Source organism: Podarcis filfolensis, assembly GCF_964270895.1.
Source record: "Podarcis filfolensis genome assembly, chromosome: 2".
In the NCBI taxonomy this organism is placed as follows: Eukaryota; Metazoa; Chordata; class Lepidosauria; order Squamata; family Lacertidae; genus Podarcis; species Podarcis filfolensis.
The window spans coordinates 7357779-7500325 of record NC_139605.1 but is presented as its reverse complement, the minus strand read 5'-3'; the positions used below and the strand labels follow the sequence as shown (position 1 = coordinate 7500325).

The following is a 142547-nucleotide window of genomic DNA, read 5'->3' as shown; positions in this document are numbered from 1 at the left end:
CTCCCTTACAATCTTTGAATTTCAGGGTAATCAATACCACTGGATAGTCTTCTTTATAAAATTTCCTTTATGCGGTTATTATAGGGAAAAGAGGATCCTGCAATAGAAAGATGACTTTATCCTTATTAGAACTTAGTGTTTTGCCTTTAATAAAGCCATCTTGATCATTCTATCCATATTTTCCCCAACATCTTAATCAACCTTTCCTGTATGTAATAATGCGGACTTTGGTCATCCCCAAAATGCGGAAGCAGAATGAGGGGGGCCTAATAATCTATCACAGTTGCTATGAGTCCAGATGAGAGATGTGCCTCATTGAAAGAAGATAAGGATGCAAGAAATTAGTGGCGACTTAACCAACATGGGTTCTCGTTCTCTCAATGCTGGAGTTTCCTCTGTCATTCCAGCTTCATCCTTTCTTGAAAGAAGTCCGCTTCTATACTAATACTTCAGCTGATGGACAGTACTTGGATGAGGATGGGGCAGTGGCCGCTGACTTCGATATCGTGAATCTGGCGCTGTTTCCCAACAACTCTCTTGCTAGAGTGAAGATTGGGAGAATAGAGAGACAGGGGTCCTCAAATATGAAGTTCACTATTAATCCGGAAGTAATTGTATGGCCCAATCTATTTAAGAAGGTAGGGGAAATTATATCTGTCATTTTATTAACTATGGCCTTTGCCACGCTCTAACAACATTTTAAATAATACATAAGTTGCTTGGACTGCAATCTTGTGCTCACTTCTCTGCAGCTAAGTCCCACTGAGATTAATGGGACCTGCTCTTGAGTAAACAGGTATAAACTTTAATCCAAAAGCACAATTGCTACTGACACTTTCTCCTTGGTGTTCAATCTCTTTACGTCTAGATAGTTCCTTGTTCAAGATGCACAGAAAGCTGTCTCCCAGGATTTGCCAAAAAGGTTCAGGACGGGAAGCCGCCGTGCTGCTATGATTGTGCTCCCTGCTCAGAAGGGACAATCTCCACTCAGGAAGGTAGGGGAGGATCTCAGAGGAAAGGACCTTTGATAGGAGGATGGGGCTAATTTCTGAGTCACTCCAAACATGATGTTAGTAATGGCACCTCATGAATGAAATACCCTCTTCAGGGGGGGGGGCTCCCCTGTTCCTACCCCCAGCACCCATGTGGTCAAGCATGTAGAATTAACCTGTATTTAATGATGGCAGCTTTTCTACGAAATTTTGATTTGTGGTTTTTATAGTGTTATTTTCTCATTTCTCATATTGGCTTCTACTATATAATTTTAGAGATCTTTGAAATCCACCCATTCATCACTAAAGATTAACTCATATGAAACCTCAAGGATATAAGTACTGCTCAATAAGATCAAAGCCTCCTGTTCTAAGAGAAGCCACTGGGAATGAGTTGATGGATTGAGACTTTTCTAGCTGTGAATGTTTGCCTCTCCCCTTCCCAACAAAACAGTATTCTTTCCTGATTTCTCCCAGATGCCCACCTTTCCTCAGAATTGAAACAGCATAAGACCATTGTAGGTGTGTGACTGATATTAGGATACTGAAGTGTCTTTTCCTCTATGCAGATGCTGATGAATGCACCAATTGTCCAGAAGATCAGCATCCAAGTGAGGACCGAGATCGATGTGTACCCAAAGCTATCACCTTCCTGTCCTATGAGGAATATTTGGGGAGCCTCCTAGCTTCCCTTTCTCTCTTCTTATCCTTAACCACAGGCTTTGTGTTAGGAATCTTCATTAAATACAACGAAACTCCCATAGTCAAAGCCAACAACAGGGACCTCTCCTACATCCTCCTCATCTCCCTCCTGCTTTCCTTTCTGTCCTCCTTCCTCTTCATTGGAAACCAAGGAAAGGGACCTGCCTTCTCCGACAAATAGCCTTCAGCATCATCTTTTCAGTTGCTGTCTCCTCTGTGTTGGCAAAAACCATCACTGTGGTGCTGGCCTTCCTGGCCACAAAGCCAGGGAACAGGGTAAGGAGATGGCTGGGGAAGAGTCTGGCCAACTCCATTGTCATTTCCTGTTCCAGTGTCCAAGTTCTCATCTGCACCATCTGGCTGGGGGCCTCTCCTCCATTCCCAGATTCTGACATGCATTCTCAGCTTGGAGAAATCATCCTGCAATGCAATGAAGGGTCTGTGTTCATGTTTTATGGCTCCCTCAGCTACATGGGCTTCCTGGCTGCCATCTGCTTCATGGTGGCTTTCCTAGCCAGGAAGCTGCCTGGGGCCTTTAATGAAGCCAAGCTGATCACCTTCAGCATGTTGGTCTTCTGCAGCATTTGGGTCTCCTTTGTGCCCACCTACCTGAGCACAAAGGGTAAATACATGGTAGCTGTGCAGATCTTCTCTATCTTGGCTTCTAGTGCTGGGCTTCTGGGCTGCATCTTCATTCCCAAATGCTACATTATTGTACTGAGGCCAGATCTGAACATGAGAGAGCATCTGACAAGAAAAAGCTAAACATGACATTTGATTCTTAGCTCTATGAATACAATAGAATCATAGAATTATAGAGCTGAACGTCTCCATCAGAATCTTGATTGGAACCACAACTTGTTGTTGGGATTAAAAAATATATATCTGGATCCCTGATAGCATTTTCCAGAGGGTTCCAGTAAACCCCCTAAATACGTGCGCGTGCGTGCATGCGTACAAATTATTCTTATTATTTATTGAATTTAGGAGGTCTAGGGGTGGTTCACAGAATAAAATCAAAGTATAAAACCACAAAAAATATAATCAAAATAAAACAACACCTCAATAAACCTCCCCCCACAGCATATTCAAGCAGTTTCCTCTTATTGCAATTTGCAGCCAGCCATGTGTATGGTGAGGCAAAGGTCCCAAAACAGTATGAACCTCATTTGCCAGTATAAAACTGCTGGGGAATTGGAGAGGTGTGTCGCAATCCCCTTTGACTAAGGATGCATTCAAATTTTTGTCACCACAAAGGTGGCGGTGGTGGCAATTGTGCACCATCATAATCAAAGGGGATTGCAACACACCTCTACGGTTTGCGGGAGCAAGCCCTTTTCTCAATTAGAACACCATCCTATTGCTTTGATTAGGTTTCAAGCCCTCACTTTTGAAGCACGATCAAAATTTTCTGGTTCCAGAAGTGCTGTGTTTATTCCAAAAGTGGAATCCTAAACTGTGGGTCCAGAGCACGACTCACACAAGTGTTTGCAATTCCCAAACCCCAGCATGGGTGCATCCCAAGGGCGAGGGAAAAATAAAAAATGGCTCCACCTACACCAAACATTAAAAACATATGTATTCCCCCAAAGAATCCTGGGAGCTGTAGTTTAAGGGTCCAAGGACTGTAGCTCTGAGGGGTAAACTAGGAAGGTGTCTCCTCTCCCAAGGAAAGAAGCAACTGGGGGTGGGCATGAACAGAAGTGTATAAAACTGTGCACAGGAACCCATGGCCCTTGAGATGTTTCAGGACTCTCCAACTCCCATCAGCCGCAGCCAATGAACCTGGATGATAAGGTGTAAGACAGGCATTGGGGTCCATGGTTCACAAAGGGGCATCAATCCTGACTGAGGTGGCAGAGGTGGTCTCTGGCATGGTTTTGTAGGAACATAGTCATTCAGAGTTTGCCACTGAGCCCAGTTGAGAGTCCATGGCTTCCATGGCAATCATTGGGCTTACTCAAATTGTCATTATACCAGGCACATCACAAGTGCAAGGGCACAACCTTGAATTCAAGATTGGGTTGCTGGAATGCACTCAGGTCTTTATTGAGATATTTAGTAATCCGCTGAGTAGGTATATTTACAATTGTGTAGTAACAGATGTTTAGACAAATTTATGGAGGGGAAAAAGGCTGCCCAAGGCTATTGCCTTCAAGGATATGTTCTCCCTCCTCTGCTGAAGGTAGGAGGTCCTTGCGTGATGGGTTTTAGAAATCACATGTACAGAAGGTTCTGCTCCACATCTCCTGCTTGTGGGCTTTCCTTTGGGGCAACTCATCAGTCATTGTGATTACAGAATGCTGGACTAGATGGACCTTTGGCCTGATGGGCTCCAGGGCTCTTAAGATGCCAATAAAGATAATTCAAACTCATCTTTCTGCCTCCTTGACCCATGTCAGTCTATTCAGTAAACATGTTTTTCTCTTGCTCTGCACCTGCTCTTCTGAAGTTCCAGAGGAAACCTCTCTTCCCTTTACAGTTATCTGAACCACAGCAATTTATTCTTATTATATACAGAGTCCAAGGGATCCTCACACCCCGCCCTCAAATATTGCATTTGGGAACAATAACACAAACATCACAATTAAGGGCAGCTGGAGGTTTATTTCTTCCGCTGTGCCTGAAGGGTTTGATGTATAAAATATATCATGTGCCACAGAGTCCTTGGGGCTAAGATATAGGGCAAGTGAAGGGGGGAAGCTAAGTTTGTGCAAAGCTTAACTAGGACATAGGAAGCTGCCTTTGAGATCTGTACCATCTGGTGACTGGCAGCAGCTTTCCAGGAAGGGGACATCCTCAGCCATACCTGAAGAGGTGAGTCAGGATTGCATTTCACACCTTCTGAGTGCAAAAAAAGATGCTTGTCCACTGAATTTTTGGCCCTTCCCCTCAATCCCCCTTTGACCCTGAGGCCACAGCCAGAGACTTCCCTTTATTTGTCAAGTCACTGCAACTTCTGATTTGCAAGAATGTGGGGTTTCTTATGAACAGCGGGTAGTGGGGAGAGGAATAGCAACAAGGCAAGTGTAGCCAAGAGACCCAGAATGATAACACTGTTTCTGGTGATGTCTCTCGCAAACTATGGGATGCAGCAGAGGGTAAAGTGTCCACCGAGTGTGATTGGTGATATAAATTCTCCTGTGAATTTTTACCAGCCAGCGGATCACCTCATTGGTGGAATCATATCTCCAAGATTTTTTGAAAATCCATATTCCTTCACCTTTTCCAGAAACCCCTTCAAGAGAATTGAGATGTAAGTATTGATGGGGCATATTTCTGCTTCCAACTGCTCTCCGGTTCCCTTGATGTACCTGTGTTAACCCTGTTTTCCGGTAGTCTATTTTTGTGTGAAAATTTTGATTTGGTTTTATCATTAGAAATCTACAGTTGAACAATTTATATAATCGTTTCATGAGATTCTCTTAATCTCATGACTCCCCCCCCCATCCCCTACATGGGTCCTTGTAACAGAATTTAAATTTACATATGCATACGTTCCCCACAATTTTCATTTTCCAAATTATCCATAATCTTCATCACTTTACAAGTGATTCTTAGAGTCCAGCTAAAGTTTTGATTTGCTTACAATAGTCTTCTAAGTAAATTATAATTTTTTCCCATTCTTTTTTAAAGTCCTTGTCTTGGTTCCTGAGTCTCCCGATTAGTTTTGCCATTTTGGTGTAGTCCAGAAGCTTGGCTTGCCATTCTTCCCTAATCGGGATTATTTCTTCCTTCCCTCTTTGGGCTTGTAGCACCCTTGCAGCTGTTGTTGCATACATAAACAGTCTTTTCTAACTGGATTGAGGGTAACTGTGTGACACACTATTTTTGCAGATGGGAGGTTGTGAGGAGCTCACACGTTCTGTCATTCGCCCTTGCTGTTCAGGATATCAATGATAATCCCAAACTCTTACCAAACATCACCCTTGGCTTCAGCTTGTATGATACCTGTTTTCATGGAAGAATGACTTCCGATGCCTTGATAGACCTGTTTTCTGGTGGGGAAATCAGTATTCCAAACTACAGGTGTGGAAGACAGAAAAAGCTGTTGGCTGTTCTTGAAGCGGGTGAATCCGACATCTCCACACACATTGCAAGCATGTTGGGCATCTACAAGATCCCACAGGTAAGAACTGGGTTCAGGTCCAACACACCAGGCAACATATGCCACCTAGTCAGACTGTAGGGAAAAACTTAGGATAATGTAACTGATTGTATTGCTTACTTTACATTGTACACTGCTTTGTAACATTGACTTTCATGAGGTGAAGAGCCATATAGCAATAAATAGAGCCTGGAACCTTTTGCATAGTAAATACAATTGTTTAATGTGTATTGAAGTGGGAAATGAATAATGTGTCCGTATTGTATACTGCGAAGCATGGCTGGAAACTTTCATTGGTTGTATCACAAGGTGTTTAGCTCATCTATGTGGATGCTAACCTGGGAGGCATTCCTATTGGGTAGGGTGCTCTTTGTTCTTAGCTGCTGAAGAGAATGGATGTGTTTTCTCTCTGTCTCTAGCAAACTGCCTGAGGCTGAATAGGGGCTTCAGTGGAGAAGAGATGGAGCTCTGTTTTTAGCTCAGAATGCAATATATTTGTAATCCACGTTATTATCCCACATACTGGGACCAGTGTAAGAGTTATGCAACTAAGCGAATGTGATTCTGGTTGTTTTCAAGTTACGTTCTGTAGGTAAAGTACATTTTTGATAGAGTTACAAACTTGGTGGATCAGGGGAATTCTGTGGACGTAGTGTATCTTGATTTCAGTAAGACCTTTGAAAACATCCCCCATAATATACCTGCAGAGAAGTTTGGGTGGATGAGGTAACTGTTAGGGGGATTTGTAGCTGGTTGACTGAGGGTCGTCTCCTGTGTTTGATGCAGTGTGGACATGGTGATCCATGCATTGGTGACTCAAGGCTCCATTACTGCAATGCACTCCATTATTGCCAGCATGTAACTCCACTGCTATAAAGTGTGCTCTGGTGGCCCAATCACTGTTAGTGGTTCCCAATGGCTCAGATGCAGAGTTTGTATCCAACAGGAGCCATGTGTTCAGTGTTATGGACCCAATGTTATCAAACTCCTTTCCAGCTGAGGATTGGCAAACCGCTTCGCTATTGACTTTCTGGGGCCTACTGAAGAGGTTTATTTTGTTTTATTATTTCAGCAGGCATTTTATTGAAGTCTGATTTGAAAGTTTTATCTTCTTGATTTTTTTGTATTGCCTCTTTCTAAACTCTTTAGAGACTACTGCAGTTAAGCAGTATAAAAACTGCTTCAATATTGATATTAAAAATTATTTTTTTTTAAAAAAAACCTAACCTGTCAGATTCACCCTAATTAAATGTACCATCACCTTTCACATAGAAGTATCCAATCTTAGTCTTAAAAAAACAAACCACCAGTCTCTTTTTCTTTCCTCACCAGCTCAGTTATGGCTTTGTTCTTAATGATAAAGCCCAGTTCCCTTTTGTCTACTGGATGACTCCAAAGCAAGACACTCAGTACCAGGGGGTGGTCCAACTCCTCCTGCATTTCCGGTGGACGTGGGTTGGCCTCTTTGCTCCAAACAATGACAACGGAGAAAGGTCCCTGAGTACCTTGACGCCTCTGATGATCAAAAAGGAAATTTGTATTGCCTTCAAAGAAAGAGTAGAACATAAGACTTGGCTCTGGATACCCCATGAACTACCTGCCATGTGGAGAGAAGTCAATGTATTTGTTTACACTGCAGACTCTCAGTATGGACTTTTTATAATCATAGAGGTGGAATCCTTACTTCAAAGGTTACAGAATGGAGGGAAAGTCTGGATAACCACAGGTCTTCAGAATAAAATCTCATTATGTGATACTGACTGCTTCTCCTATGTGCATGGCTCTTTGTCCTTTGTAATGAAGACTAGAAAAAGGACAAAAAAGGACTACTATGAGCCAATGTCCCCAACTAGTCCAAGCTGCATGATAAATGTATATGATTGTTCATATTCAAAGCATGCCTTGTCCCTGAGGGGTTTAACAAAATGCAGGGAGAAGAAGAATCTGAAGTTGTTGCCCCAGGAAGAGGTGGAAAGAATTCAGTCGCAAGACAGCTACATCAATTACTTGAATATCCAAGTTGTGGCTCAGGCCTTAAATGCAGCATATTCATCCAGATCAAAGCGGAGTTCGATTGTGGGAGGAGGAAGAGGAGGAGGCAGGTTGGAAATTCAAAGTCTATGGTCATGGCAGGTATGTCCGTTCCATTTTGCAAAGGATTGTAAGATTTCTTACTGTCAGCCAGATTCCGTGTTGTTTTATGTTTTCCTGTGATTTTGATTCACTCGCAGTCGGTTTGCTTTTTTCAATTTGTTGTGTTGCTGCTTTTTCATGAGTTTCAAGATTCTTGGCCTTGTGGTTTTCTGGAAAGTTTCCGTGTTGTTTTTTTTTTGAATGCAGCCCTGTGGCCCCAGCGCTGAGTGAGGGAAGGCTGGGCCAGGGCGGCAAGCAAGCAGGTAATGGATGTCGCCCCCCCACCCCCTAGCCTGCTCCACTTTTGAGAGATCCCCGCCTCCACTCCTGCTTGCAGGCAAGTAGGAGTGGGATCGGTCAGCAGCGTTGCTGCTTGCAGGGGAACAGGAACTGGATTGGGGCTGCTCAGCTGGGGAGGTGCAAGCTCCATCACACTTTCCGTTGAGGAGTTCAGGGCTGCACTCCCCTCAAGGGAGAAGTTTTAAGGAGCCCTCCACCTTCGCATCAGATCCCCTGAAACCCCATGAAGGCACCAAACAATTTAACCCCTGTGTTGCAAACAGTAGTCAGTAATATTCAAGGCAACACAATGACCAAATACAATGATACGATATCAATATGCACTCTTTATATAATACAAAATATATGAAATCACATAAACAGAAAAATTATGAATCTCTGAAAGTCACAAATTATGCCCTCTCGATGGATTCTCTTGAAAACATAAAACCAAATAAACTTAAGTCTTATAAGTCTCTGAAAGTCTTTCTCTAAAAGAAGCAATGTATCAGATTCTTATCTGGTGAAAACAGGTTGTAAAGCTTTGTTTATGGCGTCCAACGCTGTCGAAGTAGTTCGCAAAGAGATGTTGTGAACAGAGCATGTTCGGCTTCCAAAAGAAGTTCCAAAACCAGAACATTCATTTCTTTTTTTTTTTTTTTATTTTTTTAATATTTTTATTTTTCCATATAAACACAATACAACAAACATAAACATACAAAAACAAAAACAAAACAAAAAACATGTATCATTTCATATCCTAATTTCATATCCTATCTTCCCCGACTTCCTCATGCTTCCCCTTTCTGTATTCCAAATTCTTATCGATTGTTCAGCAAATCTTCCCTTATTTTAATTTAAATTTAGACTATTCTTCCTTATTTTCCTTGTCTTAACCATTGCTAATAGTAACCATTTACTTTCCAGTCCAACATCATTCTAACTTTCATTAACTTTATGATATTTCTTTAAATAGTCCTTGAATTTTTTCCATTCTTCTTGCGCTGCTTCTCTTCCCTGGTTTCGGATTCTGCTCGTCATTTCTGCCAAGCCCATATAGTCTATCACCTTCATCTGCCATTCTTCCAGTGTGGGTAGTTCTTGCGTCTTCCAGTACTTCGCAATGAGTATTCTAGCTGCTGTTGTAGCATACATAAAGAAAGTTATATCCGTCTTTAACACCCCTTGGCCGACAATACCCAAGAGAAAGGCCTCTGGTTTCTTGGGGAAAGTATATTTAAATACCTTTTTAAGTTCATTATAGATCATTTCCCAGAATGCCTTAATCTTCGGGCAGGTCCACCAAAGATGAAAAAATGTACCTTCAGTTTCTTTACATTTCCAACATTTGTTGTCAGGCACATGGTAAATCTTTGCAAGCTTGACTGGGGTTATGTACCACCTATATATCATTTTCATAATGTTTTCTCTTAAGGCATTACATGCCGTAAATTTTATCCCGGTGGTCCACAACTTTTCCCAATCAGCAAACAAAATATTATGACCAATGTCCTGAGCCCATTTAATCATGACCGATTTAACCGTTTCATCTTGTGTATTCCATTTCAGCAGCAAATTGTACATTTTGGACAAATTCTTAGTACTGGGTTCTAACAGTTCTGTCTCCAATTTTGATTTTTCCACCTGGAAGCCAATTTTACTGTCCAGTTTAAACGCTTCATTAATTTGATGGTAGTGGAACCAATCTCTCACCTTCCCTTTTAATTTCTCAAAACTCTGCAATCTCAATTTGTCCCCTTCCTTTTCCAAAATTTCCCAGTATCTTGGCCACTTGGACTCCATATTTAACTTTTTAACTGCCTTAGCTTCCATTGGCGACAGCCACCTTGGAGTTTTATTTTCCAGCAAGTCTTTATATCTGTCCCAGACATTTAATAGTGCTTTTCTGACAATATGATTTTTAAAACTTTTATGTGCTTTAACCTTGTCGTACCACAAATATGCATGCCACCCAAAAATGTTATTAAAACCTTCCAAATCCAAAATGTCTGTGTTTTCAAGAAGTAGCCATTCTTTCAGCCAGCAGAAAGCTGCCGCTTCATAGTAAAGTTTAAAGTCTGGCAGGGCAAACCCCCCTCTTTCCTTTGAATCCGTTAGTATCTTAAATTTAATTCTGGGCTTTTTGCCCTGCCAGACAAATTTAGATATGTCTTTTTGCCACCTCTTGAAACAATCCATTTTATCAATTATTTGCAATGCTTGGAACAAAAACAACATTCTTGGCAATACATTCATCTTTATAGCTGCAATACGGCCTAACAAGGAAAGCTTCAAGTTGGACCAAATCTCCAAATCTTTTTTCACTTCTCTCCAAGTTTTTTCATAATTATCTTTAAACAAATTCACATTTTTAGCTGTCATATTTATACCCAAATATTTCACTTTTTTAACCACAGTCAACCCTGTCTCATTCTGGAACCTTTCCTTTTCTATCTGTGTCAAATTTTTCTCCAAAACCTTTGTCTTAGACTTATTCAATTTAAATCCTGCCATTTGACCAAACTCTTGAATTATTTCCAAAACTCTTTTCGTGCTAGCTTCTGGCTCTTGCAATGTAAGTACTAAGTCATCTGCAAATGCTCTCAGTTTATATTGTTTAGCTCCGACCTGAATCCCTTTAACCAACTGGTCCCTCCTAATCATATTAAGCAAAACCTCCAGGACCGATATAAAAAGTAGTGGGGAGATAGGGCACCCCTGACGTGTCCCTTTTTCAATCTTGAACTCTTCTGTAGCCACATTATTTACAATTAGTTTGGCTTTCTGTTCAGAGTATATTGCACCTATACCATTTTCAAACCCTTGGCCTACCCCCATCCCCCGGAGGTTCTTCAACATAAAACTCCAAGAAATGTTGTCAAAGGCTTTCTCGGCATCCACAAATATCAAAACAGCTTTAGTGTTTATGTTCACTTCCAGCTTTTCCAAAATGTCAATTATATTCCTTACATTGTTCGACAAGTGCCTTTTTGGGAGAAAGCCCGCTTGGTCCCCGTGAATCTCCTCCATCAAAACTCTCTTCAGTCTTTTTGCCAAAATATCAGCAAAGATTTTGTAATCCACATTCAATAACGAGATGGGTCGGTAGTTTTTAAGTTGGGTCTTTTCAGTCTCTGTCTTTGGTATAAGTGTAATGTAGGCCTCTCTCCACGTATCGGGTGCCCTTTTCCCTTCCATAATCTCATTGCAGACTTCCTTCAAAGGTTGTATCAACCCTTCCTTCAAAACTTTGTAGTATTTGGAAGTCAGTCCATCCGGTCCAGGGGATTTGCCCAGCGTCATGCCTTGAATGGCATCTTCTATTTCTTGTGCTGATATCTCCTGGTTCAATATTATCTTACTTTCATGCGAAACCTTTTTCAGCCCATTTTCCTCGAGGAACTGTTGTATGTCCATTTCTTTTTGCGGCCCTTGTGTGTAAAGTTGTCTAAAGTAGTTCTGAAAACAATTCCTAATTTCCGCTGGGTTGCTTATGTTTTTTCCTTCCACTTCTATATTTGTTACCGTGTTGAGTTTTTGTCTCTTCTTTATTTGCCAAGCCAGTAACTTGCCACATTTATCAGCAGATTCAAAAGTCTTTTGTCTCATTTGTTTAATTCTCCACTCTAATTCTTGATTCATCAGTTCCATATATTGTGTTTGATGAAATTTGATTTCTCTTAGAATCTCTTGGGATTTTGGCTTCGATCTTAATTGTTTTTCCCCTTCTTTTATCTTTTCCAAAATTCTCTCCTTTTTCTCATTTTGCTTTCTCTTCTTTAAAGTATTTTGCTGAATCAAAAACCCTCTCATCACGGCTTTGCTTGCGTCCCATACTATTCTTTTTTCTACTTCAGACCTTAAGTTGATTTCAAAATAGTCTTTCAAGGTTTTTTGGGCCTTCTTACAGATCTCCTCGTCTCTAAATAAGGTGTCATTCATTCTCCATCTGAAGGAACCAGTTGTTGTTTGCCTCATCACCATCTTTACAGCATTATGGTCGGAGAAAGTTTTTGGGCAGATTTCTACTTTTTTTATATTCGGAGCCATACTGCTAGTCACCCAGATTTGGTCAATCCTTGTCCATGTCATTTTGGCTTCAGAAAAGAAGGTTCCCTCTCTTTCTAATGGGTGTTTTGTTCTCCAAATATCAATCAAGTCCATATTATCAGTCATTTCAAAAAAAGTCTTTGGTAGTCTTCCATCTTTTGTTATTACCTGTCTTTGTGCCTTGTCCATATTTGTTGAAACCACTCCATTCATATCTCCCATCAAAATTAAGTTGTAATCCATATGGTCCATCAAAATTTCATGCAACTTCTTAAAAAATTCAGCTTTCCCTTCGTTTGGTGCATAGATTCCCACTATCAAATACTTCTCTCCTTGAGATTGAATTTCAATTGCCAAATATCTTCCTTGATCATCTTTAAAAATTTGTTTCGGTTGCAATTTTTCTTTAGCATAGATCACCACTCCTCTCTTTTTTACTCTGTCTGAAGATATAAATTCCTGTCCCAGTCTTTTATTTATTAATAATTTTCTGTGTGTTCTTGTCACGTGGGTCTCTTGTAGGCAAATCAAGTCCAATTGGTCTTTCTTTAAGGCATGAAATATATTTTTTCTCTTCCTGGGAATATTTAAGCCATTACAATTCCAGGTTAGAAGTTGCAGAGCCATGATGGGATTATTTACTCCTTCCTCCTACAGCTCCCTGTTTTTGTTCCTCGTCTGTCGGTGGTACCGTGTTCGTGTCCAGTGATGGATGCCCTTGTCCTGGAAATGTCTCTTTCTGTAGGTCTTCTTCGTGTTCTCCCAAGAACTTGTCTTTATCACTTACAGTCTTTATTCTTCTCTTCTTTCCCTTATATTTAAAAGACAAGCCTTGGGGAAATTCCCACCTGAATGGTATGTAGTTCTTCTTCAGCAGTGTCACCAGGTCTTTATAATGTCCTCTTGCGTCCAAGATACTCTTAGGGATATCTTTAAAGATCTCAATAAAAAAGTCTTCAATTCGAAGGGCTGTTTGGTAGTGCAGGTTCAATATTTTATCTCGCTCCTCCTTTGATCTTAAGGTAATAAGACAATCTCTGGGTCGATTTCTCTTCTGTCTTATTCCCAATCTAAATGCACTTTCTATCTTAAAATCTTCTTTCTTCAGCTCCTGCTTCCAAAAGTCAGAAAATTCTTTTGTCAAATCATCCACCAAGTTCTCTCCTTCCTTTTCCGGCACAAGTCTGATCCTCAGGTTCCTCTCCTTGCGTTGCATATCCTGCATAGAGAGTGCCAGTTCATATTCATCCAATTTCTTGTAAACTGGTGGAAATTTTTCCTCCGCAGCAGTTGCAATTTCCTTAGCTTCCTCGGCTATCTTTCGTGTTGTAGATGAATCTTCCAATAATTTCCCAATTGCTTCTGCATTTGAGTTCACTTTATTCCCTAGGTCAGTTATACTTTTAGTATTTAGGTCAATTTTCCCAGAGATTTCTTCAATTTTTTTGTTTGTTTCAGCAACTTGTACTTTAGTTTCAGCAACTTGCAATTTAGTCTCCACACCTTGCTTTTTTAGTTCCTCCAAAGAGTCATTTATCTTCTCCAATACCTTGGCAAATGATTCTTCTGTAGACATTGCTTTCGCTTTTGGCTTTGCAGCCACTATAGTTCCAGAGGCTCCTGTTACAGAAGCCCTTCTTTGCATGTAAGTGTCAATTTTGTATTGTCTGCCAGATCTCAAGGTTGTTTCTTGTAACTCCCCTTTCTCTTTACCATCTGCCATAACAAAGTCTTTTAGTCAAGGTCATTCCCAGACTTTGAAACTCACAAACAAAGTTCTCAAATTTTAAACTCCACTTGTTGCTGAAACAATTTGTAGGTCCTCTAGGGGGCGTAGAGTCAGTTCTATACTTCTCAAAGTAATCCCACACTCTTCAAAAAAGAAGGAATAAAAGTTTCCTAGTCCCTTTCAATTTTTCTTTCCTTTTTCAAGGGGATCCCAGTCAATAGTGTCCTGTAAGTAACTTTGTAATGCCACAGAAACAGTGTTTCAAATTGGAAGTAACCAAAGTCAATTTGAGATATTTTTTAGCTTCTTATGGCAACAGTCCTTAGCCGGTTCCTTTTCTCCGGCAGTCCGATCCCAGGTTAAAGAGCAGCGATACTTAATCCAATTCTTTTAAATTGGCAGGGAAACACTTTTAAAATCTTCTTCCCCCTCCTCCTGCCTTCGGGGGGGGGAGTTCTTTGCTTTGGTGGTGGATTTCTTAAATCCCGCAAATTTCCTCTCAAGCAGTTACAGCTAGAGTGCCTTTCGCTTTGATCTTGCTACAGAACGGAAAGCAGACTTCCTTTTTAGTGCTTGTCCGTCTCGGTGCCCAATTTCTTTACTTTTAGTGTCCAGTTATATTTTAGCGGTCAATCCTACTCACGGATAGTTGTTCTTTTAATCCAATTTCCCGGGAAGAAGTCAGCGCTCTCCGCTAATGGCGACGCGGCTTCGCTTCGCAGGCTGGGTGAAGACGACTCTCAGCACCGCTCCAAGACCCCTCCGCTCCTCCGGAGCCTTTAAAAAGGCTATTTCGCAGCGTCGGGGGGGCGCAAAGGTGCCCGCCGAGTCTCCAGTTCACAGGCAACGCGCCTGTGATTTTTAAGGGTCCCCGCTTCGCCGTAGCTGACAGGACCCGAACCCACGAAGCAGATCTCTCCCGGAGCTCCGGTTGAGATCCGCCATTAAGCGCCGGCGCTGACCAGAAGTCCAGAACATTCATTTCTAGGTTTGAAGTGTTCCAGTTCCAAGTAGTTCGAGAACTAAGCTGTTCGAAAACTGAGGTACAACTGTCTTTATTTCCCCCAATTTGAACTGTTTTTATTTCTCCCCTGGTGGGTTCACGTTCTCTCAATGGTGGAGTTTCCTCTGTCATTCCAGCTCCATCCTTTCTTGAAAGAAGTCCGCTTCTATACTAATACTTCAGCTGATGGACAGTACTTGGATGAGGATGGGGCAGTGGCCGCTGACTTCGATATTGTGAATCTGGTGCTGTTTCCCAACAGTTCTCTTGCTAGAGTGGAGATTGGGAGAATAGAGAGACAGGGGTCCTCAAATATGAAGTTCACCATTAATCCGGAAGCAATTGTGTGGCCCAATCTATTTCAGAAGGTATGAGAAATTATATCTGTCATTTTATTAACTATGGCATCTGCTACGCTCTAACAACATTTTGAATAATACATATGATGCTTGGACTGCAATCTTGTGCTCACTTCCCTGCAGCTAAGTCCCACTGAGATTAACGGGACTTGCTCTTGAGTAAACAGGTATAACCTTTAATCCAAAGGCAAAATGCTACTGACACTTTCTCCTTGGTGCTCAATCTCTTTATGTCTAGACAGCGCCTCGTTCCAGATGCACTGAAAGCTGTCTCCCAGGATTTGCCAAAAAGGTTCAGGAAGGGAAGCCGCCGTGCTGCTATGATTGTGCTCCCTGCTCAGAAGGGACAATCTCCACTCAGGAAGGTAGGGGAGGATCTCAGAGGAAAGGACCTTTGATAGGAGGATGGGGCTAATTTCTGAGTCACTACAAACATGATGTTATTAATGGCACCTCATGAATGAAATACCCTCTTCAGGGAGGGCTCCCCTATTGCCAGCCTTCAGTGTCCCCCCCCAACACCAGGAAATCTTATTTGTCCATGTGCTCAAGCATGTATTATTGATCTGTATTTAATGATGTTAGCTCCTCTACAGAATTTTGATTTGTGGTTTTTATATAGTTGTTTTCTCTTTTTTTTCAAGAATATTTTTTTATTAACCTACCAATCACATCAAATCAAACGAAATTACATAAATTCCAAATTACACAGCCGAATTTTAAATTTTTGTTGGGGGTACCCATATTTCAAGTTCCGAAGGGATCCAATCAACTTCTTGCTTCTTACTGCTGTTTTAATGTCCACAAATCTAACCTTATGATGTTCACAGTACTATCCAGTCCTTTCTTATTATTTTTCCACATCTCTTGTTGTTATTTTCATATATTTTTCCTTTCTCTTTGTGACCTCTGATAGTCTCCGCAAGCTGGTTAGAACAGTTTGTAATCCTGCGTGGATATTATTTTTTTTATCCAGTAGCCATATCCAGACGTTTTCCATATAACATCACTTCCATACATCAAAACAGTCTTAGCGTCATTAATCTTCACCAATCTGCCTCCTTTCTCAAAACCTCTGAGGAGATTCACTAGGAATGCAGTCTAAAAACAAGTCCATTCTTCCTCCCGGCTATAAGTCCTTTGGCAAGATGGCGACTCTGAATTAATTGCTGCGCCATTCCAAAAGCTCTTATTGCTTCTCGGTTTCCATAAAGCATACTTTTGATTAAAGTTTATCTCCACCTTAATCATCCTGCTTGGGTCAGTTCAACCGACGGTTCTAATGAGGAGGGGTTCTTGTAAATCACATAGAAGGAAAGTAAAAAAGGTCCCCCCCCCATTCAGCCCTGTTGTCAACATACCCCGCCTTTGGTGTATCTTCATCGTAAAATATTCCTGTTTCTCCAGCCCGTAGTCTTCTTTCGCAGAGGTCACTTAAATTAGCAGACTTCACTCCCCTTCTTCACTTGAAATATGTGCATTTGCTTCTTTTGTAATTAATTATTCCAAATTGCTGCAACTAGTCCGCGATCAGAGACAGCGTCCAGGAGAGCTGAGGTCCACACGGGGGCATTCTGCCTAGGGCCCTCACCCCCTTCTTTCGAATTAGGGGGTGATTTATGGGCACAGCAGGCAAGGGCAGTGTTCCCCATTTCCTTGGGGCAACAAGGGAGGCTGCCTACTCCCATAACAGCCTCTTAATTACCCCGTGTGGGTCGGAGAGATGGTATTGTCAGCCATCTTCCAATGCGCCCCCTAGTGGCCCCCCTATATAGTTGTTTTCTCAGTTCTCATTTTGGCTTATACTACTGAATCCATACAGTTTTAGAGTTAGACAGGTGAAACATCTTTCAAATCCACCCATTCATCAGTAAAGATTAACTTATAAGAAACCTCAAGGATTCAAGATCAAAGCATCATGTTCTAAGAGAAGCCAGTGGGAATGAATTGATGGATCGATTCTTTTCTGGCTGTGAATGTCTGCCTCTCTCCTTCCCTACAAAACAATCTTCTTTCCTGATTTCTCCCATATTCCCACCTTTCCTCAGAATTGAAACAGCATAAGACCATTGTAGGTGTGTGATTCATGTTAGGATACTGAAGTGTGTTTTCCTCTATGCAGATGCTGATGAATGCACCAGTTGTCCAGAAGATCAGCATCCAAGTGAGGGCCGAGATCAATGTGTCCCCAAAGCGATCGTCTTCCTGTCCTATGAGGAATATTTGGGGAGCCTCCTAGCTTCCCTTTCTCTCTTCCTGTCCTTAACCACAGGCTTTGTGTTAGGAATCTTCATTAAATACAAAGAAACTCCCATAGTCAAAGCCAACAACAGGGACCTCTCCTACATCCTCCTCATCTCTCTTCTGCTGTCTTTTTTGTCCTCCTTCCTCTTCATTGGCCAGCCAATGAAAGCCACCTGCCTTCTTCGTCAAACAGCATTCAGCAATATCTTCTCAGTTGCTGTCTCCTCTGTGTTGGCAAAAACCATCACTGTGGTGCTGGCCTTCCTGGCCACTAAGCCAGGGAACAGGGTAAGGAGATGGCTGGGGAAGAGTCTGGCCAACTCCACTGTCGTTTCCTGTTCCAGTGTCCAAGTTCTCATCTGCACCATCTGGCTGGGGGCCTCTCCTCCATTCCCAGATTCTGACATGCATTCCCAGCTTGGAGAAATCATCCTGCAATGCAATGAAGGGTCTGTTGCCATGTTTTATGGCTCCCTCAGCTACATGGGCTTCCTGGCTGCCATCTGCTTCACGGTGGCTTTCCTAGCCAGGAAGCTACCTGGAAATTTCAATGAAGCCAAGCTGATCACCTTCAGCATGCTGGTCTTCTGCAGTGTTTGGCTCTCCTTTGTGCCCACCTACTTGAGCACAAAGGGGAAATACATGGTGGCCGTGCAGATCTTCTCGATCTTGGCCTCCAGTGCTGGGCTCCTGGGCTGCATCTTCATTCCCAAGTGCTACATTATTATGCTGAGGCCAGATCTGAACATGAGAGAGCATCTGACAAGAAAAAGCTAAACATGACATTTGATTCTTAGCTTTAAGGATATCATAGAATCATAGAATTGTAGAGTTGGAAGTCCCCACCTGAATCTTGAATGGAACCACAGCTTTTTGTTGGTAGTCTTTTCCAGAAGGCTCCAGTAAACTCCACAAATATGTGTGTGTGCATGTATCCTTGTCAAAGTTCCCTTTGTTCACTTGTGATGGATGGGGAGGAGATAGATAATTTGCAGTAGACCTCTTTAAGTTTCTGATTCCTAATTCTTCACTAATAGCAATTGTGGAGTTGCCCATTGTTACTTGAAATCATTCCTGTACCAGGCTCTTCGATCTTGAATTAGACTGCACATTATTCATAGCTGAATTTCCTAAGCTGCTTAAGACGTTGCCAACTGAATTGCTAAAGTGAAAAATGAACTTAGCTAAATTAGAAGAAAAGGGACATTAAACGAGCTACATGAAGGACATAGATAAAAGGTCATATGGGAACGGTGATACACATAGTTTGTGGAAAAGAAATATTTTTGGCACGTGAGTTTTGATGAGGATCAAAAGTACAAGACTAGGAGAAATCTTAGTACATGGAAGGACATGATGGAAACTTGATAGTAGGTAGTCAGAAATGAGGTAAGTGGTCTCTGGAGAAGTAAAGTTTTCAGACTCAGACATAAGGAAAGTGGGATTTGGCTAAAGTTTTGTTCCATCTACAGAATACAAGATTCATGTGATAATGGCCTCATGTAGGCATGTCCTGGTATCTATGCTAACCAAAGAGAATGTGAACAGTTTGACACCAGAAATGTCTATTTCCTTGGCAAAAGCAAATTGAAAGCATAGTACCAGGTGCTTTTACGCCAAGAGCTTGTCTCCTCCAGAAGTAACTGAATCTGGACAAAATACGTCTCTCTGGAAACGTTTTTCCTGCTTTGCATGTTTCGATCTCTGTTTCTCTTACTTTCTGATTCCCCCTCTCCCACTGTATTAGGAACTCTGATTCTTGAAATAAAATAGCATTTTATTACCTATTTCTGGGGTCTTCCTGTATGGTCTTAATAGCTGGCAAACCCCTCACCAGTATAGAATCTGTATGGCTGGATCTAGACACATCAAAAAGCGATTCAGTCAAATATGTTGTAAACTTCATACAGGGAAATCCTGTTGGTGAATGATGGGACTCCACAGCGCCATCTGGTGTCAGAGTGTTATAATGCGTATAAAGCATGTTATCTTTATGAACATAGTGAGTCCTATGATAGCTGGAAGGAGACGCCTGAAGCCAGACATCTCAGTTTGATTAATTCTTCTTATTATTATTTATTAAATTTCTATAGCCATAGATGTCAGGGTGGTTCACAACATAAAAATACAATGTAAAAAAGACAAAATACATAATAAAGAGAAGAACACAAACTAACCAATAATGCCTCCATCAGAAGACATTTAAAAGGGCATTGGATGTCAATCAGCCAAAGGCCTGGTTAAAAAGGAACGGTGAAGGTACCAGCCGAACCTCCCTGGAAAGCATTCCACAAATTGTGTCCTTGAGGAATCCCCTGGAATCTTTTTGAATCCTCTAAGCCCCTCACCGTTGTCCACTCGGTTATGAGATAGTGAGGGCGATCGCCTTTTAATCCCTTGAAAATAACATGGAACTGAAGAAGGAAGTTGGAAGAATGATGCAGTTTCCCACTTCCTCTTACAGCTTTATGTGTTTATCAAGGCTCACATTAATTCACTTGGTTTCTCTGAGAGTCTGCAACACATTCTCTCTTTCTGCCTCTGAGATTGTGGTTGTCTTGCAGGTACGGGGGGAGTAAAGAGAATGTGTGGCACCCACAGAATTATAAAATATCCAGTTGTTTTTTAGGGGCCTAAAAAGGTTGGTAGATCGAGACTTCCGGGGTCGGCGCCATTGGTAATGGCGGATTCCCTCTAACTTTGAGGGATTCAGCTCTGCGGAAAACGGGTCTTGCCGCTACGGCGAAGCGGGGACCCTTCAAAAAACCACAGGCGGGTGAAGCCTGTGATCGTGGGACTCGGCGGGCACCTTCAGCGCCCCCCAATTTGCAAAGGAACCCGGCTCCGGGCTCTGGAGCGAAACGGGGTGAGCGGCGCGGTGCTGAGAGTCAATTGCTTCTTCCGTGGAGTGAAGCCGCACAGCTGTTGCCAGAGAGCGCTGACTTTTTTCCTGTGACAATTCGGCTATCAAAACAACTACCCGTGAGTAGGTTAAAGCTAAAGACCACCGCTTAATGCCTGGGAACGGGCTGTCAATGGGCAATAAGATTGCCGCATTGTGAATCGCGCTGTTTATGGACAATGTAACTTTTTGACAGCTAACTCTGCAAGAGAGATACTTTGTTTTTGACTGGTTTCTCCGGATTCTAAGATAACTGTAAATTAACTGAAATTGAAACTGTTGCTTATTTTGTTAAATGGGGGACTTGGAAGAGTTATTTTAATGCAACAAGTATTGACTGTTACTGTGTCCCCCTAGAAGAACTTTGAAATTGTTACAACTGGCCAGGGAATTTTCCACTTTAAACTGGCCAGGGGAATTTTCCATTTCAAAACAAACTCCGGCCGTGGGATCGACCTTGAGCTTCAGATAAAGTGTTATGGCAGACTCACTTCAAGAAAAAACAACAAGGTCTGGTAAATCGTGGCAGCAGCGAAGAGCATCAGCATCTGGCCCTTCTGTACCACCAGGGGCAGCATCTGTTCAAGCTAAGTCAAAGGGAATGGCATCTGAAGATGTTTTAGCTTTGGCATTAGGTAAAATCAATGAATCTTTGGAAAAACTAAGTAAACAAGTAGCTGAAGCAACAATTAAAATTGACCAAAATACTACAAGCATCAATAACCTGGGACAGAAGGTGAACTCTAACACAGAATCTATTGAGAAATTGCTACAGGAATCTACTTTGACCCGAAAGACAGCTGAAGAAGCAAAGGAAAAAGCAGTGACTGTAGAGGAGAAGATACCACCGATATGTAGGCAATTTGAGGACCACAGGTCGATGTTGTCTATGATTGAATTGAAGGAAAAACAAACAAATTTAAGGATCAGGGCCGTACCTGAACTTGAGAAAGACAAATTAAGTGACTTTCTTATGCAGGAATTTGCAGACTTTTGAAACCTAGATTTAGAGAATCAAGATTTCAAGATAGTAAGTGCTTTTAGGCTTGGAAGGGGGGGGGAGAACAGGGTGAGAGACTGTTTGATTACCCTCTGAACAAAAGAGGAGAGAGATAAAATATTGAGTCTGCATTTTCAGAAGACCTTGGAAATACATCAATCAAGAGTGGAGATATTAAAAGACATTCCAAAATACCTTCTGGATCTTAGATCTAACTACGGAGATCTGGTTGCCCTGCTGAGAAGCAATAGAATTGTTTTCAGGTGGGAATTCCCCCAAGGCCTATCTTTTAGTTTCAAAGGAAGAAAGATAAAAATAAGATCAGTGGATGATAAAGAAAGATTTTTGAAAGATCACGGAGAAGACCTGCAGAAAGAATCTGGAGAAGAGCCAAGAGCACTAAAACCAGGAATACTAGACATAGCATCACTACCCTTTGGATTGGACAACTCAGAGAAAGTGATACCACCGACAGAACAAGAACAATTACTGGGTGCAGTTGGAGGAAAAGTAAAGTAACTACGCCATGGCTCTGCAACTATTAAGTTGGAACATTAATGGTTTTAACTCCCCGCAGAAAAGGAAAAAAGTCTTTCATTTATTGAAAAAGGAACAATTGGACTTGATTTGTTTACAGGAAGCACATGTGATAAGGCTACATAGAAAAGTATTGATCAGTAAAAGATTGGGCCAAGAGTTTATTTCATTGGATAAGGTTAAAAAAAGAGGAGTAGTGATTTATGCAAAAGAGAGCCTATCACCGAAATTTATTTTTAAAGATGATCAAGGAAGATTTGTGGCAATTGAAACTCAAACACAAGGAGAGAAATTTTTGATAGTAGGAGTTTATGCACCAAATGAGGGGAAATCTGATTTTTTAAAAAAGTTGCATGAGACATTGCTGGACTATTTGGACTACAACATCATCATGATGGGAGATATGAATGGAGTGGTATCTACCAATATGGACAAGGCACAGAGACAGGTAGTCACTAAGGACGGCAGACTACCAAAAACCTTTTTTGAGATGACTGACAATATGGACTTAATTGACATTTGGAGAACAAAGAATCCCTTGGGTAGAGAGGGAACTTTCTTCTCTGAAGCCAAAATGACATGGACAAGAATTGACCAAATTTGGATAACTAGAGGACTGGCTCCTAAGACTCGAAAAGTGGAAATTTGCCCTAAAACATGCTCCGACCATAATGCTGTGAAAATGGACATGAAACTAACACCAATTGGCTCCTTCAGATGGAGGATGAATGACATCTTGTTTAGAGACGAAGAGGTTACCAAGAAGGCCCAAAAAACTTTGAGAGACTACTTTGAGATAAATATGAATTGTTGTTTAGTTGTTTAGTCGTGTCCGACTCTTCGTGACCCCATGGACCAGAGCACGCCAGGCACTTCTGTCTTCCACTGCCTCCCGCAGTTTAGTCAGACTCATGTTTGTAGCTTCGAAGACACTATCCAACCATCTCGTCCTCTGTCGTCCCCTTCTCCTTGTGCCCTCCATCTTTCCCAACATCAGGGTCTTTTCCAGGGAGTCTTCTCTTCTCATGAGGTGGCCAAAGTATTGGAGCCTCAGCTTCACAATCTGTCCTTCCAGTGAGCACTCAGGGCTGATTTCCTTAAGAATGGATAGGTTTGATCTTCTTGCAGTCCATGGGACTCTCAAGAGTCTCCTCCAGCACCATAATTCAAAAGCATCAATTCTTCGACGATCAGCCTTCTTTATGGTCCAGCTCTCACTTCCATACATCACTACTGGGAAAACCATAGCTTTTACTATACGGACCTTTGTTGGCAAGGTGATGTCTCTACTTTTTAAGATGCTGTCTAGGTTGGTCATTGCTTTCCTCCCAAGAAGCAGGCGTCTCTTAATTTCGTGGCTGCTGTCACCATCTGCAGTGATCATGGAACCCAAGAAAGTAAAATCTCTCACTGCCTCCGTTTCTTCTCCTTCTATTTGCCAGGAGGTGATGGGACCAGTGGCCATGATCTTCGTTTTTTTGATGTTGAGCTTCAGACCATATTTTGCGCTCTCCTCTTTTACCCTCAATAAAAGGTTCTTTAATTCCTCCTCACTTTCTGCCATCAAGGTTGTGTCATCTGCATATCTGAGGTTGTTGATATTTCTTCCAGCAATCTTAATTCCGGCTAGGGATTCATCCAGCCCAGCCTTTCGCATGATGAATTCTGCATATAAGTTAAATAACCAGGGATACAATATACAGCCTTGTCGTACTCCTTTCCCAATTTTGAACCAATCAGTTGTTCCATATCCAGTTCTAACTGTAGCTTCTTGTCCCACATAGAGATTTCTCAGGAGACAGATGAGGTGATCAGGCACTCCCATTTCTTTAAGAACTTGCCATAGTTTGCTGTGGTCAACACAGTCAAAGGCTTTTGCATAGTCAATGAAGCAGAAGTAGATGTCTTTCTGGAACTCTCTGGCTTTCTCCAGCTCCAGGTCTTGTTTTTGCTGACTGTATTGAGCTTCTCCATCTTTGGCTGCAGAGAATATAATCAATCTGATTTCGATGCTGCCCATCTGGTGATGTCCACGTGTAGAGTCGTCTCTTGTGTTGTTGGAAAAGCGTGTTTGTGATGACCAGCTTGTTCTCTTGACAGAACTCTAATAGAACTCTATTAGCCTTTGCCCTGCTTCATTTTGCTCTCCAAGGCCAAACTTGCCCGTTGTTCCTTTTATCTCTTGATTCCCTACTTTAGCATTCCAATCCCCTATAATGAGAAGAACATCCTTCTTTGGTGTCGCTTCTATAAGGTGTTGTAAGTCTTCATAGAATTGGTCAATTTCAGTTTCTTCAGCACCAGTAGTTGGTGCATAAACTTGGATTACTGTTATGTTAAAAGGTCTGCCTTGGATTCGTATCGAGATCATTCTATCATTTTTGAGATTGCATCCCAGTACAGCATTCGCCACTCTTTTGTTGACTATGAGGGCCACTCCATTTCTTTTCCGGGTTTCTTGCCCACAGTAGTAGATATGATGATCATCCGAACTGAATTCGCCCATTCCTGTCCATTTTAGTTCACTGATGCCCAGGATGTCAATATTTATTCTTGCCATCTCATTTTTGACCACATCCAACTTACCCAGGTTCATGGTTCTTACATTCCAGGTTTCTATGCAATATTTTTCTTTACATTAATACTAAAGCAGTTTTAATATTCGTAGATGCGGAGAAAGCTTTTGACAATATTTCTTGGAGTTTTATGAAGAAAAATCTTCAGGGGATGGGGGTTGGTCAAGGTTTTGAAAATGGTATAGGTGCAATTTATTCAGAACAAAAGGCTAAACTAATTGTTAACAACGTGGTGACAGAGGAATTTAAGATAGAGAAAGGGACACAACAAGGTTGCCCAATTTCCCCATTGCTTTTTATTTCGTTCCTGGAGGTTTTGCTAAATATGATCAGAAGGGATCATATTAACCTGTATTAACAGAATACCTGTTAAAGGTATACAGGTCAGAACCAAACAGTACAAATTGAAAGCTTTTGCAGATGATTTAGTACTGACATTACAGGAGCCAGAATCTAGTACTAAAAGTGTATTGGAACTGATTCAAGAATTTGGTCAAGTGGCAGGATTTAAGTTGAACAAGTTAAAAACTAAGGTTCTCGAGAAAAATCTAACACCGATTGAGAAAGAGAGGTTTCAGAAGGAGACAGGCGTAACAGTGGTTAAGAAAGTAAAATACCTGGGGGTTAACATGACCGCTAAGAACTTAAATTTATTTAAAGATAATTATGAAAAATGTTGGTCAGAAGTGAAAAAGGATCTAGAAATATGGTCAAATTTGAAGCTTTCCTTGCTAGGCCGTATTGCTGCTATAAAGATGAATGTATTGCCAAGAATGTTGTTTTTGTTTCAATCATTGCAAATTTTGGACAAAATGGACTGTTTCAAGATGTGGCAGAGAGATATTTCTAGATTTGTCTGGCAGGGCAAGAAGCCCAGAATAAAATTTAAAATATTAACCGATGCAAAGGAAAGAGGTGGATTTGCCCTGCCAGACCTTAAACTTTATTATGAATCAGCAGCATTTTGCTGGCTGAAAGAATGGCTGCTTCTTGAGAACACAGACATTTTGGATTTAGAAGGTTTCAATAACGTTTTTGGGTGGCATGCATATCTGTGGTATGACAAGGTTAAAGCACATAAAGCATTTAAAAACCATATTGTCAGGAAAGCATTGTTTAATGTCTGGATAAGATATAAAGACTTACTTGAAAATAAAACCCCAAGGTGGCTATCACCGATGGAAGCGAAGGCTCAGAAAAAGCTCAATATGGAGGCCAAATGGCCGAAATATTGGGAGATTTTGGAACAAGAAGGAGAAAAACTGAAATTGCAGAGTTTTGAGAAACTTAAAGATAAAGTACGAGATTGGCTTCATTATTATCAAATAAGGGAGGCTTACAATCTGGACAAGAAAATTGGCTTCCAGGTGGAAAAATCAAAATTGGAAACAGAACTGTTAGATCCCAAAACTAAGATTTTATCAAGAATGTATAACTTGCTGTTGAAATGGAACACTCAGGATGAAACGGTGAAATCTGCTATGATTAAATGGGCACAAGATGTTGGACATAACATCATGTTGGCTGACTGGGAACAGTTGTGGACCACAGGTATGAAATTTACGGCATGTAATGCCTTAAGAGAGAATATTATGAAAATGATATACAGATGGTACATGACACCAGTCAAGCTTGCAAAAATCTATCATTTGCCTGACAATAAATGTTGGAAATGTAAAGAAAATGAAGGTACATTCTTTCACCTCTGGTGGACGTGCCCAAGGATTAAGGCTTTCTGGGAGATGATTTATAATGAAATGAAAAAGGTATTTAAATATACCTTCCTGAAGAAACCAGAGGCCTTTCTCCTGGGCATGGTCGGCCAATTGGTGTTAAAGAAGGATAGAACTTTCTTTATGTATGCTACAACAGCAGCAAGAATACTCATTGCAAAGTATTGGAAGACACAAGATCTACCCACCCTGGAAGAATGGCAGACGAAGGTGATAGACTATATGGAATTGGCAGAAATGACTGGCAGAATCCGAGACCAGGGAGAAGAGTCGGTGGAAGAAGATTGGAAGAAATTCAAAGACTATTTACAGAAACATTGCAAAATTAATGAATGTTAAAATGATGTCGGAATGAATTTAAGTGGTTTTAGCAGCAATGTTAAAAAGGAGTATGCAAAAGTGGATTGTTAATAGGTGAAAATGTAAAGCTATAATATATTAAGATAAAGAATTAAGATAAAAAGAAAGAGGGAAAGGATTTGCTGAAGTAACCATTTGAACTGGAATACAAAAAAGGGAGGTGTGAGGAGGTCAGGGAAATAAGTGAATGAAAGGCAAGATATGGAAAGATGGATTTACTTTTAACTTTTTTTATTTTTTCTGTATTTTGTACTTTTTGTTTCTTTTTTATTTCTATTTCTTTTTTACTTTTGTAACTCTTTTTGAAACTTTAATAAATATCATTTAAAAAAAAAAGGTTGGTAGACCCTGGTTAAGGAACGAAGACTGTGAAAGTGGGACATAATAGGGATGCATAAAATCATGGAGAAAGCGTAAAGGATAGGTTTTTCCTGAAAAATTAATACTCAAAGAGGCATCCACGGAAGAATCCACTTGGAGAATCTAGAGAGAAAATAGGAAGCAATTTTTGGATACTGTAGCCAAATGGAGAAATTCACTTACACAGGAAATAGTGAAGAAGTGTGCATGCACACGAAAGCTCATACCAATAAAAAACTTAGTTGGTCTCTAAGGTGCTACTGGAATGAATTTTTATATTTTGTTTCAGCTGCTAACTTAGACACTTTTAAAAGACACATGACTTCCAGGATCAGAGGCTGCATATCTCTGAATGCCAGTTGCTGGGATCAACTATTGCCATCAGCTTTGGTGGATCCCAGAAATGTCTGATTGGTCACTTGGTGCAACAGGATACTGGATTGGATTAAGCTTTGAACTGAACCAGCAGCAGGACTCTTCTAATGCTCTTGTCAGCAGCAAAGTTCATGCTAAACTCTCGCTCACCACAAGTGACCCATGTCAAACTTTGGAGCAGCGACTTTGTTTCCTCCCAAACATGTTTATCTCCAACTCTGCTCCTGCCCCTCAGGCCACACAGAGACTTCAGGTTGTTGCAGAGATGAACTTCCTTCCCCTTATCATTATCAACATCATAGTGATTTATTCTGCCTTGTTCCTGAGGGAAAAGTTGATGCATAGAAGATCACCTGTGTCAGAGACAGACTGAGTCAAGACTGAGAGTAAGAGGGGTGGGATACATCTGTGTGAGGTTTAATGGCTCTGAAGGTATACCTGACCACTACCCATATTGGATAAATATGAGTTTTTTGGCATCTTCTGATGTAGCTGGCTATGGGGGAGAGAGGAACACTCACAAGAGAGGTGTAGCAGAAAGTCAGAATGAGATCCCAGATGCTGATGCTGCTCATTTTGCTTGAATCCTGTAGAAATCTGAAGGCAAAATGCCCCTTGAATCCAATCTGGGAAGGAATCAAAGCACAGAATTATTTCCAGACTGGTGACTTCCTCATTGGCGGGATAATATCTCCAAATTTGTTTTCTATTCAACTTCCATACATCTTTTCGCAGCCCCCATTCACCAGGTTTAAGTACGAGTAAGTAATTATATGCAGAAGGACGTCACGTTTTTCTACTGCACCCCAATGGCTCCTGTTTACTAGGGAAATAGTTTCCATTTTAGGGGTGAGGACTCTGTGGTCTTCCAGATGTTGTGGGACTGTAGCTCCCATCACCCCTGATCACTGGCCATGCTGGCAGGGGCTGAAGGGAACTTGAATTTCGCAGCAACTAGTGGGTTGCATGTTCCCAGACGTGCTCTGTTTTTACCTTCTGTGCTGCTGTGTTGCTTGCTGAAGAACACAAGTGCATAAATGAACCTGATCAGGCATCAAAACGATTCACTGAATGATCACACCTGCATTCATGAGATGAGTGGGACACTGGAGAAAATCCTACTTTGTGTTCCTGGTATGCAGGTGTATGGGAAATAGCACTTTCTGAACACTTGACCCAATGCAGCAGAGTTTTTAATGCACTGGTAAATAAAGCCAAATTTTTAAGCATGTGCTTGTTCTTTAAAGATCACATTAATAAGATCACATTAATAAGCCAGCACAATTATTGCAACCCCTTATAACACATGTATCTCTATGGAGAGGACTAATTAACCAGTGAGCCTATTATGTATGTACATTAAGGTTACTTCCAATAACATATACTCTAAGTGTTGTGTTTGCCATCCGTTCCCTGTCTGAAATATCCTCCCAGAAGATATCAGCAGAATAAGTGTCTGCGACTGCCATTGCAATGAGATTGAACAGTTCCCATAGGGAGAAAAACGAAAGACAAGGAAACTATCCTCCTGGATGAAATGTTAGTTTAAGTGGACATTATCTCAACCTGGAACTACTCAAGAAGCCCCCCTGGATGCAGAATAAGACACTCAATTGCAAACTTAACCATCTTCAGTGCTTCTGGGGAATTAATTTGGCTCCAGGGACTTTTTCTCTGCCCCCCCAGCAGCAATCCACATTCCTAAGATTTCCCCCTCACTGCTGAGCCAGACACCTGAATTCACTTGCACAGGAGAGACGGAAGAAGATAAATCCTTCTGATGGTTTGTTTCGCTGAAAGACTAGTTGGAAATGACCTTTATTAAATAACAGCCCAATCCTAAACATGCCTATTGAAAATAAGCCATAGTAATCAAATAGAGCCTCTAAACAGACTTAGCTCTCCATTGCAGTTGGCTCTTTATGCAACTCCTTTGAAGCAGCCAATACTAGCCTTAGCAGCAATGTCCCCATATTTCTCACACATTCAGGGGAAAAAATGTTTTCTTCATTTTCCTTCTTTGAAGATGTTTGCTTCTCCTCTTGAGCAATCCTTATATTTTAATTTTTAATTGGCAAATGGGTTTCTATCTTGTAAGAAGGATATGTCTCTTCTCACTCTTCAAACAAACATACAGCCTAGAGTCCCCATAGTGCAACAAGTGAAAATCCAGATTTATTCGCAAAGTTTTTGAGTTATTTTAAAGGAAATTCCAGTGATTTCCACCCACACACTGTTTCCAACTGCTGTCTTCCTGCTATGTGTGTATGGCAGCCCAAATGTAGACCATGATTTAGGGAATCAAATACTATTTATTTTCATTAAGTGGTGAATGGTTTGACACTTTTTATTTGATTGATTTCTTACAGATTGCCATTTAGGTTCTACTGGCACATCTTGTCCTTCTTGTTCACCATCCAAGAGATCAACCGGGATCCCAGGCTCTTACCCAATATCACTCTGGGCTACAGCCTCTATGAGAACTATGACAATGCAAGGATCACTTCTGATGCCATGCTAGACCTGCTTGCAGGTGGGGAAAGCAATATTCCAAACTATTGCTGTGGAAAATGGAATAATATCTTGGCTGTTTTTGAAGGAGCCAATTCCATCATCTCCAAAGTGATTTCAACCACGTCAGGCATGTACAAAATCCCACAGGTATGAAGGGTGGGGCATGGAGGGACACAAAAGAGGTTCAGCAGCAAAATAAATTCTCATTATCGTCAGCAAAAAGAGGCATCAAAGAGGGAGAAAATCCTGAGCTTTGTTAATCTCGATAGCTCAGTTGGTTAGAGTGCGGTGCTGAAACCAACCACCTGTCTCCTGGATCCTTGCCCATCCTGGCTTATAAAAGCTAGCCGGGAAGGACTGGGCGATGGGCTTCGTGGGGTGGTGAATGCTTCCCTCCATGAGGGAGCCTTCCCAGACCCGCTGAAAGAGGCGGTTATTAAACCGCTGCTTAAAAAACCATCTTTAGATGCGGCCACGATGGCCAACTATCGCCCAGTCACAAATCTTCCATTCTTGGGCAAGGTGATTGAGCGAGCGGTTGCCGAACAACTCCAGGCACGCCTGGAAGAAGCGGACCATTTGGATCCCTTCCAGTCGGGATTCAGGCCTCATCATGGGACTGAAACTGCCTTGGTCGCACTGGTTGATGATCTCCGGCGGGCTAGGGACAAAGGTGAGAGCTGTTTCCTAGTTCTGCTGGATCTCTCAGCGGCGTTTGATACCATCGACCATAACATCCTTCTGGACCGTCTTCAGGGGCTGGGAGCTGGAGGCACTGTCATACAGTGGTTCCGCTCCTTCCTCCTGGGCCGTGTTCAGAAAGTGGTGGTGGGGGATGAGTGTTCAGACCCCTGGGCTCTCACTTGTGGGGTGCCTCAGGGTTCTGTCCTCTCCCCCATGCTTTTCAACATTTACATGCAGCCGCTGGGAGAGATCATCAGGAGGTTTGGGCTGGGTGTTCATCAGTATGCGGATGATACCCAGCTCTACCTCTCTTTTAAATCAGAACCAGTGAGGGCGTTGAAGGTCCTGTGTGAGTGTCTGGAAGCGGTTGGAGGATGGATGGCGGCTAACAGATTGAGGTTGAATCCTGACAAGACAGAAGTACTGTTTTTGGGGGACAGGAGGCGGGCAGGTGTGGAGGATTCCCTGGTCCTGAATGGGGTAACTGTGCCCCTGAAGGACCAGGTGCGCAGCCTGGGAGTCATTTTGGACTCACAGCTGTCCATGGAGGCACAGGTCAAATCTGTGTCCAGGGCAGCTGTTTACCAGCTCCATCTGGTACGTAGGCTGAGACCCTATCTGCTTGCAGACTGTCTCGCCAGAGTGGTGCATGCTCTGGTTATCTCCCGCTTGGACTACTGCAATGCACTCAACGTGGGGCTACCTTTGAAGGTGACTCGGAAACTACAACTAATCCAGAATGCGGCAGCTAGACTGGTGACTGGGGGCGGCCGCTGAGACCATATAACACCGGTCTTGAAAGACCTACATTGGCTCCCAGTACGTTTCCGAGCACAATTCAAAGTGTTGGTGCTGACCTTTAAAGCCCTAAACGGCCTCGGTCCAGTATACCTGAAGGAGCGTCTCCACCCCCATCATTCTGCCCGGACGCTGAGGTCCAGCGCCGAGGGCCTTCTGGCGGTTCCCTCCTTGCGAGAAGCAAAGCTACAGGGAACCAGGCAGAGGGCCTTCTCGGTAGTGGCGCCCGCCCTGTGGAACGCCCTTCCAGCAGATGTCAAAGCGATAAACAACTACCTGACATTCAGAAGACATCTTAAGGCAGCCCTGTTCAGGGAAGTTTTTAACGTGTGATATTTTAGTGTATTTTTGGTTTTCCATGGAAGCCGCCCAGAGTGGCTGGGGAGGCCCAGCCAGATGGGCGGGGTATAAATAATAAATTATTATTGTTATTATTATAATGTCAAGGTTGCAGGCTTGATCCCCGTATGGGACAGCTACATTGCAGGGGGGAGGCCAAGATGACCCTCAGGGTCGCTTCCAACTCTACGATTCTATTATTCTTCAATACGGAGACTTTGCTAGGGTTGCAGCCTCCCAAAGTTTCAAAATAAAACTATCAGCCCCAGTCAGCAAAATTAATTAAACCAAGAAAATATTTGTTAGGTATTAAATATTTCAGGCTAATCCTATACTTTGCTCTGAAAATAAAACACTGTACTTTTTCTTTCCCACTCCAGATCAGTTATGGCTTTGTATCTGGGGTTGTTGATGAGAACACCAAAGTCCCTTTTGTCTACCGCATGGTCCCCAATGAAGAAGTTCAGTACACGGGGATTATAAAGATGTTCCAGCATTTTGGATGGACGTGGATCGGCCTCTTCGCTCCAGATAATGAGAATGGAGAAAAGTTCTTGAGTGCCTTGACATCTTTGATGGCCAGCAATGGAATTTGTGTTGCCTTTTCAGTAAGAATACCAGAAAATAATGAACCTAAGATGTTTACACAAGGTGAATTTATTGCCCTATGGAGACAGACCAATGTATTCATTTACTATGTAAAGGTTCATACGGCACTGGGTTTAATCATGAAACTACAACAAGAACTCGAGAAACAAATTGGGCCAAAAGTATGGCTCACAACAGCTTTTCAAGACATTGACATGAATTTATTTTTCTTTCCCAAGTTCTTGAAGTATATCCATGGTTCATTCTCCTTTGTAATGAAGACCAAAATAAGGAGCAAACATGACTGCTGTAAACAAGAGTCCCATTTTCTTAATCTTTTTCGGCAGAAAGCATTTAGTTGTTCATACTCAAATGACATCCTCACTGTGAGAGGTTGGACAAGATGCAGAGATGTGGAGAATCCGGAGGTGCCGTCTGAAGAGGAGCTGCAGAGTGTTCTGTCTCAAGACAGCCACAGAACATACTTCAGTGTCCGAATCATGGCACATGCTTTAAATGTTGCCTGTTCATCCAGATCAAAGCAGATGTTGATGGCGGGTGGAGGAGACCAGTTGGCATGTCAAAGGCTACAGCCATGGCTGGTATTTCCTTTCCCTTTCTAGAAATTGAAGTTCTTTCTACCAACTCAACAATAATCATTCTCATTGATTTAGACACGAATGCAACAGTGAGGAAAAGGTTTTTGTTTTATTTATTTAGATTTAGATTCTTTTTTTAGGCACCTGTTGGAAGATATATATACAATGTGTATTTCATAAAATACCAAGGTGGTCTACTGCAATAAAAGACATAAGACCATATAATAAAACCAAAAGAAGCCAAAACAAGTTAAAAGCAGACGTCCCTCCACCTGGAGGGTGTCTGTTTAGTCTTGCCAGTAGGAGAAGTTGTGGCACGACAGGAGTTTCAAGTTCCAAGGAAGCAGGGATGAGGCATCTAAAATGCTTTCTAAGTTCTGGTGTTCAGTCCTCTGTAAATTCCAACAAGGCCAGGTATGCCAGGACTTGGGAGCTGAAAGGGAGAAGGGATGAGATGTCCAAAATGCTTTGAAATGCTGGTGTTTTCCCTGTCATTCCAGCTTCACCCTTTCTTAAGAGAAACCCGGTTGTTGAACACTTCCATGGGCGGACTGTATTTGGGTGAGAATGGGGAGCTGCCAATCATGTTTGATATTGAGAATTGGGTGGTGCTTCCCAATGAGTCTTGTGTTAGAGTGAAAATCGGGAGTATAGAGAGAGAGGCATCCACTGACTTCAAGCTCACCATTAACCCAGAAGCTATTGTGTGGCCCAAGTGGTTCAACCAGGTAAGAGTCCCTTTATCCCACATGATACATGAAAGCTGTGTTGAACATTTGGCTTCCGAAAAATGTTCACAAACCGGAACACTTGCTTCTGGGTTTTCAGCGTTCGGGAGCTGATTTGTTCGGGAGCCAAACCATTCAGGAACCAAGGTACCACTTGCGATGAGTTTGGTGAGCCCTTCACAGTAAATCCCTCGGCTTGACCAGAGTTGTATTTACAGTTTTTATTTGTACATTATTTACAAAGTACAGAGCATCTCTTCAAGCATCTGAATTGTCCGTAAGAGATCCCGGGAGTGGGAACTTCCTTCTCCTCCTCCAGGAAAGCAGCCTGGGCAATCCCAAATGTCTCCGTTGTTCCCTGTGTTTTAACCCCCTCCTGTCCTGGGCTGATGGAACTGGTGTTCCCTCTCCCTCCGTGCCTGAGCTGGTAGAGAGGTGCTTCTGCTCTCTAACCTCAGCGAGAGACTTCCTCTTTTGCTCCCCCCTCTCTCAGACCTCTCTCTTCTATTGGCTGTCCACTCTCCCCCTCCTCCAACAAATATTTGAGGGGGGCTGGGCCCCACAAAGTTGATGTGTATTTCCATTGATCGTTGATGTGGGGCATGGCTTACCTGGGCCCCCACAATATTTTATTCAAGTTGGCACCCCTGACATCAAGGGTGCTTTCTTGTGGGACTGGAGACCCTTCTGGGTTCTTTCCAGACTCTCTGAGTGAGTTCCATATGCACAGATATTGCTGACACTTCCCCTTTAACGTGCCATCTTTTCTTTATGGCTAGACTGTGCCACACACCAGGTGTACCAAAAGGTGTCGCCCAGGATATGCCAAGGTGGTTCAAGAAGGAGAGCCAATATGCTGCTACCCTTGTGTTTTGTGTGCGGAAGGGACCATTTCTACGCAGGAAGGTGGGTGACACAACAGGAGATGGAATTTGTTGGGAGAACATGAATAGGGCAACATATTAGTCAGACACTTTCTGTGAAGATTCTAAAGACATATTTGGATGCAGATCCTCTCTTGATTTTTGCCTTTTTCATCCCCTTCCAGGAAGTAATTTGAAAGAAATTACTCATAGGAAGCAATCTCTGGGATGCAAATTGGGCTTAGCCAGCCCTGCCCATAAGGCACAGCTTTGACTATTTTATACTGTGCCTTCTAGGATCAGAGAACCAGAACCAGCCTCACAAAAGTGAATTAAAAATGTCTTTAAAATAAATGAGAAATAGGATATGAGAAAAAAGATTTAAAGAAAGTGCTATAAGAAATTGAAATTAGGGGTTGCTGGAATGATTTAAAACAGGGATGCAGAAAGGGGAGGTATGGGGAAGTCGCTGAAAGAAGGTTTAAGGAAAGAATGGTCAAGAAATTATACGTGTTTATATGTTTGTTTGTTTATGTATTGTGTTGTATTGTCTTTTAATATGTGTTGAAAAACCAATAAAAAAATTATTTAAAATAAAATAAAATAAATGAGAAATAGAGAAAATTGCAATTCATTTAAAAGAGAGAAAGCATGATGCACAATTATAAAAAAATTATGTGAAAGCGTGTTCTCCTTCATGGAGAGCACGTGTTGCGATGGGGGCCGCCAGGACACTCCAAAGTTGTGGGGCGGGCTTATTGACCATTGGCCACTGATGTGATTGGGCTTCCCTTGTCGTTGGGAAGAAATGCTAAAACTCCTTGCATGAGGCTAGGGCTTCCTCTTTTCGCCTGTGCATCGGATTGCCCATTCCTCCCTCCCTAGAATTAGGGTTGTTCGCTTGACCTTGCTATGCCTGTCATGGGGTTGTCTGCTCTTGGGGCAGGGGCCCGATAGGAATTTTGTCCATCTGGCTGATTGGCTGGGGCCATTTGGTTTTTGCCTGCTGAGTAGCAAATCGTCACAACTTGTAAGGTTGCGGTTAGGCATTGGTTTATGGTTTGGTTGGTTGAGGGACATGGATTGACTATGCCTGCCCCTCTAATGCTGCTGCTGCTGCAAGGGATTCCGTTAAAGGAATCAGGGGCTAACTATTGCTTGTCCACCCTGTCAAGGGGTCTCGGGCCACTCCAAGAGCTCCTGGCTGCATTCGGGGTGGGCTGAGGGCAGGTTCCCTGCTCTGTCGCTAGCCTCAAGTGTATGACCCTTTTCTGACTTTCACAGGCGTGTGGAATGTCAGACTGTCCCCCATGGTGGGGGCAGCTAGTCGCAACCAATTCCTAAGCAACTACTCACATGTTTGCATTTTAATAACGTTGTGGCCAAAACTATGCCAAAAACCTTAAACAATTTTTTTTGGTGTGATGTGTGAGTTATTGGGGTGGCCCTGGGGACCTCGACACGCAACATTACATTACATAACATTACATTGCATTGGAGAACAATTAAAAATTATGGGATTTCAGCAGGAAGTTATTGGATATCCCAGACAAAGAGTTTGAGAACAGCTGTAGCAACTTGGAAGAGAGGTGTTCAAGGATATTAAAAATAAATAAATCATAAGTTGTGTGTCCTTGTTTCCCTGTTTGATCCTTTTACATGGTTTGCATGTTTTCTGGTATTTTATTCATTGTGACTTGCTGTTTTTTATTCATTATGGATTAGTAATTCTTTATTGTACATGATAAGTGTAAACTGTTTATTATTTGCTGATATTAAATTTTACTGTTTACTATTCCTGAGTATTATGATTGAATATTATTGAATTTTGCTTTATTTGATATGTTGTTTATTTTAAAGTCATGCTTTTATTATGACTTTTTGTTTGTGTATTACGCCTGTGATCTTTGCTGTCTATATTGTTGTTTCTTCAGCTTGTAACCCTTCTTCTGCAAAGCAATATAGAAAGTCAGTATACAAATTAAAAGCAAAATGAAATATGGAAATGAAGTAGTGTTACTGCCTGAAAACTATCGCATAATGAAATGCACGAAAAAAGCTTCCCTTTCTTACAATACATGCTCATTTTCTGATATCTCCCATATGAGTGCATTTCTCGACATGTAATAGGATGTGTCTGTAAGCAAAGCCAAAGCCTTTTTTTTCTCTCCTCCTCAGATGCAGAGCGTTGCACCAAATGTCCAGAAGAACAATATCCAAACAAGGACCGAGATCACTGCATTCCGAGGATTATCACCTTCCTATCATATACAGAATATTTGGGGATTCTCCTGACTTCTTTGGCTCTCTTCCTGTCCTTAACCACAGGCTTTGTTGTAGGGATCTTCATTAAATACAAGGAAACTCCCATAGTCAAAGCCAACAACAGGGACCTCTCCTACATCCTCCTTGTCTCCCTCCTGCTGTCCTTCTTGTCCTCCTTCCTGTTCATTGGCCGTCCCAGGAAAGTCACCTGCCTCCTTCGACAAACGGCCTTCAGCACCATCTTCTCAGTTGCTGTATCTTCTTTGCTGTCCAAAACCATCATGGTGGTGCTGGCCTTCCTGGCCACAAAGCCAGGGAACAGGGTGAGGAGATGGTTAGGGAAAGGTCTGGCCAACTCCATTGTCATTTCCTGCTCCAGTGTCCAAATGGTCATTTGCATCATTTGGCTGGGTATCTCTCCCCCATTCCCAGACTCTGACAAGCATTCCCAGGCTGGACAGATCACCCTGCAATGCAATGAAGGGTCTGTGGCAATGTTTTATGCTGCCCTGGGTTACATGGGCTTCCTGGCTGCCATCTGCTTCACGGTGGCTTTCCTGGCCAGGAAGCTGCCTGGGGCCTTCAATGAAGCCAAGCTGATCACCTTCAGCATGTTGGTCTTCTGCAGTGTTTGGGTCTCTTTTGTGCCCACCTACCTGAGCACAAAGGGGAAATACATGGTAGCTGTGCAGATCTTCTCTATCTTGGCTTCTAGTGCTGGGCTTCTAGGCTGCATCTTCATTCCCAAATGCTACATTATTGTACTGAGGCCTGATCTGAACACAAAGGAACACCTGGCCACAAAAACTAAAGTTGTTGCCTGATTCTTAACATATTTATTACTGTTTTCCTCCACAGAGTTGCCTTGGGAATGAATGTATCTTCTTAGATAAAGTTTGCTCTTCATTTTTCATTTATCTTGAATGATGAAAGGGAATCATTGAATCACATGCCTGGAGAGTTTCTGGACATGCAACTTTTAGGGATAACCCTACCTGTAGAGTTACACGGAGTGCAGCTTACCTCTTCATACATAATTACCCTTCTCTACCATATCCAGTTTGTACTTTGACATGACCCACCTTCCTTTCTTCCTGAGTTCATAACCTAAGCCTAAATAATAACTTAGTGTAACTTGAAATTCTGCTTCTAGTATTAAAAACAGCAACTGAAAAACGGAATCTCATTTGAGTGTATTAATGCTTGAATGAACCTTCTTAAGGCCCTTGGAGCTGGACCTCAGTATCTGGTCTGGACGATGGGTGTGGAGACGCTCCTTTAGATATACAGAGCTAATGTCATTTAGGGTTTTCAAGGTTGGCATCAGCAAATGAATGTGATAGCTGTCGGTTTGGTGGGAGTGAGAGGGGCACCACGATAGCTGGAGGCAGAGACAATGATGGAGAAGAACCACCACTTGTAAGTCAGAAGGCAGGTGAGTGGTGGTGGCATGAAGGCAGGTTGAGATTGGTGGGGTAGTCCCCACTCACCCCCATGGAGCAGACCTCTCACTTATTTGCACTGAGCTTCTGGAGAAGGGCAGGATGCATCCTTTTTGTCTCCCTCTCTTATTTAGCACCAGCACTCATAGACATCCAATGAATCTGAAGGTTGGGAGATTGAGAGCAAACAAAATATTGAATCATGCAGTGCATAGTTACTTCCCCCAAATGCCAGTTGCTATTGACCAGTGCCTGGCAACGCCCATTGCTGTCATGCCCTACTTATGAGCTTCTCAGCAATGTCTGATAGGCCACTGTGTTGCAGGACTAGATGGGAGTTTGGACTAACACAGCAGGGCTGTTCTTAGCAAAGTTCAAGCCAAACTAATGCCCAAAATGCAAGTGACTCATGTTGCAGTTTGAAGGCACATCTGTGATTTGGTGTAAACATATTTTTCCCCAGCTCTGTCCCTGCCCCTTGAACCATGTAGAGATCCTGGGAACTTTCTTCCCCTTATAATTATAAAAATGATAGTGATTTATTCTTCCCTAAGCTCAAGAGAGAGCTCTGGCAATTGCCCAAACATCAGAAGCCAAGGAAGCCTGAGGTTATACGTGTCACACTGTGCTGGAGGGTGTTGACTTCTTCTGATTACCTGGCTGTGGGGGAGAAAGGAGAGGTCAAAATAGAGGTGTAGGAGGCCAAGCCAGAATGACCGCCCTGCTGCGGCTTCTGCTGCTACCTCTGCTTCTAATGCACCATCAAGTCTTGACGCGCAGTGTAAATTAATAATGCAGAGTTTTAAAGAATAAAAGCTTTACTAAGTTAAAATAAACTTCTTCATAAACAACATGGTTCCAAACAGTTTGACTGAGGTTACATACTGACTCTGCCAACAAGTGAAGCAGACAGACTCTGATTTCTTACAGAGAGCACAAAAGAGAAACTGGCTACTTTGTCACATGTCAGAGTGACCCAACGGTTAGCAGTTAGGCCTGAATAACTTTAGTAGGCCCAAATGACTGTGCAGTCCCAGCACTTCCCAGCCTGCTTTGCTGCTTCTGCTCTCATGTGTCTTTGTCACATGACAAGTCTGTGGGAAGCTGAAAGCAAAGTGCTCCTTAAATTTGATGAGGGAAGAAAATGAAGCGCAGAGTTACTCCCGGTCTGGAGACTTCTTCATTAGCGGAATCATATCTCCAAGAAGCTTTGCTGAGCATCTTCCATATAACCTTTCCCAGCCCCCAGTAATCAAGCTTAAAGAGTAAATAATTAAATACATCATGGATATCATGCTTCTCCACCACTGCTTCAGTGGTTCCCTTTCACAGGGAAATAGTTCTTATTTCAGGGATAGGGAGACAGTGGCCCTTCAGGTGCTGCTGGACTCTGGCTCCTATCATCCTGACCACTGTTTGTGGAGGCTGAGGCTGAGGCGAGTTTCTAATCTCTTTTCCTTTTGCTCTTTACGCAGTGGCGTAGCGTGGGTTGTCAGCACCCGGGGCAAGGCAAGTAATTTGCGCCCCCAACCCGTGGATTTGCGCCCCCTAACCCGTGGATTTGCGCCCCCTAACCCGTGGATTTGCCCTAACCCCAGATGTTGCGCCCGGTGCGGCCAGCCCCCCCTGCACCCCCCACGCTACGCCACTGTCTTTACGGTCTTCAAATAAAAACATCTTGGAGATCCCGGGCCACAGGGAAGCTAGGCTGGCCTCAACCAGAGCCAGGAATTTTCGGCTGTGTCCCCGATCTTGACATCTTTCCTCAGGGCCTGCAAGACAGAACTTTTCCACCAGGCCTTTGTCCAAGGCAGAGTCTGACCCCCTCCTTTGGTAATCCTCACAGAACTCTAGCCCAATGCTTGCCATTAATTTGATTTGAATTGATTTTAAAATGAAATGATTTTAGAATGCTGTGCTACTTTTATTGTTGTTAGCCGCTCTGAGCCCGGCTTCAGCTGGGGAGGGCGGGATATAAAATTATTATTATTATTATTATTATTATTATTATTATTATTATTATTATCCATGTCTTTTAAAATTATAAACCTGAGGTCATAGGCAGTTTTAGGAATGATTTGTAAGCTACAGTGGGAGTTTGGCCAAAGAGCAAGATCAGGACGGTATAAACGGAGGCCTTTGTACAGTTGTAGAATTGTAGAGTTGAATGTCCCCACCCCTCTGTATCTTGAGTGGAAGCACAGGTTGTTGTTGGAATTAAAAAATAATCTGGATCCCAGATAGTATTTTCCTGAGGGCTGCAGTAAACTCCACAAATATTATTATTATCATTATTTACTCAATTTATATAGCACCCTATACCGGAAGGTCTCAGGGCGGTTCACAGAACAAAATCAAAGTTTAACTATGAAACCACATAACACAAAATCAAAAACAATGCCCCAATAACCCCCCCCCCCAATGCATAGCCAAGAAGTTTCCTCTCACTGCAATTCCAGCTAACCATGTGTATGGTGATAAAAAGGTCCAAAAGCATCGTTGTCAAAGTTCCCTTAGCTCACTTGTGATGCGGAGGAGATAGATAATTGACAGTAGACCTCTTAAAGCTTCTGATTCCCGATTCTTCGCTAATAGCAATTGTGGAGTTGCCTATTGTTGCTTAAAATTATTCCTCTTCGATCTTGAGTTAGACTGCATATTACTCATAGCTGAATTTCCTAAGCTGCTTTAGACATTGTCAACTGAATTGCTATAGTACAAAATGATCTTTGCTAAATTAGAAGAAAAGGGACATTATACTAGCTACATGAAGGACATAGATAAAAGGTCATATGGAAATCTGCAACTTTCATATGGAAATATTTCTGGCACGTGAGTTTTGATGAGAATCAAAAGTACAAGACTAGGAGAAAACTTAGTACATGGAAGGACATGACTGAAACTTGATATTAGGTAGTCTGAAACAAACTAAGCCAGACACCTCAGTTTGATTAATTATTATTATTAATAATAAGTAAATTTCTATAGCGCCCATTGGCCATAGATGTCAGGGTGGTTCACAACATAAAAAGACAATGTTAAAAAGACAAAATACATAATAAAAAAGAACACAAACTAACCAATAATGCCTCCACCAGAAGACATTTAAAAGGGCCTTGGATGTCAATCAGCCAATGTCCTGCTTAAAAAGGAACGTTTCACTCGGCACCTAAAGGTGTACAATGAAGGTACCAGCCGAACCTCCCTGGAAAGCATTCCACAAATTGTGTCCTTGAGGAATCCCCTGGAATCTTTGTGAATCCTCTAAGCCCCTCACCCTTGTCCACTCGGTTATGTGGTAGTGAGGGCGATCACCTTTTAATCCCTTGAAAATAACATGGAACTGAAGAAGGAATTTGGAAGGAATTATGCTCTTTCCCACTTCCTCTTACAGCTTCAGACTATAAAATACCCAGTTGTTTTTAGGGGCCTAAAAAGGTTGGTAGACCCTTGTCAGGGAACTGCCATCGGAAGAACAGGAGGTGAAAGGGCTCACAGAGGTTGGGAGAGACTTATCAGCTGAGGAGGGAACCAGCAGGGGGAGAGAAGGAGCTCCAAGGGAAAGTGAGTTGGAGGGATGGCTCAGAGACACTTCCAGCGAAAACAGTGGGGAGGTTTCAGGACCTCCTATAGGGACACCCACTCCTCGCCGGAAACTGTCGCGCCGAGAGTCCAGAAGGCGCGTTTCCGTTAAGGAGCTTTTATGCTGGAAGAAATTCCGTAAACGCCCACTGTCGGATTCTGCCAGCGACTGACGGAGCCATGCTTATGGAGCTCCGTTACAGACAGAGGTTTGTGGACTTAGCCAGACTCTGAGGGACTAGGAATTTCACGCACAAGCAGCTCATCATCCCATCACAGCAATCCGACAGTCCCTGAAAGCAGCTTGTGCAGAGAGGCATCATGAGCAACCCAGCCGGAACCGGAGAAGCGGGAGGAGCTGGAGCGGGTCCAAGCCTGGAAGAAAGGTACCGGGTGTTGGAGGTCCAGCTAGCGCTGCAAACGGCGAGGCTCGAGGAGAGGAGGGCGCAGGATGCAGAAAAGGCAAAAGGCTCCCCACTGGCAAGAAAGATGCCAGGATTGGTGCAGAAGTTTGGGGGGGATCCCAGGAACTATCAAGCCTTTAGGACAGAGATGCAGTATGCTCTCAATCTGCAGTTTGACGACTTTCCCGACGAGGAATCGCGAGTGGCGTTTGTGGTTGGCCATCTCGAAGGGGGGGTGAGAGACTGGGTTAGACCCCTGATGGCAGGGAATAATGACGTCCTGAAGGACGCGAGGAAGTTTTTTCGCGCCATGGACCTAATGTTTTCCAGCGACATTGAGCAGGGAGTGGTGCGCAGACAGTTGATGGCTTGTAAACAGGGGAGCCGATCTGTCCGTGAGTACTGGACTGAGTTTACCATGTTGATACATAAATTGGGGTGGGATCTATCGGCGGAACCCATTCAAATGCTTTTCGAAGAGGGGCTTTCTTCGGCTGTGAAAGACGAACTTTCCCGGGCGCCCAGGGCGGAGTCTATGGACCAGCTGACCAAATCAGCGCTGACCATTGGAGCGCGCCAGGAGGCGAGAGCCTTGGAGAAGCGGGAAGGGAAAGGGGAGCGTTGGAGGGATTTCCGCATTCCAGAGATTCCGGAGCCAACTTTCCCGCCAGGAGAGCCGATGGAAATTGGAACAGCGCGCGCGCGCGCAGTTTCAAATCCCAGTGAAGGGCGGAAGAAGGAGGGGAAGAGCGCCAAGAAATGTTATCTCTGCCAGCAGCCAGGTCACTTTGCCAGAGTCTGTCCACAAAGAAAGGAATGGCAAGGGATGGCGGGAGCTGTTGGGGGAAAGGAGGAGGAAGTCCAGGAGCAAGTAAAAGCCAACGCCTGGCTGACACCGTCAGGGCACAGCAGCCAGGCAAAGGAGCAGTAAAAGTGCCCACGCCGGAACCTCCAAGACCAGCCCTAGTGATAGAGGTGTTGCTAGAGCTGCCAAACGGACACCCACTAAAGATAAAGGCGCTATTGGACTCAGGCAGCTCCTGTAATTTTATGAGTAAGGAGTTTGCAGCTGAACACCAGATACAGACAATCCCTTTAAGTAACCCCTTGCAGGTGACCACGATCGATGGGAGGGAGCTGTTGGGAGGAGAAGTTAGCCTACAGACCGTCCCAATGGTAATGAGGGTGGCCAGGCACACCGAAAGAATAGCGTTCAATGTGGCCACCTTGGGAGGGGCTCCCATTATTTTGGGAATGAGCTGGCTAGCGTTGCATGATCCGCTAGTGGGCTGGCATCAGAGAGTGGTCTCCTTTGGGTCAGCACATTGCCTAGAACACTGCAAAGAGGGGAAGGCTCTGGAAGGGGCAAAGGCCTTTCTAGCAGGGACGGAAGTAACGGACAAAGGGAAGGTGCCCAAACAATACGCTGACCTGAGCAATGTCTTCAGCGAAAGGGAAGCAGACAAACTACCACCGCATAGAGCCTTTGACTGCCAAATCAATCTAGTCCCTGGGGCCCAGCTCCCAGTGGGCAAGCTGTACGCCATGTCAGACAGGGAAATGCAGGAGTTAAGGGAGTTTATTGATAAAAAGCTGAAGCGAGGTTTCATCAGAGAGTCCAGAGCGGTGGGGGGCAGCCCAGTGTTTTTTGTGGACAAAAAACACACGGATAAACCGAGACTTGTAGTGGACTACCGGGCCCTAAATGCAGTGTCGGAACCAGTGGCTTTCCCCATGCCCAGAATTGATGACATTTTGACCAGGGTGAGGAAGGGAAAGATTTTTACTAAACTGGACCTGAGGGGGGCATACAATCTGATACGGATAAGGAAGGGGGATGAATGGAAAACCACCATGTTCACCCATTTGGGGGCTTTCGAATATCTCGTTATGCCCTTCGGATTACAAGCAGGCTCAGCATGTTTTCAATCGTTCATGAACCACGTCCTGGGACCTCTGCTCTACAAGAATTGCGTGGCCTTCCTAGATGACGTGTTAGTATATTCAGAGAATGAGGAGCAGCATGTAAAGGACGTCAGTGAAGTGTTGAGCCAACTGCAAGCAAACCAGCTGGGGTGAAATTGGAGAAGTGTCAGTTTCACACCAAGGAGGTGGAATTCCTGGGGTACCGCTTGTCAGACAAGGGATTAGCCATGGATCCAGGCAAGGTCCAGGCGGTGCTGGAATGGAAGACACCGAAAACGAAAAGGGATGTGCAAAGATTCTTAGGGTTTGGGAACTTTTATCGTAAGTTCATCAAGAACTTTGCCCACTTAACGGCTCCCATTACGGACTGTCTCAGCAGCAAGAAGAAATTTGTTTGGACGGCAGAGGCGGAGCAAGCATTTGAAGAATTGAAAAAGGCATTCGCTTCGGAAGAACAGCTCCTGCATGTGGATTTACAAAAACCAATGAGAGTGGAAACTGATGCATCAGACCGGGCGGTGGGGGCGGTGCTTCTTCAGCCGGGGAAGAGTAAGTCGGAGTGGAGACCGTGTGCCTTCTTCTCGCGTAAGCTAAACAAATCCGAGAGGAACTACACGGTATATGACCGAGAACTACTCGCCATTCACGAAGCGTTCCAGAGATGGAGACACTTACTAATTGGTGCACAACATAAGGTGTAAGTGTGCACGGACCACAAGAATTTAGAGTATTGGAGAACGGCACGAGTGCTCAACCAACGGCAAGTGAGATGGGCCCAGGAGTTCTCCAAATTTCATTTTGAAATTTGCTATGTGCCAGGTCCAGAAAACGTCAGGGCGGACGCTCTCTCACGCAAACCTGAATATTTGGAGGGGGAGGGAGCACCCGAAGAGAGACATATCATCCCAGAGGACCGCTGGGTGTGTGGGGCGGCATTGGTGGGGCAAAGGGAACTGGTAGAGGGGACAGAGAATGATGAATACGCCCAGAATAAGCTCAGATGTCTAAGGAGAGAGGGAGAAAAGCCCAGAGGTTTTGAAGAAAGAAACGGGGCATTATATTACAAAGGGGCACTATATATACCCGAAGGGGAATTGAGAGGGAGAGTACTCAAACAGCTGCACGACAGCCCCACAGCGGGGCATTTTGGGCAACACAAGACCATGTGGTTGGTTACCAGGGAATTTTGGTGGCCCAAGGTGAGGGAAGATGTACGGGAGTATGTAAGAGGGTGTGACCAATGCCAGCGAGCCAAAGGAGAAAGGCGGGCGCCGGCGGGGTTATTAGAACCGTTACCCACACCAGAACGACCATGGGAGGCGGTATCGATAGATTTTATGACTGATCTGCCGAAATCCAAGGGGAAAACCGCCATACTGGTCGTAGTAGACCTGTTAACTAAGATGTGCCACTTTGTAGCTTGCTCACATGCAGTCACGGCGGAAGAGACAGCGAAATTGTTTGTAGAACATATTTTTAGGCTGCATGGCGCCCCCTTGAGGGTGGTCTCAGACAGAGGCAAACAATTCACGTCCAGGTTCTGGAGGAAGCTCATGAGCTTACTGCACGTAGAGGTCAATTTTTCGACTGCCAGACACCCTGAAACTAACGGGCAGGCGGAAAGAGCAAACGGTATCCTCCAACAATACCTGAGGTGTTATGTCAATGACAGAGAGAACGATTGGGTCGAAAAGTTGGCGCTGGCGGAATTTGCCTACAATAATGCGGAGAATGTGTCCACCGGGATGAGCCCCTTTTTGGCTAATTATGGGTGCCACCCCAGGGCATTTCCAGGGGGAGGAGGGGAGAGATGGAGCGTCCCGGCCGCCGAACATTTTGCAGAAGAAATGGAAGCGATCCATCGTCAACTCCAACTCAACTTAGAAAGGGCCAAAGAAGAATATAAGAGGCAGGCAGACAAGAACAGAAGGGAAGGTGAAACCATAAGGGTGGGGGATCAGGTGTGGCTGTCAACCCAAGGGTTGCCGTTCAAGGGGGGTTGCAAGAAATTGAGACCCAAAAGGTTGGGACCATTTGAGGTCATTCAACAGGTCAACCCAGTGGCTTTCAGACTCCGGTTACCGAACCACATGAAGCTGCACCCAGTATTCCACAGGTCATTACTGTCACTGTATAAGGGGGAAAGTGAAGGGGTTTCCACACGGGGACCAGTCTTAGAAGAGAGGGAAAGCAGCAACCATGTGGCGGAAATCATCGACTCCAGGTGGAAGTGTAATCAGGTGGAGTATTTGGTAGCGTGGGAAGGGGAACCGGAGTCAGAAAACACCTGGGTGACGGCAGAGGAGGTCAAGGACGAGATCTTGATCGAAACGTTCCATCAAAGGTTCCCCAGGAAACCTCAGTCAGTAGCGAGGTTCCGGATGGAGTACTTTGGCACCACCGACGAGGAGGAGGAACTGGAAGGATTCACGGAATCTGAGTTGGAAGAAGGAATAGACTCCGATGAGGAGGAGTACTTAGAAACCAGAAACAGCAACCGGTGGAGGGAAATGTTCGAGACTTCGGAAGATGAGGGAGGTTCTTTCAGGGGTTTTGCTCCCTCGCCGCCCGCAGAGGAGGGGAGGGGAGGGGGTTAAGGGGGCCCTGGAGGGGAGGTGGATGTCAGGGAACTGCCATCGGAAGAACAGGAAGTGAAAGGGCTCACAGAGGTTGGGAGAGACTTATCAGCTGAGGAGGGAACCAGCAGGGGGAGAGAAGGAGCTCCAAGGGAAAGTGAGTCGGAGGGATGGCTCAGAGACACTTCCAGCGAAAACAGTGGCGAGGTTTCAGGACCTCCTATAGGGACACCCACCCCTCGCCGGAAACTGTCGTGCCGAGAGTCCAGAAGGCACGTTTGCGTTAAGGAGCTTTTATGCTGGAAGAAATTCCGTAAACGCCCACTGTCGGATTCTGCCAGCGACTGACGGAGCCATGCTTATGGAGCTCCGTTACAGACAGAGGTTTGTGGACTTAGCCAGATTCTGAGGGACTAGGAATTTCACGCACAAGCAGCTCATCATCCCATCACAACCCTGGTTAAGGAACGAAGACTGTAAAAGCGGGACATAAAAGAGATGCATAAAATCATGGAGAAAGCGAAAATGAATAGGTTTTTCCTGAAAAATTATTACTCAAAGAGGCATCCACGGAAGAATCCACTTGGAGAATCTACATTTAAAATAGGAAGCAGTTTTTTGGATACTGTAGCCCAATGGAGAAATTCACTGACACAGGAAAGAGGGAAGAAGTACGCATGCACGGGACACGGGTGGCGCTGTGGGTTAAACCACAGAGCCTAGGACTTTTATGATCAGAAGGTCGGTGGTTCAAATCCCAGCGACGGGGTGAGCTCCCGTTGCTGGGTCCCTGCTTCTGCCAACCTAGCAGTTCAAAAACACGTCAAAGTGCAAGTAGATAAATAGGTACCGCTCCGGAGGGAAGGTAAAAGGCGTTTCCGTGTGTTGCTCTGGTTCGCCAGAAGCGGCTTAGTCATGCTGGCCCCATGACCCTGAAGAAGTATGCTGGCTCCCTCGGCCAGTAAAGCGAGATGAGCGCTGCAACCCCAGAGTCGGCCACGACTGGACCTAATGGTCAGGGGTCCCTTTACCTTTACCTATGCATGCACACGAAAGCTCATACCAATAGCAAACTTAGTTGGTCTCTAAGGTGCTACAGGAAGGATTTTTTTTTATTTTGTTTCAGCTGCTAACTGAGACACTTTTAAAAGACACATGACTTCCAGAATCAGAGGCTGCATATCTCGAAATGTCAGTTGCTGGGATCAACTCTACTGCCATCAGCTTGGGTGGATCCCAGAAATGTCTGATTGGCCACTGGGTGCAACAAGGTACTGCATTGGATTAAGCTTTGAACTGAACCAGCAGCAGGACTCTTCTAATGCTCTTGTCAGCAGCAAAGTTCAGGCCAAACTCTCACTCATCATGTGACCCATGTCAAACTTTGGAGCAGTGACTTTGATTCCTCCCAAACATGTTTATCTCCAACTCTGCTCCTGCCCCTCTGGTCACACATAGACTTCAGGTTGTTGCAAAGATGAACTTCCTTCCCCTTATAATTATCAAAATCATAGTGATTTATTCTGCCTTGTTCCTGAGGGAAAAGTTGATACACAGATGATCACCTGTGTCAGAGACAGACTGAGTCAAGACTGACAGTAAGAGCGGTGGGATACATCTGTGTGAGGTTTAATGGCTCTGAAGCTATCGCTGAGCACTACCCATATTGGATAAATAAGAGTTTTTTGGCTTCTTCTGATGTAGCTGGCTATGGGGGAGAGAGGAACACTCGCAAGAGAGGTGTAGCAATCAGTCAGAATGAGATCCCAGATGCTGATGCTGCTCATTTTGCTTGAATCCTGTAGACACCTGAAGGCTAAATGCCCCTTGAATCCAATCCGGGAAGGAATCAAAGCACAGAATTATTTCCAGACTGGCGACTTCCTCATTGGCGGGATAATATCTCCAAATTGGTTTTCTCTACAACTTCCATACAACTTTTCACAGCCCCCATTAACTAGGTTTAAGGATGAGTAAGTAATTATATGCAGAAGGACGTCACGTTTTTCTACTGCCCCCCAATGGCTCCTATTTCACTCCAATAGGGAAATAGTCTACATTTTAGGGTGAGGACTCTGTGGTCTTCCAGATATTGTGGGACTACAGCTCCCATCACCCCTGATCACTGGCCATGCTGGCAGGAGCTGAAGGGAACTTGACACCAGCTAGTGGGTTGCATGTTCCCAGATGTGCTCTATTTTTATCTTCTGTGCTGCTGTGTTGCTTGCTGAAGAACACAAGTGTATAAATGAACCTGATCAGGCATCAAAATGATTCACTGAATGATCACACCTGCATTCATGAGATGAGTGGGGCACTGGAGAAAATCCTACTTTGTGTTCCTGGTATGCAGGTGTATGGGAAATAGCACTTTCTGAACACTTGACCCAATGCAGCAGAGTTTTTAATGGACTGGTAAATAAAGCCAAATTTTTAAGCATGTGGTTGTTCTTTACAGATCACATTTAGAAGCCAGCACAATTATTGCAACACCCTATAACATATGTATCTCTATGGAGAGGGCTAATTAACCAGTGAGCCTATTATGTATGTACATTAAGGTTACTTCCAATGACATACACTCCAAGTGTTGTGTTTGCTGTTCATGTTAAGTTTATGGTGTTACTGTTGAAAACCAAAACAAAACATATTTAAACAGACAAAACAGAGGTCTTTTATGCTGATATTTGGGAAGGCATTTGATTCCATCCCTTCCCTGTCTGAAATAACCTCCAAGAAGATATCAGCAGAATTAGTGTCTGCGACTGCCCTTGCAATGAGATTGAACAGTTCCCAGAGGGAGAAATATGAATGACAAGGAAGCTATCCTTTTGGATGAAATGAAATTATTTCAACCTGGAACTACACAAGAAGCCCCCCTCCTATGCAGAATAAGACACGCAATTGCAAGCTTAGCCAAATTCAGTGCTTCTGGGGAATTAATTTGGCTCCAGGGACTTTTTCCTCCTTAACTCCCCCAGCAGCAATCCACATTCCTAAGATTTCCCCCTCACTACTGCGCCAGACACCTGAATTCACTTGCACATGAGAGACGGAAGAAAATCCATCCTTCTGATGGTTTGTTTCACAGAAAGACTGGTTGAAACTGACCTTTATCAAATAACAGCCCAATCCGAATCATGCCTATTGAAAATAAGCCATACTAATCAAATAGAGCTTCTAAACAGACTTAGCTCTCCATTGCAGTTGGCTCCTTATGCAACTCCTTTGAAGCAGCCAATACTAGCCTTAGCAGCCATGTCCCCATATTTCTCACACATTCGGAAAAAAGAATGTCTTCTTCATTTTTGTTCTTTGAAGATGTGTGCTTCTCCTCTTGAGAAATCCTTATATTTTAATTCTTAGGTGGCAAATGGATTTTCATCTTGTAAGAAGGATATGTCTCTTCTCACCCTTCAAACAAACATACAGACTAGAGTTCGCATATTGTGACAAGTGAAAATCCAGACAAAAAGATTTATTGGCAAAGTTTTTGAGTTATTTTAAAGGAAATTCCAGTGATTTCCACCCGGACACTGTTTCCAACTGCCGTCTTCCTTCTATGTCCGTATGGCAGCCCTAATGCAGACCATTAATAGGGAATCAACTACTATTTATTTTCATTAAGTGGTGAATGGTTTTAATTGATTGATTTCTTACAGTATGCCGAGTAGGTTGTTCTGGCATATCTTGTCCTTCTTGTTCACCATCCAAGAGATCAACCGGGATCCCAGGCTCTTACCCAACATCACTCTCGGCTACAGCCTCTATGAGAACTATTACAATGCAAGGATCACTTCTGATGCCATGCTAGACCTGCTTGCAGGTGGGGAAAGCAATATTCCAAACTATCACTGTGGAAAATGGAATAATATCTTGGCTGTTCTTGAAGGAGCCAATTCCATCATCTCCAAAGTGATTTCAACCACGTCAGGCATGTACAAAATCCCACAGGTATGAAGGGTGGGGCATGGAGGGACACAAAAGAGGTTCAGCAGCAAAATAAATTCTCATTATCGTAAGCTGAGTCAAAAAGAGGCATCAAAGAGGGAGAAAATCCTGAGCTATGTTAAGCTAGATAGCTCAGTTGGTTAGAGTGCAGTGCTGCCAACGTCAAGGTTGCGGGCTTGATCCCCGTATGGGACAGCTGCATTGCAGGGGGGAGGACAAGATGAACCTCAATGTCGCTTCCAACTCTACGATTCCATGATTCTTCAATACAGAGACTTTGCTAGGTTTGCAACTGCCCAAAGTTTCAAAATCAGTCCTGGTCAGCACAATATTTGTTAGGTTTTAAATATTTCAGGCTAATCCTGTACTTTGCTCTGAAAATGAAACACTATACTTTTTCTTCCCCACTCCAGATCAGTTATGGTTTTGTATCTGGGGTTCTTGATGAGAACACCAAAGTTCCTTTTGTCTACCGTACGGTCCCCAATGAAGAAGTTCAGTACATGGCGATTGTAGAGTTCCTCCAGCATTTTGGATGGACGTGGGTCGGCCTCTTTGCTTCAGAGAATGAGAATGGAGAAAAGTTCTTGAGTGCCTTAACATCTCTGATGGCCAGCAAAGGAATCTGTGTTGCCTTTTCAGTAAGAGTACCAGAAAAGAATGAACATGAGAGGTTCACACGAAGTGAATTAATTGCCCTACGGAGACAGACCAATGTATTACTTTACTATGCAAGTAATTATTTGGGATTGGCTTTCATCATAGTAATACAACAAAAACTCAGGAACCATATTGGGCCAAAAGTATGGCTCACAACAGCTTTTCAAGACATTGACATGAATTTGTCTTATGGTCCCAAGTACTTGAAGTATATCCATGGTTCATTCTCCTTTGTAATGAAGACCAAAATAAGGAGCAAATGTGACGTCTGTAGACCAGAGTCCCATTATCTTAATCGTGTGTGGCAAAAAGTATTTAGCTGTTCATACTCAAAGCACGTCCCCGCTGTGAGAGGTTGGACAAGATGCAGAGATGTGGAGAATCCGGAGGTGCCGCCTGAAGAGGAGCTGCAGAGTGTTCTGTCTCAAGACAGCCACAGAACATACTTCAGTGTCCAAATCATGGCACATGCTTTAAATGTTGCCTGTTCATCCAGATCAAAGCAGATGGCGGGTGGAGGAGACCAGTTGGCATGTCAAAGGCTACAGCCATGGCTGGTATTTCCTTTCCCTTTCTAGAAATCAAAGATCTTTCTACCAACTCTACAATAATCATTCTCATTGATTTAGACACGAATGCAACAGTGAGGAAAAGGTTTTTGTTTTATTTCTTTATTTAGATTCTTTTTTTAGGCTCCTGCTGGAAGATATATATACATTGTCTATTTCATAAAGTATCAAGGTGGTCTGTAGCTTCTTGTCCCACATGGAGATTTCTCATGAGACAGATGAGGTGATCAGGCACTCCCATTTCTTTAAGAACTTGCCATAGTTTGCTGTGGTCCACACAGTCAAAGGCTTTTGCATAGTCAAAGAAGCAGAAGTAGATGTCTTTTTGGAACTCTCTAGCTTTCTCCATAATCCAGCGCATGTTTGCAATTTGGTCTCTGGTTCCTCTGCCCCTTCAAAATCCAGCTTGCACTTCTGGGAGTTCTCGGTCCACATACTGCTTAAGCCTGCCTTGTAGAATTTTAAGCATAACCATGCTAGCGTGTGAAATGAGTGCAATTGTGGGGTAGTTGGAGCAGTCTTTGGCACTGCCCTTCTTTGGGATTGGGATGTAGACTGATCTTCTCCAATCCTCTGGCCACTGCTGAGTTTTCCAAAATTGCTGGCATATTGAGTGTAGCACCTTAACAGCATCATCTTTTAAAATTTTAAATAGTTCAGCTGGAATATCATCACTTCCACTGGCCTTGTTATTAGCAGTGCTTTCTAAGGCCCATTTGACTTCACTCTCCAGGATGTCTGGCTCAAGGTCAGCAACCACACTACCTGGGGTATACGAAAAACAAAAAAAAATTTTTTCCTTCCAGTAGCACCTTAAAGACCAACTAAGTTAGTTCTTGGTATGAGCTTTCGTGTGCATGCACACTTCTTCAGAAGTATACGAGACATCCATTTCTTTCTGGTATAGTTCCTCTGTGTATTCTTGCCACCTCTTCTTGATGTCTTCTGCTTCTGTTAGGTCCTTTCCACTTTTGTCTTTTATTATGGAAATCTTTGTACGAAATGTTCCTTTCATATCTCCAATTTTCTTGAACAGATCTCTGGTTTTTCCCATTCTATTATTTTCCTCTATTTCTTTGCATTGCTCGTTTAAGAAGGCCTTCTTGTCTCTCCTTGCTGTTTTTTGGAAATCTGCATTCAATTTCCTGTATCTTTCACTATCTCCCTCACATTTTGCTTGCCTTCTCTCCCCCGCTATTTGTAAGGCCTCGTTGGACAGCCACTTTGCTTTGACAACTCAGAGAATAACTTGAATAACTCAGAGAAGCTATGAGCTATGCCGTGCAGGGCCACCCAAGATGGACAGGTTATAGTGGAGAGTTTTGACCAAACGTGATCCACCTGGAGCAGGAACCGGCAAGCCACTCCAGTATCCCTGCCAAGAAAACTCCATGGACAAAGACAACAGACACAGCAGACTACAAGAGCGCAAAGGCCTCAGTCAGACCATCTGATGCGTCTGACAATGAACTGGAAGAACCACTGTTCACCATTGGCCACTTTTCTCCAAAGAAGGAGGAGATGAGTGAAGAAGACTTGCATCTAGTACGCAGATCTGAAAGGGCCACAAAAGACAAACCTCCAAAGAGATTTGCTGATGAGTTTGCTAAGACAGCAACTGCTGTTCTTAGTAGCTCAGAGAAGGGGTGGGAACCTTCAAGCTTCAAAGAGGTTCAGGAGTTAACCTCTAAAGATGCTGAGCCTTGGCTTAATGCCATGAAGGCTGAAGTTGATTCCTTGAATAGGAACCAAACTTGGAAGCTGGTACCGGTAGTCCCAGGAATGAGACTGGTTGGCAGTAAATGGGTCTTCAAGGCCAAGACAGACCAGAATGGCAAGGTTGTCAGACACAAAGCCAGATTGGTTGCCAGAGGTTTTTCACAGGTACCAGCACAGGATTACCACGAGACCTACTCACCCACCATCAAGTATGAGAGCATTCGGCTAATGCTCAAGATTGCTGCAGAGGAGAAACTGCACATTTCCCATCACAACGTTAATACAGCTTTTTTGTGCAGGGATTTGGGGGAGGAGCTGTATATGCTTCCACCTGACGGGATGCAGATACAGAAGGGAATGGTCTGTAAACTACGGAAGTCCTTATATGGTCTCAAGCAGAGTGCCAGGTGTTGGAACGCGAAAGTCACCGAGACATTGCTTTCTCTAGGTTTTCACCAAGGCAAAGCTGATCCATGTGTGTTTGTCAAGGAGGAGGGGCAAAACAAACTGTATTGTTTATGTTTTGTTGATGATCTTCTGATGTTTTGGAAGAATCAGGCTTTGTACCAAAGCACCCTAGCTCAGCTGAAGGAGCACTTTGACATGAAGGATCTTGGTGAGGTATCCAACTATCTTTCTCTGCAGGTGGAGAGGGACCAAGCAGGTAATTTTCTGGTACACCAAACACAGAAAATTGCTGATGTATTAACCAGGTTGAATTTGGTTGATGCAAACCCAGCAGACACAGGTGACAGGTTACCAGGTAGATAGTACTGCTGAAGCATTTTCTGACACTACACTGTACAGATGCATTCTAGGCAAGCTGAATTTCATTGCTAGATGTTCAAGACCTGACATAGCTGTAAGCACTAACCTGCTTAGCAGACATGCCAACAATCCTACTGTTCAGGATTGGAAAGCTCTGAAGTGCATAGCCCGCTATTTGAAAGGGACTTTGCACTACAGGCTGAGGTTCACCAGTCAGAAGACTGGAGGTCTTAAAATCTTTGCAGATGCTAGTTTTGGAAGTGACACCACGGATGGTACAAGCACTTCTGGAGTATTCTACATGTACAACCACTGTCTGTTTGACTGGCTGTGCAAGAAGCAGACAACAGTAAGCCTACGTTCCTGTGAAGCAGAACTCAATGCTCTGTCATTTTCACTCATGGATTGTGAATGGTTGATGCAACTGTTTCAGGACATCAGAGTTTCTGTGAAGTGTCCTATACAAGTGTATCAAGACAATAGATCCTGTTTGGCTTTGCTGAACTCAGAGAGTTGCAAGCAAAGAACCAAATACTTGCAGATTAAGCTACATCGTGCGAGAGAGTGTATTCAGAAAGGACTCATTCAGATGTCCTACATGGCAGGAAATGAAATTCCTGCTGATCTGTTGTCTAAGGTTGTTAACAGAGAACAACTTAAGCTTTATGTACAGAGGTTGCAATTGGGTTGAACCACAGGTACTACAGGTTACACGGAAAGGGGGAGGATGTTAGGATATTTCCGTTCCACCTTAAAAAGGGAGCAGGCTGTTGTTTGAGTCACAGCCTGCGTACTTCCGGCTCACAGGAAGTTTCTGTGCCTAGTTTTCTCTCTGTGCCTCGACACGCAGGCAGGCAGTCATGTTTTTCCTTTGTTCTGATACCGTCCACCTGGACTATTTAGTTTTGCCAGTAGGAGAAGTTGTGGCAGAACAGGAGTTTTGAGTTCCAAGGAAGCAGGGATGAGGCATCTAAAATGCTTTCTAAGTTCAGGTGTTTAGTCCTCCGTAGATTCCAACGAGGCCAGGTATGCCAGGACTTTGGAGCTCAAAGGGAGCAGGGATGAGATGTCCAAAATGCTTTGAAATGCTTTGAAATGCTGGTGTTTTCCCTGTCATTCCAGCTTCACCCTTTCTTAAGAGAAACCCGGTTGTTGAACACTTCCATGGGCGGACTATATTTGGGTGAGAATGGGGAGCTGCCAATCATGTTTGATATTGAGAATTGGGTGGTGCTTCCCAATGAGTCTTGTGTTAGAGTGAAAATTGGGAGTATAGAGAGAGAGGCATCCACTGACTTCAAGCTCGCCATTAACCCAGAAGCTATTGTGTGGCCCAAGTGGTTCAACCAGGTAAGAGCCCCTTTATTCCACATGATACACATGAAGATCTAGTAATCTGTCGAATCTTTCCAAGAGGAATTCAAATATAATCTTTTGGAAGTTTGGCTGATGCTTTCATTATAATTATTATTATAAAGTAAATTATTAAATGTGAATCATGCTCTTCATGTGCAAATACACATGCACATGTATGTATGTATGTATGTATGTCTGCATGCATGTATGTTTGTATGTATGTAATTTTTTCATTTATTGTGGGAGCCTTTTTTGTGGAACCTGATTGAGCTTCACAATATGGTCCATGGTAAATCCAGCAACAGAAAAATTCCTTTGGTGCCCGCCTTCCCTGGATGCCCTAAGCACGTACTTATTTTGCTAAATGGCTAATCCAGCCCGGCCCTGCGAGATCTCATTATTATTATTAGACTGTGCCTCAGTCCAGTTGTTCAAAGACCTATGTATTGATACTCTTTTCAGTACATTTCCAAGCACAATTCAAAGTGTTGGCGCTGACCTTTAAAGGCCTAAACCGCCTCAGCCCAGTATATCTGAAGGAGTGTCTCCACCCCCATCGTTCAGCCCAGACACTGAGGTCCAGCTCTGAGGGCCTTCTGGCGGTTCCCTCCCTGCAAGAAGTGAGGTTACAGGGAACAAGGCAGAGGGCCTTCTCGGTAGTGGTGCCTGCCCAGTGGAACGCCCTCCCATCAGATGTTAAGGAAATAAACAACTACCTGACTTTTATAAGACATCTGAAGGTAGCCCTGTTTAGGGAAGCTCTTAAAGATAGATGTTTTAATGTATATCTATTGTTGGAAGCCACCCAGAGTGGCTGGGGAAAGCCAGCCAGATGGGTGGGGTATAAATAAATTATTATTGTTATTGTTTAAAAAGCAAACACAGTAGGGAGGCTTCCGTTCTACATTAAGCATAGGAGCCAACTCCTAGGAACCGTGGGGGCTTTGGCCCCCACAATAAATTATTAGAGGGGACTGGGGACCCATAAAGTTGATGGGCATCGATTATGTGTTGTGCGGCTTACCTGGGTCCCCACAATATTTTATTCAAGTTGGCACCCCTGACATCAAGGGTGCTTTCTTGTGGGACTGGAGACCCTGCTGGGTTCTTTCCAGACTTGCTGAGTGAGTTCCATATGCACAAATATTGCTGACACTTCTCCTTAATGTGCCATCTTTTCTTTATGGCTAGACTGTGCCTCACGCCAGGTGTACCAAAAGGTGTCGCCCAGGATATGCCAAGGTGGTTCAAGAAGACAAGCCGGTTTGCTGCTACGCTTGTGTTCCGTGTGCGGAAGGGACCACATCTACACAGGAAGGTGGGTGAAGTCACAGGAGATGGAATTGGTTGGGAAAATATGAATAGGGCAACATATTGGCCAGAAACTTTCTGTGAAGATTCAAAAGACATATTTGGATGCAGATCCTTACTTGATTTCTTCATTTTTAACTCCCTTCCAGGAATCTCTGGGATGGAAATTGGGTTCAGCCTGCCCTACCCATATGGCACAGCTTTGCCTATTTTATACCAAGCCTTCTAGGATCAGAGAACCAGAACCAGCCTCACAAAAGTGAATTAAATATGTCTTCAAAATAAACGAAAAATAGTGAAAATAGCTAATATTTATTTAAAATAGAGAAAGCATGTAGCAGCTTGGAAGAGAGGAGTTCAAGGATATTAAAAATAAATAAATCATAAGTTGTGTGTCTTTGTTTCTCAGTTTGATCCTTTTACATGGTTTGTATGTTTTGTGGTATTTTATTCATTGTGACTTGCTATTTTTTATTGATTATAGATTAATAATTCTTTATTGTACATGATAAGTGTAAGCTGTTAATCATTTGCTGATATGAAATATTACTGTTTACTATTCCTTAGCATTAATATTGAATATTTTTGAATTTTGCTTTATTTGATATGTTGTTTATTTTAAAGTTATGCTTTTATTATGACTTTTTGTTTGTGTATTACGCCTGTGATCTTTGCTGTCTATTTCGTAGTTTTTTCAGCTTGTAACCCTCCTTCTGCATAGCAATATAGAAAGGCAGTATACAAATTAAAAGCGAAATGAAATATGGAAATGAAGTAGTGTTACTGCCAGAAAACTATCGCATAAGGAAATGCACCAAAAAGCTTCCCTTTCTTACAATACATGCTCATTTTCTGATATCTCCCATATGAGTGCATTTCTCGACATGTAATAGGATGTGTCTGTAAGCAAAGTCAAAGCCTTTTTTTTCTCTCCTCCTCAGATGCAGAGCGTTGCACCAAATGTCCAGAAGAACAATATCCAAACAAGGACCGAGATCACTGCATTCCGAGGATTATCACCTTCCTATCATATAAACAATATTTGGGGATTCTCCTGACTTCTTTGGCTCTCTTCCTGTCCTTAACCACAGGCTTTGTTGTAGGGATCTTCATTAAATACAAGGAAACTCCCATAGTCAAAGCCAACAACAGGGACCTCTCCTACATCCTCCTTGTCTCCCTCTTGCTGTCCTTCTTGTCCTCCTTCCTCTTCATTGGCCGTCCCAGGAAAGTCACCTGCCTCCTTCGACAAACGGCCTTCAGCACCATCTTCTCAGTTGCTGTATCCTCTTTGCTGTCCAAAACCATCATGGTGGTGCTGGCCTTCCTGGCCACAAAGCCAGGGAACAGGGTGAGGAGATGGTTAGGGAAAAGTCTGGCCAACTCCATTGTCCTTTCCTGCTCCAGTGTCCAAATGGTCATTTGCATCATTTGGCTGTGTATCTCTCCGCCATTCCCAGACTCTGACAAGCATTCCCAGGCTGGAGAGATCACCCTGCAATGCAATGAAGGGTCTGTTGCCATGTTTTATGCTGCCCTGGGTTACATGGGCTTCCTGGCCGCCATCTGCTTCACGGTGGCTTTCTTGGCCAGGAAGCTGCCTGGGGCCTTCAATGAAGCCAAGCTGATCACCTTCAGCATGCTGGTCTTCTGCAGTGTTTGGGTCTCGTTTGTGCCCACCTACCTGAGCACAAAGGGGAAATACATGGTAGCCGTGCAGATCTTCTCTATCTTGGCTTCTAGTGCTGGGCTTCTGGGCTGCATCTTCATTCCCAAATGCTACATTCTTGTGCTGAGGCCTGATCTGAACACAAAGGAACACCTGGCCACAAAAACTAATGTTGTTGCCTGATTCTTAACATATTTATAACTGTTTTCCTCCACAGAGTTGCCTTGGGAATTAATGTTTCTCCTTAGATAAAGTTTGCTCATTTTTAATTCATCTTGAACGATGAAAGGGAAGCATTGGATCACATGGCTGGAGAGTTTCTGGACATACAACTTTTAGGGATAACCCTACCTGTAGTGTTACACGGAGTACAGCCTCCCTCTTCATACATAATTACCTTTCTCTACCATATCCAGTTTGTACTTTGTCATGACCCACCTTCCTTTCTTCCTGAGTTCATAAACGAAGCCTAAAGAATAACTTAGTGTAACTTGAAATTCTGCTTCTAGCATTAAAATCAGCAACTGAAAAATGGAATCTCACTTGAGTGTATTAATGTTTGAGGAAACCTCCAGAAGGCCCTTGGAGCTGGACCTCAGTATCTGGTCTGGACGATGGGTGTGGAGACGCTCCTCTAGATATACAGGGCTAATGTCATTTAGGGTTTTCAAGGTTGGCATCAACAAATGAATGTGACAGCTGTCTGTTTGGTGGGAGTGAAAGGGGCACCACGATAGCGGGAGGCAGAGACAATGATGGAGAAGAACCACCACTTGTAAGTAAGAAAGCAGGTGAGTGGTGGGGGCATGAAGGCCGGTTGAGATTGGTGGGGTAGTCCCCACTCACCCCCATGGAGCAGACCTCTCACTTATTTGCACTGTGCTTCTGGAGAAGGGCAGGATGCATCCTTTTTGTCTCTGTCTCTTGTATAGCACCAGCACTCATAGACATCCAATGAATCGGAGGGTTGGGAGATTGAGAGCCAATAAAAGATTGAATCATGCAGTGCATAGTTACTTCCCCCAAATGCCAGTTGCTGGTGACCAGTGCCTGGCAAGCTCCATTGGTTTCATGCCCTGCTTGTGAGCTTCTCAGCAATGTCTGATAGGCCACTGTGTTGCAGGACTAGATGGGAGTTTGGACTAACACAGCAGGGCTGTTCTTAGCAAAGTTCAAGCCAAACTAATGCCCAAAATGCAAGTGACTCATGTTGCAGTTTGAAACCACATCTGTGATTTGGTGTAAACATATTTTTCCCCAGCTCTGTCATTGCTCCTTGAACCATATAGAGATCCCAAGAACTTTCTTCCCATTTTAATTATAAAAATGATAGTGGTTTATTCTTCCAAAAGCTCAAGAGAGATCTCTGACAATTGCCCAAACATCAGAAGCCAAGGAAGCATGAAGTTATACGTGTCACACTGTGCTGGAGGGTGTTGACTTCTTCTGATTACCTGGCTGTGGGGGAGAAAGGAGAGGTCAAAATAGAGGTGTAGGAGGCCAAGCCAGAATGACCTCCCTGCTGCGGCTTCTGCTGCTACCTCTGCTTCTAATGCACCATCAAGTCTTGACGCGCAGTGTAAATTAATAATGCAGAGTTTTAAAGAATAAAAGCTTTACTAAGTTAAAATAAACTTCTTCATAAACAACATGGTTCCAAACAGTTTGACTGAGGTTACATACTGACTCTGCCAACAAGTGAAGCAGACAGACTCTGATTTCTTACAGAGAGCACAAAAGTGAAACTGGCTACTTTGTCACATGTCAGAGTGACCCAACAGTTAGCAGTTAGGCCTGAATAACTTTAGTAGGCCCAAATGACTGTGCAGTCCCAGCACTTCCCAGCCTGCTTTGCTGCCTCTGCTCTCATGTGTCTTTGTCACATGACAAGTTTGTGGGAAGCTGAAAGCAAAGTGCTCCTTAAATTTGATGAGGGAAGAAAATGAAGCGCAGAGTGACTCCCGGCCTGGAGACTTCTTCATTAGCGGAATCATATCTCCAAGAAGCTTTGCTGAGCAACTTCCATACCTTTTCCCAGCCCCCAGTAACCAAGCTTAAAGTGTAAATAATTAAATACATCATGAATATCATGCTTCTCCCTCACCTCTTCAATGGTTCCCTTTCACAGGGAAATAGTTTCAGTGATAGGGAGACAGTGGCCCTTCAGATGCTGCTGGGCTCCGGCTCCTATCATCCTGATCACTGTTTGTGGAGGCCGAGTATGAAGGGAGTTTCTAACCTCTTTTCCTTTTGCTCCTTACGGTCTTCAAACAAAAACATCTTGGAGGTCCCGGGCCACAGGGAGGTTAGGCTGGCCTCAACCAGAGCCAGGGCTTTTTTGGCCGTGGCCCCGATCTGGTGGAACACCCTGTCCCAAGAGACTAGGGCCCTGTGGGAGTTGACATCTTTCCGCAGGGCCTGCAAGACAGAGCTGTTCCACCAGGCCTTTGGCCAAGGCAGAGTCTGACCCCCTCCTTTGGTAATCCTCACAGAACTCTAGCCCAATGGTTGCCATTAATTTGATTTGAATTGATTTTAAAATGAATTGATTTTAGAATGCTGTGCTACTTTTATTGTTGTTAGCCACTCTGAGCCTGGCTTCGGCTGGGGAGGGCGGGATATAAATAAAATTATTTTATTATTATTATTATTATTATTATTATTATTATTATTATTATTCATGTCTTTTAAAATTATAAACTTGAGGTCATAGGCAGTTTTAGGAATGATTTGTAAGCTACAGTGGGAGTTTGGCCAAAGAGCAAGATCAGGACGGTATAAACAGAGGCCTTTGTACAGTTGTAGAATTGTAGAGTTGAATGTCCCCACCCCTCTGAATCTTGAGTGGAAGCACAGGTTGTTGGTGGGATTAAAAAATAATCTGGATCCCAGATAGTATTTTCCTGAGGGCTGCAATAAACTCCACAAATATTATTATTATCATTATTTACTCAATTTATATACCACCCTATACCGGGAAGTCTCAGGGCGGTTCACAAAACAAAATCAAAGTATAACTATGAAACCACAAAATACAAAATCAAAAACAATGCCCCAATAACCCCCCCAATGCATAGCCAAGCAGTTTCCTCTCACTGCAATTCCAGCTAACCATGTGTATGGTGAGAAAAAGGTCCGAAAGCATCATTGTCAAAGTTCCCATAGCTCACTTGTTATGCCAAGGAGATAGATAATTGACAGTAGACCTCTTAAAGCTTCTGATTCCCGATTCTTCACTAATAGCAATTGTGGAGTTGCCTATTGTTGCTTAAAATTATTCCTCTTCGATCTTGAGTTAGACTGCATATTACTCATAGCTGAATTTCCTAAGCTGATTTAGACATTGTCAACTGAATTGCTATAGTACAAAATGATCTTTGCTAAATTATAAGAAAAGGGACATTATACTAGCTACATGAAGGACATAGATAAAAGGTCATATGGAAATCTGCAACTTTCATATGGAAATATTTCTGGCACGTTAGTTTTGATGAGAATCAAAAGTACAAGACTAGGAGAAAACTTAGTACATGGAAGGACATGACTGAAACTTGATATTAGGTAGTCTGAAACAAACTAAGCCAGACACCTCAGTTTGATTAATTATTATTATTAATAATAAGTAAATTTCTATAGCGCCCATTGGCCATAGATGTCAGGGTAGTTCACAACATAAAAAGACAATGTTAAAAAGACAAAATACATAATAAAAAAGAACACAAACTAACCAATAATGCCTCCACCAGAAGACATTTAAAAGGGCCTTGGATGTCAATCAGCCAATGGCCTGGTTAAAAAGGAACGTTTCACTCGGCACCTAAAGGTGTACAATGAAGGTACCAGCCGAACCTCCCTGGAAAGCATTCCACAAATTGTGTCCTTGAGGAATCCCCTGGAATCTTTGTGAATCCTCTAAGCCCCTCACCCTTGTCCACTCGGTTATGTGGTAGTGAGGGCAATCACCTTTTAATCCCTTGAAAATAACATGGAACTGAAGAAGGAATTTGGAAGGAATTATGCTCTTTCCCACTTCCTCTTACAGCTTCGGACTATAAAATACCCAGTTGTTTTTAGGGGCCTAAAAAGGTTGGTAGACCCTGGTTAAGGAACGAAGACTGTAAAAGCGGGACATAAAAGAGATGCATAAAATCATGGAGAAAGCGAAAATGAATAGGTTTTTCCTGAAAAATTATTACTCAAAGAGGCATCCACGGAAGAATCCACTTGGAGAATCTAGATTTAAAATAGGAAGCAGTTTTTTGGATACTGTAGCCCAATGGAGAAATTCACTGACACAGGACAGAGGGAAGAAGTACGCATGCACGGGACACGGGTGGCGCTGTGGGTTAAACCACAGAGCCTAGGACTTTTATGATCAGAAGGTCGGCGGTTCAAATCCCAGCGACGGGGTGAGCTCCCGTTGCTGGGTCCCTGCTTCTGCCAACCTAGCAGTTCAAAAACACGTCAAAGTGCAAGTAGATAAATAGGTACCGCTCCGGCGGGAAGGTAAATGGTGTTTCCGTGTGTTGCTCTGGTTCGCCAGAAGCTGCTTAGTCATGCTGGCCACATGACCCCGAAGAAGTATGCCGGCTCCCTCGGCCAGTAAAGCGAGATGAGCGCTGCAACCCCAGAGTCGGCCACGACTGGACCTAATGGTCAGGGGGCCCTTTACCTTTACCTATGCATGCACACGAAAGCTCATACCAATAGCAAACTTAGTCGGTCTCTAAGGTGCTACTGGAAGGATTTTTTTTTTATTTTGTTTCAGCTGCTAACTGAGACACTTTTAAAAGACACATGATTTCCAGAATCAGAGGCTGCATATCTCGGAATGTCAGTTGCTGGGATCAACTCTACTGCCATCAGCTTGGGTGGATCCCAGAAATGTCTGATTGGCCACTGGGTGCAACAAGATACTGCATTGGATTAAGCTTTGAACTGAACCAGCAGCAGGACTCTTCTAATGCTCTTGTCAGCAGCAAAGTTCATGCCAAACTCTCACTCACCACAAGTGACCCATGTCAAACTTTGGAGCAGTGACTTTGATTCCTCCCAAACATGTTTATCTCCAACTCTGCTCCTGCCCCTCAGGCCACACAGAGACTTCAGGTTGTTGCAGAGATGAACTTCCTTCCCCTTATAATGATCAACATCATAGTGATTTATTCTGCCTTGTTCCTGAGGGGAAAGTTGATGCACAGAAGATCACCTGTATCAGAGACAGACTGAGTCAAGACTGACAGTAAGAACGGTGGGATACATCTGTGTGAGGTTTAATGGCTCTGAAGCTATCGCTGAGCACTACCCATATTGGATAAATAAGAGTTTTTTTGGCTTCTTCTGATGTAGCTGGCTATGGGGGAGAGAGGAACACTCACAAGAGAGGTGTAGCAATCAGTCAGAATGAGATCCCAGATGCTGATGCTGCTCATTTTGCTTGAATCCTGTAGACACCTGAAGGCTAAATGCCCCTTGAATCCAATCCGGGAAGGAATCAAAGCACAGAATTATTTCCAGACTGGCGACTTCCTCATTGGCGGGATAATATCTCCAAATTGGTTTTCTCTACAACTTCCATACATCTTTTCGCAGCCCCCATTAACTAGGTTTAAGGATGAGTAAGTAATTATATGCAGAAGGACATCACGTTTTTCTACTGCACCCCAATGGCTCCTATTTCACCCCAATAGGGAAATAGTCTCCATTTTAGGGGTGAGGACTCTGTGGTCTTCCAGATGTTGCAGGACTACAGCTCCCATCACCCCGGATCACTGGCCATGCTGGCAGGAGCTGAAGGGAACTTGACACCAGCTAGTGGGTTGCATGTTCCCAGATGTGCTCTATTTTTATCTTCTGTGCTGCTGTGTTGCTTGCTGAAGAACACAAGTGTATAAATGAACCTGATGAGGCATCAAAATGATTCACTGAATGATCACACCTGCATTCATGAGATGAGTGGAACACTGGAGAAAATCCTACTTTGTGTTCCTGGTATGCAGGTGTATGGGAAATAGCACTTTCTGAACACTTGACCCAATGCAGCAGAGTTTTTAATGGACTGGTAAATAAAGCCAAATTTTTAAGCATGTGGTTGTTCTTTACAGATCACATTAAGAAGCCAGCACAATTATTGCAACACCCTATAACATATGTATCTCTATGTAGAGGGCTAATTAACCAGTGAGCCTATTATGTATGTACATTAAGGTTACTTCCAATGACATACACTCCAGGTGTTGTGTTTGATGTTCATGTTAAGTTTATGGTGTTACTGTTGAAAACCAAAACAAAACATATTTAAACAGACAAAACAGAGGTCTTTTATGCTGATATTTGGGAAGGCATTTGATTCCATCCCTTCCCTGTCTGAAATAACCTCCAAGAAGATATCAGCAGAATTAGTGTCTGCGACTGCCCTTGCAATGAGATTGAACAGTTCCCAGAGGGAGAAATATGAATGACAAGGAAGCTATCCTTTTGGATGAAATGAAATTATTTCAACCTGGAACTACACAAGAAGCCCCCCTCTGATGCAGAATAAGAGACGCAATTGCAAGCTTAGCCAAGTTCAGTGCTTCTGGGGAATTAATTTGGCTCCAGGGACTTTTTCCTGCTTAACTCCCCCAGCAGCAATCCACATTCCTAAGATTTCCCCCTCACTACTGCGCCAGACACCTGAATTCACTTGCACATGAGAGACGGAAGAAAATCCATCCTTCTGATGGTTTGTTTCACAGAAAGACTGGTTGAAACTGACCTTTATCAAATAACAGCCCAATCCGAATCATGCCTATTGAAAATAAGCCATACTAATCAAATAGAGCTTCTAAACAGACTTAGCTCTCCATTGCAGTTGGCTCCTTATGCAACTCCTTTGAAGCAGCCAATACTAGCCTTAGCAGCCATGTCCCCATATTTCTCACACATTCGGAAAAAAGAATGTCTTCTTCATTTTCCTTCTCTAAAGATGTGTGCTTCTCCTCTTGAGAAATCCTTATATTTTAATTCTTAGGTGGCAAATGGATTTTCATCTTGTAAGAAGGATATGTCTCTTCTCACCCTTCAAACAAACATACAGACTAGAGTTCGCATATTGTGACAAGTGAAAATCCAAACAAAAAGATTTATTGGCAAAGTTTTTGAGTTATTTTAAAGGAAATTCCAGCGATTTCCACCCGGACACTGTTTCCAACTGCCGTCTTCCTTCTATGTCCGTATGGCAGCCCTAATGCAGACCATTAATAGGGAATCAACTACTATTTATTTTCATTAAGTGGTGAATGGTTTTAATTGATTGATTTCTTACAGTATGCCGAGTAGGTTGTTCTGGCATATCTTGTCCTTCTTGTTCACCATCCAAGAGATCAACCGGGATCCCAGGCTCTTACCCAACATCACTCTCGGCTACAGCCTCTATGAGAACTATTACAATGCAAGGATCACTTCTGATGCCATGCTAGACCTGCTTGCAGGTGGGGAAAGCAATATTCCAAACTATCACTGTGGAAAATGGAATAATATCTTGGCTGTTCTTGAAGGAGCCAATTCCATCATCTCCAAAGTGATTTCAACCACGTCAGGCATGTACAAAATCCCACAGGTATGAAGGGTGGGGCATGGAGGGACACAAAAGAGGTTCAGCAGCAAAATAAATTCTCATTATCGTAAGCTGAGTCAAAAAGAGGCATCAAAGAGGGAGAAAATCCTGAGCTATGTTAAGCTAGATAGCTCAGTTGGTTAGAGTGCGGTGCTGCCAACGTCAAGGTTGCGGGCTTGATCCCCGTATGGGACAGCTGCATTGCAGGGGGGAGGACAAGATGAACCTCAATGTAGCTTCCAACTCTACGATTCCATGATTCTTCAATACAGAGACTTTGCTAGGTTTGCAACTGCCCAAAGTTTCAAAATCAGTCCTGGTCAGCACAATATTTGTTAGGTTTTAAATATTTCAGGCTAATCCTGTACTTTGCTCTGAAAATGAAACACTATACTTTTTCTTCCCCACTCCAGATCAGTTATGGTTTTGTATCTGGGGTTCTTGATGAGAACACCAAAGTTCCTTTTGTCTACCGTACGGTCCCCAATGAAGAAGTTCAGTACATGGCGATTGTAGAGTTCCTCCAGCATTTTGGATGGACGTGGATCGGCCTCTTTGCTTCAGAGAATGAGAATGGAGAAAAGTTCTTGAGTGCCTTAACATCTCTGATGGCCAGCAATGGAATCTGTGTTGCCTTTTCAGTAAGACTACCAGAAAAGAATGAACATGAGAGGTTCACACGAAGTGAATTAATTGCCCTACGGAGACAGACCAATGTATTCCTTTACTATGCAAGTAATTATTTGGGATTGGCTTTCATCATAGTATTACAGCAAAAACTCAGGAACCATATTGGGCCAAAAGTATGGCTCACAACAGCTTTTCAAGACATTGACATGAATTTGTCTTATGGTCCCAAGTACTTGAAGTATATCCATGGTTCATTCTCCTTTGTAATGAAGACCAAAATAAGGAGCAAATGTGACGTCTGTAGACCAGAGTCCCATTATCTTAATCATGTGTGGCAAAAAGTATTTAGCTGTTCATACTCAAAGCACGTTCCCGCTGTGAGAGGTTGGACAAGATGCAGACATGTGGAGAATCTGGAGGTGCCGCCTGAAGAGGAGCTGCATAGTGTTCTGTCTCAAGACAGCCACAGAACATACTTCAGTGTCCAAATCATGGCACATGCTTTAAATGTTGCCTGTTCATCCAGATCAAAGCAGATGGCGGGTGGAGGAGACCAGTTGGCATGTCAAAGGCTACAGCCATGGCAGGTATTTCCTTTCCCTTTCTAGAAATCAAAGATCTTTCTACCAACTCTACAATAATCATTCTCATTGATTTAGACACGAATGCAACAGTGAGGAAAAGGTTTTTGTTTTATTTCTTTATTTAGATTCTTTTTTTAGGCTCCTGCTGGAAGATATATATACATTGTGTATTTCATAAAGTATCAAGGTGGTCTACTGCAACAAAAAACATAAGAGCACATAATAAAACCATAAGAAGCCAAAACAAGGTAAAAGCAGACGTCCCTCCACCTGGAGGGTGTCTGTTTAGTCTTGCCAGTAGGAGAAGTTGGTTGTACTCCCTATGAGAAGATGTTTGGTAAGAAACCTTATGTCAAGCACATGAGAATCTTTGGTTCTGACATGTGGGTACACACCCCACAGAGCAGCAAGCTTGAAAAGCATGGGGCACATGGTTTGTTCATGGGGTACGAAAAAGGTGCATACAGGGTATGGATGACTGACTCTAAGACCATTAGGTTCACAAAGTGTTGAGTACAATCCTAAGGGGAGGGGGATGTGGGAATTTTCCAGAGTTACCCAGAGGAAGATGAAGATGATGTGAAAAAAGCAGATAATGTTGAGGAAGAAGAGGAAGCTGAGGATGATGGTGATGATGATCAGAGTTCGGATTCCAGCTCAGTGGGCAGCGCTGCTGCTGGTGTCAGCAACAGTGATGACACAGCAGACTGTTGTTGTTGTTGTTTAGTCGTTTAGTCGTGTCCGACTCTTTGTGACCCCATGGACCAGAGCACGCCAGGCACTTCTGTCTTCCACTGCCTCCCGCAGTTTGGTTAGACTCATGTTTGTAGCTTCGAGAACACTGTCCAACCATCTTGTCCTCTGTCGTCCCCTTCTCCTTGTGCCCTCAATCTTTCCCAACATCAGGGTCTTTTCCAGGGAGTCTTCTCTTCTCATGAGGTGGCCAAAGTATTGGAGCCTCAGCTTCAGGATCTGTCCTTCCAGTGAGCACTCAGGGCTGATCTCCTTCAGAATGGATATGTTTGATCTTCTTGCAGTCCATGGGACTCTCAAGAGTCTCCTCCAGCACCATAATTCAAAAGCATCAATTCTTCGGCGATCAGCCTTCTTTATGGTCCAGCTCTCACTTCCATACATCACTACTGGGAAAACCATGGCTTTAACTATACGGACCTTTATTGGCAAGGTGATGTCTCTGCTTTTTAAGATGCTGTCTAGGTTTGCCATCGCCTTTCTCCCAAGGAGCAGGCGTCTTTTAATTTCGTGACTGCTGTCACCATCTGCAGTGATCATGGAGCCCAAGAAGGTAAAATCTCTCACTGCCTCCATTTCTCCCATCACTGGGTGATGGGCCCAGTGGCCCTGATCTTCGTTTTTTTGATGTTGAGCTTTAGACCGTATTTTGCACTCTCCTCTTTCACCCTCATTAAAAGGTTCTTTAATTCCTCCTCACTTTCTGCCATCAAGGTTGTGTCATCTGCATATCTGAGGTTGTTGATATTTCTTCTGGCGATCTTAATTCCGTCTTGGGATTCATCCAGCTCAGCCTTTCACATGATGAATTCTGCATATAAGTTAAATAAGCAGGGAGACAATATACAGCCTTGCCGTACTCCTTTCCCAATTTTGAACCAATCAGTAGTTCCATATCCAGTTCTAACTTTAGCTTCTTGTCCCACATAGAGATTTCTCATGAGACAGATGAGGTGATCAGGCACTCCCATTTCTTTAAGAACTTGCCATAGTTTGCTGTGGTCCACACAGTCAAAGGCTTTTGCATAGTCAATGAAGCAGAAGTAGATGTCTTTCTGGAACTCTCTAGCTTTCTCCATAATCCAGCGCATGTTTGCAATTTGGTCTCTGGTTCCTCTGCCCCTTCGAAATCCAGCTTGCACTTCTGGGAGTTCTCGGTCCACATACTGCTTAAGCCTGCCTTGTAGAATTTTAAGCATAACCTTGCTAGCGTGTGAAATGAGTGCAGTTGTGGGGTAGTTGGAGCAGTCTTTGGCACTGCCCTTCTTTGGGATTGGGATGTAGACTGATCTTCTCCAATCCTCTGGCCACTGCTGAGTTTTCCAAATTTGCTGGCATATTGAGTGTAGCACCTTAACAGCATCATCTTTTAAAATTTTAAATAGTTCAGCTGGAATATCATCACTTCCACTGGCCTTGTTATTAGCAGTGCTTTCTAAGGCCCATTAGACTTCACTCTCCAGGATGTCTGGCTCAAGGTCAGCAACCACACTACCTGGGGTATACGAGACATCCATTTCTTTCTGGTATAGTTCCTCTGTGTATTCTTGCCACCTCTTCTTGATGTCTTCTGCTTCTGTTAGGTCCTTTCCACTTTTGTCTTTTATTATGGAAATCTTTGTACGAAATGTTCCTTTCATATCTCCAATTTTCTTGAACAGATCTCTGGTTTTTCCCATTCTATTATTTTCCTCTATTTCTTTGCATTGCTCGTTTAAGAAGGCCTTCTTGTCTCTCCTTGCTGTTTTTTGGAAATCTGCATTCAATTTCCTGTATCTTTCACTATCTCCCTCACATTTTGCTTGCCTTCTCTCCCCCGCTATTTGTAAGGCCTTGTTGGACAGCCACTTTGCTTTGACAACTCAGAGAATAACTTGAATAACTCAGAGAAGCTATGAGCTATGCCGTGCAGGGCCACCCAAGATGGACAGGTCATAGTGGAGAGTTTTGACCAAACGTGATCCACCTGGAGCAGGAACTGGCAAGCCACTCCAGTATCCCTGCCAAGAAAACTCCATGGACAAAGACAACAGACACAGCAGACTACAAGAGCGCAAAGGCCTCAGTCAGACCATCTGATGCGTCTGACAATGAACTGGAAGAACCACTGTTCACCATTGGCCACTTTTCTCCAAAGAAGGAGGAGATGAATGAAGAAGACTTGCATCTAGTACGCAGATCTGAAAGGGCCACAAAAGACAAACCTCCAAAGAGATTTGCTGATGAGTTTGCTAAGACAGCAACTGCTGTTCTTAGTAGCTCAGAGAAGGGGTGGGAACCTTCAAGCTTCAAAGAGGTTCAGGAGTTAACCTCTAAAGATGCTGAGCCTTGGCTTAATGCCATGAAGGCTGAAGTTGATTCCTTGAATAGGAACCAAACTTGGAAGCTGGTACCGGTAGTCCCAGGAATGAGACTGGTTGGCAGCAAATGGGTCTTCAAGGCCAAGACAGACCAGAATGGCAAGGCTGTCAGACACAAAGCCAGATTGGTTGCCAGAGGTTTTTCACAGGTACCAGGACAGGATTACCACGAGACCTACTCACCCACCGTCAAGTATGAGAGCATTCGGCTAATGCTCAAGATTGCTGCAGAGGAGAAACTGCACATTTCCCATCACAACGTTAATACAGCTTTTTTGTACAGGGATTTGGGGGAGGAGCTGTATATGCTTCCACCTGACGGGATGCAGATACAGAAGGGAATGGTCTGTAAACTACGGAAGTCCTTATATGGTCTCAAGCAGAGTGCCAGGTGTTGGAACACGAAAGTCACCGAGACATTGCTTTCTCTAGGTTTTCACCAAGGCAAAGCTGATCCATGTGTGTTTGTCAAGGAGGAGGGGCAAAACAAACTGTATTGTTTATGTTTTGTTGATGATCTTCTGATGTTTTGGAAGAATCAGGCTTTGTACCAAAGCACCCTAGCTCAGCTGAAGGAGCACTTTGACATGAAGGATCTTGGTGAGGTATCCAACTATCTTTCTCTGCAGGTGGAGAGGGACCAAGCAGGTAATTTTCTGGTACACCAAACACAGAAAATTGCTGATGTATTAACCAGGTTGAATTTGGTTGATGCAAACCCAGCAGACACAGGTGACAGGTTACCAGGTAGATAGTACTGCTGAAGCATTTTCTGACACTACACTGTACAGATGCATTCTAGGCAAGCTGAATTTCATTGCTAGATGTTCAAGACCTGACATAGCTGTAAGCACCTACCTGCTTAGCAGACATGCCAACAATCCTACTGTTCAGGATTGGAAAGCTCTGAAGCGCATAGCCCGCTATTTGAAAGGGACTTTGCACTACAGGCTGAGGTTCACCAGTCAGAAGACTGGAGGTCTTAAAATCTTTTCAGATGCTAGTTTTGGAAGTGACACCACGGATGGTACAAGCACTTCTGGAGTATTCTACATGTACAACCACTGTCTGTTTGACTGGCTGTGCAAGAAGCAGACAACAGTAAGCCTACGTTCCTGTGAAGCAGAACTCAATGCTCTGTCATTTTCACTCATGGATTGTGAATGGTTGATGCAACTGTTTCAGGACATCAGAGTTTCTGTGAAGTGTCCTATACAAGTGTATCAAGACAATAGATCCTGTTTGGCTTTGCTGAACTCAGAGAGTTGCAAGCAAAGAACCAAATACTTGCAGATTAAGCTACATCGTGCGAGAGAGTGTATTCAGAAAGGACTCATTCAGATGTCCTACATGGCAGGAAATGAAATTCCTGCTGATCTGTTGTCTAAGGTTGTTAACAGAGAACAACTTAAGCTTTATGTACAGAGGTTGCAATTGGGTTGAACCACAGGTACTACAGGTTACACGGAAAGGGGGAGGATGTTAGGATATTTCCGTTCCACCTTAAAAAGGGAGCAGGCTGTTGTTTGAGTCACAGCCTGCGTACTTCCGGCTCACAGGAAGTTTCTGTTTTTCTATATAGCTTTCGTTTTCTCTCTGTGCCTCGACACGCAGGCAGGCAGTCATGTTTTTCATTTGTTCTGATACCGTCCACCTGGACTATTTAGTTTTGCCAGTAGGAGAAGTTGTGGCAGAACAGGAGTTTTGAGTTCCAAGGAAGCAGGGATGAGGCATCTAAAATGCTTTCTAAGTTCAGGTGTTTAGTCCTCCGTAGATTCCAACGAGGCCAGGTATGCCAGGACTTTGGAGCTCAAAGGGAGCAGGGATGAGATGTCCAAAATGCTTTGAAATGCTTTGAAATGCTGGTGTTTTCCCTGTCATTCCAGCTTCACCCTTTCTTAAGAGAAACCCGGTTGTTGAACACTTCCATGGGCGGACTATATTTGGGTGAGAATGGGGAGCTGCCAATCATGTTTGATATTGAGAATTGGGTGGTGCTTCCCAATGAGTCTTGTGTTAGAGTGAAAATTGGGAGTATAGAGAGAGAGGCATCCACTGACTTCAAGCTCGCCATTAACCCAGAAGCTATTGTGTGGCCCAAGTGGTTCAACCAGGTAAGAGCCCCTTTATTCCACATGATACACATGAAGATCTAGTAATCTGTCGAATCTTTCCAAGAGGAATTCAAATATAATCTTTTGGAAGTTTGGCTGATGCTTTCATTATAATTATTATTATAAAGTAAATTATTAAATGTGAATCATGCTCTTCATGTGCAAATACACATGCACATGTATGTATGTATGTATGTCTGCATGCATGTATGTTTGTATGTATGTAATTTTTTCATTTATTGTGGGAGCCTTTTTTGTGGAACCTGATTGAGCTTCACAATATGGTCCATGGTAAATCCAGCAACAGAAAAATTCCTTTGGTGCCCGCCTTCCCTGGATGCCCTAAGCACGTACTTATTTTGCTAAATGGCTAATCCAGCCCGGCCCTGCGAGATCTCATTATTATTATTAGACTGTGCCTCAGTCCAGTTGTTCAAAGACCTATGTATTGATACTCTTTTCAGTACATTTCCAAGCACAATTCAAAGTGTTGGCGCTGACCTTTAAAGGCCTAAACCGCCTCAGCCCAGTATATCTGAAGGAGTGTCTCCACCCCCATCGTTCAGCCCAGACACTGAGGTCCAGCTCTGAGGGCCTTCTGGCGGTTCCCTCCCTGCAAGAAGTGAGGTTACAGGGAACAAGGCAGAGGGCCTTCTCGGTAGTGGTGCCTGCCCAGTGGAACGCCCTCCCATCAGATGTTAAGGAAATAAACAACTACCTGACTTTTATAAGACATCTGAAGGTAGCCCTGTTTAGGGAAGCTCTTAAAGATAGATGTTTTAATGTATATCTATTGTTGGAAGCCACCCAGAGTGGCTGGGGAAAGCCAGCCAGATGGGTGGGGTATAAATAAATTATTATTGTTATTGTTTAAAAAGCAAACACAGTAGGGAGGCTTCCGTTCTACATTAAGCATAGGAGCCAACTCCTAGGAACCGTGGGGGCTTTGGCCCCCACAATAAATTATTAGAGGGGACTGGGGACCCATAAAGTTGATGGGCATCGATTATGTGTTGTGCGGCTTACCTGGGTCCCCACAATATTTTATTCAAGTTGGCACCCCTGACATCAAGGGTGCTTTCTTGTGGGACTGGAGACCCTGCTGGGTTCTTTCCAGACTTGCTGAGTGAGTTCCATATGCACAAATATTGCTGACACTTCTCCTTAATGTGCCATCTTTTCTTTATGGCTAGACTGTGCCTCACGCCAGGTGTACCAAAAGGTGTCGCCCAGGATATGCCAAGGTGGTTCAAGAAGACAAGCCGGTTTGCTGCTACGCTTGTGTTCCGTGTGCGGAAGGGACCACATCTACACAGGAAGGTGGGTGAAGTCACAGGAGATGGAATTGGTTGGGAAAATATGAATAGGGCAACATATTGGCCAGAAACTTTCTGTGAAGATTCAAAAGACATATTTGGATGCAGATCCTTACTTGATTTCTTCATTTTTAACTCCCTTCCAGGAATCTCTGGGATGGAAATTGGGTTCAGCCTGCCCTACCCATATGGCACAGCTTTGCCTATTTTATACCAAGCCTTCTAGGATCAGAGAACCAGAACCAGCCTCACAAAAGTGAATTAAATATGTCTTCAAAATAAACGAAAAATAGTGAAAATAGCTAATATTTATTTAAAATAGAGAAAGCATGTAGCAGCTTGGAAGAGAGGAGTTCAAGGATATTAAAAATAAATAAATCATAAGTTGTGTGTCTTTGTTTCTCAGTTTGATCCTTTTACATGGTTTGTATGTTTTGTGGTATTTTATTCATTGTGACTTGCTATTTTTTATTGATTATAGATTAATAATTCTTTATTGTACATGATAAGTGTAAGCTGTTAATCATTTGCTGATATGAAATATTACTGTTTACTATTCCTTAGCATTAATATTGAATATTTTTGAATTTTGCTTTATTTGATATGTTGTTTATTTTAAAGTTATGCTTTTATTATGTCTTTTTGTGTGTGTATTACGTCTGTGATCTTTGCTGTCTATTTCGTAGTTTTTTCAGTTTGTAACCCTCCTTCTGCATAGCAATATAGAAAGGCAGTATACAAATTAAAAGCGAAATGAAATATGGAAATGAAGTAGTGTTACTGCCAGAAAACTATCGCATAAGGAAATGCACCAAAAAGCTTCCCTTTCTTACAATACATTCTCATTTTCTGATATCTCCCATATGAGTGCATTTCTCGACATGTAATAGGATGTGTCTGTAAGCAAAGCCAAAGCCATTCTTTTTCTCCTCCTCAGATGCAGAGCGTTGCACCAAATGTCCAGAAGAACAATATCCAAACAAGGACCGAGATCACTGCATTCCGAGGATTATCACCTTCCTATCATATAAACAATATTTGGGGATTCTCCTGACTTCTTTGGCTCTCTTCCTATCCTTAACCACAGGCTTTGTTGTAGGGATCTTCATTAAATACAAGGAAACTCCCATAGTCAAAGCCAACAACAGGGACCTCTCCTACCTCCTCCTTGTCTCTCTCCTGCTGTCCTTCTTGTCCTCCTTCCTCTTCATTGGCCGTCCCAGGAAAGTCACCTGCCTCCTTCGACAAACGGCCTTCAGCACCATCTTCTCAGTTGCTGTATCCTCTTTGCTGTCCAAAACCATCATGGTGGTGCTGGCCTTCCTGGCCACAAAGCCAGGGAACAGGGTGAGGAGATGGTTAGGGAAAAGTCTGGCCAACTCCATTGTCATTTGCTGTTCCAGTGTCCAAATGGTCATTTGCATCATTTGGCTGTGTATCTCTCCCCCATTCCCAGACTCTGACAAGCATTCCCAGGCTGGAGAGAACACCCTGCAATGCAATGAAGGGTCTGTTTCCATGTTTTATGCTGCCCTGGGTTACATGGGCTTCCTGGCCGCCATCTGCTTCACGGTGGCTTTCTTGGCCAGGAAGCTGCCTGGGGCCTTCAATGAAGCCAAGCTGATCACCTTCAGCATGCTGGTCTTCTGCAGCGTTTGGGTCTCCTTTGTGCCCACCTACCTGAGCACAAAGGGGAAATACATGGTAGCTGTGCAGATCTTCTCTATCTTGGCTTCTAGTGCTGGGCTTCTGGGCTGCATCTTCATTCCCAAATGCTACATTCTTGTGCTGAGGCCTGATCTGAACACAAAGGAACACCTGGCCACAAAAACTAATGTTGTTGCCTGATTCTTAACATATTTATAACTGTTTTCCTCCACAGAGTTGCCTTGGGAATTAATGTTTCTCCTTAGATAAAGTTTGCTCATTTTTAATTCATCTTGAATGATGAAAGGGAAGCATTGGATCACATGACTGGAGAGTTTCTGGACATACAACTTTTAGGGATAACCCTACCTGTAGTGTTACACGGAGTACAGCCTCCCTCTTCATACATAATTACCTTTCTCTACCATATCCAGTTTGTACTTTGACATGACCCACCTTCCTTTCTTCCTGAGTTCATAAACGAAGCCTAAAGAATAACTTACTGTAACTTGAAATTCTGCTTCTAGCATTAAAATCAGCAACTGAAAAATGGAATCTCACTTGAGTGTATTAATGTTTGAGGAAACCTCCAGAAGGCCCTTGGAGCTGGACCTCAGTATCTGGTCTGGACGATTGGTATGGAGACGCTCCTCTAGATATACAGGGCTAATGTCATTTAGGGTTTTCAAGGTTGGCATCAACAAATGAATGTGACAGCTGTCTGTTTGGTGGGGGTGAAAGGGGCACCACGATAGCTGGAGCCAGAGTCAATGATGGAGAAGAACCACCACTTGTAAGTAACAAGGCAGGTGAGTGGTGGGGGCATGAAGGCAGGTTGAGATTGGTGGGGTAGTCCCCACTCACCCCCATGGAGCAGACCTCTCACTTATTTGCACTGAGCTTCTGGAGAAGGGCAGGATCCATCCTTTTTGTCTCCCTCTCTTATATAGCACCAGCACTCATAGACATCCAATGAATCGGAAGGTTGGGAGATTGAGAGCAAACAAAATATTGAATCATGCAGTGCATAGTTACTTCCCCCAAATGCCAGTCGCTGGTGACCAGTGCCTGGCAAGGCCCATTGCTTTCATGCCCTGCTTGTGAGCTTCTCAGCAATGTCTGATAGGCCACTGTGTTGCAGGACTAGATGGGAGTTTGGACTAACACAGCAGGGCTGTTCTTAGCAAAGTTCAAGCCAAACTCATGCCCAAAATGCAAGTGACTCATGTTGCAGTTTGAAGGCACATCTGTGATTTGGTGTAAACATATTTTTCCCCAGCTCTGTCATTGCTCCTTGAACCATATAGAGATCCCAAGAACTTTCTTCCCATTTTAATTATAAAAATGATAGTGGTTTATTCTTCCCAAAGCTCAAGAGAGATCTCTGGCAATTGCCCAAACATCAGAAGCCAAGGAAGCATGAGGTTATACGTGTCACACTGTGCTGGAGGGTGTTGACTTCTTCTGATTACCTGGCTGTGGGGGAGAAAGGAGAGGTCAAAATGGAAGTGTAGGAGGCCAAGCCAGAATGACCTCCCTGCTGCAGCTTCTGCTGCTACCTCTGTTTCTAATGCACCATCAAGTCTTGACGCGCAGTCTAAATTAATAATGCAGAGTTTTAAAGAATAAAAGCTTTACTAAGTTAAAATAAACTTCTTCATAAACAACATGGTTCCAAACAGTTTGACGGAGATTACATACAGACTCTGCCAACAAGTGAAGCAGACAGACTCTGATTTCTTACAGAGAACACAAAAGAGAAACTGGCTACTTTGTCACATGTCAGAGTGACCCAACAGTTAGCAGTTAGGCCTGAATAACTTTAGTAGGCCCAAATGACTGTGCAGTCCCAGCACTTCCCAGCCTGCTTTGCTGCCTCTGCTCTCATGTGTCTTTGTCACATGACAAGTTTGTGGGAAGCTGAAAGCAAAGTGCTCCTTAAATTTGATGAGGGAAGAAAATGAAGCGCAGAGTGACTCCCGGCCTGGAGACTTCTTCATTAGCGGAATCATATCTCCAAGAAGCTTTGCTGAGCAACTTCCATACCTTTTCCCAGCCCCCAGTAACCAAGCTTAAAGTGTAAATAATTAAATACATCATGAATATCATGCTTCTCCACCACCGCTTCAATGGTTCCCTTTCACAGGGAAATAGTTTCAGGGAGAGGGAGACAGTGGCCCTTCAGATGCTGCTGGGCTCCGGCTCCTATCATCCTGATCACTGTTTGTGGAGGCCGAGTATGAGGGGAGTTTCTAACCTCTTTTCCTTTTGCTCCTTACGGTCTTCAAATAAAAACATCTTGGAGATCCCGGGCCACAGGGAGGTTAGGCTGGCCTCAACCAGAGCCAGGGCTTTTTTGGCCGTGGCTCCGATCTGGTGGAACACCCTGTCCCAAGAGACTAGGGCCCTGTGGGAGTTGACATCTTTCCGCAGGGCCTGCAAGACAGAGCTGTTCCTCCAGGCATTTGGCCAAGGCAAAGTCTGACCCCCTCCTTTGGTAATCCTCACAGAACTCTAGCCCAATGGTTGCCATTAATTTGATTTGAATTGATTTTAAAATGAATTGATTTTAGAATGATGTGCTACTTTTATTGTTGTTAGCCGCTCGGCTGGGGAGGGCGGGATATAAATAAATTATTATTATTATTATTATTATTATTATTATTATTATTATTATCCATGTCTTTTAAAATTATAAGCTTGAGGTCATAGGCAGTTTTAGGAATGATATTTGTAAGCTACAGTGAGAGTTTGGCCAAAGAGCAAGATCAGGACGCTATAAATAAACGGAGGCCTTTGTACAGTTGTAGAATTGTAGAGTTGAATGTCCCCACCCCTCTGAATCTTGAGTGGAAGCACAGGTTGTTGGTGGGATTAAAAAATAATCTGGATCCCAGATAGTATTTTCCTGAGGGCTGCAATAAACTCCACAAATATTATTATTATCATTATTTACTCAATTTATATACCACCCTATACCGGGAGGTCTCAGGGCGGTTCACAGAACAAAATCAAAGTATAACTATGATACCACAAAATACAAAATCAAAAACAATGCCCCAATAACCCCCCCAATGCATACCCAAGCAGTTTCCTCTCACTGCAATTCCAGCTAACCATGTGTATGGTGAGAAAAAGGTCCAAAAGCATCGTTGTCAAAGTTCCTTTAGCTCACTTCTGATGCGGAAGAGATAGATAATTGACAGTAGACCTCTTAAAGTTTCTGATTCCCGATTCTTCACTAATAGCAATTGTGGAGTTGCCCACTGTTGCTTGAAATCATTTCTGTACCAGGCTCTTCTGTCTTGAGTTAGACTGTATATTACTCATAGCTGAATTGTCAACTGAATTGCTAAAGTGCAAAATGAACTTAGCTAAATTAGAAGAAAAGGGACATTAAACTAGCTACATGAAGGACATAGATAAAAAGTCATATGGAAATCTACAACGGTGTTACACACAGTTTGTGGAAGAGAAATATAATAATAATAATAATAATAATAATAATAATAATAATAATAATAATAATTTTTTTATTTATATCCCGCCCTCCCCAGCCGAAGCCGGGCTCAGGGCGGCTAACAACAATAAAACAGTACAAAAGTACAGCATAAACAACACTCTAAAATCATTCATTATAAAATTAATTAATTCAAGCCACTGGCAACCATTGGGCCAGAGCTCCGCGAAGATTGCCGAGGGAGGGAGTCAGGCTGTGCCCTGGCCAAAGGCCTGGTGGAACAGCTCTATTTTTGGAACGTGAGCTTTGATGAGGATCAAAAGTTCAAGACTAGGAGAAAACATAGTACATGGAAGGACATGACTGAAACTTGATATTAGGTAGTCAGAAACGAGCTAAGCCAGACACCTCAGTTTGATTAATTATTATTATTAATAATAAAAATTAAATTTCTATAGCACCCATTGGCCATAGATGTCAGGGTGGTTCACAACATAAAAAGACAATGTAAAAAAGACAAAATACACAATAAAAAAGAACATAAAGAAAGCAATAATCCCTCCACCAGAAGACATTTAAAAGGGCATCGGATGTCAATCAGCCAATGGCCTGGTTAAAAAGGAACGTTTTGCTTGGCACCTAAAGGTGTACAATGAAGGTACCAGCCAAACCTCCCTGGAGAGCATTCCACAAATTGTGTCCTTGAGTTATTCCCCTGGAATCTTTTTGAATCTTCTAAGTCCCTCACCGTTATCCACTCGGTTATGAGGTAGTGAAGGCTATCATCTTTTAATCCCTTGAAAATAACATGGAACTGAAGAAGGAATTTGGAAAGAATGATGCTCTTTCCCACTTCCTCTCACAGCCTCCAATGAGTCTCCAACACATTCTGTCTTTCTGCTTCTGGGATTGTGGTTGTCTTGCGGATACAGGGGAAGTGACCAGAATGTGTAGCAGTTGTTTCTATCCAGTTGTTTTTAGGGGCCTAAAAAGTTTGGTAGACCCTGGTTAAGGAATGAAGACTGTAAAAGTGGGACTTAATAGAGATGCATAAAATCATGGAGAAAGCGAAAAAGGAGAGGCTTTTCCTGAAAAATTGTTACTCAAAGAGGCATCCACGGAAGAATCCACTTGGAGAATCTTGATAGAAAATAGGAAGCAATTTTTTGGATACTGCAGCCCAATGGAGAAATTCACTGACACAGGAAAAAGTGAAGAAGTATGCATGCACGGGACATGTGTGGCGCTGTGGGTTATACCACAGAGCCTAGGACTTGCCGATCAGAAGGTCGGCGGTTTGAATCCCTGCGACGGGGTGAGCTCCCATTGCTCAGTCCATGCTCCTGCCAACCTAGCAGTTCGAAAGCACGTCAAAGTGCAAGTAGATAAATAGGTACCGCTCCAGCGGGAAGGTAAACGGCGTTTCTGTGCACTGCTCTGGTTCTCCAGAAGTGGCTTAGTCATGCTGGCCACATGACCCGGAAGCTGTATGCCGGCTCCCTTGGCCAATAAAGCAAGATGAGCGCCGCAACCCCAGAGTAGGCCCCGACTGGACCTAATGGTCAGGGGTCCCTTTACCTTTACCTATGCATGCACACAAAAGCTCATACCAATAACAAACTTAGTTGCTCTCTAAGGTGCTACTGGAAGGATTTTTTTATATTTTGTTTCAGCTGCTAACTAAGACACTTTTAAAAGACACATGACTTCAAGAATCACCGGCTGCATATCTCTGAATGCCAGTTGCTGGGATCAACTCTATTGCCATCAGCTTGGGTGGATCCCAGAAATGTCTGATTGGCCACTGGGTGCAACAAGATACTGCATTGGATTAAGCTTTGAACTGAACCAGCAGCAGGACTCTTCTAATGCTCTTGTCAGAAGCAAAGTTCATGCCAAACTCTCACTCACCACGTGACCCATGTCAAACTTTGGAGCAGCGACTTTGTTTCCTCCCAAACATGTTTATCTCCAACTCTGCTCCTGCCCCTCAAGCCACACAGAGACTTCAGGTTGTTGCAGAGATGAACTTCCTTCCCCTTATAATTATCAACATCATAGTGATTTATTCTGCCTTGTTCCTGAGGGAAAAGTTGATGCACAGGAAATCACCTGTGTCAGAGACAGACTGAGTCAAGACTGAGAGTAAGAGGGGTGGGATACATCTGTGAAAGGTTTAATGGCTCTGAAGGTATACCTGACCACTACCCATATTGGTTAAATAAGAGATTTTTTTGGCTTCTTCTGATGTAGCTGGCTATGGGGGAGAGAGGAACACTCACAAGAGAGGTGTAGCAGAAAGTCAGAATGAGATCCCAGATGGTGATGCTGCTCATTTTGCTTGAATCCTGTAGAAACGTGAAGGCAAAATGCCCCTTGAATCCAATCCGGGAAGGAATCAAAGCACAGAATTATTTCCAGACTGGCGACTTCCTCATTGGTGGGATAGTATCTCCAAATTTGATTGCTCTACAACATCCATACATCTTTTCGCAGCCTCCATTAACCAGGTTTAAGGACGAGTAAGTAATTATATGCAGAAGGATGTCACGTTTTTCTACTGCACCCCAATGGCTCCTGTTTACTAGGGAAATAGTCTCCATTTTAGGGGTGAGGACTCTGTGGTCTTCCAGATATTGCGGGACTACAGCTCCCCTCACCCCTGATCACTGGCCATGCTGGCAGGGGCTGGAGGGAACTTGAGTTTCACAGCAGCTAGTGGGTTGCATGTTCCAAGATGTACTCTATTTTTACCTGCTGTGCTGCTGTGTTGCTTTGTTGAAGAACACAAGTGTATAAATGAGCCTGATCAGGCATCAAAATGATTCACTGAATGATCACACCTGTATTCATAAGATGAATGGGACACTTTGTGTTCCTGGTATGCAGGTGTATGGGAAATAGCAAAGTTTTTAATGGACACGTAAATGAAGCCAAATATTTAAGCATGTGGTTGTTGTTTACAAGTCATATTAAGAAGCCAGCACAGTTATTGCAACCCCCTATAACACATGTATCTCTATGGAGAGGACTAATTAACCAGTAAGCCTATTATGTATGTACCTTAAGGTTACTTCCAATAACATATACTCCAAGTGTTGTGTCTGCTGTTCATGTTAAGTTTATAGTGTTACTGTTGAAAACCAAAACAAAATGTATTTAAACAGACAAAACAGAGGTCTTTTATGCTGATATTTGGGAGGGCATTTGATTCCATCCCTTCCCCTGTCTGAAATAACCTCCCAGAAGATATCAGCAGAATTAGTGTCTGCGACTGCCATTGCAATGAGATTGAACAGTTCCCACAGGGAGAAATATGAATGACAAGGAAACTATCCTCCTGGATGAAATGTTAGTTTAAGTAGACTGAAGAAAATATATCCTTCTGATGGTTTGTTTCGCTGAAAGACTGGCTGAAACTTAAATTAAAAAGCAGCACAATCCAAATCATGCCTATTGAAAATAAGCCATACTAATCAAATAGAGCTTCTAAACAGACTTACGGTAGCTCTCCATTGCAGTTGGCTCTTTATGGAACGCCTTTGAAGCAGCCAATACGAGCCTTAGCAACCATGTCCCCATATTTTTCACACATTCAGAAAAAAGAATGTTTTCTTCATTTTCCTTCTCTAAAGATGTGTGCTTCTCCTCTTGAGAAATCCTTATATTTTAATTCTTAAATGGCAAATGGATTTTCATCTTGTAAGAAGGATATGTCTCTTCTCACTCTTCAAACAAACATACAGACTAGAGTTCCCATGTTGCAACAAGTGAAAATCCAGACAAAAAGATTTATTGGCAAAGCTTTTGAGTTATTTTAAAGGAAATGCCACTGATTATCACCTGGACACTGTTTCCAACTGCTGTCTTCCTTCTATGTCTATATGGCAGCCCTAATGCAGACCATGATTTAGGGAATCAAATACTATTTATTTTCATTAAGTGGTGAATGGTTTGACACTTTTTATTTGATTGATTTCTTACAGGTTGCCATTTAGGTTCTACTGGCATATCTTGTCCTTCTTGTTCACCATCCAAGAGATCAACCGGGATCCCAGGCTGTTACCCAACATCACATTGGGGTACAGCCTCTATGAGAACTATGACCATGCAAGGATCACTTCTGATGCCATGCTAGACCTGCTTGCAGGTGGGGAAAGGAATATTCCAAACTATCGCTGTGGAAAATGGAATCATATCTTGGCTGTTCTTGAAGGAGCCAATTCCATCATCTCCAAAGTGATTTCAACCACGTCAGGCATGTACAAAATGCCACAGGTATGAAGGGTGAGGCATGGAGGGACACAAAAGAGGTTCGGCAGCAAAATAAATTCACTTTATCGTCAGCAGAGTCAAAAAGAGGCATCAAAGAGGGAGAAAATCCTGAGCTATGTTAAGCTAGATAGCTCAGTTGGTTAGAGTGTGGTTCTGCCAACGACAAGGTTGCAGGCTTGATCCCTGTATGGGACAGCTGCATTGCAGGGGGGAGGCCAAGATGAACATCAGGGTAGCTTCCATCTTTACGATTCTATGATTCTTCCCTGCTAGGGAAGCTTTTAATGTTTAATAGGTTATTGTATTTTAGTGTTCTGTTGGAGGCCGCCCAGAATGGCTGGTGAAACCCAGCCAGATGGGCGGGGTGTTAATAAATTATTATTATTATTATTATTATTATTATTATTATTATTATTATTATTATTAAAATGGAGACTTTGTTAGGGTTGCAGCCTCCCGAAGTTTCCAAATAAAACTATCAGCCCCAGTCAACACAATATTTGTTAGGTATTAAATATTTCAGGCTATTCCTGTACTTTCCTCTGAAAATAAAACACTGTACTTTTTCTTCCCCACTCCAGATCAGTTATGGCTTTGTATCCGGGGTTGTTGATGAGAACACCAAAGTCCCTTTTGTGTACCGTACGGTCCCCAATGAAGAAGTTCAGTACATGGCGATTGTAAAGTTCCTCCAGCATTTTGGATGGACGTGGATCAGCCTCTTTGCTCCAGACAGTGAGAATGGAGAAAGGTTCTTGAGTGCCATGACATCTCTGATGGCTAGCAATGGAATCTGTGTTGCCTTTTCAGTAAGAATGCCAGAAAAGAATGAACAAAAGATACTGACACAAAGTGAATTAATTGCCCTATGGAGACACACCAATGTATTCCTTTACTATGTAAACGTTCATACAGCACTGCGTGTCATCATGCAACTACAAGAAGAACACGAGAAACAAATTGGGCCAAAAGTATGGCTCACAACAGCTTTTCGAGACCTTGACATAAATTTGTTTTTCGGTCCCAAGAACTTGAAGTATATCCATGGTTCATTCTCCTTTGTAATGAAGACCAAAATAAGGAGCAAACGTAAATCAGAGTCCTATCTTTTGCGGCAAAAAGCGTTTAGTTGTTCAAACTCAAAGCACGTCCTCGCTGTGAGAGGTTGGACAAGATGCAGAGATGTGGAGGATCCGGAGGTGCCGTCTGAAGAGGAGCTGCAGAGTGTTCTGTCTCAAGACAGCCACAGAACATACTTCAGTGTCCAAATCATGGCACATGCTTTAAATGTTGCCTGTTCATCCAGATCAAAGCAGATGTTGATGGCGGGTGGAGGAGACCAGTTGGCATGTCAAAGGCTACAGCCATGGCAGGTATTTCCTTTCCCTTTCTAGAAATCAAAGTTCTTTCCACCAACTCTACAATAATCATTCTCATTGATTTAGACACGAATGCAACAATGAGGAAAAGGTTTTTGTTTTATTTATTTAGATTTAGATTCTTTTTTTAGGCTCCTAAAATATCAAGGTGGTCTACTGCAATAAAAAACATAAGACCATATAATAAAACCATAAGAAGAAAATAACAAGTTAAAAGCAGACGTCCCTCCATCTGGAGGGTGTCTGTTTAGTCTTGCCAGTAGGAGAAGTTGTGGCACAACAGGAGTTTTGAGTTCCAAGGAAGCAGGTATGAGGCACCTAAAATGCTTTCTAACTTCTGGTGTTTAGTCCTCTGCAAATTCCAACGAGGCCAGGTATGCCAGGACTTTGGAGTTCAAAGGGAGAAGGGATGAGATGTCCAAAATGCTTTGAAATGCTGGTGTTTTCCCTGTCATTCCAGCTTCACCCTTTCTTAAGAGAAACCCGGTTGTTGAACACTTCCATGGGCGGACTGTATTTGGGTGAGAATGGGGAGCTGCCAATCATGTTTGATATTGAGAATTGGGTGGTGCTTCCCAATGAGTCTTGTGTTAGAGTGAAAATTGGGAGTATAGAGAGAGAGGCATCCACTGACTTCAAGCTCGCCATTAACGCAGAAGCTATTGTGTGGCCCAAGTGGTTCAACCAGGTAAGAGCCCGTTTATTCCACATGATACACATGAAGATCTAGTAATCTGTTGAATATTTCCAAGAGGAATTCAAATATAATCTTTGGGAAGTTTGGCTGATGCTTTCATTATAATTAATTAAGCAAATTATTAAATGTGTATAATACTCTTCATGTGGAGATATATACACACACACACACATGTATGTATGTATGTATGTATGTATGTATGTTTGTATGTATGTAATTTTTTTCATTTATTGTGGGAGCCTTTTTGTGGAACCTGATTGAGCTGCACAATATGGTCCATGGTAAATCCAGCAACAGAAAAATTCCTGTGGTGCCCGCCTTCCCTGGATGCCCTAAGCACGTGCTTATTCTGCTTAATGCTTAATCCAGCCCGGCGCTGCGAGATGAAGAAGAAGAAGAAGAGTTTGGATTTGATATCCCGCCTTTCACTCCCTTTTAAGGAGTCTCAAAGGGGCTAACATTCTCCTTTCCCTTCCTCCCCTACAACAAACACTCTGTGAGGTGAGTGGGGCTGAGAGACTTGAAAGAAGTGTGACTGGCCCAAGGTCACCCAGCAGCTGCATGTGGAGGAGTGGAGACGCGAACCCGGTTCCCCAGATTATGAGACTACCGCTCTTAACCACTACACCACACTGGCTCTCATGAAATCTCATGAGAACATCGCAGAGCCCACGCAAGAGCATCCTGGAGCCCAGTGAGCAAAACAGAGAGCTTGGGAGTAAGGCCTGCTTGGCATGCCAGCTCCGGAAGGTCAGGGTGGTTGTGCAGGAGCCGTTCCAAGGGGCTCATTCGAGTGCAGTCGAATTTTGGTTCTTGAACTTAATCCATTCCAAAAGTCCGCTCAACTCCCCAAACTGTTCAAAAACCAAGGTATGGCTTCCGATTGGCTGTGGGAGCTTCCTGCACTCAACTGAAAGCCGCGTCAGACGTTTGGCTTCCGAAAAATGTTCACAAACCAGAACACTTGCTTCCGGGATTGCAGTATTCGGGGACTGATTTGTTTGGGAGCCAAGCCATTCAGGAACCAAGGTACCACTGTATATTCATTTTTGCATATACTACTCCTTCGCCGGAATGTAACCCCTGCATAAGATGTGATCATACTCTATGTTTAAATACTGCTCTTCATCAGAGTGTTTTATTGCTGCTGTTCTGGGATGGGCTTTTGCTTTTCCTTTCTTTTGTTTCTGCATCTTTTGCCCTGTGCCTAGAGAACATGTTGGGTTGTTTCCAAACTCTATGAATCAACTCCATAGACACAAATTCTCCTGGCACACAAATACTTCCCCTGAATTTTTTATTAATATTATAGTGTGCTTCATTCCAGTTGTTCAAAGACCTATGTACTAATACCTTTTTCAGTACGTTTCCGAGCACAGTTCAAAGTGTTTGTGCTGACCTTTAAAGCCCGAAACGGCCTCAGCCTATTATATCTGAAGGAGCGTCTCCACCCCCATCGCTCAGCACGGATACTGAGGTCCAGCTCGGAGGGCCTTCTGGTGGTTCCCTCCCTGCAAGAAGTGAGGTTACAGGGAACAAGGCAGAGGGCCTTCTCAGTAGTGGTGCCTGCCCCGTGGAACGCCCTCCCATCAGATGTCAAGGAAATAAACAACTACCTGACTTTTAGAAGACATCTGAAGGCAGCCCTGTTTAGGGAAGTTCTTAATGATTGATGTTTTAATGTATTTCTAATCTTTTGTTGGAAGCCACCCATTGTGGCTGGGGAAACCCAGCCAGATGGGTGGGGTATAAATAAATTATTATTGTTACAAAAGCAAACACAGTAGGGGGGGTTCCGTTCTACATCAAGCATAGGAGCCAACAACTAGGAACTTTGGAGGCTTTGGCCCCGACAATAAAATATTTGAGGGGGCTGGGACTCCATAAAGTTGATGGGGATCGATTATGTGTTGTGCGGCTTACCTGGGCCCCCACAATATTTTATTCAAGTTGGCACCCCTGACATCAAGGGTGCTTTCTTTTTTTCTTTTTAAAATATTTTTTATTAAATTTCCATTTACCAAACCAATCATATCATATCATATTAATTATTCCAAATTATATCTATACATATCACAAAGTCCAAATATTAAACCAAATTTTATTTTTTTTGTGGGGGTACCCATGCTTCGAGTTCGGTAGGAGTCCAATCATCTTTATATTTCTGCTGCTTTGATGTTCACAGTCCCATCTTCTCATCTCCTTGTCTTTATCCTTTTTCTTCTTAATAACCTCTGAATTTTCTCCACCAGCGAGTTGAAAGAAACAGCCTTGTTATATTTCTGTGTGAACTCTGTAATGCTTTCCCGTAATTCATCTCACATAATTCCAAGAGTCCAAGAGTCTTCTTCAGGCGGCAGTCGCCATTTTTGTCAATTCCGATGAAATACAGTCTTGTCCTTTCAAATTTACGATCCAAACCTGATAGCAGAACAGTGGCTCGCCCTCCCTAAGACTGAAAATCTTGCATCAAGGTCTGCCTCTTAATGGCGGATCACTTTGTAACTATGCCACAAGAAAGCCTCCCTTCTTTCCAGATCTTTCACAGAGTAAATCCTTTTATTAGCATTTTTGTTTCCACACAGTCTATTTTTCAATCTCACTTGCAATCAATCATTGTGACGGTTCTTCTAAGGGGGGGGGGTTGTTAGGTAAATCATATTGGGGGGGAAGAAAGCTCCCCCCTCCTTTCCGTTCTGTTCAACATACCGGCATGGCAGTGCTTCTTTGATGTAGTCCTTTGTTCATTCCGTCCAATCGCTCTGTCTTCTCCGTGGTAAATTTATTTAGCAGATAATACACTCCTGACCTCGCTCGAAACATGTGCATTTACTTCTCCAATTTTATTTTTTTATCTTAAGCAACGCAGCTAGTTTCGCTCCTGAAAGTAGCGTCCTGGAGCTCCAGAACTCTCACAAGGGCTTTCCGCTCAGTGCCCCCACCCCCTCCTTCTTTCAAACTCGGGGGTGATTTATGGACAACCGCGGGCGAGACAGCATCTTCCCACCCCCTGGGAAGATGAGGGAGACTGATATACTCGCCATAATCAGCCTCTAATTATCTGGTGCGAGCCGGATAGATGGTATTGTCGGACATCATCCAAGGCGCCCCAGCGCCCCCTCCTGCGGAGTGACATCAAGGGTCCTTTCTTGTGGGACTGGAGACCCTGCTGGGTTCTTTCCAGACTCTCTGAGTGAGTTCCATATGCACAAATATTGCTGACACTTCCTCTTTAATGTGCCATCTTTTCTTTATGCTAGACTGTGCCTCACGCCAGGTGTACCAAAAGGTGTCGCCCAGGATATGCCAAGGTGGTTCAAGAAGACAAGCCGGTTTGCTGCTACGCTTGTGTTCCGTGTGGGGAAGGTACCATATCTACACAGGAAGGTGGGTGACACCACAGGAGATGGAATTTGTTGAGAGAATATGAATAGGGCAACACATAAGTCAGAATTTTTCTGTGAAGATTCTAAAGACATATTTGGATGCAGATCCTTTCTTGATTTCTTCATTTTTAATCCCCTTCCAGGAAGTAATTTGAAAGAAATGACTTGCAGGAAGCAATCTCTGGGATGCCAGTTGGGTTCAGCCTGCCCTGCCCCTATGGCACAGCTTTGGCTATTTTGTACCAAGCCTTCTAGGATCAGAGAACCAGAACCACCCTCACAAAAGGAAATTAAAGATGTCTTCAAAATAAACGAGAAATATTGAAAATAGCTAATATTTATTTAAAAGAGAGAAAGCATGATGCACAATAATCAAAAAAATTAGGTGAACATTACATTCCATAGCATTGTAGAACAATAAAAAATTATGGGATTTCAGCAGGAATTTATTGGATATCCCAGACAAGGAGTTTGAGAACAGCTGTAGCAGCTTGGAAGAGAGGAGTTCAAGGATATTAAAAATAAATAAATCATAAGTTGTGTGTCCTTGTTTTTCAGTTTGATCCTTTTACATGGTTTGCATGTTTTGTGGTATTTTATTCATAGTGACTTGCTGTTTTTTATTGATGATAGATTAGTAATTCTTTGCTGTACATGATAAGTGTAAGGTGTTTAGCATTTGCTGATATTAAATATTACTGTTTACTATTCCTTAGTATTATTATTGAATATTATTGAATTTTGCTTTATTTGATATGTTGTTTATTTTAAAGTTTTGCTTTTATTATGACTTTTTGTTTGTGTATTACGCCTGTGATCTTTGCTGTCTATTTTCCCAGCTTGTAACCCTTCTGCATAGCAATATAGAAAGGCAGTATACAAATTGAAAGCGAAATGAAATATGGAAATGAAGTAGTGTTACTGCCCGAAAACTATCGCATAAGGAAATGCACCAAAAAAACTTCCCTTTCTTTCAATACATTCTCATTTTCTGATATCTCCCATATGAGTGCATTTCTCGACTTCTAATAGAATATGTCTGTAAGCAAAGCCTAAGCCATTCCTTTTCTCCTCCTCAGATGCAGAGCGTTGCACCAAATGTCCAGAAGAAGAATATCCAAACAAGGACCGAGATCACTGCATTCCGAGGATTATCAGCTTCCTATCATATAAACAATATTTGGGGATTCTCCTGACTTCTTTGGCTCTCTTCCTGTCCTTAACCACAGGCTTTGTTGTAGGGATCTTCATTAAATACAAGGAAACTCCCATAGTCAAAGCCAACAACAGGGACCTCTCCTACATCCTCCTTGTCTCCCTCCTGCTGTCCTTCTTGTCCTCCTTCCTCTTCATTGGCCGTCCCAGGAAAGTCACCTGCCTCCTTCGACAAACGGCCTTCAGCACCATCTTCTCAGTTGCTGTATCTTCTTTGCTGTCCAAAACCATCATGGTGGTGCTGGCCTTCCTGGCCACAAAGCCAGGGAACAGGGTGAGGAGATGGTTAGGGAAAAGTCTGGCCAACTCCATTGTCCTTTCCTGCTCCAGTGTCCAAATGGTCATTTGCATCATCTGGCTGTGTATCTCTCCCCCATTCCCAGACTCTGACAGGCATTCCCAGGCTGGAGAGATCACCCTGCAATGCAATGAAGGGTCTGTTGCCATGTTTTATGCTGCCCTGGGTTACATGGGCTTCCTGGCTGCCATCTGCTTCACGGTGGCTTTCCTGGCCAGGAAGCTGCCTGGGGCCTTCAATGAAGCCAAGCTGATCACCTTCAGCATGCTGGTCTTCTGCAGCGTTTGGGTCTCCTTTGTGCCCACCTACCTGAGCACAAAGGGGAAATACATGGTAGCTGTGCAGATCTTCTCTATCTTGGCTTCTAGTGCTGGGCTTCTGGGCTGCATCTTCATTCCCAAATGCTACATTCTTGTGCTGAGGCCTGATCTGAACACAAAGGAACACCTGGCCACAAAAACTAATGTTGTTGCCTGATTCTTTACATGTTTATAACTGTTTTCCTCCTGAGTTGCCTTGGGAATGAATGCATCTCCTTAGATAAAGTTTGTTCTTAATTTTTCATTCATCTTGAATGATGAAAGGGAATCATTGGATCACATGCCTGGAGAGTGTCTGGACTTACAACTTCTAGGGATAACCCTACCTGTAGAGTCTCCTGGAGTGCAGCCTCCCTCTTCAAACATAATTATCGTTCTCTACCATATCCAGTTTGTACTTTGACATGACCCACCTTCCTTTCTTCCTGAGTTCATAACCGAAGCCCAAAGAATAACTTAGTGTAACTTGAAATTCTGCTTCTAGTATTAAAAACAGCAACTGAAAAACGGAATCTCATTTGAGTGTATTAATGCTTCAATGAACCTTCTTAAGGCCCTTGGAGCTGGACCTCAGTATCTGGTCTGGACGGTGGGTGTGGAGACGCTCCTTTAGATATACAGGGCCAATGTCATTTAGGGTTTTCAAGGTCGGCATCAACAAATGAATGTGACAGCTGTCTGTTTGGTGGGAGTGAGAGGGGCACCACGATAGCTGGAGGCAGAGACAATGATGGAGAAGAACCACCACTTGTAAGTCAGAAGGCAGGTGAGTGGTGGTGGCATGAAGGCAGGTTGAGATTGGTGGGGTAGTCCCCACTCACCCCCATGGAGCAGACCTCTCACTCATTTGCACTGAGCTTCTGGAGAAGGGCAGGATCCATCCTTTTTGTCTCCCTCTCTTATATAGCACCAGCACTCATAGACATCCAATGAATCGGAAGGTTGGGAGATTGAGAGCAAACAAAATATTGAATCATGCAGTGCATAGTTACTTCCCCCAAATGCCAGTAGCTGGTGACCAGTGCCTGGCAAGGCCCATTGCTTTCATGCCCTGCTTGTGAGCTTCTCAGCAAAGTCTGATAGACCACTGTGTTGCAGGACTAGATGGGAGTTTGGACTAACCCAGCAGGGCTGTTCTTAGCAAAGGTCAAGCCAAACTCATCCCCGAAATGCAAGTGGCTTATGTTGCAGTTTGAAGCCACATCTGTGATTTGGTGTAAACATATTTTCCCCCAGCTCTCTTATTGTCCCTTGAACCATATTGATATCTCAAGAACTTGGAAACAAGAGGAAATACCGACGATTCAAGAATGGAGAATGAAATTGACTGACTATGCGGAACTGGATAAATTGACTGGGAAAATAAGATATGTTCGAAACCAAAAGTTCATCGAAGATTGGGGAAAATTTGTTGATTATCTGAAAAATGTATGTGAGGTGCAAACAACGCTAGTGGGGTTTCAAGAAGCACTGTAAAAACTTTTAAAGAGGTATTGCTGAATGTAAATAAAAAAAGGAGGGAAGACAAATGGCAATGCAATTAAAGAAATGCGTATTAAATGGTAAAAATGGATGATTGTCAGGGAAGCTGAAGGAAGTACAAAATACGAATTTTGTTAAAATTTGGTAAAATTTGGATAAATGATTTGAATGTATGGAAAACTAATAAAAATTTATTCAAAAAAAAAAAAAGATATCTCAAGAACTTTCTTCCCCTTTTAATTATAAAAATGATAGTGGTTTATTCTTCCCAAAGCTCAAGAGAGATCTCTGGCAATTGCCCAAACATCAGAAGCCAAGGAAGCATGAGGTTCTACGTATCACACTGTGCTGGAGGGTGTTGACTTCTTCTGATTACCTGGCTGTGGGGAAGAAAGGAGAAGTCAAAATAGAGGTGTAGGAGGCCAAGCCAGAATGACCTCCCTGCTGCGGCTTCTGCTGCCACCTCTGCTTCTACTGCCCCATCAAGTCTGTGGGAAGCTGAAAGCAAAGTGCTCTTTAAATTTGATGAGGGAAGAAAATGAAGCCCACAGTTACTCCCAGCCTGGAGACTTCCTCATTAGCGGAATCATATCTCCAAGAAGCTTTGCTGAGCAACTTCCATATAACTTTCCCCAGCCCCCAGCAACCAAGCTTAAAGTGTAAGTAATTAGATACATCATGGATGTCACGCTTCTCCACCACCGCTTCAATGGTTCCCTTTCAAAGGGAAATAGTTCTTAATTCAGGGATAGGGAGACTGTGCAGTGCAATATAATAGACAAGGAATCACAGTGGGTCTACTATGAGTATTACATTTAAGAAACACAGAACTGTTTACTTGAACAACTTAAGGTATCACAAGAAATCATATTTAAAAATCAAAACATGTAAAGGAATTATCAAAAGGCCCACATAAAGAGGCATGTCTTCAGCATACAGCAAAAGCCGCATAATGTGAAATGCTCTCCGTAGAGAGGCTCACCTGGTGCCATCATTACATATCTTTAGTCACCAGACAAAAACAGTTGTCTTTTATAAGGCGTCTGACTTTTAATTATTAGGGTCTTTTTAAGTGGCTGGGGTGTTCCAATCTAGCTTTTAAAAGTAGATTTAATTTTTTTATTGCAGGTTTCTTTGGTTTCTAAGGTTTCTTTGTTTCATATAATCGCACGTTGCTTTGAGTTGCTGTGGAAAAGACGACAAATCGATTTAATAAATAATAATGCCAGAGACACCGATTTGGGGATGTCGTTCCCTCTCAGCTTCATCCTATGTTACAAGGATGTTTTGGTGACGAAAAGTGAGATAAACCTTGTGCACTACATCTGTCTACATCTGCGGGATAAAAATGTAAGCATTAAATAGTGAAATGGACGGACGCATCTTTGCCTCTCCTTCCCTACTACATAGGCTTATTCTGCTACCTCGTTTCCCCCCAAAATGTAATAGAACACAGATAGTTATGCATGTAAGTGATGCCCAAGCCACTTTTCTCATCCTCAGATGCAGATCATAGCCACAAATGTCCAGAAGATCAACATTCAAACAAGCACGAGAATCATTGTATTCCTGAGATCATCATATTCCTGGTTTATGAAGAATATTTGGGGATAATCTTAGCTTCTTATACACTATTCTTGTCTTTAACAACAGGCATAGTATTAGGAATCTTCATTAAATATAAAGAGACTCCAATAGCCAAAGCCAACAACCGGGACCTCTCGTACATCCTCCTCATCTCCCTCTTGCTTTCCTTTTTGTCCTCCTTCCTCTTCACTGGAAGGCCAAGGAGAGTGACCTGCCTTCTCCGACAAGTGGCCTTCAGCATCATCTTCTCGGTTGCTGTCTCCTCTGTGTTGGCTAAAACCATCACTGTGGTGCTGGCCTTCCTGGCCACAAAACCAGAGAGCAGGGTGAAAAGATGGCTGGGGAAGAGTTTGGCCAACTCTATAGTCATTTCCTGTTCTAGTGTCCAAGTTGTCATCTGCACCATCTGGCTGGGCATCTCTCCACCCTTCCCAGAGTCTGACATGCATTCCCAGCCCAGAGAGATCATCCTGCAATGCAATGAAGGGTCTGTGGCCATGTTTTATGGTGTCCTTGGCTACATGGGCTTCCTGGGCTCCATCTGCTTCATGGTGGCTTTCCTGGCCAGAAAGCTGCCTGGAGCCTTCAATGAAGCCAAGCTGATCACCTTTAGCATGCTGGTCTTCTGTAGTGTTTGGGGGTCCTTTTTGCCCAACTACTTGAGCACGAAGGGGAAATACATGGTGGCCGTGCAGATCGTCTCTATCTTGGCTTCCAGTGCTGGGCTTCTGGGCTGCATCTCCATTCCCAAGTGCTTATACTGAGGCCTGACCTAACTACAAAGGAATACCTGACAATAAAAACTAAAGAAGGCATCTGATCTTGAGTACTATGTATAGGGACAGATTCTGCTTACAGTACAAACTCAAAAACAAACTCAAAAACAGGGCAGAGACTCAAATACATACCTTTCTTTAACATCAGCAGCCAGGAGCGCCTCAGCCCTGTTTTTGAGTCTCTGCCCTGTTTTTGAGTTTGTTTGAAACTTCAAACCTCAATTTCTTATTACTACTGCTTGGTTCTCTTAAATAGGGTTATGTTTAAAACTTGTCATTGAGGTTTTCATACCTTTTTTTGTAAACTCACGGAAGCATTTTCAGCCCTGCTCTTGAGCTTGTTTGATATCACTTTAAATCTTATAATTTCTTTATTTCCTTCTGAGGAAACTGATTAGTTCAGTGAAACGAGTTTTGTAGCGGGCATCTCATAAAGTCTTTGTTTAATTCTAGTTTATTTTTTTATTTTTGTTATTCTATGGTCGATTACTTCTCATTTCAGGGGTTTTCACAGTAATTTCTTTTGTTTTGTGTAATTACAACAGAATCTGAAGCAGAACCAGTTTTGTCTCCAGAGGGGGAGGGGTGTATCTGAGAGGCAGAGCTTGTTCCACCCAAGTTCTATGCCCAACACCTCCAGTTTAAAGCATGAAGAAGCAGGACCAGGAAAAGCCACTTTCCTCCTGAGATTCTGCTAGTTATATGGGATAATACTTAGCTGGATGGGCCGGTGGACTGCATACACATCAAACGTTTGAGACACAGCATGTGACCCCCAATGAATACTAGGAGCTGTAGATTACCCCCCACAGAGCTGAAGTTCCCAGTACCCTTAACAAAGTACACACTTTTCTTACAGGGATGCTCTCATGTTCTTTATGTCAGGAGTTCAGCCTACACTTGAGTAGGACTCTGGCAGAGACACATGCCCGACTGGCATGTTCTCTCCCTCCTGGTCTTTCGTTTGGGAGCTTCAAAAGCTTTCTTCAGCCCGAACATCACAGCGACCGATGCCAACTGACACCGGCACACTTAGGGATCCGCAGAGTTTGTGCACCTTGCGTGACAGACCTCAGCAACTCAGCATTTTGGCTAATCTACTTTATTTACATATAAACACACGGAGCACTGCAACATGGCTCCCTCTCTCTCTAGAAGTTTATCTAGAAGTCTAGAAGTTTATCTAGAAGGTCATTGCTCGGGATGGGTAATATATTCTCCTGCCTGCTGGGCAGTTTATCTTCAGTCTTTCTTACTTTCTGATTTCCTGTCTATTTTTTTGCTTCTGTAACTGGATGTGCTCTTCAGAGTGGAAGATATTTGTACCTTACTGGGGATCCAGTAAGTCCTGTACGCTTTTAAACCTCAGTAAACTATTGCTGAAGAATTCTGCTGTATGAGTGAGTGTTTCTTTGGAACTATGCATGGGAGATGGACTTCATGCATTTGATACTCTGCTATTTTCTGCCCATGTGCTGGAGTTGCTCAAGCGTGGAGACAGGGGTGGCGGCTGATTTTTGCACCAGCCCTGTCACTTCATAGCAATTGTCACAACTTTGACAGTTTAGGCATTGTTTAGTTGACTTTGATATTGGTAATTGGGGAAGGCTATTGAGCAGGTGGTTGCAGGCCAGATCCAGGCACTCTCACAGGAAACTGATTTTCTAGATCCATTTAAATTAGGGTTTACTTTGTTGGACCTCAGTGTCTGGGCTGAATGATGGGGGTGGAGATGCTCCTTCAGGTATACTGGGCAGAGGCTAATTAGGGCTTTAAAGGTCAGCACCAACACTTTGAATTGTGCTCAGAAACATACTGGGAGCTAGTGGAGATCCTTTAGGACCAGCGTTATATGGTCCTGGCAGCCACCCCCAGTCACCAGTCTAGCTGCCGCATTAGTTGTAGTTTCCAGGTCACTGTCAAAGGTAGCCCCACGTAGAATGCATTGCAGTAGTCCAAGCGGGAGATAACCAGAGCATGCACCATTCTGGTGAAACAGTCTATGGGCAGGTAGGGTCTCAGCCTGCGTACCAGATGGAGCTGGTAGACAGCTGCCCTGGACACAGAATTGACCTGTGTCTCCATGGACAGCTGTGAGTCGAAAATGACTCCCAGGGTGCTCACCTGGTCATTCAGGGACACAGTTACCCCATTCAGGACCAGAGAGTCCCCCACACCTGCCCTCCCCCGTCCCCTGTGTCCCCCCACAAACAGTACTTCTGTCTTGTCAGGATTCAACCACAATCTGTTAGCCGCCAACCATCCTCCAACCACCTCCAGACACTCACACAGGACCTTCACCGCCTTCACTGGTTCTGATTTAAAAGAAAGGTAGAGCTGGGTATCATACACATACTGATGAACACCAAGCCCCCTCCTGCCCTGCTTTTGAGCTTCCCAGAGCTGTCTGATTCACTACTGGGAGATACAGAGTCCTGGACATGATTGTCCTTTGGTCTGATCTGGCTGCAGGGCTCTCCCTAAGTAAAGGTAGGTCCAGTCGTGGCCGACTCTGGGGTTGCGGCGCTCATCTCGCTTTATTGGCCAAGGGAGGCAGCGTACAGCTTCCGGGTCACGTGGCCAGCATGACTAAGCCGCTTCTGACGAACCAGAGCAGCACACAGAAACACCATTTACCTTCCCGCCAGAGTGGTACCTATTTATCTACTTGCAGTTTGACATGCTTTCGAACTGCTAGGTTGGCAGGAGCAGGGACTGAGCAACAGGAGCTCACCCCGTCGCAGGGATTCGAACCGCCGACCTTCTGATCGGCAAGTCCTAGGCTCTGTGGTTTAACCCACAGTGCCACCCGCGTCCCTCTCCCTAGGTACTTGTGCGCAAAATTCAGGTCAAACTCTCCCTATCCCCTTTCCTTGACTCATATCAAAACTTTGGAGTTGCATATCACAAACACGCTTTTCTCCAGCTGTACACCTGCCCCTTAAGCCATATAAGACTTCAGGGAGTTGTGGATGCGAAACTTCTTCAACTTATAATTATCAAAATCATAGTGATTTATTCTTGTAAAAGCTAGAGAGATATTTTTTGGAGATGGCCTAGGCATCAGAATCAACAAGAGTGTTGATAGCAATGCCATTAATTGCACTGTGGCTGGAAAGCAAAGACAGTGCAGAGAATATTTCCTGAGACTGAGTCAAGATCTGAAGCAGGAGAGAGGAGGGGGCAGGGGATATGCATGTGTGATGTTACATAATTCGGAAGCCACAGCAGAACAACACCCAAATCAGTAAAGCCACTCACTGCAACTTTGGTCTTGGAAGAGCTGCTTGCTTCTTCTGATCTGCTTTCACTGGAGGTGAGAGGAGCCACTGATATGAGAGATGTAGAAGGCAGGGCCAGAATGAGATCGCTGCTGCTTCTGTTGCTGCTTCTGTTGCTAATGATGCCCCTTGGAGTCTTTAGGAACCTGGAAGCAAAATGCCCCTTGAATCTGATCAAGGACCAGCATGAAGCACTCAGTTACTACCGGCCTGGAAACTTCCTCATTAGTGGGATTGTATCTCCAAAATATTTTTTCGGAAAGCTTCCATACAACTTTTCCCAGACCCCCTTAACCAGGGATAAGGGGTAAGTAATTCTATGCAGATGGATGTCGTGTTTCTCCATCACCTCTCCAATGGCTGCTTTTTAAACCAGGCAAATAGCCCCTATTCAAAGCTCCAGAACCTGTGACCCTCCAGACATTGTTGGAGTAAAGTTCCCATCATCCCTTGCTGGCTGGGCTGGAACTGGTGGGAGTTGGAGTCCAGCAATAGATTCCCAGCCATCCATTCCATTTTCAGCTTCCCTGGGTCTTGCAGGAAAGTGCTCTTCTGGCAACACCATAATGCAAAAGATCAGGGATCAAAATGAGGCCTAATATTATTCCAATTTGGGTAGATAGGTGCGGGTGACACCAAATTCAGGCAATTTCCAAAGTGCAAAGTTTCTATTTATTTTACTTTTATTTTATTTTGACACTATATCACATAATTACAATAATCTGCCAGTAGTGCAACAGTAGACCATGTGAAAATTCCTCTTCGCTAAATTAATGCTTTCCTTCTCCATCTCCACCTTTTCCCTTTCGTGTCATATGTTTTTGAATTATGAGCCTGACAGACTGTCTTAAGAAAATTAATACACTGAGTGACATTTTTTGGCTGGAAAGAAAGAGAAATAGGCTTTAAATAAAATAAATACATATCATAATACAGAGCAGAAGACTTCCTTATTAGGAGAGTTGGATGTCCAAAATATGAAAAATAATTTTCCAGCTTTTTCTCACACATCCCTTCAGCCGACCGGATTTCATTCATAACTACTGCAATGTGCTCTATGTGGGGCTACCTTTGAAGGTGACTTGGAAACTACAACTAATCCTGAATGCGTCAGCTAGACTGGTGACTGGGAGCGGTCGCCAAGACCACATAACACCGGTCTTGAAAGACCTACACTGGCTCCCAGTACATTTCCAAGCGCAATTCAAAGTGTTGGTACTGACCTTTAAAGCCCTAAGCGGCCTCGGCCCAGTATACCTGAAGGAGCGTCTCCACCCCCATTGTTCTGCCCAGACACTGAGGTCTAGCTCTGAGGGCCTTCTGGCGGTTCCCTCGCTGCGAGAAGCCAAGTTACAGGGAACCAGGCAGAGGGCCTTCTTGGTAGTGGTGCCTGCCCTGTGGAACGCCCTCCCACCGGATGTCAAAGAGAAAAACTACTACCAGACTTTTAGAAGACATCTGAAGGCAGCCCTGTTTAGGGAAGCTTTTAATGATTGATATTTTGATGTATTCCTAATCTTTTGTTGGAAGCCGCCCAGAGTGGCTGGGGAAACCCAGCCAGATGGGTGGGGTATAAATAGTAAATTATTATTATTATTATTATTATTATTATTATTATTATTATTACTGGTTGATGTGTTTGGTACCTGCACTCAAATGATTTCTAATGACCAAGGAGACACCCTGTTTCCTAGTCCCCAACTTAGTGGTCATCATTGGCAAAGGACTTGCCCTTGCTTGACCCCCGTGTTGACTTTTGAAAAACAGTTGGGGGAATCTATGCAGACACTCTCTGAAGCAGCCAAAACCATGCAAGTAGCATTGCTGCAACTTCCCAGTCTTTTACAAACTTTGGGGTTGGGGATGGGGTTCATTTTTACTCAGTTTTGTTCTTTGAAGACCATGTGCACTTCTAAGCTCCTGCAATGGAGCACATATTCCCCAACTATTATTGGAGAATGCAGAGATCTTTGAAGAAAAATGAGGGATATAAATTCAAGAAATAAAATGCATGCATACATACAAGCTATTATTTGCAGAACAAATATGTTTGTTTTTGTTAAATGGTGAATAGCAGTTTAACGCTTCAAAATTGGTTGATTTATTGCAGTTTGTCTGCCAGCAGGTACTGGCGAATCTTGTCATTCTTGTTCACCATCCAGGAGATCAACAGTGATCCCAGGATCTTACCCAACATCACCCTGGGTTACAACCTCTATGAGAACCATTTAGATGAAAGGATAACTTCTGATGCCACGATAGATCTGCTTGCAGGTGTGGAAAGCAATATTCCGAACTATAACTGTGGGAAACAGAATAACCTGCTGGCTGTTCTTGAAGGAGGAAATTCTGCAATCTCAAAGCAGATTTCATCCATGTTAAGCATCTACAAAATCCCACAGGTAGGTAGGGTGGCAGCATGGAGGGACAAATAAAATTCCACTTTTTTTTTTACACCTTTCTTTCCAGAGAAGTCAAGAGAGGGCATTAAAAACGAGAAAACTGCTTTTTTTTTGTTTTCAAACTTCAGCCTCCACCAACCTAGCACCTTCCAGATGTTTCAGACTACAATACCATCATACATCCAGTTGGAAAGTTGAAAAGCTAATTTAGTCCAACCCCCTATAATGCAGCAGACTTGAGATTAAGAGTCTCATGCTCTACTTATTGAGCTATCCCAGTAGCAGCCAGCACAAATTTTCTTCAATATTAATCACTTCAGGTTAATAAGGATATGTTCCTGGAAGTAAAGCAAATCACTATCAGTTTCTATTATGATCTTGTTGAGATTTCTGCATCGCAGGACTAGATGACCCTCAAAATTCTACGATTTTAATTCTTTCTTTTCTCACTAGGTCAATTTTGCCTTCATGGCTCAGGTTCTTGAAGATAAAACCCAGTCCCCATTTGTCTACCGGATGGTCCCCAAAGAAGAAGCTCAATATCAGGGCATTGTCAAGTTGCTCCTGCATTTTGGGTGGACGTGGATCGGCCTCATTGCTCCGGACAATGATGCTGGAGGAAGATTTGTGAGTGACTTAACACCTCTGCTGATTGGCAGCGGGATTTGCATTGCCTTGTCCAAAAGATTTCCAGAAAAGGATCTAATTAAAATGTTCAGCTCAAATGAACCATATGGAACCTGGAGACAAGTCAATGTATGTGTTTGCTACATAACCACTCAAATGGGCTCAGCTATAATTTTTGCAATTCAAGCAGTACGTGGGAAACAAATTGGGCCAAAAGTCTGGATCACAACAGCTTTTAAGGACATCGACTTGAATTTGTCTTATCCTCCTTATATCTTCCAGCACTTTCATGGTTCTTTATCCTTTGTAATGAAAACCAAGATCAGTAGCAGCAGAAGGGCCTACTCCATACCAGGCTCCCATCTTCAGCAATTTTGGGAGGAAGCTTTTCATTGTTCATATTCAAAACATGTGCTGTCTGTGAGAGGCTGGACAAGATGTGCAGAGGAGGAGAAACTGCAGGATCTGCCCCAAGAGGAGCTCCAGAGAGCCCTGTCTCAAGACAGCTACAGCACTTACCTCAATATTCAAGCTGTGGCTCAGGCCTTAAATGCAGCATATTCATCTAGATCCAGGTGGATGTTAATGGTGAATGGAGGAGACACATGTTCCAATCAAAGGTTATGGCAATGGCAGGTATTTCCTTTTCCTTTTCTCTTTTCTTTTTTGCAAAGTATCCATTGTCCCAATGATGGAATCAAATTTACAAGCGAGATTTTTTCCTTGCCCGTTTCTGAAGGAAATCCAATTTGTAAGGGCTCTGGTTAATGTGAACATTTTGGCTCGCTTTGGTTATGTCATATGACACTTCCATATCCAGATTTCTTTTTTTATAATGATTTTTATTAAATTTCTGTTTTATCCCTGCATATTTTATATAAACTAAACCATTCAGTATTCCATTATTACATCCATCCAAAATTATTTACACTGTTGAATTTATCTTAATGCTGCCAATGTTTTCAAGTAAACACAATTTCCCCCCATATATTCAATAAATGCTTTCCAATCTTCTCTAAACATATGTTGTTCTTGTTCTCTTGTTCTCTTATTCTATATGTTAATTCTGCAAGCTGTGCATATTCCATCAACTTAAGTTGCCATTCTTCTTTAGTTGAGACCTCGCTTGTTTTCCATTTTGGGGCTAACAAAACACAGTCTGCAGTAGTGGCAAACATAAATAACCTTTTCTGACACCTGGGAATTTCCGCCTGAGTTATCCCCAACAAAAAGGACTCTGTTGTTGTTGTTTTTAAGTACTTTTAAACATTTCCCCCCAGTTCATTATGAGTTATTTCCCAATACTCTTTTACCCTTTTACAGGTCCACCACATATGATAGAACGTACCCTCAGTCTCATTACATCTCCAACACTTATCTGATTCGGTCTTATACATCTTAGCAAGTCTACTTAGAGTTAGCTACAGGTTTCTTAATCAGGGATGAAATCTCATATCCCAATCCGCTGGGCGTTTAAGCTGCCCATCAACAATTAAGCACCTGGAATGTAGACTGAGCGGGCACACAGATCTTCTGGTCACAGTCTTCCACATTGCTTTCTTAATGCTGATGTTCCCCTGTCATTCCAGCTTCACCCTTTCTTAAGAGAAATCCAGTGTTCAAATACTTCCATGGGCAGACTATGTTTGGATGAGAATGGGGAGCTGCCAGCTGACTTTGATATTGATAACTGGGTGATGTATCCTAACGGGTCCAGTGTTAGAGTGAAAATTGGGAGTCTGGAGAGAGTGACTTCTACTGGCCTAAAGTTTGCCATTAACCCAGAAGCCATTGAGTGGCCCAAGCAGTTTAACAAGGTATGAGGATATAACAGAGGGATGGGGCTAGTACAGCCTGATTACACTCTTCATAGTGCAACTGCTGCACAACAGCCTTGTATGGTGGACCAACTATGTCTTAAGAACCCAGTAAATGCTGCCAGACAGACCAGAGGGGAATCTGGGGCGCTCAAGGAAATACTGGAGCCCCAGGATTCTGAGACAAGATAAGCAGCATTTCCCAGCCAGGTTCCTCTCTGTTCATCTGGGGAGGAAAACCAGCATTTATCTTTCTTTCTCCCAGGGAACAGAGTAGACCACTTTTCTCTAACACCCAAATTGTATCCCCAGGAGATTGCACCCAGCAGTTAGGAACATGGGAGATGGCTCAAATCCTTAAATTTAGCAAATCCACATTTCAGACTCCAAGAGGCAATTGGTATGAAGTTCTATTCAGATCAGAAGGAAGGGAAGAAGGAAAATGGACAAAGCAGAATACTGAAAAGAGGTTGATATCCCCCCTTCTTTGCCAGTACTCAAAGCACCTTTGAAAATATCATTTTTAACATTCTTGTCTTCAGGATATTGCATGTACAATGGCTGCATTGCATCAGTGTGGTTTGTTGCCACTATTTTCTTATTGCTGTTATTCTAGATTTGTTTTTGTCTTATTTTGCCCTCTGTATAGAAGGTAGAGATAACAAAGTTGAGACAAAGAAGCAAACACACCTGTCAGATGATGGTGTGGTTGCTCGAGAGTAAACAGGCAAGACTCTGACCTGTCTTTTCAAGGCTTTATTCTTGGTGCAACCTATTTACAGTGAAGAGCGTCGTAAGTTCATGTCTGGCTCAATCGCTAGCAGAATCTGGGAGTGGACTGTCTTTGTACCAACCCCAGCATAAAAGTCGCGTCACCCCCAACCTTTTCTGCCCCTCCCTTCGCAGAAGCCTACTGTGCAGAATGGGCGCTGGCAAGGGCTTACTTCCAGTCTCTCCGGTTTGCTCAGGCTCGGTGTTGAGGCTCTCCCTGGCATCCCCTGGTCCCTGCACCTCTTCTCCACTGGAGGTGGGGCTTTCCTCCTCGCTGGAAGATGAACTGCTTCGCAAGATTTTCGGAGGCTCCCTAGAACAAAACTGCCCCTCCATCTCTCACCTCTGAGCTGATGGCAGTTCCCTGAAAACACCAAACGGTTTTCCCTGCCATGCCCTTTTCGTAAAAAAAAAAAAGTGCTTCCCCAGAAATAAATGGACAAGGTCAGTGGGACTAGGGATCTTCTTGGATGCTTTGCAAACTCTATGAAATAATTCCATCGGCACAGGTGCTCCTAACACTTTCTGCTTGATACACCTTGTCTTGGTTATTAGGCTGTGCCTCGCTCCAGGTGTACCGAAAGCTGCCACCCTGGATATGCCAAGGCAGTTCAAGAAGGAGAGCCAGTTTGCTGCTACTCTTGTGTTCCATGTGCGGAAGGGACAATCTCCACTCAGGAAGGTGGGTGATTCCAAGGGCGGGGTGACGAGGGTGACTCTGTGGTCTAAACCACTGATAAGGATCCTGAGATCTGTTAAGGGTAGCAAACTTCTGTGCGATTGCCATAAAACTTAGGTAACAAGCTGTGCTATCATAATGATTAAGGTCTTAAATGATAATTTTAGATTATATGTTAGTGACTAAGTTTTAATTTATATATTTTTTAACTGTTGCTATATCTGTATTGTCCCTGTTATAGGTAAAGGTAAAGGGACCCCTGACCATTAGGTCCAGTCACGGAAGACTCTGGGGTTGCGGCGCTCATCTCGCTTTACTGGCCGAGGGAGCCGGCATACAGCTTCCGGATCATGTGGCCAACATGACGAAGCCGCTTCTGGCAAACCAGAGCAGCGCACAGAAACGCTGTTTACCTTCCTGCCAGAGCGGTACCTATTTCTCTACTTGCACTTTGGTGTTCTTTCGAACTGCTAGGTTGGCAGGAGTGTCCCTGTTATCCCTAATTGCAAATTCAAATGTATCCCTATTGTGTTTTATGACTTCCTTGATATTGTATGTGGGCTGGAACTGGTCGGTGACCAAAATAATAAAATTCAGTATTCACTGAGCCTTTTGGGCTTGCTGATTGTTAGGGAGGCGGTTCAAATCCCCGTGATGGGGTGAGCTCCTGTTGCTCCATACCAGCTCCTGTCAACCTAGCTGTTTGAAAGCATATCAGCACACATAGATAAATAGGTAAAAAAGGTAAAGATAAATAGATAAATAGGGACCGCTGTGGCGGAAAGGTAAGCGGCGTTTCTGTGCGCTATGGTTTCCATCACGGTGTCCTATTGTGCCAAAAGCAGTTTATTCATGCTGGCCACATGACCCGGAAAGTTGTCTGTGGACAAATGCCGGCTCCCTCGGCCTGAAAGTGGAGATCAGCACCGCACCCTATAGTTGAATTTGACTGGACTTAACCGTCCAGCGGTCCTTTTCCTTTACCTGACTCCAAGGGAGAGGGCATTCCTTGGGAGAATAAGAACAGGTCAGAGATTTACTCAGAGGCTCCTTCTGTGAAGATTCTGAGGACATTTTTGAATCGGGATCCTTTCCTGGTGTCTACATTATTATTCACCTTCATTAATTAATTAGTTACTGAAAGTGAGTTTAAAGGAACGACAGAAATGAAGTTATATGTGGGGTACAAAGCAGGGAGCAGGGAGAGGGCTCAGCATGCACTATGCACTATGTGTTCCTGTTGCTATTTCCAACCACGTCTTCAGTGATCAAAGAACCAAAGCACACCCAAAAGAAAGTGAATTAAAACAATTATTAAGAATAATTTACCAGCAGTGATTTTAAAAAAATGTTCATTCATAATTATAATAGCAGGATACAGAATGAACAAGAAATTATATGAAAACGATTAAACTATAACAGTTAACCATAAACAGATCAAACTATAACTATAACTATACAGTGGTACCTCGGGTTACATACGCTTCAGGTGACACACTCCACTAACCCAGAAATAGTACCTCGGGTGAAGAACTTTGCTTCAGGATGAGAACAGAAATCGCGTGCCGGTGGTGCAGCAGCAGCAGCAGAAGCCCCATTAGCTAAAGTGGTGCTTCAGGTTAAGAACAGTTTCAGGTTAAGTACAGACCTCCAGAACGAATTAAGTACTTAACCAGAGGTACCACTGTATAAACTATATAAACTGTAACTATATAAAATAACAATGGGCCTATTGTGAGCATTACACAAAAGAAATATAAATCCAATTACATTTACTACCTAGGATATAACAATTATATCTAACATAGTTGAAAGCAATTATCCAAAAGTCCAGGTAAACAGGTATATCTTCCATGCACAGCAAAAACTGTACAATGAAGACACCAGGTGCACCTCTGTGGGGAGGTCTTTGCCTGTCAATGTTACCTACATCACAAGGTTATTTCGGAAACAAAAATTGAAAAGTGTCACATCTATCTCTTTTGGATACACATGTATACACATGTTAAATAAATCAATTAACATTTTCCTCCTTTGTTACAAATTCTAATTTTGTTACCTCCTCCACATTATCTTCTTCTCTCAAAATGCATTATGACACAGAGAGTTAGAGATATAAGTGATGGAGATGAAAACACTTTTTCTCCTCCTCAGATGCAGACCATTGCACCAAATGCCCAGAAGATCACCATCCAAACAAGGACCAGGATCAATGTATTCCCAAGATTATCACCTTCCTGGCCTATGAAGAATCTTTGGGGATCCTTCTGGTCTCCGTTGCCCTTTTCTTGTCATTAACCACAAGCTTCGTTTTAGGAATCTTCATTAAATACATGAAAACTCCCATAGTCAAAGCCAACAACCGGGACCTCTCCTACATCCTCCTCATCTCCCTCTTGCTTTCCTTTCTGTCCTCCTTCCTTTTCATCAGCCAGCCAGGGAAAGTGACCTGTCTTCTCCGACAAATGGTCTTCAGCATCATCTTCTCGGCTGCCATTTCTTCTGTGTTGGCCAAAACTATCACTGTGGTGCTGGCCTTCCTGGCCACCAAGCCAGGGAACAGAGTGGGGAAATTGCTGGGGAAGAGTCTGGCCAACTCCATTGTCATTTCCTGTTCCAGTGTCCAAGTTGCCATCTGCATCATCTGGCTGGGAATCTCTCCACCCTTCCCAGAGTCTGACATGAGCTCCCAGGCTGGAGAGATCATCCTGCAATGCAATGAAGGGTCTGTTGCCATGTTTTATGCTGCCCTGGGTTACATGGGCTTCCTGGCTGCCATCTGCTTCACGGTGGCTTTCCTGGCCAGGAAGCTGCCTGGGGCCTTCAATGAAGCCAAGCTGATCACCTTCAGCATGCTGGTCTTCTGCAGCGTTTGGGTCTCCTTTGTGCCCACCTACCTGAGCACCAAGGGGAAATACATGGTAGCCGTGCAGATCTTCTCTATCTTGGCCTCCAGTGCTGGGCTTCTGGGCTGCATCTTCCTTCCCAAGTGCTACATAATTATACTGAGGCCAGATCTGAACACAAAGGAACATTTGACTGCAAAAGCTAAAGCTGGCACCTGATCCTTAAATATTCAGTTTTGACAGTTGATACCCAGCCATCTCTCTTCATTTTGCATAAATTATGAGTGATGACAATGAATGCCTAAAGACTCTGCAATGACCAAAGGCACTATGAGATTATAATTTTCTATGCCTTGCTGTACCACAGCCTGATTCCCCTCAGATTCTTGATCAACCATCTGACCTTCATAATCCTCATGGTCCTCTGGGGATCACTGTGACTGGTTTGGCACATCTGTTTATTTATACGGCTAATTTGCCCTAAAACTGCACCCAAACTGGATCACAACATATCAAATGGAGGGATTCAGAGTTTCATATCAATCAAAGTGCTTTAATGCTTGATAGTTTATTTCATGATGAATTGAAAGTGCCACCATTGCCACATTATCAAAATGAATTACAGGTGATTCTCAACTTATGCTTGGGTTATGGTCCAGGAATAGTGCATATAAGCCAAAATCACATATCGTCAAAACACACTGGATTCAACAAAATCCAACATTGGATTGCCAAACCGTTTTTTCCCCTGGACACCTGCCCCCTTTCTACCTCCTTGTTTGTTTGTTTATTTCTTTATTTCTTTATTCCCAAGCATGGATAGCTGAATGCACACAAATTAAATGTGTGAAAGTTGCAAGTTGCTTATATTTGGATAGTAAGTGTCGGCATGAATTAATATGCTTGTAATGATGTATTGTTGTATATTTATATTGCAGTCATGTTGTGAGGTGTGTTGGTTACATTTATGTGAAAAAGCAGCATGCATACTGAAATCATACAGAATCTTAGAGTTGGAAGGGACCCTGGGGGATCATCTTGCGAAGCCGCTAAAAATCGGAAAACCCTTTCGTCTTGCGGGTTTTTCGTTTAGCGAGGCATTCGTCTTGCGGGGCACCACTGTATTTTGTTGTTTCTTCAGCTTGTAACCCTCCTTCTGCATAGCAATGTAGAAAGGCAGTTTACAAATTAAAAGTGAAATAAAATATGGAAATAAAGTAGTGTTACTGCTCGAAAACTATCGCATAAGGAAATGCACCAAAAAAGCTTCCCTTTCTTACAATACATTCTCATTTTCTGATATCTCCCATATGAGTGCATTTCTTGACATGTAATAGGATGTGTCTGTAAGCAAAGCCAAAGCCATTCCTTTTCTCCTCCTCAGATGCAGAGCGTTGCACCAAATGTCCAGAAGAACAATATCCAAACAAGGACCGAGATCACTGCAATCCGAGGATTATCAGCTTCCTTTCATATAAAGAATATTTGGGGATTCTCCTGGCTTCTTTGGCTCTCTTCCTGTCCTTAACCACAGGCTTTGTTGTAGGGATCTTCATGAAATACAAGGAAACTCCCATAGTCAAAGCCAACAACAGGGACCTCTCCTACATCCTCCTTGTCTCCCTCCTGCTGTCCTTCTTGTCCTCCTTCCTCTTCATTGGCCGTCCCAGGAAAGTCACCTGCCTCCTTCGACAAACGGCCTTCAGCACCATCTTCTCAGTTGCTGTATCTTCTTTGCTGTCCAAAACCATCATGGTGGTGCTGGCCTTCCTGGCCACAAAGCCAGGGAACAGGGTGAGGAGATGGTTAGGGAAAAGTCTGGCCAACTCCATTGTCCTTTGCTGCTCCAGTGTCCAAATGGTCATTTGCATCATTTGGCTGTGTATCTCTCCCCCATTCCCAGACTCTGACAGGCATTCCCAGGCTGGAGAGATCACCCTGCAATGCAATGAAGGGTCTGTTGCCATGTTTTATGCTGCCCTGGGTTACATGGGCTTCCTGGCTGCCATCTGCTTCACGGTGGCTTTCCTGGCCAGGAAGCTGCCTGGGGCCTTCAATGAAGCCAAGCTGATCACCTTCAGCATGCTGGTCTTCTGCAGCGTTTGGGTCTCCTTTGTGCCCACCTACCTGAGCACAAAGGGGAAATACATGGTAGCTGTGCAGATCTTCTCTATCTTGGCTTCTAGTGCTGGGCTTCTGGGCTGCATCTTCATTCCCAAATGCTACATTCTTGTGCTGAGGCCTGATCTGAACACAAAGGAACACCTGGCCACAAAAACTAATGTTGTTGCCTGATTCTTTACATGTTTATAACTGTTTTCCTCCTGAGTTGCCTTGGGAATGAATGTATCTCCTTAGATAAAGTTTGTTCTTAATTTTTCATTCATCTTGAATGATGAAAGGTAATCATTGTATCACATGCCTGGAGAGTGCCTTGACTTACAACTTTTAGGGATAACCCTACCTGTAGAGTCTCCTGGAGTGCAGCCTCCCTCTTCAAACATAATTATTGTTCTCTACCATATCCAGTTTGTACTTTGACATGACCCACCTTCCTTTCTTCCTGAGTTCATAACCGAAGCCCAAAGAATAACTTAGTGTAACTTGAAATTCTGCTTCTAGTATTAAAAACAGCAACTTAAAAACGGAATCTCACTTGAGTGTATTAATGCTTGAATGAACCTTCTTAAGGCCCTTGGAGCTGGACCTCAGTATCTGGTCTGGACGGTGGGTGTGGAGACACTCCTTTAGATATACAGGGCCAATGTCATTTAGGGTTTTCAAGGTTGGCATCAACAAATGAATGTGACAGCTGTCTGTTTGGTGGGAGTGAGAGGAGCACCACGATAGCTGGAGGCAGAGACAATGATGGAGAAGAACCACCACTTGTAAGTCAGAAGGCAGGTGAGTGGTGGTGGCATGAAGGCAGGTTGAGATTGGTGGGGTAGTCCCCACTCACCCCCATGGAGCAGACCTCTCACTTATTTGCACTGAGCTTCTGGAGAAGGGCAGGATCCATCCTTTTTGTCTCCCTCTCTTATATAGCACCAGCACTCATAGATATCCAATGAATCAGAAGGTTGGGAGATTGAGAGCAAACCAAATATTGAATCATGCAGTGCATAGTTACTTCCCCCAAATGCCAGTCGCTGGTGACCAGTGCCTGGCAAGGCCCATTGCTTTCATGCCCTGCTTGTGAGCTTCTCAGCAATGTCTGATAGGCCACTGTGTTGCAGGACTAGATGGGAGTTTGGACTAACCCAGCAGGGCTGTTCTTAGCAAAGTTCAAGCGAAACTCATCCCCGAAATGCAAGTGACTCGTGTTGCAGTTTGAAGCCACATCTGTGATTTGGTGTAAACATATTTCCCCCCAGCTCTGTTATTGTCCCTTGAACCATATAGAGATCCCAAGAACTTTCTTCCCCTTTTAATTATAAAAATGATAGTGGTTTATTCTTCCCAAAGCTCAAGAGAGATCTCTGGCAATTGCCCAAACATCAGAAGCCAAGGAAGCATGGGGTTATACGTATCACACTGTGCTGGAGGGTGTTGACTTCTTCTGATTACCTGGCTGTGGGGAAGAAAGGAGAAGTGAAAATAGAGGTGTATGAGGCCAAGCCAGAATGACCTCCCTGCTGCGGCTTCTGCTGCCGCCTCTGCTTCTAATGCCCCATCAAGTCTGTGGGAAGCTGAAAGCAAAGTGCTCTTTAAATTTGATAAGGGAAGAAAATGAAGCCCACAGTTACTCCCGGCCTGGAGACTTCCTCATTAGTGGAATCATATCTCCAAGAAGCTTTGCTGAGCAACTTCCATATAACTTTCCCCAGCCCCCAGCAACCAAGCTTAAAGTGTAAGTAATTAGATACATCATGGATGTCATGCTTCTCCACCACCGCTTCAATGGTTCCCTTTCAAAGGGAAATAGTTCTTAATTCAGGGATAGGGAGACAGTGCAGTGCAATATAATAAACAAGGAATCACAGTGGGTCTACTATGAGTATTACATTTAAGAAACACAGAACTGTTTACTTGAACAACTTAAGGTATCACAAGAAATCATATTTAAAAATCAAAACATGTAAAGGAATTATCAAAAGGTCAACATAAAGAGGCATGTCTTCAGCATACAGCAAAAGCTGCACAATGTGAAATGCTCTCCCTAGAGAGGCTCACCTGGTGCCATCATTACATATCTTTAGTCACCAGACAAAAACAGTTGTCTTTTATAAGGCATCTGACTTTTAATTATTAGGGTCTTTTTAAGTGGGTGGGGTGTTCCAATCTAGCTTTTAAAAGTAGATTTAATTTTTTTATTGCAGGTTTCTTTGGTTTCTAAGGTTTCTTTGTTTAATATAATCGTACGTTGCTTTGAGTTGCTGTGGAAAAGACGAGAAATCGATTTAATAAATAATAATGCCAGAGACACCGATTTGGGGAGGTCGTTCCCTCTCAGCTTCATCCTATGTAACAAGGATGTTTTGGTGACAAAAAGTGAGATAAACCTTGTGCACTACATCTGTCTACATCTGCGGGATAAAAATGTAAGCATTAAATAGTGAAATGGACGGACGCATCTTTGCCTCTCCTTCCCTACTACATAGGCTTATTCTGCTACCTCGTTTCCCCCCAAAATGTAATAGAACACAGATAGTTATGCATGTAAGTGATGCCCAAGCCACTCTTCTCATCCTCAGATGCAGATCATTGCCACAAATGTCCAGAAGATCAACATTCAAACAAGCACGAGAATCATTGTATTCCTGAGATCATCATATTCCTGGTTTATGAAGAATATTTGGGGATAATCTTAGCTTCTATTACGCTATTCTTGTCTTTAACAGCAGGCATAGTATTAGGAATCTTCATTAAATATAAAGAGACTCCAATAGCCAAAGCCAACAACCGGGACCTCTCGTACATCCTCCTCATCTCCCTCTTGCTTTTCTTTTTGTCCTCCTTCCTCTTCATTGGAAGGCCAAGGAGAGTGACCTGCCTTCTCCAACAAGTGGCCTTCAGCATCATCTTCTCGGTTGCTGTCTCCTCTGTGTTGGCTAAAACCATCACTGTGGTGCTGGCCTTCCTGGCCACAAAACCAGAGAGCAGGGTGAAAAGATGGCTGGGGAAGAGTTTGGCCAACTCTATAGTCATTTCCTGTTCTAGATTCCAAGTTGTCATCTGCACCATCTGGCTGGGCATCTCTCCACCCTTCCCAGAGTCTGACATGCATTCCCAGCCCAGAGAGATCATCCTGCAATGCAATGAAGGGTCTGTGGCCATGTTTTATGGTGTCCATGGCTACATGGGCTTCCTGGCCTCCATCTGCTTCATGGTGGCTTTCCTGGCCAGAAAGCTGCCTGGAGCCTTCAATGAAGCCAAGCTGATCACCTTCAGCATGTTGGTCTTCTGTAGCGTTTGGGTCTCCTTTGTGCCCACCTACCTGAGCACAAAGGGGAAATACATGGTGGCCGTGCAGGTCTTCTCTATCTTGGCTTCCAGAGCTAGGCTTCTGGGCTGTATCTTCATTCCCAAGTGCTACATTTTTATACTGAGGCCTGACCTAACTACAAAGGAATACCTGACAATAAAAACTAAAGAAGGCATCTGATCTTGAGTACTATGTATAGGGACAGATTCTGCTTACAGTACAAACTCAAAAACAAACTCAAAAACAGGGCAGAGACTCAAAAACATACCTTTCTTTAACATCAGCAGCCAGGAGCGCCTCAGCCCTCTTTTTGAGTCTCTGCCCTGTTTTTGAGTTTGTTTGAAACTTCAAACCTCAATTTCTTATTACTACTGCTTGGTTCTCTTAAATAGGGTTATGTTTAAAACTTGTCATTGAGGTTTTCATACCTTTTTTTGTAAACTCGCGGAAGCATTTTCAGCCCTGCTCTTGAGCTTGTTTGATATCACTTTAAATCTTATAATTTCTTTATTTCCTTCTGAGGAAACTGATTAGTTCAGTGAAAAGAGTTTTGTAGCGGGCATCTCATAAAGTCTTTGTTTAATTCTAGTTTATTTTTTGATTTTTGTTATTCTATAGTCGATTACTTCTCATTTCAGGGGTTTTCACAGTAATTTCTTTTGTTTTGTGTAATTACAACAGAATCTGAAGCCGAACCAGTTTTGTCTCCAGAGGGGGAGGGGTGTATCTGAGAGGCAGAGCTTGTTCCACCCAAGTTCTATGCCCAACACCTCCAGTTTAAAGCATGAAGAAGCAGGACCAGGAAAAGCCACTTTCCTCCTGAGATTCTGCTAGTTATATGGGATAATACTTAGATGGATGGGCTGGTGGACTGCATACACATCAAACGTTTGAGACACAGCATGTGACCCCCAATGAATACTAGGAGCTGTAGATTACCCCCCACAGAGCTGAAGTTCCCAGTACCCTTAACAAAGTACACACTTTTCTTACAGGGATGCTCTCATGTTCTTTATGTCAGGAGTTCAGCCTACACTTGAGTAGGACTCTGGCAGAGACACATGCCCGACTGGCATGTTCTCTCCCTCCTGGTCTTTCGTTTGGGAGCTTCAAAAGCTTTCTTCAGCCCGAACATCACAGCGACCAATGCCAGTTGGCTAATTGGCTCCAGCCCTCTGGTTTTCACCATCCTCATAGTGAAGCCCTCGTGGCAGGGATTGTGAGTTTTATGGGTGTAGAACTTTCCTGAACTTTCTATAACTTTCTAGTTCTCAAAAAACAACAAGCTAGTAGCTGTGTTTATCTAGATAGTCATGTGAGACTCAAGGTCATTGCTCGGGATGGGTAATATATTCTCCTGCCTGCTGGGCAGTTTATCTTCAGTCTTTCTTACTTTCTGTTTTCCTGTCTATTTTTTTTCTTCTGTAACTGGATGTGCTCTTCAGAGTGGAAGATATTTGTACCTTACTGGGGATCCAGTAAGTCCTGTACGCTTTCAAACCTCAGTAAACTATTGCTGAAGAATTCTGCTGTATGAGTGAGTGTTTCTTTGGAACTATGCATGGGAGATGGACTTCATGCATTTGATACTCTGCTATTTTCTGCCCATGTGCTGGAGTTGCTCAAGCATGGAGACAGGGGTGGCGGCTGATTTTTGCACCAGCCCTGTCACTTCATAGCAATTGTCACAACTTTGACAGTTTAGGCATTGTTTAGCTGACTTTGATATTGGTAATTGGGGAAGGCTATTGAGCAGGTGGTTGCAGGCCAGATCCAGGCACTCTCACAGGAAACTGATTTTCTAGATCCATTTAAATGAGGGTTTACTTTGTTGGACCTCAGTGTCTGGGCTGAATGATGGGGGTGGAGATGCTCCTTCAGGTATACTGGGCGGAGGCTAATTAGGGCTTTAAAGGTCAGCACCAACACTTTGAATTGTGCTCAGAAACATACTGGGAGCTAGTGGAGATCCTTTAGGACCAGCGTTATATGGTCCTGGCAGCCACTCCCAGTCACCAGTCTAGCTGCCGCATTAGTTGTAGTTTCCAGGTCACTGTCAAAGGTAGCCCCACGTAGAATGCATTGCAGTAGTCCAAGCGGGAGATAACCAGAGCATGCACCATTCTGGTGAAACAGTCTGTGGGCAGGTAGGGTCTCAGCCTGCGTGCCAGATGGAGCTGGTAGATAGCTGCCCTGGACACAGAATTGACCTGTTCCTCCATGGACAGCTGTGAATCCAAAATGACTCCCAGGCTGCGCACCTGGTCCTTCAGGGGCACAGTTACCCCATTCAGGACCAGAGAGTCCCCCACACCTGCCCTCCCCCTGTCCCCTGTGTCCCCCCCCCAAACAGTACTTGTGTCTTGTCAGGATTCAACCATAATCTGTTAGCCGCCATCCATCCTCCAACCACCTCCAGACACTCACACAGGACCTTCACCGCCTTCACTGGTTCTGATTTAAAAGAAAGGTAGAGCTGGGTATCATACACATACTGATGAACACCAAGCCCCCTCCTGCCCTGCTTTTGAGCTTCCCAGAGCTGTCTGATTCACTACTGAGAGATACAGGGTCCTGGACACAATTGTCCTTTGGTCTGATCTGGCTGCAGGGCTCTCCCTAGGTAAAGGTAGGTCCAGTCGTGGCCGACTCTGGGGTTGCGGCGCTCATCTCGCTTTATTGGCCAAGGGAGGCAGCGTACAGCTTCCGGGTCACGTGGCCAGCATGACTAAGCCGCTTCTGACGAACCAGAGCAGCACACAGAAACACCATTTACCTTCCCGCCAGAGTGGTACCTATTTATCTACTTGCACTTTGACATGCTTTCGAACTGCTAGGTTGGCAGGAGCAGGGACTGAGCAACAGGAGCTCACCCCGTCGCAGGGATTCGAACCACCGACCTTCTGATCGGTAAGTCCTAGGCTCTGTGGTTTAACCCTCAGTGCCACCCGCATCCCTCTCCCTAGGTACTTGTGCGCAAAATTCAGGTCAAACTCTCCCTATCCCCTTTCCTTGACTCAAAACTTTGGAGTTGCATATCACAAACACGCTTTTCTCCAGCTGTACACCTGCCCCTTAAGCCATATAAGACTTCAGGGAGTTGTGGATGCGAAACTTCTTCAACTTATAATTATCAAAATCATAGTGATTTATTCTTGTAAGAGCTGGAGAGATATTTTTTGGCATCAGAATCAACAAGAGTGTTGATAGCAATGTCATTAATTGCACTGTGCCTGGAAAGCAAAGACAGTGCAGAGAATATTTCCTGAGACTGAGTCAAGATCTGAAGCAGGAGAGAGGAGGGGGCAGGGGATATGCATGTGTGATGTTACATAATTCTGAAGTCACAGCAGAACAACACCCAAATCAGTAAAACCACTGCAGCTTTGGTCTTGGAAGAGCTGCTTGCTTCTTCTGATCTGCTTTCACTGGAGGTGAGAGGAGCCACTGATATGAGAGATGTAGAAGGCAGGGCCAGAATGAGATCGCTGCTGCTTCTGTTGCTGCTTCTGTTGCTAATCATGCCCCATGGAGTCTTTAGGAACCTGGAAGCAAAATGCCCCTTGAATCTGATCAAGGACCAGCATGAAGCACTCAGTTACTACCGGCCTGGAAACTTCCTCATTAGTGGGATTGTATCTCCAAAATATTTTTTCGGAAAACTTCCATACAACTTTTCCCAGACCCCCTTAACCAGGGATAAGGGGTAAGTAATTCTATGCAGATGGATGTCGTGTTTCTCCATCACCTCTCCAATGGCTGCTTTTTAAACCAGGCAAATAGCCCCCATTCAAAGCTCCAGAACCTGTGACCCTCCAGACATTGTTGGAGTAAAGTTCCCATCATCCCTTGCTGGCTGGGCTGGAACTGGTGGGAGTTGGAGTCCAGCAATAGATTCCCAGCCATCCATTCCATTTTCAGCTTCCCTGGGTTTTGCAGGAAGTGCTCTTCTGGCAACACCATAATGCAAAAGATCAGGGATCAAAATGAGGCATAATATTATTCCAATTTGGGTAGATAGGTGCGGGTGACACCAAATTCAGGCAATTTCCAAAGTGCAAAGTTTCTATTTATTTTACTTTTATTTTATTTTGACACTATGCCACATAATTACAATAATCTGCCAGTAGACAGTAGACCATGTGAAAATTGCTCTTCGCTAAATTAAAGCTTTCCTTCTCCATCTCCACCTTTTCCCTTTCGTGTCATATGTTTTTGAATTATGAGCCTGACAGACTGTCTTAAGAAAATTAATACACTGAGTGACATTTTTTGGCTGGAAAGAAAGAGAAATAGGCTTTAAATAAAATAAATACATATCATAATACAGAGCAGAAGACTTCCTTATTAGGAGAGTTGGATGTCCAAAATATGAAAAATAATTTTTCAGCTTTTTCTCACACACCCCTTCAGCCGACCAGATTTCATTCATAACTACTGCAATGTGCTCTATGTGGGGCTACCTTTGAAGGTGACCTGGAAACTACAACTAATCCTGAATGCGTCAGCTAGACTGGTGACTGGGAGCGGTCGCCAAGACCACATAACACCGGTCTTGAAAGAGCTACACTGGCTCACAGTACATTTCCAAGCACAATTCAAAGTGTTGCTACTGACCTTTAAAGCCCTAAGCGGCCTCGGCCCAGTATACCTGAAGGAGCGTCTCCACCCCCATTGTTCTGCCCAGACACTGAGGTCCAGCTCCAAGGGCCTTCTGGCGGTTCCCTCGCTGCGAGAAGCCAAGTTACAGGGAACCAGGCAGAGGGCCTTCTTGGTAGTGGCACCCGCCGTGTGGAACGCCCTCCCACCGGATGTCAAAGAGAAAAACTACTACCAGACTTTTAGAAGACATCTGAAGGCAGCCCTGTTTAGGGAAGCTTTTAATGATTGATATTTTAATGTATTCCTAATCTTTTGTTGGAAGCCGCCCAGAGTGGCTGGGGAAACCCAGCCAGATGGGTGGGGTATAAATAGTAAATTATTATTATTATTATTATTATTATTATTATTATTATTATTATTGGTTGATGTGTTTGGTACCTGCACTCAAATGATTTCTAATGACCAAGGAGACACCCTGTTTCCTAGTTCCCAACTTAGTGGTCATCATTGGCAAAGGACTTGCCCTTGCTTGACCCCTGTGTTGACTTTTGAAAAACAGTTGGGGGATCTATGCAGACACTCTCTGAAGCAGCCAAAACCATGCAAGTAGCATTGCTGCAACTTCCCAGTCTTTTACAAACTTTGGGGTTGGGGATGGGGTTCATTTTTACTCAGTTTTGTTCTTTGAAGACCATGTGCACTTCTAAGCTCCTGCAATGGAGCACATATCCCCAAATTATTATTGGAGAAAGCAGAGATCTTTGGAGAAAAATGAGGGATATAAATTCAAGAAATAAAATGCGTGCATACATACAAGCTATTATTTGCAGAACAAATATGTTTGTTTTTGTTAAATGGTGAATAGCAGTTTAACGCTTCAAAATTGGTTGATTTATTGCAGTTTGTCTGCCAGCAGGTACTGGCGAATCTTGTCATTCTTGTTCACCATCCAGGAGATCAACAGTAATCCCAGGATCTTACCCAACATCACCCTGGGTTACAACCTCTATGAGAACCATTTAGATGAAAGGATAACTTCTGATGCCACGATAGATCTGCTTGCAGGTGTGGAAAGCAATATTCCGAACTATAACTGTGGGAAACAGAATAACCTGCTGGCTGTTCTTGAAGGGGGAAATTCTGCAATCTCAAAGCAGATTTCATCCATGTTAAGCATCTACAAAATCCCACAGGTAGGTAGGGTGGCAGCATGGAGGGACAAATAAAATTCCACTTTTTTTTTACACCTTTCTTTCCAGAGAAGTCAAGAGAGGGCATTAAAAACGAGAAAACTGCTTTTTTTTGTTTTCAAACTTCAGCCTCCACCAACCTAGCACCTTCCAGCTGTTTCGGACTACAATACCATCATACATCCTGTTGGAAAGTTGAAAAGCTAATTTAGTCCAACCCCCTATAATGCAGCAGACTTGAGATTAAGAGTCTCGTGCTCTACTTATTGAGCTATCCCAGTCGCAGCTAGCACAAATTTTCTTCAATATTAATCACTTCAGGTTAATAAGGATATGTTCCTGGAAGTAAAGCAAATCACTATCAGTTTCTATTATGATCTTGTTGAGATTTCTGCATCGCAGGACTAGATGACCCTCAAAATTCTACGATTTTAATTCTTTCTTTTCTCACTAGGTCAATTTTGCCTTCATGGCTCAGGTTCTTGAAGATAAAACCCAGTCCCCATTTGTCTACCGGATGGTCCCCAAAGAAGAAGCTCAATATCAGGGCATTGTCAAGTTGCTCCTGCATTTTGGGTGGACGTGGATCGGCCTCCTTGCTCCGGACAATGATGCTGGAGGAAGATTTGTGAGTGACTTAATGCCTCTGCTGATTGGCAGCGGGATTTGCATTGCCTTGTCCAAAAGATTTCCAGAAAAGGATCTAATTAAAATTTTCAGCTCAAATGAACCATATGGAACCTGGAGACAAGTCGATGTATGTGTTTGCTACATAACCACTCAAATGGGCTCAGCTATAATTATTGCAATTCAAATAGCACGTGGGAAACAAATTGGGCCAAAAGTCTGGATCACAACAGCTTTTCAGGACATCGACTTGAATTTGTCATATCCTCCTTATATCTTCCAGCACTTTCATGGTGCTTTATCCTTTGTAATGAAAACCAAGATCAGTAGCAGCAGAAGTGCCGACTCCATACCAGGCTCCCATCTTCTTCAGCAATTTTGGGAGGAAGCTTTTCATTGTTCATATTCAAAACATGTGCTGTCTGTGAGAGGCTGGACAAGATGTGCAGAGGAGGAGAAACTGCAGGATCTGCCCCAAGAAGAGCTCCAGAGAGCCCTGTCTCAAGACAGCTACAGCGCTTACCTCAATATTCAAGCTGTGGCTCAGGCCTTAAATGCAGCATATTCATCTAGATCCAGGTGGATGTTAATGGTGAATGGAGGAGACACATGTTCCAATCAAAGGTTATGGCAATGGCAGGTATTTCCTTTTCCTTTTCTCTTTTCTTTTTTGCAAAGTATCCATTGTCCCAATGATGGAATCAAATTTACAAGCAAGATTTTTTCCGTGCCCGTTTCTGAAGGAAATCCAATTTGTAAGGGCTCTGGTTAATGTGAACATTTTGGCTTGCTTTGGTTATGTCATATGACACTTCCATATCCAGATTTCTTTTTTTTATAATGATTTTTATTAAATTTCTGTTTTATCCCTGCATATTTTATATAAACTAAACCATTCAGTATTCCATTATTACATCCATCCAAAATTATTTACACTGTTGAATTTATCTTAATGCTGCCAATGTTTTCAAGTAAACACAATTTCCCCCCATATATTCAATAAATGCTTTCCAATCTTCTCTAAACATATGTTGTTCTTGTTCTCTTGTTCTCTTATTCTATATGTTAATTCTGCAAGCTGCGCATATTCCATCAACTTAAGTTGCCATTCTTCTTTAGTTGAGACCTCGCTTGTTTTCCATTTTGGGGCTAACAAAACACAGTCTGCAGTAGTGGCAAACATAAATAACCTTTTCTGACACCTGGGAATTTCCGCCTGAGTTATCCCCAACAAAAAGGACTCTGTTGTTGTTGCTTTTAAGTACTTTTAAACATTTCCCCCCAGTTCATTATGAGTTATTTCCCAATACTCTTTTACCCTTTTACAGGTCCACCACATATGATAGAACGTACCCTCAGTCTCATTACATCTCCAACACTTATCTGATTCGGTCTTATACATCTTAGCAAGTCTACTTAGAGTTAGCTACAGGTTTCTTAATCAGGGATGAAATCTCATATCCCAATCCGCTGGGCGTTTAAGCTGCCCATCAACAATTAAGCACCTGGAATGTAGACTGAGCGGGCACACAGATCTTCTGGTCACAGTCTTCCACATTGCTTTCTTGATGCTGATGTTCCCCCTGTCATTCCAGCTTCACCCTTTCTTAAGAGAAATCCAGTGTTCAAATACTTCCATGGGCAGACTATGTTTGGATGAGAATGGGGAGCTGCCAGCTGACTTTGATATTGATAACTGGGTGATGTATCCTAACGGGTCCAGTGTTAGAGTGAAAATTGGGAGTCTGGAGAGAGTGACTTCTACTGGCCTAAAGTTCGCCATTAACCCAGAAGCCATTGAGTGGCCCAAGCAGTTTAACAAGGTATGAGGATATAACAGAGGGATGGGGCTAGGACAGCCTGATTACACTCTTCATAGTGCAACTGCTGCACAACAGCCTTGTAAGGTGGACCAACTATGTCTTAAGAACCCAGTAAATGCTGCCAGACAGACCAGAGGGGAATCTGGGGCGCTCAAGGAAATACTGGAGCCCCAGGATCCTGAGACAAGATAAGCAGCATTTCCCAGCCAGGTTCCTCTCTGTTCATCTGGGGAGGAAAACCAGCATTTATCTCTTTCTTTCTCCCAGGGAACAGAGTAGACCACTTTTCTCTAACACCCAAATTGTATCCCCAGGAGATTGCACCCAGCAGTTAGGAACATGATAGATGGCTCAAATCCTTAAATTTAGCAAATCCACATTTCAGACTCCAAAAGGCAATTGGTATGAAGTTCTATTCAGATCAGAAGGAAGGGAAGAAGGAAAATGGACAAAGCAGAATACTGAAAAGAGGTTGATATCCCCCCTTCTTTGCCAGTACTCAAAGCACCTTTGAAAATATCATTTTTAACGTTATTGTCTTCAGGATATTGCATGTACAATGGCTGCATTGCATCAGTGTGGTTTGTTGCCACCATTTTCTTATTGGTGTTATTCTAGATTTGTTTTTGTCTTATTTTGCCCTCTGTATAGAAGGTAGAGATAACAAAGTTGAGACAAAGAAGCAAACACACCTGTCAGATGATGGTGTGGTTGCTCGAGAGTAAACAGGCAAGACTCTGACCTGTCTTTTCAAGGCTTTATTCTTGGTGCAACCTATTTACAGTGAAGAGCGTCGTAAGTTCATGTCTGGCTCAATCGCTAGCAGAATCTGGGAGTGGACTGTCTTTGTACCTACCCCAGCATAAAAGTCGTGTCACCCCCAACCTTTTCCGCCCCTCCCTTCGCAGAAGCCTTCTGTGCAGAATGGGCGCTGGCAAGGGCTTACTTCCAGTCTCTCTGGTTTGCTCAGGCTCGGAGTTGAGGCTCTCCCTGGCATCCCCTGGTCCCTGCACCTCTTCTCTACTGGAGGAGGGGCTTTCCTCCTTGCCAGAAGATGAACTGCTTCACAAGATTTTCGGAGGCTCCCTATAAAACTGCCCCTCCATCTCTCACCTCTGAGCTGTTGGCAGTTCCCTGAAAACACCAAACGGTATGCCCTTTTCTTAAAAAAAAAAAGTGCTTCCCCAGAAATAAATGGACAAGGTCAGTGGGACTAGGGAACTTGCTGGATGCTTTGCAAACTCTATGAAATAATTCCATTGGCATAGGTGCTCCTAACATTTTCTGCTTGATATACCTTGTCTTGGTTATTAGGCTGTGCCTCGCTCCAGGTGTACCGAAAGCTGCCACCCTGGATATGCCAAGGCAGTTCAAGAAGGAGATCCAGTTTGCTGCTACTCTTGTGTTCCATGTGCGGAAGGGACAATCTCCACTCAGGAAGGTGGGTGATTCCAAGGGCGGGGTGACGAGGGTGAGGCTGTGGTCTAAACCACTGATAAGGATCCTGAGATCTGTTAAGGGTAGCAAACTTCTGTGCAATTGCCATAAAACTTAGGGAACAAGCTGTGCTATCATAATGATTAAGGTTTTAAATGATAATTTTAGATTATATGTTAGTGACTAAGTTTTAATTTATATATTTTTTAACTGTTGCTATATCTGTATTGTCCCTGTTATAGGTAAAGGTAAAGGGACCCCTGACCATTAGGTCCAGTCACGGACGACTCTGGGGTTGCGGCACTCATCTCGCTTTACTGGCCGAGGGAGCCAGCATACAGCTTCCGGATCATGTGGCCAACATGACGAAGCCGCTTCTGGCGAACCAGAGCAGCGCACGGAAACGCTGTTTACCTTCCCGCCAGAGCGGTACCTATTTATCTACTTGCACTTTGATGTGCTTTTGAACTGCTAGGTTGGCAGGAGGGTCCCTGTTACACCTAATTGCAAATTCAAATGTATCCCTATTATGTTTTATGACTTCCTTGATATTGTATGTGGGCTGGAACTGGTCTGTGACTGAAATAATAAAATTCAGTATTCACTGAGCCTCTTGGGCTTGCTGATTGGAAGGTCGGCGGTTCAAATCCCTGCGACGGGCTGAGCTCCCGTTGCTCTGTCCCAGCTCCTGTCAACCTAGCAGTTCGAAAGCATATCAGCACACATAGATAAATAGGTAAAAAATGTAAAGATAAATAGATAAATAGGTACCGCTGTGGTGGAAAGGTAAGCAGCGTTTCTGTGTGCTCTGGTTTCCATCACGGTGTCCCGTTGCGCCAAAAGCAGTTTATTCATGCTGGCCACATGACCCAGGAAGGTGTCTGTGGACAAATGCCGGCTCCCTTGGCCTGAAAGTGGAATTCAGCACCGTACCCCATAGTTGAATTTGACTGGACTTAACCGTCCAGGGGTCCTTTTCCTTTACCTGACTCCAAGGGAGAGGGCATTCCTTGGGAGAATAAGAACAGGTCAGAGATTTACTCAGAGACTCCTTCTGTGAAGATTCTGATGGCATTTTTGAATCTGGATTCTTTCCTGGTGTCTACGTTATTATTCACCTTCATTAATTAATTAGTTACTGAAACTGAGTTTAAAGGAACGACAGAAATGAAGTTATATGTGGGGTACAAAGCAGGGAGCAGGGAGAGGGCTCAGCATGCACTATGCACTATGTGTTCCTGTTGCTATTTCCAACCACGTCTTCAGTGATCAAAGAACCAAAGCATGCCCAAAAGAAAGTGAATTAAAAAATTTATTAAGAATAACTGAGCAGCAGTGATTTTTAAAAATATTTATTTATAATTATGATAGCAGGATACAGAATAAGCAAGAAATTATATGAAAATGATTAAACTATAATAGGTGGAAAATAACAACGGGCCTATTGTGAGCACTGCATGAAAGAAATATAAATCCAATTGCAATTATCCAAAAGTCCAGGTAAACAGGTGTGTCTTCCATGTACAGCAAAAACTGTACAATGAAGACACCATGTGCACCTCTGTGGGGAGGTCTTTGCCTGTCAATGTTACCTACATCACAAGGTTATTTCAGAAACAAAAATTGAAAAGTGCCTTGTGTGTCACATCAATCTCTTTTGGATACACATGTAGAGGTTAAATAAATCAATTAACATTTTCCTCCTTTGTTGCATATTCTAATTTTGTTACCTCCTCCACATTATCTTCTTCTCTCAAAATGCATTATGACACAGAGAGTTACAGATATAAGTGATGGAGATGAAAAGACTTTTTCTCCTTCTCAGATGCAGACCATTGCACCAAATGCCCAGAAGATCACCATCCAAACAAGGACCAGGATCAATGTATTCCCAAGATTATCACCTTCCTGGCCTATGAAGAATTTTTGGGGATCCTTCTGGTTTCCGTTGCCCTTTTATTGTCATTAACCACAAGCTTCATTTTAGGAATCTTCATTAAATACATGAAAACTCCCATAGTCAAAGCCAACAACCGGGACCTCTCCTATATCCTCCTCATCTCCCTCTTGCTTTCATTTTTGTCCTCCTTCCTGTTCATCGGCCAGCCAGGGAAAGTGACCTGCCTTCTCCAACAAGCAGCCTTTAGCATTATATTCTCAGTTGCTGTTTCCTCTGTGTTGGCAAAAACCATCACTGTGGTGCTGGCCTTCCTGGCCACAAAGCCAGGGAACACTATGAGGAGATGGCTGGGGAAGTGTTTGGCCAACTCCATTGTCATTTCCTGTTCCAGTGTCCAAATTGTCATCTGTACCATCTGGCTGGGGATCTCTCCCCCATTCCCAGACTCTGACACGTGCTCCCAGCCTAAAGAGATCATCCTGCAATGCAATGAAGGGTCTGTTGCCATGTTTTATGCTGCCCTCGGTTACATGGGCTTCCTGGCTGCCATCTGCTTCACGGTGGCTTTCTTGGCCAGGAAGCTGCCTGGGGCCTTCAATGAAGCCAAGCTGATCACCTTCAGCATGCTGGTCTTCTGCAGCGTTTGGGTCTCCTTTGTGCCCACCTACCTGAGCACAAAGGGGAAATACATGGTAGCCGTGCAGATCTTCTCTATGTTGGCTTCTAGTGCTGGGCTTCTGGGCTGCATCTTCATTCCCAAATGCTACATTATTGTGCTGAGGCCTGATCTGAACACAAAGGAACATTTGACTGCAAAAGCTAAAGCTGGCACCTGATCCTTAAATATTCAATTTTGACAGTTGATACCCAACAATATCTTCTTAGATACAAACCTCTCTCTTGCATAAATTATGAGTTCAATAAATTGAATGCTTAAAGACTCTGCAATGGCCACAGGCACTATGAGATTATAATTTTCTGTGCCTTGTTGTACCACAGCCTGATTCCCCTCAGATTCTTGATCAACCATCTGGCCATAATCTTCATGCTCCCCTGGGGATCACTGTGACTGGTTTGGCACATCTGTTTATTTATACGGCTAACTTGCCCTAAAACTGCGCCCAAACTGGATCACAATATGTTAAATGGCAAATAATAATTCAAAAAAAACATATTAGAAACAAACAGAAGAAATTGCAATATTAATGAGGAAACAAATCTGACAGTTTCAGCTAAAAACATTGCACAAAACAATGTATGTTTTAGTAGCTTAAACTAAACTGAAGTTATACCAAAACAAACCCTCACCATTTCCCAGATGATGAACTTGTGTGCAGTAGTTGGGACAAAAAAAATTGTAGCATCCTTCAAATAATCTGCAGTAGAACTTCTTTAGTGTCTGAAATCCACCCCCACCTCACCCCCGGTTTTATCTCCCTATTTCCTGCTTAGTTATTGTGTATCAGTGTGCTGGAGAAGAACACTCCCAGGGGACAAAAATTGGGGGTACCCCATGTGTAGAATTTGAAAACTCGAGACTAAGTTGAGCGAAAGTGATACAACAACAACAACAACAACAAATTTGCACCCTGCCCATCTGACTGTGTTGCCCTAGCCACACTAGGTTATTGTCATATGTGCATAAGAAATTGGCTAGAAGAGACTGTCACCTTACAGAAACTATTTCCTTCATAGTATGGAACCGCTTAGAGCCAATTATTGAACCACTCACTTGGCCTGCATAAATGCCCAGGTTAAGACTGTAGCCTCTCCTCCTGAAAAGAACTGACTCTGAATCGTGCAGGTGGGAAGCCCAGGTGAAAGATGGCGCCTTATAGGGTAAACTGGCAGCTATCCAAGAAAGCAGGCATTATTTGTATTGACTTTTTGGAACTTAATGAAATTCTGTCCATTTTAGTTTGTTTGTTTGTTTGTTTGTTTTTAGAATACAAAAGTGTTAGCTGCTCTTATTTATCTAATTATATATTAAGTGAATAATAATAATAATAATAATAATAATAATAATAATAATATTTATTTATACCCCGTCCTCCCCTGCCAAGACCGGGCTCAGGGCGACTAACAATCAATAATAAATACAAATTGATTAAAATACAACTTAAAAGCAAGATTAAAATACAACATTAAAACATTAAAATGCAGCCTCTTCACAGGAGGAGAAAGGAAAAAAGAAAGAAAGAGGGGGAGGGAATCAAACTGATTCTAAGCCAAGGGCCAGGCGTAACAACTCTGTCTTACAGGCCTTGCGGAAAGAAAGCAGATCCCGCAGGGCCCTGGTCTCATGAGACAGAGTGTTCCACCAGGCCGGGGCCAGTGTTGAAAAAGCCCTGGCTCTGGTTGAGGCTAATCTAACTTCCTTAGGGCCTAGGACCTCTAGGGTGTTGCTATTTATGGACCTTAAGGTCCTCTGTGGGGCATACTGGGAGAGGCGGTCCCATAGGTACGAGGGTCCTAGGCCGTGAAGGGCTTAATACTGTGCCAGTGAGGCACCCTTTTCCACAGGGAGAGGCTCAGACTCAGAAGCGGAGAGACTCTGAGACCCCTGGAAAAGGATGCTTTGCTCGCTGGCTGCAGAGTGCAGAGTTGAACTGCTTCTCTCTGCTGCCGCCTGCCGGCTTTTCTCTCTCTCTTTTTTAAAAAATAATATTTATTGAAGTTTCAAACAAAATTACAATAATACAAGGGGGAAAAAACAAAAATAAAAATAGAAAAAATAAAGTACAAAAAACAGAAAAAATGGAATAACAATTAAAAACAAATCAGTCTTTCCATATCTTGTCTTTCGTTCACTTGTTTCCCGGACCTCCTCACACCTCCCTTTTTTGCATCCCAGTTCAGTTAATTAATTCAGCAAATCCTTTCCCTTTTTGTTCTTATCTTAATCCTTAATCTTAGTATATTATTACTTCAAGTTCCCATCTATTAACAATCCACTTTTACATAGACCTTAATAACATTGCTGCTAAAACCACTTAACTTCATTCCAACATCATTCTAACATTCATTAATTTTACAATATTTCTGTAAGTAGTCTTTAAATTTCTTCCAATCTTCTTCCACCGACTCTTCTCCCTGGTCTCGGATTCTGCCGGTCATCTCCGCCAGTTCCATATAGTCCATCACCTTCATCTGACATTCTTCCAGTGTGGGTAAATCTTGTGTCTTCCAATACTTTGCAATAAGTATTCTCGCTGCTGTTGTAGCATACATAAAGAAAGTTCTATCCTTCTTTGGCACCAATTGGCCGACAATGCCCAGGAGAAAGGCCTCTGTTTTCTTCAGGAAGGTATATTTAAATACCTTTTTCATTTCATTATATATCATCTCCCAGAAAGCCTTAATCCTTGGGCACGTCCACCAAAGGTGAAAGAATGTACCTTCAGTTTCTTTACATTTCCAACACTTATTATCGGGCAAATGATAGATTTTTGCAAACTTGACTGGTGTCATGTACCACCTGTATATCATTTTCATAATATTCTCTCTTAAGGCATTACATGCCGTAAACTTCATACCTGTGGTCCATAACTGTTCCCAGTCAGCCATCATAATGTTATGTCCAACATCTTGTGCCCATTTAATCATAGGAGATTTCACCGTTTCATCCTGAGTATTCCATTTCAACAGCAAGTTATACATTCTTGACAAAGTCTTAGTTTTGGGATCTAACAGTTCTGTTTCTAATTTTGATTTTTCCACCTGGAATCCAATTTTCTTATCCGCATTGAATGCCTCCATTATTTGATAATAATGAAGCCAATCTCACACTTTATTTTTTAGTTTTTCAAAGCTCTGCAATTTTAATTTATCTCCCTCTTGTTCCAAAATTTCCCAATATGTCGGCCATTTGGCCTCCATATCGAGCTTTTTCTGAGCCTTCGCTTCCATCGGAGACAACCACCTTGGGGTTTTATTTTCAAGTAAGTCCTTATATCTTATCCAGACATTAAACAATGCTTTCCTGACAATATGGTTTTTAAATGCTTTATGTGCTTTGACTTTATCATACCACAGATATGCATGCCACCCAAATACATTGTTAAACCCTTCTAAATCCAAAATGTCTGTGTTTTCAAGAAGCAGCCAATCTCTCAGCCAGCAAAATGCGGCTGACTCATAGTAAAGTTTAAGGTCTGGCAGGGCAATTCCACCTCTTTCTTTTGCATCCGTTAGTATTTTAAATTTTATTCTAGGCTTCTTGCCCTGCCAGACAAATCTAGAAATATCTCTCTGCCACTTCTTGAAACAATCCATTTTATCCAAAATTTGCAATGTTTGAAACAAAAACAGCATTCTTGGCAATACATTCATTTTTATCACAGCTATACGGCCTAGCAGTGAAAGATTCAAATTTGACCATATTTCTAAATCTTTTTTCACTTCCGCCCAGCATTTCTCACAGTTATCTTTAAATAGATTCACATTCTTAGCTGTCATATTAACCCCCAGGTATTTCACTTTCTTAACCAATGTTAAACCTGTTTCCTTCTGAAACCTCTCTCTCTCTCAATCGCTGTTAGATTTTTCTCTAAAACCTTATTTTTTTAACTTATTCAACTTAAATCCTGCAACCTGACCAAATTCTTGAATCAGTTCCAATACTCTTTTAGTACTAGATTCTGGCTCCTGTAATGTCAATACTAAATCATCTGCAAATGCTCTCAATTTGTATTGTTTAGCTCCAACTTGTATGCCTTTAACCAATTGGTCCCTTCTAATCATATTTAAAAGGACCTCCAGGACCGATATAAAAAGCAATGGGGAAATTGGGCAACCTTGTCGTGTCCCTTTCTCTATCTTAAATTCCTCCATCACCACATTATTAACAATTAGTTTAGCCTTTTGTTCAGAATATATTGCACTTATACCATTTCCAAAACCTTGACCAACCCCCATCCCCTGTAGGTTCTTCTTCATGAAACTCCAGGAAATATTGTCAAAAGCTTTCTCTGCGTCCACAAATATCAAAACTGCCTTTGTATTTATATTCACTTGCAATTTTTCTAAAATATTAATTATGTTTCTCGTATTATCAGACAAGTGTCTACCCGGGAGAAGGGGACAGACTGAGATTGCAGAGTTTTGATAAACTGAAAGATAAAGTACGAGATTGGCTGCATTATTATCAGATAATGGAGGTTTACAATACAGACAAGAAAGTTGGTTTCCAGGTGGAAAAATCTAAATTGGAAACAGAATTGTTAGAATCCAAAACTAAGACTTTGTCAAAAATGTATAACTTGCTGTTGAAATGGAATACTCAGGATGAAACGGTTAAATCTGTTATGATTAAATGGGCACAAGACGTTGGACATAATATTATGTTTGCTGACTGGGAACAGTTGTGGACCACCGGGATTAAATTTACGGCATGTAATGCCTTAAGAGAGAATATTATGAAAATGATATACAGGTGGTACATGACCCCAGTCAAGCTTGCAAAAATTTATCATTTGCCCGATAATAAGTGTTGGAAATGTAAGGAAAATGAAGGTACATTCTTTCACCTTTGGTGGACGTGTCCCAGGATTAAGGCTTTTTGGGAAATGATATATAATGAGTTGAAAAAGGTATTTAAATATACCTTCTTGAAGAAACCAGAGGCCTTTCTCTTGGGCATGGCCGGCCAAGTGGTGCCAAAGAAGGACAGAACTTTTTTCATGTATGCTACAACAGCGGCAAGAATACTCATTGCAAAGTATTGGAAGACGCAAGATCTACCCACTCTGGAAGAATGGCAGATGAAATTGATTGACTGTATGGGACTGGCAGAGATGACGAGTAGAATCCGTGACCAGGGAGAAGAGTCGGCAGAAGAAGATTGGAAAAAATTTAAGGACTATTTACAGAAATATTGCAAAATTAATGAAAATTGAATGGTGTTGGATTGAAATTGAGTGGTTTCTAGCTGTAATGATACAAAGGAACATAGATGGGGGGGAAAGGGTTTGGAAAATAAGGTGATATTATAAGCTGTAATGCTTTAAGTGAAGAATTTGCTGAACAAATAATTTTAAATGGAATACAAGAAGGGGAGGTATGAGGAGGTCTGAGAAATTTGTCATTGAAAAGTTTGTTTTATGAACTATATGTTTTTTTTTAAAAAAATTGTTTGTTCTTTTTTGTTTGTTTAAAAAATTGGAAAATTTAATAATTTTTTTTTTTTTTTAAAATGTCTACCCGGGAGAAAGCCTGCTTGATCTTTAAGAATCTCTTCCACTAATAGATTTTAAAATCTTTTTGTTTTTTCTTGAAGCAAATCTATTTTTTCTTTTCCATCTGCCATAACACTTTAGCTGAAGCCCAAGGTCAATCCCACAGTCAAGATTTGTTTTGAAGTGGAAAATTCCCCTGGCCCAGTTGTTGTAACAATTTCAAACTTCCTCTAGGGGGACACAGTAACAGTCAAAACTTGTTGTATTAGAGAATAACTTTTTTTTAACCCCCCCATTTCACAAAATAATCAACAGTTTCAATTTCAGTCACTTTTCAGTTACTTTAAAATCAGGTGAAGCCAACCAGGAACAATGTATCTCTCTTGCAGAATTAGCTGTCAAAAAATACTCTATTCACAAACAGCGCATTTCACAAAACGGCAGTCTTATCGTCCATTGGCAGCCCGTTCCCAGGTTTTAAGTGCTGGATTTTTATTTCCTTCCCTCACTTTTTGCAGGAAAATAAAGTTCCAATCTTTCCCCCCTCCTCTCCTGCTGCCAAGGGGGGAAATTACTTGTTTTGATGTTAGAATTATAGTTCTTCCCAATCGACTTTCAAGGTCCTTAGCTTACAGTCTCTTTGCTTTAGTCTATTTACAAGAAACGGAAGGCGGACTTCCTGTTTATGCCTCCCCGCTTCGGTACCGAATTAAGCCTTTTTTTTCTTCCTTTATTTCCAATTTTGTCCTACTCACGGGTAGTTGCTTTTGTAGCCGGATTGTCACTGGAAAAAGTCAGCGCTCTCCGGTAACGGTTGTGCGGCTTCGCTCCGCGGAAGAAGCAGTTGACTCTCAGCACCGCGCCACTCGCCCCGCTTCGTTCCGGAGCCCGTAATTGGGTTCCTTTGCAGATTGGGGGGGGGCGCGAAAGGTGCCCGCTGAGTCCCACGTTCACAGGCTTCACCCGCCTGTGATTTTTGAAGGGTCCCCGCTTTGCCGTAGCGGTGCAGACGCGATTCCCGCGGAGCTGGTCCCTCAGAGTCAGAGGGAATCCGCCATTACCGATGGCGCCAACCCGAAAGTCCCGCCTGCCGGCTTTTCTCATTAACTTTGTGGGTGCCCCCACAATTATATTATTGTGGCTGTCCAAGCACCCACGGCCCCCTGGAGTTGGCTCTTATGGAAGGCAAGCAATGCAGAGCCAGACACACCACTTTCAAACATGTTAGTAGCTGTTTGCCTGTCCTGCCTGCCTGCGATGCAATTGCACCCCAAGTCTGAAACCACAGGTTGCACCTGGGGGAAGGGCAGAGGAGGAGGACACAGGAAGCCCTGGAAGGGAGATGATCTGGTTATATCATTGCTAATATCTGACTGCATTGGAGGGATTCAGAGTTTCATATCAATCAAAGTGCTTTAATGCTTGATAGTTTATTTCATGATGAATTGAAAGTGCCACCATTGCCACATTATCAAAATGAATTACAGGTGATTCTCAACTTATGCTTGGGTTATGGTCCAGGAATAGTGCATATAAGCCAAAATCACATATCGTCAAAACACACTGGATTCAACAAAATCCAACACTGGATTGCCAAACCATTTTTTCCCCTGGACACCTGCCCCCTTTCTACCTCCTTGTTTAATATAATAATAATAATAATAATAATAATAATTTATTATTTGTACCCCAGCCATCTGGCTGGGTTTCCCCAGCCACTCTGGGCGGCTTCCAACAAAGATGAAAAATACACAAAAATGTCACATATTAAAAACTTCCCTGAACAGGGCTGCCTTCAGATGTCTTCTGAATGTCAGGTAGTTGTTTATCGCTTTGACATCTGATGGGAGGGCGTTCCACAGGGCGGGTGCCACTACCGAGAAGGCCCTCTGCCTGGTTCCCTGTAACTTGGCCTCTCGCAGTGAGGGAACCGCCAGAAGGCTCTCGGAACTGGACCTCAGTGTCCGGGCAGAACGATGGGGGAGGAGACGCTCCTTCAGATATACTGGACCGAGGCCGTTTAGGGCTTTAAAGGTAAGCACCAACACTTTGAATTGTGCTCGGAAACGTACTGGGAGCCAATGTAGGTCTTTCAAGACCGGTGTTATGTGGTCTTGGCAGCCGCTCCCAGTCACCAGTCTAGCTGCCGCACTCTGGATTAGTTGTAGTTTCCGGGTCACCTTCAAAGGTAGCCCCACGTACAGCGCATTGCAGTAGTCCAAGCGGGAGATAACCAGAGCATGCACCACTCTGGCGAGACAGTCTGCAGGCAGATAGGGTCTCCGCCTACGTACCAGATGGAGCTGGTAAACAGCTGCCCTGGATACAGATTTGACCTGTGCCTCCATGGACAAGCTTGAGTCCAAAATGACTCCCAGGCTGTGCACCTGGTCCTTCAGGGACACAGTTACCCCATTCAGGACCAGGGAATCCTCCACACCTGCCCGCCTCCTGTCCTCCCAAAACAGTACTTCTGTCTTGTCAGGATTCAACCTCAATCTGTTAGCTGCCATCCATCCATGTTTGTTTGTTTATTTCTTTATTTCTTTATTCCCAAGCATGGATAGCTGAATGCACACAAATTAAATGTGTGAAAGTTGCAAGTTGCTTATATTTGGATAGTAAGTGTCGGCATGAATTAATATGCTTGCAATGATGTATTGTTGTATATTTATATTGCAGTCATGTTGTGAGGTGTGTTGGTTACATTTATGTGAAAAAGCAGCAAACTTCAAACCTCAATTTCTTATTACTACTGCTTGGTTCTCTTAAATAGGGTTATGTTTAAAATAGGGTTATGTATGAGGTTTTCATACCTTTTTTTGTAAACTCGCGGAAGCATTTTCAGCTCTGCTCTTGAGCCTGTTTGATATCACTTTAAATCTTATAATTTCTTTATTTCCTTCTGAGGAAACTGATTAGTTCAGTGAAACAAGTTTTGTAGCGGGCATCTCATAAAGTCTTTGTTTAATTCTAGTTTATTTTTTGATTTTTGTTATTCTATAGTCGATTACTTCTCATTTCAGGGGTTTTCACAGTAATTTCTTTTGTTTTGTGTAATTACAACAGAATCTGAAGCAGAACCAGTTTTGTCTCCAGAGGGGGAGGGGTGTATCTGAGAGGCAGAGCTTGTTCCACCCAAGTTCTATGCCCAACACCTCCAGTTTAAAGCATGAAGAAGCAGGACCAGGAAAAGCCACTTTCCTCCTGAGATTCTGCTAGTTATATGGGATAATACTTAGCTGGATGGGCCAGTGGACTGCATACACATCAAACGTTTGAGACACAGCATGTGACCCCCAATGAATACTAGGAGCTGTAGATTACCCCCCACAGAGCTGAAGTTCCCAGTACCCTTAACAAAGTACACACTTTTCTTACAGGGATGCTCTCATGTTCTTTATGTCAGGAGTTCAGCCTACACTTGAGTAGGACTCTAGCAGAGACACATGCCCGACTGGCATGTTCTCTCCCTCCTGGTCTTTCGTTTGGGAGCTTCAAAAGCTTTCTTCAGCCCAAACATCACAGCGACCAATGCCAACCGACACCGGCACACTTAGGGATCCGCAGAGTTTGTGCACCTTGCGTGACAGACCTCAGCAACTCAGCATTTTGGCTAATCTACTTTATTTACATATTAACACACGGAGCACTGCAACATGGCTCCCTCTCTCTCTAGCATTAGACAGCAAAGAGAAAAAGAACAAAGGACAATAGTCCCACTTAATGGAACACAGTAACACAAACATCCTATCTCCGTCACTAACAAAAATCCCATGACTGCACTCATAGATCAGGAATTCTAACACTTCACTGGTGTGCAGAAGCTTTGGGTCACTAGGAGCATAGTCGGTTGCTGTATTCAGGGCCAGGTTGAAATTTTCCAGTTGGCTAATTGGCTCCAGCCCTCTGGTTTTCACCATCCTCATAGTGAAGCCCTCGTGGCAGGGATTGTGAGTTTTATGGGTGTAGAACTTTCCTGAACTTTCTAGAACTTTCTAGTTCTCAAAAAACAACAAGCTAGCAGCTGTGTTTATCTAGATAGTCATGTGAGACTCAAGGTCATTGCTCGGGATGGGTAATATATTCTCCTGCCTGCTGGGCAGTTTATCTTCAGTCTTTCTTACTTACTTTCTGTTTTCCTGTCTATTTTTTTTCTTCTGTAACTGGATGTGCTCTTCAGAGTGGAAGATATTTGTACCTTACTGGGGATCCAGTAAGTCCTGTACGCTTTCAAACCTCAGTAAACTATTGCTGAAGAATTCTGCTGTATGAGTGAGTGTTTCTTTGGAACTATGCATGGGAGATGGACTTCATGCATTTGATACTCTGCTATTTTCTGCCCATGTGCTGGAGTTGCTCAAGCATGGAGACAGGGGTGGCGGCTGATTTTTGCACCAGCCCTGTCACTTCATAGCAATTGTCACAACTTTGACAGTTTAGGCATTGTTTAGCTGACTTTGATATTGGTAATTGGGGAAGGCTATTGAGCAGGTGGTTGCAGGCCAGATCCAGGCACTCTCACAGGAAACTGATTTTCTAGATCCATTTAAATTAGGGTTTACTTTGTTGGACCTCAGTGTCTGGGCTGAATGATAGGGGTGGAGATGCTCCTTCAGGTATACTGGGCGGAGGCTAATTAGGGCTTTAAAGGTCAGCACCAACACTTTGAATTGTGCTCAGAAACGTACTGGGAGCTAGTGGAGATCCTTTAGGACCAGCGTTATATGGTCCTGGTAGCCACTCCCAGTCACCAGTCTAGCTGCCGCATTAGTTGTAGTTTCCAGGTCACTGTCAAAGGTAGCCCCACGTAGAATGCATTGCAGTAGTCCAAGCGGGAGATAACCAGAGCATGCACCATTCTGGCGAGACAGTCTGCGGGCAGGTAAGTCTCAGCCTGCGTACCAGATGGAGCTGGTAGACAGCTGCCCTGGACACAGAATTGACCTGTGTCTCCATGGACAGCTGTGAGTCCAAAATGACTCCCAGGGTGCTCACCTGGTCCTTCAGGGGCACAGTTACCAGATTCAGGACCAGAGAGTCCCCCACACCTGCCCTCCCCCTGTCCCCTGTGTCGTCCCCCCCAAACAGTACTTCTGTCTTGTCAGGATTCAACCATAATCTGTTAGCCGCCATCCATCCTCCAACCACCTCCAGACACTCACACAGGACCTTCACCGCCTTCACTGGTTCTGATTTAAAAGAAAGGTAGAGCTGGGTATCATACACATACTGATGAACACCAAGCCCCCTCCTGCCCTGCTTTTGAGCTTCCCAGAGCTGTCTGATTCACTACTGAGAGATACAGGGTCCTGGACACAATTGTCCTTTGGTCTGATCTGGCTGCAGGGCTCTCCCTAGGTAAAGGTAGGTCCAGTCGTGGCCGACTCTGGGGTTGCGGCGCTCATCTCGCTTTATTGGCCAAGGGAGGCAGCGTACAGCTTCCGGGTCACGTGGCCAGCATGACTAAGCCGCTTCTGACGAACCAGAGCAGCACACAGAAACACCATTTACCTTCCCGCCAGAGTGGTACCTATTTATCTACTTGCACTTTGACATGCTTTCGAACTGCTAGGTTGGCAGGAGCAGGGACTGAGCAACAGGAGCTCACCCCGTCGCAGGGATTCGAACCACCGACCTTCTGATCGGTAAGTCCTAGGCTCTGTGGTTTAACCCTCAGTGCCACCCGCATCCCTCTCCCTAGGTACTTGTGCGCAAAATTCAGGTCAAACTCTCCCTATCCCCTTTCCTTGACTCAAAACTTTGGAGTTGCATATCACAAACACGCTTTTCTCCAGCTGTACACCTGCCCCTTAAGCCATATAAGACTTCAGGGAGTTGTGGATGCGAAACTTCTTCAACTTATAATTATCAAAATCATAGTGATTTATTCTTGTAAGAGCTGGAGAGATATTTTTTGGCATCAGAATCAACAAGAGTGTTGATAGCAATGTCATTAATTGCACTGTGCCTGGAAAGCAAAGACAGTGCAGAGAATATTTCCTGAGACTGAGTCAAGATCTGAAGCAGGAGAGAGGAGGGGGCAGGGGATATGCATGTGTGATGTTACATAATTCTGAAGTCACAGCAGAACAACACCCAAATCAGTAAAACCACTGCAGCTTTGGTCTTGGAAGAGCTGCTTGCTTCTTCTGATCTGCTTTCACTGGAGGTGAGAGGAGCCACTGATATGAGAGATGTAGAAGGCAGGGCCAGAATGAGATCGCTGCTGCTTCTGTTGCTGCTTCTGTTGCTAATCATGCCCCATGGAGTCTTTAGGAACCTGGAAGCAAAATGCCCCTTGAATCTGATCAAGGACCAGCATGAAGCACTCAGTTACTACCGGCCTGGAAACTTCCTCATTAGTGGGATTGTATCTCCAAAATATTTTTTCGGAAAACTTCCATACAACTTTTCCCAGACCCCCTTAACCAGGGATAAGGGGTAAGTAATTCTATGCAGATGGATGTCGTGTTTCTCCATCACCTCTCCAATGGCTGCTTTTTAAACCAGGCAAATAGCCCCCATTCAAAGCTCCAGAACCTGTGACCCTCCAGACATTGTTGGAGTAAAGTTCCCATCATCCCTTGCTGGCTGGGCTGGAACTGGTGGGAGTTGGAGTCCAGCAATAGATTCCCAGCCATCCATTCCATTTTCAGCTTCCCTGGGTTTTGCAGGAAGTGCTCTTCTGGCAACACCATAATGCAAAAGATCAGGGATCAAAATGAGGCATAATATTATTCCAATTTGGGTAGATAGGTGCGGGTGACACCAAATTCAGGCAATTTCCAAAGTGCAAAGTTTCTATTTATTTTACTTTTATTTTATTTTGACACTATGCCACATAATTACAATAATCTGCCAGTAGACAGTAGACCATGTGAAAATTGCTCTTCGCTAAATTAAAGCTTTCCTTCTCCATCTCCACCTTTTCCCTTTCGTGTCATATGTTTTTGAATTATGAGCCTGACAGACTGTCTTAAGAAAATTAATACACTGAGTGACATTTTTTGGCTGGAAAGAAAGAGAAATAGGCTTTAAATAAAATAAATACATATCATAATACAGAGCAGAAGACTTCCTTATTAGGAGAGTTGGATGTCCAAAATATGAAAAATAATTTTTCAGCTTTTTCTCACACACCCCTTCAGCCGACCAGATTTCATTCATAACTACTGCAATGTGCTCTATGTGGGGCTACCTTTGAAGGTGACCTGGAAACTACAACTAATCCTGAATGCGTCAGCTAGACTGGTGACTGGGAGCGGTCGCCAAGACCACATAACACCGGTCTTGAAAGAGCTACACTGGCTCACAGTACATTTCCAAGCACAATTCAAAGTGTTGCTACTGACCTTTAAAGCCCTAAGCGGCCTCGGCCCAGTATACCTGAAGGAGCGTCTCCACCCCCATTGTTCTGCCCAGACACTGAGGTCCAGCTCCAAGGGCCTTCTGGCGGTTCCCTCGCTGCGAGAAGCCAAGTTACAGGGAACCAGGCAGAGGGCCTTCTTGGTAGTGGCACCCGCCGTGTGGAACGCCCTCCCACCGGATGTCAAAGAGAAAAACTACTACCAGACTTTTAGAAGACATCTGAAGGCAGCCCTGTTTAGGGAAGCTTTTAATGATTGATATTTTAATGTATTCCTAATCTTTTGTTGGAAGCCGCCCAGAGTGGCTGGGGAAACCCAGCCAGATGGGTGGGGTATAAATAGTAAATTATTATTATTATTATTATTATTATTATTATTATTATTATTATTGGTTGATGTGTTTGGTACCTGCACTCAAATGATTTCTAATGACCAAGGAGACACCCTGTTTCCTAGTTCCCAACTTAGTGGTCATCATTGGCAAAGGACTTGCCCTTGCTTGACCCCTGTGTTGACTTTTGAAAAACAGTTGGGGGATCTATGCAGACACTCTCTGAAGCAGCCAAAACCATGCAAGTAGCATTGCTGCAACTTCCCAGTCTTTTACAAACTTTGGGGTTGGGGATGGGGTTCATTTTTACTCAGTTTTGTTCTTTGAAGACCATGTGCACTTCTAAGCTCCTGCAATGGAGCACATATCCCCAAATTATTATTGGAGAAAGCAGAGATCTTTGGAGAAAAATGAGGGATATAAATTCAAGAAATAAAATGCGTGCATACATACAAGCTATTATTTGCAGAACAAATATGTTTGTTTTTGTTAAATGGTGAATAGCAGTTTAACGCTTCAAAATTGGTTGATTTATTGCAGTTTGTCTGCCAGCAGGTACTGGCGAATCTTGTCATTCTTGTTCACCATCCAGGAGATCAACAGTAATCCCAGGATCTTACCCAACATCACCCTGGGTTACAACCTCTATGAGAACCATTTAGATGAAAGGATAACTTCTGATGCCACGATAGATCTGCTTGCAGGTGTGGAAAGCAATATTCCGAACTATAACTGTGGGAAACAGAATAACCTGCTGGCTGTTCTTGAAGGGGGAAATTCTGCAATCTCAAAGCAGATTTCATCCATGTTAAGCATCTACAAAATCCCACAGGTAGGTAGGGTGGCAGCATGGAGGGATAAATAAAATTCCACTTTTTTTTTACACCTTTCTTTCCAGAGAAGTCAAGAGAGGGCATTAAAAACGAGAAAACTGCTTTTTTTTGTTTTCAAACTTCAGCCTCCACCAACCTAGCACCTTCCAGATGTTTCAGACTACAATACCATCATACATCCAGTTGGAAAGTTGAAAAGCTAATTTAGTCCAACCCCCTATAATGCAGCAGACTTGAGATTAAGAGTCTCGTGCTCTACTTATTGAGCTATCCCAGTCGCAGCCAGCACAAATTTTCTTCAATATTAATCACTTCAGGTTAATAAGGATATGTTCCTGGAAGTAAAGCAAATCACTATCAGTTTCTATTATGATCTTGTTGAGATTTCTGCATCGCAGGACTAGATGACCCTCAAAATTCTACGATTTTAATTCTTTCTTTTCTCACTAGGTCAATTTTGCCTTCATGGCTCAGGTTCTTGAAGATAAAACCCAGTCCCCATTTGTCTACCGGATGGTCCCCAAAGAAGAAGCTCAATATCAGGGCATTGTCAAGTTGCTCCTGCATTTTGGGTGGACGTGGATCGGCCTCCTTGCTCCGGACAATGATGCTGGAGGAAGATTTGTGAGTGACTTAATGCCTCTGCTGATTGGCAGCGGGATTTGCATTGCCTTGTCCAAAAGATTTCCAGAAAAGGATCTAATTAAAATGTTCAGCTCAAATGAACCATATGGAACCTGGAGACAAGTCGATGTATGTGTTTGCTACATAACCACTCAAATGAGCTCAGCTATAATTATTGCAATTCAAATAGCACGTGGGAAACAAATTGGGCCAAAAGTCTGGATCACAACAGCTTTTCAGGACATCGACTGGAATTTGTCTTATCCTCCTTATATCTTCCAGCACTTTCATGGTTCTTTATCCTTTGTAATGAAAACCAAGATCAGTAGCAGCAGAAGGGCCTACTCCATACCAGGCTCCCATCTTCTTCAGCAATTTTGGGAGGAAGCTTTTCATTGTTCATATTCAAAACATGTGCTGTCTGTGAGAGGCTGGACAAGATGTGCAGAGGAGGAGAAACTGCAGGATCTGCCCCAAGAGGAGCTCCAGACAGCCCTGTCTCAAGACAGCTACAGTGCTTACCTCAATATTCAAGCTGTGGCTCAGGCCTTAAATGCAGCATATTCATATAGACCCAGGTGGATGTTAATGGTGAATGGAGGAGACACATTGGAACATCAAAGGTTATGGCAATGGCAGGTATTTCCTTTTCCTTTTTTCCTTTTTTTGCAAACTATCCATTGTCCCAATGATGGAATCAAATTTACAAGCGAGATTTTTCCTTGCCTGTTTCTGAAGGAAATCCAATTTGTAAGGGTTCTGGTTAAGGTGAACATTTTGGCTCACTTTGGTTATGTCATATGATACTTCCATATCTTGTGGTTCCTCTCTGGTACCATTAGAGAGATTTGTATTAAATTTCTGTTTTACATTTTAGAAAATTCACTTAAACAACCTTAAAATATCAGTGAAGTTCCTTCCTCTCTTTCCATGGTTCATTTTGCACAACATAAATCCCTGCATATTTTATATGAACTAAACCATTTAGTATTCCATTATTACATCCATCAAAAATTATTTACACTGTTGAATTTATCTTAATGCTGCCAACGTTTTCAAGTATACACAATTCCCCCCCCCATATATTCAATAAACGTTTTCCAATCTTCTCTAAACGTATGTTGTTCTTGTTCTCTTATTCTATATGTTAATTCTGCAAGCTGCGCATATTCCATCAACTTAAGTTGCCATTCTTCTTTAGTTGAGACCTCGCTTGTTTTCCATTTTGGGGCTAACAAAACACGGTCTGCAGTCGGGGCATACATAAATAACCTTTTTTTGACACCTGGGAATTTCCGCTTGAGTTATCCTCAACAAAAAGGACTCTGTTTTTTTGTTTTTTTTTAAGTACTTTTAAACATTTCCCCCCAGTTCATTATGAATTATTTCCCAATACTCTTTTACCCTTTTACAGGTCCACCACACATGATAGAACGTACCCTCAGTCTCATTACATCTCCAACACTTATCTGATTCGGTCTCATACATCTTAGCAAGTTAGATACAGGTTTCTTAATCAGGGATGAAATCTCATATCCCAATCCGCTGGGTGTTTAAGCTGCCCATCAACAGTTAAGCACCTGGAATGCAGACTGAGCGGGCACACGGAAATTCTGGTCACAGTCTTCCACATTGCTTTCTTGATGCTGATGTTCCCCTGTCATTCCAGCTTCACCCTTTCTTAAGAGAAATCCAGTGTTCAAATACTTCCATGGGCAGACTATGTTTGGATGAGAATGGGGAGCTGCCAGCTGACTTTGATATTGATAACTGGGTGATGTATCCTAACGGGTCCAGTGTTAGAGTGAAAATTGGGAGTCTGGAGAGAGTGACTTCTACTGGCCTAAAGTTCGCCATTAACCCAGAAGCCATTGAGTGGCCCAAGCAGTTTAACAAGGTATGAGGATATAACAGAGGGATGGGGCTAGGACAGCCTGATTACAGTCTTCATAGTGCAACTGCTGCACAACAGCCTTGTAAGGTGGACCAACTATGTCTTAAGAACCCAGTAAATGCTGCCAGACAGACCAGAGGGGAATCTGGGGCGCTCAAGGAAATACTGGAGCCCCAGGATCCTGAGACAAGATAAGCAGCATTTCCCAGCCAGGTTCCTCTCTGTTCATCTGGGGAGGAAAACCAGCATTTATCTCTTTCTTTCTCCCAGGGAACAGAGTAGACCACTTTTCTCTAACACCCAAATTGTATCCCCAGGAGATTGCACCCAGCAGTTAGGAACATGGGAGATGGCTCAAATCCTTAAATTTAGCAAATCCACATTTCAGACTCCAAGAGGCAATTGGTATGAAGTTCTATTCAGATCAGAAGGAAGGGAAGAAGGAAAATGGACAAAGCAGAATACTGAAAAGAGGTTGATATCCCCCCTTCTTTGCCAGTACTCAAAGCACCTTTGAAAATATCATTTTTAACATTCTTGTCTTCAGGATATTGCATGTACAATGGCTGCATTGCATCAGTGTGGTTTGTTGCCGCTATTTTCTTATTGCTGTTATTCTGGATTTTTTTTTTGGTCTTATTTTGTCCTCTGTATAGAAGGTAGAGATAACAAAGTTGAGACAAAGAAGCAAACACACCTGTCAGATGATGGTGTGGTTGCTCGAGAGTAAACAGGCAAGACTCTGACCTGTCTTTTCAAGGCTTTATTCTTGGTGCAACCTATTTACAGTGAAGAGCGTCGTAAGTTCATGTCTGGCTCAATCGCTAGCAGAATCTGGGAGTGGACTGTCTTTGTACCTACCCCAGCATAAAAGTCGTGTCACCCCCAACCTTTTCTGCCCCTCCCTTCGCAGAAGCCTACTGTGCAGAATGGGCGCTGGCAAGGGCTTACTTCCAGTCTCTCTGGTTTGCTCAGGCTCGGAGTTGAGGCTCTCCCTGGCATCCCCTGGTCCCTTCACCTCTTCTCCGCTGGAGGTGGGGCTTTCCTCCTTGCCAGAAGATGAACTGCTTCACAAGATTTTCGGAGGCTCCCTATAACTAAACAGCCCCTCCATCTCTCGCCTCTGAGCTGATGGCAGTTCCCTGACAACACCAAACGGTTTTCCCTGCCATGCCCTTTTCTTAAAAAAAAAAGTGCTTCCCCAGAAATAAATGGACAAGGTCAGTGGGACTAGGGAACTTGCTGGATGCTTTGCAAACTCTG

General features: G+C 43.2%; 8 protein-coding genes and 1 pseudogene across 11 annotated transcripts in view; all 9 read left to right on the top strand.

The window, feature by feature from the left end:
* The window catches only part of LOC310758179 (vomeronasal type-2 receptor 26-like), a 9412-nt pseudogene extending 6953 nt beyond the window's left edge, over positions 1-2459 (top strand). The window contains exons 4-6 of the transcript in view: positions 408-638; positions 869-995; positions 1562-2459. The product of the transcript in view is annotated as a vomeronasal type-2 receptor 26-like (transcript). The remainder of the gene's footprint in view (positions 1-407; positions 639-868; positions 996-1561) is intronic.
* Positions 2460-4741: 2282 nt separating this feature from the next.
* On the top strand, positions 4742-18376 carry LOC310758178 (vomeronasal type-2 receptor 26-like; the record flags this gene model as incomplete). Its single annotated transcript, XM_083604107.1, has 6 exons — positions 4742-4950; positions 5532-5823; positions 7135-7935; positions 15134-15364; positions 15594-15720; positions 17478-18376. 6 exons carry the CDS (start codon positions 4742-4744, stop codon positions 18374-18376), a joined length of 2559 nt encoding a protein of 852 aa, XP_083460233.1.
* A 9254-nt stretch (positions 18377-27630) lies between these two features.
* Positions 27631-38492, top strand: LOC310757321 (vomeronasal type-2 receptor 26-like). The gene is made up of 6 exons (XM_083602645.1): positions 27631-28203; positions 29812-30103; positions 32158-32967; positions 33465-33692; positions 34472-34598; positions 36734-38492. The coding sequence occupies exons 1-6, from the start codon at positions 27989-27991 to the stop codon at positions 37642-37644; spliced, it is 2583 nt and encodes an 860-aa protein (XP_083458771.1). The 5' UTR covers positions 27631-27988; the 3' UTR covers positions 37645-38492.
* A 132-nt stretch (positions 38493-38624) lies between these two features.
* Positions 38625-91291, top strand: LOC310756499 (vomeronasal type-2 receptor 26-like). Of its 3 annotated transcripts, XM_083600679.1 has the most exons (7): positions 38625-39527; positions 81569-81736; positions 83201-83492; positions 84071-84862; positions 85329-85556; positions 88826-88952; positions 90031-91291. In XM_083600679.1, the coding sequence occupies exons 1-7, from the start codon at positions 39394-39396 to the stop codon at positions 90939-90941; spliced, it is 2652 nt and encodes an 883-aa protein (XP_083456805.1). In that variant the 5' UTR covers positions 38625-39393; the 3' UTR covers positions 90942-91291. The 3 variants fall into 3 exon arrangements, with proteins under 3 accessions (XP_083456805.1, XP_083456807.1, XP_083456806.1); XM_083600681.1 differs by lacking the exon at positions 85329-85556; XM_083600680.1 differs by lacking the exon at positions 38625-39527 and having other exon boundaries at positions 81397-81736.
* Positions 48334-58951, top strand: LOC310757322 (vomeronasal type-2 receptor 26-like). Its single transcript, XM_083602646.1, has 6 exons — positions 48334-48723; positions 50413-50704; positions 51115-51918; positions 55540-55767; positions 56965-57091; positions 58026-58951. The coding sequence occupies exons 1-6, from the start codon at positions 48509-48511 to the stop codon at positions 58934-58936; spliced, it is 2577 nt and encodes an 858-aa protein (XP_083458772.1). The 5' UTR covers positions 48334-48508; the 3' UTR covers positions 58937-58951.
* LOC310756510 (vomeronasal type-2 receptor 26-like) lies at positions 64001-76212 on the top strand. The gene is made up of 6 exons (XM_083600709.1): positions 64001-64371; positions 66062-66353; positions 66764-67567; positions 72564-72791; positions 73985-74111; positions 75045-76212. Exons 1-6 carry the CDS (start codon positions 64157-64159, stop codon positions 75953-75955), a joined length of 2577 nt encoding a protein of 858 aa, XP_083456835.1. The 5' UTR covers positions 64001-64156; the 3' UTR covers positions 75956-76212.
* A 6741-nt stretch (positions 91292-98032) lies between the features above and the next one.
* LOC310758177 (vomeronasal type-2 receptor 26-like) lies at positions 98033-109606 on the top strand (the record flags this gene model as incomplete). Its single annotated transcript, XM_083604106.1, has 6 exons — positions 98033-98217; positions 100021-100312; positions 100766-101575; positions 102529-102756; positions 104083-104209; positions 108437-109606. 6 exons carry the CDS (start codon positions 98033-98035, stop codon positions 109345-109347), a joined length of 2553 nt encoding a protein of 850 aa, XP_083460232.1. The 3' UTR covers positions 109348-109606.
* Positions 109607-115998: 6392 nt separating this feature from the next.
* On the top strand, positions 115999-125085 carry LOC310758176 (vomeronasal type-2 receptor 26-like; the record flags this gene model as incomplete). The annotated part of the gene is made up of 6 exons (XM_083604105.1): positions 115999-116183; positions 117981-118272; positions 118724-119536; positions 120492-120719; positions 122034-122160; positions 123982-125085. 6 exons carry the CDS (start codon positions 115999-116001, stop codon positions 124890-124892), a joined length of 2556 nt encoding a protein of 851 aa, XP_083460231.1. The 3' UTR covers positions 124893-125085.
* An 11406-nt stretch (positions 125086-136491) lies between these two features.
* Positions 136492-142547, top strand: part of LOC310758097 (vomeronasal type-2 receptor 26-like) — a gene marked incomplete at both ends in the record, with an annotated part of 10734 nt that continues 4678 nt past the window's right edge. The window contains 4 exons of the mRNA XM_083604034.1: positions 136492-136676; positions 138474-138765; positions 139217-140029; positions 141060-141287. Of these exons, the coding sequence (XP_083460160.1) occupies positions 136492-136676; positions 138474-138765; positions 139217-140029; positions 141060-141287 (1518 nt within the window). The remainder of the gene's footprint in view (positions 136677-138473; positions 138766-139216; positions 140030-141059; positions 141288-142547) is intronic.

Excerpts from the sequence above, each read along its gene's own strand:
- LOC310757321 (XM_083602645.1), top strand. The coding sequence starts at position 27,989 with ATGAGATCCCAGATGCTGATGCTGCTCATTTTGCTTGAATCCTGTAGA. Across the intron at positions 30,104-32,157 it reads GCATGTACAAAATCCCACAG|ATCAGTTATGGCTTTGTATC; the intron begins GTATGAAGGGTG and ends TTCCCACTCCAG. Across the intron at positions 32,968-33,464 it reads AAAGGCTACAGCCATGGCTG|CTTCACCCTTTCTTAAGAGA; the intron begins GTATTTCCTTTC and ends CTGTCATTCCAG.
- LOC310757322 (XM_083602646.1), top strand. The coding sequence starts at position 48,509 with ATGAGATCCCAGATGCTGATGCTGCTCATTTTGCTTGAATCCTGTAGA. Across the intron at positions 50,705-51,114 it reads GCATGTACAAAATCCCACAG|ATCAGTTATGGTTTTGTATC; the intron begins GTATGAAGGGTG and ends TCCCCACTCCAG. Across the intron at positions 57,092-58,025 it reads GACCACATCTACACAGGAAG|ATGCAGAGCGTTGCACCAAA; the intron begins GTGGGTGAAGTC and ends TCTCCTCCTCAG.
- LOC310756499 (XM_083600679.1), top strand. The coding sequence starts at position 39,394 with ATGAGGGAAGAAAATGAAGCGCAGAGTTACTCCCGGTCTGGAGACTTC. Across the intron at positions 85,557-88,825 it reads GGCCCAAGTGGTTCAACCAG|ACTGTGCCTCACGCCAGGTG; the intron begins GTAAGAGCCCGT and ends TCTTTATGCTAG. Across the intron at positions 88,953-90,030 it reads TACCATATCTACACAGGAAG|ATGCAGAGCGTTGCACCAAA; the intron begins GTGGGTGACACC and ends TCTCCTCCTCAG.
- LOC310756510 (XM_083600709.1), top strand. The coding sequence starts at position 64,157 with ATGAGATCCCAGATGCTGATGCTGCTCATTTTGCTTGAATCCTGTAGA. Across the intron at positions 64,372-66,061 it reads TTAACTAGGTTTAAGGATGA|TATGCCGAGTAGGTTGTTCT; the intron begins GTAAGTAATTAT and ends GATTTCTTACAG. Across the intron at positions 67,568-72,563 it reads AAAGGCTACAGCCATGGCAG|CTTCACCCTTTCTTAAGAGA; the intron begins GTATTTCCTTTC and ends CTGTCATTCCAG.